This window comes from Sturnus vulgaris, chromosome 24 (assembly GCF_052056855.1).
Source record: "Sturnus vulgaris isolate bStuVul1 chromosome 24, bStuVul1.hap1, whole genome shotgun sequence".
Classification (NCBI taxonomy): Eukaryota; Metazoa; Chordata; class Aves; order Passeriformes; family Sturnidae; genus Sturnus; species Sturnus vulgaris.
Window position 1 is genome coordinate 4385568 of NC_142266.1, and position 109041 is coordinate 4494608.

Sequence of the window (109041 nt, forward strand, 5' to 3'; positions counted from 1 at the left end):
CGGAGGGGGCTGTCACCTCACCCTCCCCGGGCATTGCCTCCTGCCAGCCTGGCAGTGCCTCCAGAGCATTTCCCTGCCCTCTCCCCACACCAGCTCCAGGCTGAAGGGTTCCTTGGGCATCTGTTCTTTTCTGTTTTTTGGGTTTTTTTTCCTGATTGTCCTCTAGGAAAATGGGCCGAATAGGTCAATTTAATTTTCTCCCCATGTTTCATTTGTCAGAAATGCCAGGCCAGTGTGGCATCTGCAGCAGATGCCCAGCACCTGCCCAAACTGGGGCTGCCACGCACCCGCCACTTCCTAGAAGGCAACAACATGCCCCAGGCTGGATCTGATCCTTGGATCAGGTCTGATCCCTTGGGTTTGGATCTATTCCCAGGTCTAGGTCTGCTCCCAGGATCTGGGTCTGCTATTAACATGGGAAAATGATTGGCATAACAGTTGGGGTCCCTTGGGTGCAGTAACCATGCCAGCCCCCTCCTGAGCTGTGCCCAAACAAGGGGATGCCCCCTTGCCAAGGCAGGGGGGTCCTGGCCAGGCTCAGCAGCCTGCCACTGGCAGGAGGAGACCCTCTAGGCAGTGGGTCCCGAGTGGACACTGAGGTTCCCATATGACACAGCCCAGAGGAGAGCTCAGAGTGAGCTGAGTGCTTTTCCAGCTCGAAGCCTAAACAAAAGGTTTTGTAATATGTGTCTCCCTGTCCCTGGGTTCATTGTCCAGTTTTGCGCCCTGGTTCTTCTGAATGGGAGCATTTGAATGTACCAGATGGGAGCACGGGGGTGCAAAACCAGGGACTGACCCTGAGGGACCCGACTCCATCCTATTCTCAGTCCCTTGGGACACTGCAGGGACATGGAGACAGCCCTGAGCACCACTGGCTGCGTGTCCATCCAGGGCCAGTGTCTCTAACAGAAACAAATGAGTCCTACTAAAAAAATATTCCATGTATTCTGCACTGCTTTCCAGTGGTGCTGGAGCTCCAAGTCCCCAGTTTTGTTTGGCAAGAGGTCAATGGTAACAGCGACGCCCAAGGCAGATGCTCGGAGCTGTGAAGGTCACTGGCTCCTCTGGGGCTTTCTTAGCCAGTTTCCAGCACTGTCCCAGCTGCCCCCTTCTCCTTCCTGGGTCCAGAAGTGGTTTTTCCTCTGGAATTATCTGGGACACATGAAATCTCTACCATTTCCCTCTGGGCTGCCCTGTCCAGGACTGCTTGCTCTGCAGATGCTCTGTGCAGGGCAGAGCTGCCTGATGGTGTCACACTGGGAGGAGAAGAGCAGTGGGAGATGAGCACATTTTTGGGTGCAGGGGTCCAGGCAAGGGGGGTGGCCTGAAACCCTTTGAAGCAAATTCAATGGGATGCTCCATTGAACTGGAAATTTGGAGCCTGGAAATGAGAGTGTGGCTTTGGGTCGTGGCACTTTGGCACTAAGTGATGTTGAAAGATGGTTAACGACAGGAATGGTGCAGGTGGGGCACCTCACGTTCCCCAGGACTTGTCACCCAGTTGTCCAGGAGTGGTGCTGTCCTGTGGGACTCTGATGCCTCTGCACGGGGTCCTGGGGCATGGGGGGTTGGTGTAATCCCCAGGAAAGCAGGGCCGCTGGAATTCCCTGCGAGGCTGTCGACTCCAAGACAAAGGAAATGTGGAAACCAAAAGGAAAAAAATAAAAAAATAGAAATTTCAAATTGAAAAATCAAAGCAGCTGATTCAGCAATGGTGAAATATCTTGTGACAGCGTCAGGCAAATTTTTTTCAAAAAAGGATTCTGGGGAAAAAAATCAGCTTGATTTTGCACAACCCGCGACTGTCCCAATGGAAAGGCACATGGGGGTTGTCCATTGGGATAGGGGCATGGAGCCCCACGGAGTGCAGCCTGGCAGAGAGGATGCCCCCTAAGACGGGGATTACAGGGCACAGGGGAAATCTGAAATCCAGCCAGGAGCACGAGGCTGTGCCAGACGGGAGCGTGGGATATGGGAGTGTCTTGTCAGAGTTTCCACTGAACACCTCGGGCTGGCTGGGGACTCGCATCAGCTCACAGAAATCAAATTAAATTAAATAACATAAATACTGCCTGAAACGTGCACTCCATCCCCTTCCCTGGGTGTGGAAATGGGGAAGCAGCTGTGCATGACTGCCGTGCCAGGAGTGCTCCTTTATGGTTCACGGCCTTGGGGGCAGCAGGGATGGGGATGGGGATGGGAATCTGGGTGAGGATGGGGAGGGGATGGGTATAGAAATGGTGAAGGGATGGGTATGGCGAGGGGATGGTGAAGGGATGGGGAAGGCGATGCTGGCGCGGGGCCGCGAGTCACTGAAGCGAAGGCAGGACCGAGGCACCGCCCCGGCAGGTAACCCCATCCCCCAGCGCCACCCGCCAGGGAGGGACACAGCCGAGGCTCCCACTCCTGAAATTTATTTTAATGTAAACCTAGCTGTAAGGCAGCTTTTTCTCATTTTTAAACTATTTCATATCAATCCTTGGCCTGACATTTGTTTTCTTTGAGTGCGGTGGGGAGCGCGGTCGGCATTGCTGAGGATATCTCCTCTGGAATCTTGGCAGAGGCGGCTCCCTATCTTTGAAGAAACGGCAAATGCAAAACAGAAGGCCGATATTAGAGAAGCATAAACAATATTTTCCCCCGTTAACCCCAGGAGTGGCACAGGGGCCGGCTCGGCGACACGGCGGCCAGGGGACACTGACCCTCCCCGGCCACACCGCACCTGCCCAGGCTGACCCCCGGGCAGGGGCACCCCAGAATCTCTCCGGGCAGGTCCCAGCACCTGCGGCCACGCCGTTGTCCCCAAGGGCTGTGACCCCGGCGGGACAGAGAGCGGTGGCAACCGGGGAGTGGCCACACCGGGAGGGTTTGCAGTGGCTGGGGAGGGGCTGGTGTAGCCGGGGGTGCCCCAGCCGGGGTCTTGCCCTGTTGGGGGTCAGGAGCCGAACTCTGGAGTCTTCCCCGAGGAGATGCAGCTCCGAGGGTGAACCAGGTCTCACCGCCTTTTGTCAGAGAGATTTTGTGAAGGGTAAAGGCGGGGAAGATGTGCGGGAGGGCAGGCACAGGCAGCAGTGCTGGCACCAGCCAGGCTCACCTGGGGGGTTGCTAAAAAGCTGGAAGACGAGAGGAAATGGAGATCAAAGGACCCAATAAAACCAAGGAGACACGATTTCAAACTCCGATGTGAAAATAAAATGACTGTTAAGATAAACACTGCGAGGCAGGTTCCTGTCCGAGCAGCCGGGGCAGGGATGGGGGATGTTCCTGGCGTTTTAGACAGGAGGGGATGTTTTCACAGCAATTCACACATTTGCTGTCGTACCTGGACATGTGCTGAGTGAGGAGTGGAGTGCTCAGATCGGAAAACCACAGGGTGAGGACACGGTGGTGGGGATGCTGTGCCAGGGACTGAGCTGCTGACCAGTAGCACCAGCTGTCCCGGAGCACTGGGAGCCAGCTCGGGGGCTGCTGGCTCCATATTGTCCCACTGGTCTGGATCTTGTATTTACTATGGTGTGAGGCCATCACGTCTTTCCCTTCGGAGAACAGGTGCTGCTGTTGAGGCTTCTGGTTGCACCCGGGGCCACTGTGGGCTCCCCAAGTGCTGTTATGGGCTCCCACTGCATCCCCCTTAGCAGGGGTCCCCTTCCTGTGGGATGGATGGACGGGGCTGAAACAGCCACAGTGTTGCTGCCCCACATGTCCCCGACTGCAGGTCCCCAAAAGCTCCCTGAGCACCCTGCCCCAGAAGGCTCATTATAATGAAGCCAGTGACCCCAGTATAAGGCTGGAAGTTTAAATGTCTGCGGTTCATGGCCACTTGCCTGTAAATTCCCTGAGATGGGAATCGTTCTCTGCGGGTCCCTCCAGGCTTAGCAGATTTCTTTGCAAAACACCCCTTGCCTCAGAAAACATTATTTCTGCACAGGAACTGCGGAAGCAAGGTGGGTCTGACCTGCAGACCTCAGGGAAACTCCAACTGCTTCCCACTGCTCCCACCAGGACTTACATGTCCCTGGAGCAGGGCTGGCCCAGCCAGCACAGGGTCCTTGGAGGGCGATGCCAATGCCCTGGCAGCTCACCGGGGCTCGCAGCCCTTGCCCCTCCCTGTGGTGTCTGGGCAAATGCTCCACATCCCACACCAGGATCTGGGCACAAGTGTCTGTGCTTGGTCATGGCTTGAGCCTGGGTTCTCAGAGCAGTTTGGACCCTGCACAGCCCCTGTGCAGTCCCCTGGAAAGGGGTTCCAGCTGAGGGGATGGAACCCTCCAACACCCTCAGCACCCTCATCCCTACTGCAGCCCAGCTCTGGCACTTGGCTACTGCTCTGCTCCTCCAGCCCTCAGGGACAGAATCACGGCTGCCCCCGGGCAGGCCACCACCCCACTGGGAAGAGGAGGAGGAGGAGAGGGGAAGAAAAAGGGAAGAAAAAAATGAATCCCCACAAAAATGTCTTCATAACAGGAAACGTCTCATAAAATACCTGTGGTTTGGCATGTGTGATTCGACTGGTCAAACTATGCACCTGGCAGGGAACCCTGCTATTAATGCTGCAGCTTTGGTATTTCAGTGGAGTGGAGACTGGCGGGGCGGGGGGGTGTAGGACCGGGGATTTGGGGTGCAGAAACCCTCCACTGGGGCCAGGGCAAGGGGGGGACATGTCCCTTGGGTCTCACTCACCTCCGTGGGCAACTTTCCAGCTGTGTACCGGTGAGGGAACTGCAGCACCCCAGGGATGCCGTGAGCCAGGCTGAGCCTTGCTCCCGGCAGGAGCCTGGTGTTCCTGCAGCTCCGAGCCAGAGTTTTCCACCCAGACCCGGGCCCCAGCCAGTCCTGACCCGGGGGTCTCCGCCTGGGTCTCTCGGTGCCCACCTTTCCGCAGGGTTGGCCTCAGCCCCACTCACACCCCGGCAGCGATCGCCGAGGCTCTGCCGAGCAGTTTTGACAGCTGGAGGTGAGGGATTAAGCCCTGAGCCGTGACCTGCGGCTGCGCTCCCGGCACACACGCCCGGGGTCACTAATCCGCTTGAGCTGAGCCCTGACCCGGCGGCCGCGGGATCAAGTGGTGGCACCGCCCCTGGTGTTGGCATCGCTGCAGGACCCCCGGATCCCCGGCTCCAGGCAGCGGGAGCCACGGGCAGCCTGAAACATGGCCATGCCATGCCATGCCATGCCATGCCATGTCGTGCCTATCCCACTCCGTTCAGGGCCAGGCGCGGGCACTGCGAGAGGGAGCAGGTCCCTGTAGATGGGGTGGGGTGTTTTTTCTTCGTCAAGGAAAATGTTTTCTTGTTCCCTGGGCTGCTGGCGGGCGAGGCTCCTGCTCCGGCTCCGGCAGCGCGTACAGCAGCCTTGGATCGGATCAGGTGTCATGCAGTTAAGGACAGGCTGGTGCCAAGTCTCCCCCGCGCTCCGGCGCTGCTCAGCCGGGCTGCTCCCTGATGCCTTTGGCTTTCGCAGCCCAGCCTGCGGAAACAACGTGCTGCTCTCCCTCTTCATAGCTCACTTTTCGTTTTTGACTCGGTTTATTATTATTTTTAAAGCATGTGTAGCGCAAAGCAAATCATCGACCTCCCGCTGGACCCGGGCCAGCCTCGTGTTGGGCTTGGAAATCCTCCCTGCTTTATTTTTTATTGTAAATGACCGGAGGATGGAGCGGCTCGATGGGACACGGCGGCGGCCAAGCCCGCCTGCTCCAGCCCACCCACACGGGCCGGCTGCTCCCGGTGCTTCCCTTTCCCTGCGTCCCCCCGCCCCGGGAGAATGCGAGGTGATTCCCACTGCTCCCCCCCAGCCCAGGGCCAGCTTCTGCCACGGCTTCCAGAGGTGGTGACTGTGCCTTGTGATACCAGAGCAGAGAATGGCGACTGCGATGGGTACAGGCTTGTGCATGGGGAAGAGGATGGGGACACCAATGGGCACGGGGACAGGGACCAGGATGGGATGAGGCATCACCAGTCAGCCTGGACATGCAGTTGAAGTGCATCAAGTTCCCCATCCTGCCTCATCTCTGAACCCCTCTGTGGGGCTGGCGTGGCCCTGGGATGGATGTGGGGCTGGAGCTGGGGTGAGTGCCAGCAAGCACATGCTGTGCCCCAAACTGACCACGCTTTGACTGCCGGGTTTAAACAAGTTCCCCGTTGTGCCGACCTTCAGTCACAATGGCAGATCCCCCGTGGATCACATATATTGACTTAAAAAATAATTAGCCTCAAAGGGAGCAGGCGCAGGGCCGGCCAGGCCCTTCATTAATATTTAAGTAACAGGGGCCATAAATCAGCCGCAGCTCAGGCAACAGCCCTGGCCATGTCCGTGGGGAAGCTGGGCCATGGTGTTCACAGGAACATTGCCCAGTCCACAGGCATGGGAGTGCTGACATGGGCTCTGTGGGGAGAGTGGGACGATGCAGGGGGCAGCAGCCCTCTGCCATTGGGAATGACCAGAAGCACGCCAGGAACACTCTGGGAGCTCACCAGGCTGCGCTGGACAAGCCACGAGCAGTTCTGGAGCAACGGAGGCAGCACAGGCTGGTTGTTTTCCTGCAAGAACAAGGTGACATTTCTTGTCTCTTTTCTCATGCTTTAAGTGTGAGATTTTTTCCCTGTTCCCAGTGCTTTCATGGCGTGCCAAGGGTTTTTAACACGTCTGCTCGCCGCCTGCCAGGGGAGCCGACACTCACACCGTCAGCGTGGCGGTGGCGGCTCTGAAGCTGTGCCAGGGGTCTCGGTGCTGGATCGGGGCCCTGCTCCCCCCAGAGCTGAGCAGTGCAGTGTTGCTGGGCCCCATCCTGCTCCAGCATCCCTAGAGAACAGCATGGACCCCTCAAGTGCTGCCCCTGTATGAACCCTCCTGGCTCAGCAGCTCCTGCTGGGCTTGGCTTTGTGTCAAGGGATGGTTTTGGTTGTACTGGAGTGTGCCGGGGGAGCTGGAGCTGCCCTTGAAGGACAGCAGCCTGGTGGCTGCAGTGCCCAGGCAGAGTGGAGTGAGCCCAGGAGGGGCTACAGTTGGGACCCCCAAAGCTTCTCCCCTGCTCCAAGTGAGAAAAAAATTAGTCTCGTGGGATTTCTGTTGGCCATACAAGAACAGGTTCTTGACCCCAGACCCCAGGAGGACGAGTAGGTAATGGTCAGGACAGGCAGGTGACCAGCGGGAGGATGGGCAGGTGACCCCCATCTCTCTGTAGCCCCCCCATACACATGATGGATTGGCCACCATTCACGACCTGCCAGGCGAGATGGGAGCATCGTGTGGCTGCTCCGTGTGATTAATTATCAGTTCATAACACAGGAGATTTCAAGCATGAAAGAGCCTCTCCACAAGCACGTTGTGCACACTTTATCCATCATATGGGACTCCAGATGTTTCCATTTTATTGTTATTAAATCACTGCCTGGAGAGCGCGGGTAGCGGGAGGCCTCCTGCCCCAGCGCTGGGCATGGCTGGGGGGACAGCACAGCACCAGAGACCTCTTTTGTTGAGGGACATGTACCTGAGGAGCTTAGGCCAGACTCCCCCTGTTGCTCTGCAGAGACTGAGGCAGTTGGAACGACCTGGCTGGATCAAGGGGATGACAGAGGACACAGAGCAGGGAACTCAGGTTCATATCCAATACACAACGAAACCGTGGTCAGATTCCCTTGTCCTCCCTCTCCCTTGCCTCTGGCTCTGTTTTCCCTGAATCCCACATCTCTCCGAGGGCTGAGGGCTCACAGAAGGAGGATGCAGTGCCCAGCAGCAAGGGGCTGAACCACCCCAGGATGTTGCTCCCATAGCAGCATCCTGAGAAAACAGCCCAGTGGAGGGGAGGAGCAGGGGTGAATCCAGCCCAGGTGGGAGAGGAGAGAACTAGGAAGGGAGGGAGAGACAGAGGCACAGGGGTCATACCAGGTAAGGAAAACAAGTAAATAGCTGATTCAGGGGTTTGTTCTCCTCTTTTATTTAACAGAAACTGTATTTTTACAGCTGCAATCCCTTAAAATGGGATTCTTTTCCCCTTAAACAAATCCTTGTAAAATAATGCTTCATAAAAAGAAGCGTTCCTCTCCTCGACCCTGAAGACAGAAAAACAATAATGCCGGCGAGGCCCCGGCCGTGCTGCCAAGGAGGCTGGGGGTGGCTGTCACCCGTGTCCCTGGCAGTGTCACCCGACCCACAGCCACGGCTCTGGGTGTCTCAGTGGGAACGGCACCACTCCGGGCCCGTGGCTCCGGTGGGATGGGCAGAGCAGAGCTCCTCTCCCAGCATCTGCCACAGCCACCTGCATCCTCACAGGGTCCATCGTGCTGCTAATGGCAGGGCCATCCCTGTCCCCTCCAGCCCTCAGCTGACTCTCAGACCATGTTCCAGGCACAAGAGCAGCTGTCAAGGCTGCCTCATCCCTGGAGACTCCAAAAACCTGCCAAGCCCTTGTGGCATCAGGAACAATCCCATGCCAGGGCTCCCTGCTCCCTTGACTTAATTTGCTTTAATTTTGTTTTAATTTGGGTTGTTTTTTCTCTAGGCTGCAGCTTTTTTTTTTTTTTTTACTGCTGCTTCAGCAAAAGCGATTCAGGAAATTCCGATGAAATCCGGGCATGCAGCAGCCCTGCCCCAGCTCCCCAGCGGGACAGGCCAGGAGCTTAATTCTCATTAATAACCACCACAGGTCAATTATTGCGAGAGGGACGAAAAGCAGCAAAAAGCTTTTGGGCGTCACGTGTTGTTTAAGCTTCTGAAAATAAATGTTCTTTGCAAATCAATCTGTTTGCAGCTCCGCACGTGGAGCTGACAGGGAGGGTTGCTGGAGGAAGAGAGTATTTATAAAAAGGGTTTATTTTAAATAAACAGGCACTTAAGGCTGAGGCTGCTGCTCCTGTGTCCCATCCCTCGTCCTCCGCACGAGTTCCCAGCGCTGCCCGCGAAGCGCCGCAGTCGAGCCACAAATGTGGCAAGTCCCTGGCTCCCACATCGAGGGTTTGGCCCACCACCCACTTGGGAGGCTCAGCACCCACTTGGGAAGCTCAGCACCCACTTGGGAGGCTCAGCACCTACCGGCTGCCCCAAAAAGGCAGGGCTTGGCAGTGGCAGCCTGTGCCTCCCATGGGGGACATGGATCTTGTGAGAGGAGCCCCTGCTCACTTGAGGGGTGTGATAGCAGTGCTGGGCTCAGTGAGTTGCAGGTCTTACCTGTCTTTCTCCTCCCTTCTTATATTTGTTAAAAATGTATAAGGGATGTGAGAGTTACCACAGACACACAAGGCAGCTCCTGTAAGACTCCACTGGGCACCCCTGTGGTTGGTTACAGAGCAGGATGAGGGAAGAGCCTTAAGCTGTGCCAGGGGAGGTTGAGGTTTTCCACAGAATTTCTCTGTGGAAAGGGCTGTCAGACATTGGAAGGGGCTGCCCAGGGAAGCAATGGAGTCCCAGCCCCTGGAGGTGTCTGAGGAACAACTGGATGTGGCACTCAGTGCTCTGGGCTAGTGACAAGGTGGAGATCAGTCACAGGCTGGCCTCAATGGCCTTGGAGGTCTTTTCCAACCTCAGTGATTCTGGGATTGTATTCTATAAACTGTATTTGCCATACATCTCCCAGCTGTGGTGTGTCAGGAAGGGCAACATGTTCAAGATATCACTGATCCACAAAAAGGCAAATTCGAGGGAGTCCTGGGGATCATTCTGAGGCTCCCAGCTGCTCGTGAGGTGGGGGTGTGTACCCAGTGTCACTGTTGCTTTGTCTGCAGGAGCCGTGGGAGCAGGATGCTGCCGGACGCCGCGGTGCTGCTGGTGATGCTGGGGACCGTGGTGATGGTGATGGGCCCTCGCTCGGCCGCGGGAGGCGGCGTGGGGGGCTACGCTCAAGTCAAGTACATGCAGCCCATGGTGAAGGGACCCCTGGGACCCCCGTTTCGTGAAGGCAAAGGGCAGTACCTGGGTAAGGGATGCATTCTGTGGGACTGTGGGCGGACATGGGGTAGTGGGAAGGGGACATGGCACCTCACAGCCATTGGGCACTTGTCACCCTCTGCCCTTCAGGGCCAGAGCTCCTGGAAGACACCTGGCACAGCTGAGGGTGCTGCTGTCCAACACTTTTGGCCAAGCATGGAGGGACCATTTTGGTCTCTAACCCACTGCAAAAGGACAGGATGGACACAGATAAAGACTCAGCAGGGAAGCGAAGCCCTTGGCTAGGGCTGGGAGGGCACCTTGGTCTGGGAGTCAAGGGGACACAGGGGACCCTCCAGCCTCTGGCTCCTACCCATCCCCAGCAGCATGAGGTTCAGAAGTCCCAGCACTTGCTGTCTCTGCCTCTCCCTGCTGTTAAACCTGAGCTGTCCTGGCAAGGCTTTTTCCACTCCTCCACCTATTCCGTTTCCCTGTCTGCATTTTGCACCAGCTGGGAAAGGAAAGAGTGCCAAGGCTGGAGCTGAGACTCAGACTGGCGAGGGAAGAGCAGGAGAGAGACATTTCCTCCCTCAGAGAGCAGCAACCAGAAACTCCACACATGTTAAATCACTCCCCACAGAGTGATGTGCACCCAGAGGGGCAGAGGCACCAGGGTCATTGCCCTGCACAGCTGGGGCTCCAGCACCCCCAGCCTTCTGTAATCCCCTGTCTCAAGCTGCCCTGCCTGCATCCACCCCAGTGCTGGCACCACCATAGGATAGGGCACTGCTGGGCTCAGGTACCTAGACCCGCCAGGTCGGTGTCTGACCCTTGGGAGGAGCCACTGGAGCCTCTCCATGGGTTGTCACAGATCTGGACCCTCCCAGGAGCTAGTCTTGGCTCTGGGAGGAGAAACTGGAGAAGGCTGGGCCACCGGTGGCTGATTTACTGGAGGGCTGAATGGCTTATCAGGAGTTCAGCTCAGCACATGTGTCAAAAAACACACAGCAAAACCTGGAGCCGAAGTGTGCTACAAGCCCCCCCGTCCCTGCCCCCTTCCCAGCTGTTGTAAAGCTGCTCCCTGAATCCCAGCCAGAGCCAAAACCTTCCAGCGTAGCACAGGAACACTTCAGCTGCTGGTGGGACTGGATTCAAATATCTCCCTGCTGTTCTCCCTTATTTTTTTCTTCTTCCTATGCATGGGAGCGGCTTGCATTGCCTCTGAGCAATGGTGCCTATGGTGGGGAGAGCAGTGAGTGTGCCAGGCTGAGGCAAGGAAGGGTTTGGACTAACTCTGCCAGGTTAGACCAGGGAGAGGGGACACTGAGGCAGGGCAGAGCACAGAAGTCCCCTGGACATTACTCCTCTAAAACCCTTGGGAAGTAGAGGACAGGTGGGGGACAGGACAGGGGGATGCAGGGACAGCTGCAGCCCGAGCCACCGGCTGTGGGGCCGCACTGAGGCAGCTGGGGAAGCCGGTGCCTCCTGGATCCCACTGAGTTCCCATCTCTGCTTAACCTCTAATTTGGCAAGGAAAATCCCTGCTGGCCTTCTGCCCTGCTCGGGGAGCTCAGCTGACTCGCCGCGACGGCGCAGGGCTGTGCCGTGCCCCCGCGGGTTACCCCGAGCCGGCGGGGGCTGGGACCCCCGGCTGGGGGGCGGGGGGTTCCTCCTGCCTCCAGGTGCCATCTGCTGAGTGACAGGTTTCCTCAAGGTGCCAGACATCTTTTCTCACCCAAAAACAGCCGCCCCAGAGCATACAGGGAGCTCAAGGAGGAGATGCTGCTAAATGCTGAAATGCTCAGAACATTTTGCAGAGATTTGCACATTGAGGTTTATTTTTGCTTAATTTAAACCATGTCGATGGCCCTGCAGTCAGGTAAACCCATGAGCAAGTGCTGTGCTGAGGCACCCACTGCTGGGAGACAGCATGAGAGGTGCTGAAACACTGATCCCACGCAACATGCCCGTGAGCCTGTGAAACTCTCACGAGACAGGGCTTGGCAGCAGCTCTGGAACAAGCTCGGCTGGGCTCCGCCACAGAGCAGCCAACCTCTCCTTCCTGCAGTGTCATCTGGCCGAGCTGGCCAGACCCACTGCTGGCTGCTCATGGCTGGGAACCACTTCCCATCCTACTGGATTATTCCTCTGCTGGCCGGTCTGCTCTGCTGGGTCCCTTCTCCAGGCAGGAGGGGTCCTCACCGGGATGAACACGGCTCCACAGGGGCTGCTGCACCCACCTGGCCATGTCCACGCTGCTCAGGACATGGAACGCTCCGTAGTGCCCAGGTGGGAGCTCCCAGGGGTCATTCCTGCCCCGTCCCCTTCCCGCTGCCCCAGCTGTCTCCGTGTTAACATTCACGGCAGGTCAGGTCATGCTTCGACGGGAACACAGAACCCCACGCTGGTGCTGCGAAGCGCAGAGCTCCGAGACATGTGTCTGTGCTAAGACATGGGCTTTTGAAATCGGACACCAGTGGGGCTGCAGTGTCCCAGTTTCTCTCCGCTGACGGCCCCGGTTTGGTTTTCCCGTCTGCTTTTTTGGCCGCCTGCAAGCTGGCAGCTCCCGCCTGGCGTTTCTCTTCACTGCCTTGTGTGAGAGAGTGTGTGTGCTTTTTCCTTCCTTCGTGGGCTCAGCTGTAGATCCTTGTTCTGATTCCATGCAAAATGACCTAGAAAACTAATTCATTTCAAACCATTGCAAGAAAAAAAAATTAAAAAGAAAAAGTCGGGGGAGAAAACACATTGAAATAATTTTCTGGAGAATTTTTTTCCAGAATCCAAACCCCAGAAGCAGTGCAGTGTTGCGGTTGGGGAGTGCAGCACTGCACAGCTCCCTTGCCCTCTCTCCCACACTGTTTTCTGGGGTGAGGAGCAGAAGTTTGCAGAAATCCAGTGGCAGTGTCATGACAGACAAGTATTTCCTTCATCAAGAGAGCCAAGTGACCACAGCTACAAGCCCACAGGATGTGGGCCAGGCTTTGATTTATAGATAAGCTCTAAAAATGTTTCCATTACCCAAAGGAAAGCACAGTGGCACCAGGCTGGGAAGGGCCAGAGCTAATTGCTGTGTTTAGGGCAGGCAAAGCCACCTCTGATGCTCCAGGACTGTGCCTGCTGCTGCCACAGTTATTCTTTTCACGTGTCTCAAATCTCCCATAAGCTTTCCCCGTTGACTGAGGAAATCTCCGTGCTGGCGGATCCCAGCACCACGTGTGTCTGTGCTCCCAAAGCCCAGCTTGGCTCACTGAGGGGGCCAGACTGGCAGACCTTGGGGACTGTGGCATGCAGCCTTGTATCCTGCTCCCACCCCAGGCAGGATCCATCCCCATCCCAGGAACTTGTCCATATAGATCTTGTCCCAGCTGGAATTATCTCCCTTGGGCAGACTTGATTTAAATTCACCCAAGAGGACACAGCCCTTTCCTCTGCCTTTCACATTTCTCATCATTGTCCTGTGTACAAGTGACTGTCGAGTATTTCCTTCATTCCAAACTGCCCAGAAAAGTGTTTGTCAGATTTATACTTTCTCACCCTTTCTTGGTGTCACGTGGGAGGTGACACCCTGCCTGGGCTAGCCTTAAGGAGTTATTTATGCTCACGTCTGTGCTTTCCATGCTGAGTTGTGGTGGGCATGTCATCTGCCTCTCCTTGCCTTTGGAGTCTCTCAGCCCATTAGTTTCTTTCTTATATCCGTTTGCAAAAGACCTCAATAAATTCTTGAAATGTCAAGTGGTTGTGGCCTATTCCCAGCTGGGCTGACTCATTTGGATGAAGCTGAGGCTGCATTTCCCTCCCAGCTCTTGGCTTCTCCTCCATCCCCAGAGCTTTTTTGCTTTTTGGTTTTTCTCTGCCTTGCTGGACTCAGGAGCTGTGCCAGCAAGCACTGTGGGCATGGCCTAACCCATACACCCATCGCTTCCTCAGGCTCTCAAGTACATGTCCAAGAGTTTTCTTTTTAATCCAAAAGGATTAAAGGTCTCCCAAGGCCCTGGACTCGCAGGACGGGCTGAGGGATTATCCTCAGTCTTGGCTCACTCTGTCACCATCCTCTCAGCTGAGCCCAGGCAGGAGTGATTGAATCCCACGGTGCTTTCAAGGCCACTGGGAAGTGAGGCAGCAGGAGGTTTGAATCCAGCTCCAAAAACACTCTGCAGTAACTCATCACAAAATAGCCCTGTCAGAGCTGACAGCAAGCACTGGTGCTTTCCATAGTGTCACCTGACATCATGGAGGGATGTGAAGGCAGAATGAGAACTCTGGGCTTTGGCCTTGCCTCAGGACAGCCCTGCTGATGTGGGGGCCCAGGAAGCTGATTTGGCCATGTTTAAGTGGAAGGGTTCCCCTTCAAGCCCAGCCGAGGTCACTCAGAAACCCCGGCTCCAACATCCCAAGGACACTCCTTTCCCACTGCCACTCCCAGTGACACTCTGTCTCTCCTCTCTCCACAGACATGCCACCACTGCTGCCCATGGACCTCAAAGGGGAGCCAGGACCACCTGGGAAGCCTGGCCCGCGTGGACCCCCCGGGCCCCCCGGCTACCCAGGAAAACCGGGCACGGGGAAGCCGGGAATGCACGGCCAGCCTGGGCCTGCTGGGCCCCCTGGCTTCTCAGGAATAGGGAAACCTGGCATCCCAGGACTCCCTGGAAAGGCGGGTATGAAAGGGATGCCCGGAGCCAAGGGCGAGCCTGGCATGCGTGGGGAGCAAGGGCCGAGGGGACTTCCCGGCCCACCAGGGCTGCCTGGGCCAGCTGGCCTCTCTGTCAATGGGAAGCCAGGTCCCCAGGGTGGCCCTGGCCTGCCCGGGTTTCGGGGAGAGCCTGGCCCGAAAGGAGAGCCAGGTCCCCGTGGAGAACGAGGGATGAAGGGTGAAAATGGTGTGGGGAAGCCAGGCTTACCAGGGCCCCGTGGGAATGGGGGCCCTCCTGGTCCTGCGGGGCCCCCGGGGCCCGCTGGCATTGGGAAGCCTGGCCTGGATGGGCTGCCAGGTGCACCTGGGGACAAGGGTGACATGGGTCCCCCAGGCGGGCCTGGTGTCACCGGGGAGCCCGGCCCTGTGGGGCCACGGGGACCCCCCGGGATTGATGGGATCGGTGTCCCGGGTGCTGCGGGGGTGCCGGGGATACAGGGCCCCATGGGACCGAAGGGAGAGCCTGGGATCCGCGGCCTCCCTGGCCTGCCAGGCCCCACGGGTTATGGGAAGCCAGGCATGCCCGGCCTGAAAGGAGACCGTGGGCAGCCGGGGGCACAGGGAGCCATCGGCGATAAAGGGGAGCCCGGTGTTGATGGGGAGCCGGGTGAGCCAGGCCCTGCCGGCATCATTGGCCCACCAGGCCCACCAGGGTCCATGGGGCTACCAGGCAAGCATGGGCTGCCCGGCCCCAAGGGGGACGTGGGGCCAAGCGGGCCTCCAGGAATGCCAGGGATGCGTGGGGACCAGGGCCCGAATGGCTTTGCAGGGAAGCCAGGGGTGCCGGGAGAAAGGGGCCTGCCCGGGTCACTGGGACCTCCCGGCCCAACAGGCCCCAAAGGTGAACCAGGGTTCATCGGCCTTCCTGGGGTACCTGGATTAACGGGTGGCCCCGGGCCCAAAGGGGATGGTGGGATCCCAGGGCAGCCGGGGTTGAGGGGCCCCTCTGGCATCCCGGGATTGCAAGGGCCTGCTGGTCCCATGGGGCCTCAGGGGTTACCAGGCCTGAAAGGGGAGCCCGGGCTCCCTGGCATTCCTGGCGAGGGGAAGACCGGCGAGCCTGGCATGGCCGGACCCATTGGCCCACCCGGAATGCCAGGAACGCCAGGGCTGAACGGGCCACCAGGCCCACCGGGGCCACCTGGGCCACCAGGAGCGCCAGGAGTGCTGGATGAGACGGGCATCGCGGGGCTGCACCTGCCGGACGGTGGTGTGGAGGGGGCTGTGCTGGGCAATGGGAAGCCGGGCAAGCCACAGTATGGCCGAGGAGAGCTCGCTGCCCGCATCGCTCCAGCCTTCACTGCCATCCTCACCTCCCCCTTCCCCGCATCCGGCATGCCCGTCAAGTTTGACCGGACATTGTATAACGGGCACAATGGCTACAACCCAGTCACCGGGATCTTCACCTGCCCTGTATCTGGAATCTACTACTTTGCCTACCATGTGCACGTCAAAGGGACCAACGTTTGGGTGGCCCTGTACAAGAACAACGTGCCGGCCACCTACACCTACGATGAGTACAAAAAGGGGTACCTGGACCAGGCCTCGGGCAGTGCCGTGCTTGAACTCAAGGAGAACGACCAGGTCTGGGTACAAATGCCCTCAGACCAGGCCAATGGGCTGTACTCCACGGAATACATCCACTCCTCCTTCTCTGGGTTCCTGCTCTGCCCCACATAACGGCTGTTGGGCACGTTTCCTTTTCACCCACTTTAGCCATAAACTGTCTTTTTTTTTTTTTTTTTTTTTTGGGATAAAAAAGTGTTTTAAAATTAATACAAAAAAAGAAAAATCACTGGGAAGAACATGCAAGACATTGTCATGGGACCTTGCTTCATGCTGTTTGATCCATGAGTCAAGAGGGTAATCGGGAAGGAGACATCTATCCATCTATCTTTCTTTATTTGGGGGAAGAAGGGAGGGAGGGGAGCGACTTCCTCAACAAAGCATATTTGGAATAAATACCCCAGTGACTGGACATCAAACACAGGAACACGCTTGGGATGGCAAGGATCTGGTTCTGTGATCCAGAGAGGGTCAGCTGAAGGACCAGACCCTCGTGGTCTGTATCAAGTGCCCTCATTTCCCATTTGGAATGCTAGATAAATAAATCCAGCTGTGTCATGGCTGGCATGTTTGGTAACCAATGCAGGGTCCCAGGCACTTACACAAACCCATACAGCAGCAGGGATCCACGCTGGATTGAGAAATTTCCTTCCAAACCATCAGATGCCCAAGTTCCAGGCTCGCTGACGCCTGTTTTTCCAGACTGTGCTTTGGGGCAGTCTCTCCGATTCACTCCGGATTCAGTGTGGTTGGATTTATAATCCTAAAGAGTGGAACACTTTGCATAAGCACCTTCTTCTAAGAAGTAAATATTATTTTTAACCCTCCCCCCCCCAGCACCTTTAGGAATAAAATCGTCCAGGCACTGGTACCTGGGAGGATGCCACGACTGGTTCCAAAGGCGGTGAGGAAAGCTGGGACCCCCATGATGAACAACGATCTGCTCTCTCCATTCACCTGCTGGGAAGTCCAAGGGCTGGTCCTGTCCCATCTGTCTCTGCAGCCCAAAGACTTGCTTGGCCTCAGGAGCATCTCTGCCCACACAAGGATGGCAGTGCGAGCCCAGCTCACGGTGCTGCCAGCTGGTGTGACATAAGGAAGTGCCACTGATGGACAACTTGCTTTTCCTGTCTCGCTATTTCGGGATGTGTGAACTCTTGCATTGGTGTCCCCCCTTTTTCTGGGGATCTTGGAATTAAGAAAAAATAGTGCTGGTTCTAACTTTCCACACAGTGATTTCACCACGGTGCTATGACCCATTTAAGAACATCACTTACAAGTGTAGTGCAATATGTACCTGTGACAGGGCACCAGCCCCGAGGCCACTCTGTGACTTAGGTTAAAGAAATCAACATTTGCCTCTTGTTACCACTTTGTCTCTCTAATGCTTGGAGCATTACTGACCTGAGCATGAGCTGCAGGGCTCTGGGCCAGGCATGATGGCACTGCCCCACATAGATCCTGCAGGTTTTCTCACAGTAGAATGGTCACTGCCACTTCCAGGACAGGGATGCTGCTCATCCCAGGCCAGGAGCATGCTGCTGAAGTCAATCCATATGCATATCCCACTCCATGTCCCTCTGCAAAGGCACATCCCTGAGAAACAGCAACAATTTGGTCACCAGCTCTGACCTTTGCATTTTCCCAAAGCCTGTTTGATGGCCAAAGAAACGTAGCAAGACTGGGACTGGGCTTGTTTTCCAGATGGACTCTATGAGATATTTAAACAACTTTTCTTTTCCTGTTTCTGTTTTGCTTGTTTGTTTTCTCCTCAAGCCTGTCCTGTGCTTCTGCCTTTTGCCATTCAGGCCTTCCTTTTAAAAACTCACCTATCCCTGAACTTAAGAAACACAAGAAGGAAATTTGCAGTTGGAAGGCCAGTGCTCTGGGCACAACTGGTTGGGGCTGTGTGTCCCCTCCCTGGGATCTTCTCCCTGTGAATTTCTATCCTTAAAGCTGCAAGTTTCATGCAGAGATGAAACTCCTCAAGCTGAAAGGTGTCTGATCCCACTGGACATTTTTAACTCCTGAGGGCGGGGTCAGGACCATTTGGGTTGTGATCCTAACAGGTTATCCTTCCCAGCAGGAACAGTCCCTAAAATTAAAAGTGGAAGCTCAGATGATTTTTCCAAGCCCAGGTTTGGTAGGGGAGGGTGCTGGGAGAGGACTTGTCTCCTTTCCTGTGGAGAACAGAGGGATTTGAGCTGGTCCAGCCCCACGCAGGGCCAGGAGCTGCCACGCCTGGTGGGAGCTTCATCCTGCTCCTCAAAGCAACTTATTTATACTGTGCCTAATCTACAGCCCATCTCTTCTTGTTCTGTTCTGCTTCATTCCAAACTTCTTGTTCGAGCTGGCAAAAAGCAACGACCAAACTCCTCAGTGTAGCCACCCCCAGATTAAGTTTGTGCTGTAGATACTGTTTTGTAATTCCACTTTCCCTTCACGTGCAGAGCAAACCCATAATCACCCCTTGCAGCTATTTAACCTCTTACATTTACACACTAATGGAAAGCAAAGATATTACACGCACATAGTTAGGCTAAACAAAAAACGATGCACAGGATGAGGGAGGCTGTTCACTCTCCAGAAGGATTTTTTTCTGGAATACTGAGTACATATTAGCCAGCAGAAAGGATTGTTTTCTGTCGTGTGTGTGAGCGCGTGGGATTTTGGTTTCAATCACAAGAATAAAAAAGGTTGGGTTGGATGAGGTATGTCTATTTTTAATGCTGAAAACTGCATTACAATGTGCATTTTTATATACAAATTCTTATTATTTTTTTTAAATTTGCCTCTAGTATCTTCATTTCTAACCTAGTATATAGAGGTTTTTAGTTTTGTAAATACTTATTACATGCACTGTCCTAGTAAAAGTTGGTTTAAAATGCACTCTTTGTGACCCAAAACTGACCTGCTCTTCACAACTAAAACTGCAGTACTTGATTGTATTGACAAACATCAATAAAACTTATTGTATAGAGGTGGGCTCAGCTGTGCTTTGTGCTAGGACTTGCTGTGTCTCATCTCTTACACTCTATTTCCACCTCAAATCATCTCGGTCATTCCCAGCAGATTCCCTAATGGTTAGTACATGTTTCTTGTGATTAAGGAAGACTACCGTCTCCAGAAATTCAGTTTTAGAAAAGGTTGAAAACCAGAGCCTTCCAGCCTGGTGATTATTAATTTGAGGGATTCAAGCTGAAGTCTTAGGGATTCCCTTTCCATTCTGTGTGGTTTTTTTCCATTTTTTTATCCTATATCACGCACCTTGTGCACAGCCAGCCTCCATCCTGAGTGAGTCAGGAACACTCAGGACTGGTGAAGCACCTTCACAGGCACACAGTCCAAAGACAAGAAAATGTGTTTTCCCACCTGATCTCACCTGGCAGAGGCGAAACATTTCCAGGGAAGCTTGGCTGACACACAGGCACCTTCAAAAGCTCATTCCAAGGAGCAAGCCATCCTCCTGCTGCCATTCACGAGGCTCCCAGTGAATTCCCTGGTCTCTGCACCGTCATCACATGCTGGATTCCAGCACCTGAACTCCTTCCACAGGCTGAGAAGGAAAAGGGGCCTTTCCAAAAGCCCTCCCTGCAATGTCCAGTGTCAATTCACCCTTGTACCAAGAACCACTCCTGGTCCTCCTGGCACTGAGGATGCACAACTTCATGACTTGAGTGAAAACGCAGGAGCAGTGGCTACTTAACAAAGATAACTGGGGATTTTATTTCTTTCCAGGGAAATGAAAGGGTTTAATACACATCTAAATTCAGGCCCAAAGAGCTCTAGTCTTTAAACAGGAGCTCTTTGTTTGTCAGAGGTTCCAAACATTTAAAATTATAAAGCAGCTTTAAAAGAAAAATATCTTCTTTTAAATAATTACATGAATCCGGTTGCCCCTCTGGCAAAATAATGTGGAAAACCTGGTATTTCACAGCTCAGATCTGCAGCACAATACAAAAATATACAACAGACCAAAATTCCACATGTTCCCAGGACAAGAATCCATTTATACAAGGAAAACCCATTATAGCATCACACAAAAGACTGGCACTTGAAGGAAGCAGACTACAGGGAAAACTGGAAGGACCTGTGGCAGCCAGATTCCCACATGTGCATGCAGCCTGACACAGCCACCATGTACTGACACCACCAGGGAGCACCACGGCCACTTCCCCGTGTCACAAGACATACTGGAGAAATAACAAAAGTTACACTGTCACATTTAAGTTTATGAACATTTCCATATGATGACTTTTTGTTTTCAATTACTAAAAGCTTCCAACCCTTTCTAGACGTGCCATTCCCAAGCTGTTTCTCCCTTTTTGACCAACTCCACTAAGAAAAGGTTTTAAATTCTGTAACACAGCTGTGCTAGAATGTTCTTGTCCAGCAGGATCAGCTTCTTTTAAATATCAATGTCCCCAAGTAACCCACCTTTCCCTTTTAATTTTGGGGCATTTTTTACCAAGTTCAGAGGCTGAGACTGTGGTAAGTTAACTCCTGCATCCTGCTCAAGTCACTTTTGTGACTGACTGCAGCAGAGTCAGGCCTTCTATCCCTGTACCACCTCCACTCCCAGATCTGCACTCCACAGGAGCTGGACTCTCATGATCCTTGTGGGTCCCTTTCAACTTGGGATATTATGTGATTTAAACAGGAATCTCACTTGATGCTCTGGGCACATACAGGATTTAAAAAATACAGGATGCATGGATTAGGAACACAGGAGCAGCCAGAGTGGCTGCAGCAGTGTGACAGCAGCTGTGCAAGGGGGCACAAAGTGCAGCAGGTGCCTGTTGGATTACAGGGCCAAGGACATAGGAGGAGCAGCAATTAGTGACACCCTCTCCCAGCAGGGACAATGAGTCAGCTGGGATTGTCTGCAGGCATCAAAGGTCTTTCATAGAGCCAGCAGCAATGCAAATAAATCCCTTCTCTCTTCTCTGGCCCTTCTCATTCTGCCTTTAAGGCAAGAAACCTCCCTAGAAATCTGTGCTCCATTATCCTAACTCGGCACAGGTGACAACCTGGGCCATCAATCCTCTCTGGTGTCTCCTGTGACATCCCTTATCTGGCCAGTTGAGAATGACCTGCTGCTGTACCAGGAGTATGGAGACCCCCAAAGCCACTGGACAAGCCACTGACCACCAAAACACAGCCCACAGATATAGGAGCAGAGGAAATCAGGGAGAAAGATTCAGATTCAGACACCTGCCAATAACTGCAATGACAAAATGGCACAGTGGTGGACAAAGCAGAAATCCTATGGAAAATGAGACACTCATGTACACCCGGGGAGCTGCACCCACTGTCCAAGTGCAGCCACTTCCCAAATGATCTGTGACTGATGGGGATGTCCCCTCTTTTCCCAGCTGGCTCCAGCTCCCAGCTGACAGTAGCAGGCACCTTTCCCAGGTGAGGCTCGCTGGTGTTGGCCCGTGGCATGGATCCACCACGGGGTCTGACCAGAGAAGCAGAACTGACCGTCCCTTCGCCTTCAGGAAAGCACTGGAGCCACCCCAGAGCTCAGAGCCGCTGGCAGTAGAGTTCATAGAGGCTCTTGGCCATCCTCTGGGTCTCTTGGAAAGCCTCACAGCTCTGCTCCCAGCTCGGGGGCACCTGCTCATCCCCATAATAGGCGCCGGCGATGGCCCCCGCCATGGTGGCAATGGTGTCCGTGTCCCCCCCCAGGGAGATGCAGTAGATGATGGTTCTCTGCAGGGCGTTGTAGTGGTCAGGAATGTCAGGATCAGTGTCCATGCAGCGCAGGAAGGAGTAAATGGCAGTGGGGACGGAGCGCAGTGCAGCAATGCCATTGCCTGTAACACAGAACGTCAGAACCCTCTGGGCCTCCTTCTTTGTCCCCTCCTATTGCAACTTGCTTTTGCCAGTGACTTTCCATAACAATATCATGGATTTTACCAGGAAAAGGTGCAAAAGTTTGTCCCTCAGAAATCCTAGTTCCCCAGTACCACTCACATCCTGCAGAGCAATTCCCAGTTATGCCAGTATAGCCTGGCCATACACATCTACTCATCCCCATTCAACATGACCCAATAGCCCTTAAGAGATCTTGTAATGTTAAGAAACATTATGTAAGGTAAATTTCCCTTATCAAGACTATTTTTTTCCTATCAATACATAGAGGAAATCACTGGGTTGAGACCCAGAATTCCTGACTGGTGTGCACAGGCCGTTTTTCCAGCATATTCTGTGCCTGACAGGCAGCACAGGCTGAAGAGGAATCTGGAGGAACACACATCTACCAGGTTTGCTGAGTTAGTCCTGCTTCAAGCTTTCCCAATGCTTTTACTAAGAAAGGTACTTACCCAACTCAAACAATACATCTGCTTTGGGAACACTGCTGAGCTCCAAAAATTCCTTGATTTTCTTTAGACGCCTGGAAAATGGTAAATCCTCAAATCCCAGCCTGCAAACAGAGAGTGCAATGAAGATGAGAGAACGTGAAGAGCCAGAACAAACCCCCACAGCAGGGTTGGAGTTTTCCCCACGCTACTCACGCTCGGGCATCACTGAGAGACTTGTCATCTGCTTCCACGTGCTCCATGTGGCTGATGAGCTGCTCCAGAAAGGTTTCCCTGCTGAGTCCTTCCTGCAGTGCCAGGTGCACAGCCAGGGCCTGCAGGATGGCCCCGTTGTAGCCCAGGGAGTTGGCGTGGGTCAGCTCCGCGCTCAGCTTCGCAAACTGCCAAAGAAACCTGAGTGTCAGCAAAGCTTCCTGGGACACTCCCCTGGCTGCAGGGACACCCAGAGAAGCCCAGAACGTTCCATTACCTTCTTGACATCCTGGACGTCAGAGTAGACGAGGGAGATGCCGGCCACCCTCATGGCCCCGCCATTCCCGTAGGAGCCCTTCCCGTTGAACTGGGCTCTCGCAGGCTCAAACACATCGTTGCACTTGGGGCTCAGGAGCTTCTTGAAAACGTTGACCACAGCCATCCCATAGCCCCTGTTGGGCTCCTTCTTGTACTCCTCTGCAAACCTGGTGTGGGCAGGGGAGAAAACACCGGGGGGGTTTGGTCTGTTAATGGCGTCTGTGATTGGATGAAGCCTCTTGCTAAAGTGAATTAATAACACACACATAAACCAGTGACAGTCAGGGCTCAGTGGTTCAGTTCTGCATGGAAACAATTCCCAAAGAACAGTGTGAAAGAAGGATGTATAAACATCACCTTCCATAACCCACTTGTTTCCCTCTCAACTCTGCCTCAAAATAGAAGCAAACTAGAAACATTTCCGTGGGTCACAACCACAAGGAAAGTCTTTTGTTCAAGTTCAATGGAAGAGTTTTCTAAACAAAGAAATGCTTTCCCTTAAGTGGAACCAAATGCTCTCGGGGCTGGAGATTCAACAGGGAAATGGATCATAAACAGAGTCAAGCTGAGATCACTCCTATTCCTTCACTAAATTAAGGACAGTACAAACATAAATAGCAACAAATAAACACAAAACAAAAAGTTTCTGGAATCTCCAAGCATTCTCCTTCCCAAAGGTGAAGACACACAAGGCTGACACACAGCAGTGCTGCCCTGTCAAGGCAGCTTCAGACTCCACACTGCAGCTGATGCTGTTGCACAGTGCAAAGCAACAACAAACTAAAGGATTAACCACCTCTTTCCTAACTTTTTCCCCTCCAAAAACTAATATTTAGAAGTAGAATCAGTCTGCCTTAGCCCCTGTCCCTTTCCACAGACAGTCACAGTGATGGTTACACCTTCAGGAAGCCTCATCCTTACCTCTTGGCCATGTCAACCTCATCGAACTCCTGCTTGGCCAGCAGGGACTGCACCACCGACCTGCTCATGGCTGTGTCATCTGTGTACGGCAGCGACTCTGCAAAGGGAGGGCAAAGAGTGACACCAGCAGCCAGGGACAAACTGCTCCTGCCCTTTGCCAGCACCACCCTCATCTCCAAGGCCTGTCACAAGTTGCCTGGAACAGCTGTGGCTGTCCCTGGACCCCTGGACGCGTCCAAAGCCAGGCTGGACGGGGCTTGGAGCAGCCTGGGACAGTGGAAGGTGTCGCTGTCCATGGCAGGGGGTGAAACTGGATGATTTTTAAAGTGCCTTCCAACCCAAACCTGTCTGGAATTTAAGTTCCCTGGCACTCTGAGGCTGACACTGCTATGGTTGTCAGAGTAAGGAGACACAGCCAGGGAGCTGCATCCACAGCTATAATGACACAGAATATACTTCAAGGTTAGTAAGAGCCAGGAGAAGGTGTCTGACATCCAGAGGCATATATGGACAAGAGAGTAAGGTCAACACAGAATCACAGATGTCCAGGATGGTTTGGGTTGGAAGGGACCTTAAAGCCCATCCTGTTCCACTCCCTGCCATAGGCAGGGACAACTTCCACTGTCCCAGGTTGCTCCAAGACTCATCCAACCTGGCCTTGGACACTTTCAGGGATAGGACAACCACAGCTTCTCTAGGCTACCTGTGCCAGGTAGGGAAGAATCCTCATGGGGAAGAATTCCTTCCCAATATCCCATCTACCCCTGCTGTCTGGCAGTGGGAAACCATTCCCCATGTTTGTAACTCCAGGTCTCTGTCAATAGCCTCTGTCTTTCCTGCAGACTCCCCTCAGGCACTGGAAGGCTGCCATCACTTCCTAAGAGTTAAATAACATCTCTGTGCTTCTCTCACTCTTCTCCTCCTCAAGTTTTGGTACCTCTGCTCCCTGCTGACAGCCCAGCACTGCCATACCCATTCATAGCACACTCCACCTCAGCTCCCTGGAGTAAGAGCAGCACGGGCCGAGCAGAGCAAACCGCGGGTCCCTCTGCATCAGCGGTGTCCCTAAGGAATCCCTAAGGAATCAGGAATGGGTGTTGAACCCCCACAGCACAGGGGCACAGGACAGAGGAGGGCAGGGGACAGCCACGGCAGTCACAGTGGAGATGCCCCACAACAGGTGAGGGGTAAGGACTGGAGGCACCCACGTTTCGGGGGAGCAGAGAGGTGTGGGATTCTGCAGGTCGGGCACACCTCAAAGCCCAGTCCTGGGGCTGCTGAGAGTGAGACACAAACATCCCAAAGCCCAGTCCTGGGGCTGCTGGGGGAGTGAGACACAAGCATCCCAAAGCCCAGTCCTGGGGAGTGCTGGGGTCTAACCCGAATCTCTGGGGTGCCGAGCGCCGAGCACAGCGGGGTGTGTCAAGGGGGAACCAGGGGCATTCCCCGTCCCCCGCCGCGCTCCCACACGCACCTCCACGTGCGCTCCCCGCCGCCTCCCCTCCCTCCTCAGGCGGAGCCGGTTCCAGCCCTTTGAGGAAACTCAGCAGTTCCGGCAGCTTCACGACGCTCCTGCCTTCGAAAACAGCTCCCAGGCAATCCCCCAACAACGCCCCGGCCAAACAGCCCCGGAACCGAGCGGGGCCGGGCCGGGGACGAGCCGGGAGCCGCCCGGTGACCGAGGCCGGACCCGCCGCCGCCATCTTGCCGCGCGCGGCGCCTTCTTCCTCCGGGCCGCCAGGGGGCAGTGTGCGCCGCAGTATCCAGGGCGCTTTCGCGCGCACTGCCCCCTAGCGGCCCGGAGGACCGAGGTGCCGACAGCACACCCGCCTTTCCCTTAATCCCTCCTGGAATCCAGCTGGATTTAATCACCGCGGATGACAACTGGGGACAGGCCCTTTATTGTTTATAAATCCCCTCGGAGCGCGGGAGGCTGTAAACATCATCCAAGGGCCAGACAGTTATAAAACAAACTAGGAGGAGAATTCCATTCTCCCCAAACGCGACACAGATGTCGCTTTTCCTCACTACGGAACTGAATCACCGGGAGTTTTCCCCCGCGCTTGCACAATTCCCGGCGCGCTAAGCCAGCTCCAGCTGACTGCTCCTTGGCAGGTTCCTGGTACGGTTGACAGCGTCGACCTCTGGCTCAAACTTCTCCACGGGAACCACGAGTTTTTTCCGGGTGTCCATGCACTTGTTGTCCAGCTGCAGAGAATTGGTTTTGTAGCCAATATCGGTCTGAATGCGGTGTAGTTGCCGGTAAAGAGCGTCCAAGGCATCCCTGGGAATGAGCAGAAGGGACAGGAGTTGGGATCAAATATTGCATTGCTTCCCAGGAACAGGCTCCCCAGGGAATGGTCACAACCTTAACCCCGCTAGAGCTCAAGGAACATTTGGAAAATGCTCTCAAGCACAGGGTGGGGTTGTTGGGGTGTCCTGTGAAGGGCCAGGAGTTGGTCTCAATGATTCTTGCATGTCTCTCCCAACTCAGGATATTCCATGATTTTAAACTGGACAGGAAACACCCAACTCCCCACTTTCTGGCAGTGTTTCACAAAGAGCAAATTCATCAGATACTCATTGTTTGGGGCAGTGAATAGCGAGCCCACACACTGCTCTGGGAGGGCAGCAAGGGATGTGTGCCCAGGGAGCTGCCCACAGCAGCACTTGTGTTCCTTCCTTGTCACTCTCTTTTTTGTCCCTTTCGGAACAGTCAGGGCCTGGGTGAATTCAGAGTCAAGCAGAGGCTGTGGGAGCCCCATTCCCCTCCCAGCACAGACCCCTTGTGCCTGCACCCCGCACCCACCAACCCCAACCCCTCATGAGCCCGAGTACCATGAGCACCAAAAGGCAGGTGCCAGAGCTGTGCCCAGAGCAGGGACACCCAGAGCCACATCCCCTCAGGGCAATGCTGGGCACTGCTGCTCCTGGACACTCACTGTGACTCTGTCCGCTTCTGCTGGAGCACACGGATTATCCCTTCCAGCTGCTGGACCTCGTCTGTCAGTCCGTACTGAGCCTGCAGGGAGGAGGGGACAGCATTTAACAGGGCTGTGACAAAGGCCACAGTTCCCTCATTTCCCTCTCCCCCAGCTCTGACATTATTTCCTTGCTTTGCTATGTCACTGTAGGATGCACTGCTCAGCTGCTCCAAAACTCATCCACGTTTTTCAGAGCCCCCTTCCCGGTCAGTTGCCTGCAGGGAGCAGGCCAGGTGAGGTACCTGATCCCGGCAGAGCTCCATGTGGGGCCGGTAGGTGCGCGTCTCCAGGCGGGTGTGAGCCACTTTCAGATCCAGTGTTCTCTTCCGGATATCTTCCTCCAACTGCCGGATCTCCTCCTCCATTTCAGCAATTTCCTCCAAGGTCTAAGGATAGACGTGTATCATGAGGGACACACATTGGGAAAGTGCCCCCATGTCTCTGGGAATTTTGCTGTGCTAGGGATAGATTTTACTCAAGGGCTTCTGAAGACTGAATCCCCTGCTTCCACATGGACCAGGATGGTACTGCTGAGACAAGGGGTGAAATAAAAAGGCTGAAACCTGGCAGTGCAGCCAAGCAGTGCCAGAGAAGCACTTGTTAGAGGTGGGATACTGCTGGGATCACATGTGTGCCACTGAACAGCAAACATGTGGAAACTACGCTCAGGCTGAGTTGCCTTCCATGTAATAAACAGCCTTTGGGATTCCATTCCCAGCCAGGATTGTAGTTGATGACCTAAGAAACAATACTTACGTTCTGCTCCTGCCATCTCAGCTCATTAAGGGCTGCTTCCATGTCTCTCATCCTCTTCCTCAATGCAAACTCTGTAGCTATACGCTGAGCATCCAGCTCATTGTTTGTCTGAGGAGAGAACAGCTCCAGTCACACATGGCTGCAAGGTGTCTGTGTGCCCCCAAGCTGTGCCTGGAAGGTTGAGACAAGCCCAGGAGCAAAACCAGTTGGGTTTGGTTGCTGCCACATGCACCACACTCCCCCAGTAGCCAAAAGGTAGGGATCAATGGACAGGCACACGTCCTCCAGCTTGCTGAGACTGCTGCAAGCTCTACAGCATAAACAAGCTCCTACTTAAAACAGGAGAGCAGCTGCTCCAGACAGATCGAGAGACGTGCCTGCCACTATCCCACACCCGATCCAGAATGGCACCACAGATTCTGGGCCAAGGGAGCAGTTTACCTGGGCAATGGTAAGTGTGATTGCTCCTCGGAGATCCACTGAGGCTTTCATTTCTGCCTCAGCACGCTCCTTGTTGCACTGGCTGTTCTGTTCCCACTCATGAAGTGCAGTTGTTCTGTGAACAAATCAGTTACAAAAATAAATTGTTTGCAAGCTATTTTAAAGGAAGCACCTGCTTGTGGGACACATATTGAGAAAGTAAGAAAATTACAGCCTGAAAAATATTCCAGGCTGGAGCTTTTCAGCTCTGTTCCCAGCCGATAAGCTGGTCCAGCTCAAGGCTAGGGAGAATTTCTCCCAGGGTGATCATTTGGTCAAAATAAAAAGGAATTAATAACAAAGATAGAACACTTGTTGTGGTGTGTGCCCAGGCCCTGGGAATGGGGTGTCTTCTCTCTGAACCAATCACCTTTTCTCTACTCTTGGAATTGCGAGTCATGCTATAAAACCAAGTGTGTTCCTGAATAAACTTGTCTCTTTCTTCCTGTCATGAAAGATGACCATGTAGCTGTGCATCTTATTTCCGCCACACTTAAAGGGTTAAAACTCCATTCCACGGCTACACCTGCTGCAGGCCAGGATGGCAGCACAAAATGATTCTGGAAAGCTGGAGATCATATCTTGCCTGATCTCTGCAGAGACTGAACCCCACCAGGCCCAACATCTGCTTCACCCAGGGACACATCCTAACCATGGAAAGGAATGCCAGGCAAGTGAAAATGTGCAGCAGGTCCCCCTGAGCTGTGCCAGAGGTGACACCACACTGACGAGTGTCACCTACAGCCAAGCAGGGGGAGGCAGAGCACCTGGCCCCGCTGGGTTTGTGGTGACAATTTAGCTATCTCCCAAAAGTCTGTGGCTTCCCCATGCCACAGCCAACTTCTGTTCTGAGCTCTCTCTAAAACTGTACCCCATCAAGCCCGGACACAGCCTGGAAGGAAAAAGCATCTCAGGGCTCGGGGCAGATTTGGCCACACAAGGACAGATTCTTTCCTTACCCATATGGGATCCGTGTTGGGTTGACCTTGAAGGAGATGTTGCCAGAGGTGGGATTGAAGGACACGCACTGCCGATCAAGTTCCAACGCTTCCACCTTGTGCCGGTGGTCACAGCTCAGCTGCTGACGAGTTTCCTTTAAGAGGCTGTGGAGAGCCAGGCTGGAGTCAGTGGGGAGCAGGCCCAGGGCAGGGGCAGCTCACAATTCCCAAAGCGTTCATCACCATGTCAATCATCTTTGTGAAATCAATTATGAGCTCCCACCCTCCCTGGGAACTTGGCCCGACCTGCCCAGCACTGCCTGCCTGGTATTGCCCTGGAGAACGGAGCTGCAAAAGATTCCCACGGGGTATCAGGGCCTGGGAGCTTTAATATCTCATGGCCACTGATTCCTAAACCAAGGCAGGTGTCACAAGAGATCTGGGACAAAATTTCCAAAGGGTGCTTGTGAAGTCTCCCTTGGCATACCCTTCCCTGCCAAGCCCCAGACCTTGGAAATTATCCAGGTTTCCTGTGTGGTTCCCTGCCTGCCTGCCTATCTCAGCGTGGCATTAGAGGCATATCTGGGTATCTGGGGCCAAGCAAGAAGAGCCAAAAGCTGCCACTCCTCACCAAAGCTGTCTGAAGGCATCGTCTATTCGCTGCTGCAGGTCTTTTTTGGTTTTCTCAATCACCTTCACCTCTCTGTGTAGCTCCTCTTCCACAGGATCCCTCACCACATCGATGTCACGACGGCTCTCGCGGAAAGTCAAGCACTCAATGGCAACATCCAAACACAAGTTCTTTGCTTGGAGGGCATTTTCTGCTGCTTCCTTCATCTGGAAGAAGCAGTCAACCAGGTGTGGGGGGAATCTTTTAGGGATGGGAGAGAGAAAGGAAGAGGAACCCACCTATACCATCATTAAGAGGGACTCACTGTCTTTGCAGTTCTGAAACCTTTTATCAAGTCTAGAACAAAAACTTAGTCCTCTACACCTGCCATTTGCATTGGGAATCACACCTTGCTGAGGGTTAACAACTCCAGAAGCAACAGCAGCCTCTGGGTTTAGATCTCACAGTATCAGAGATTTCCCACCACTATTCTCTATTTTAAAATTTTTGAAGGATGGTGTTAACATATTTCTTATTATCTTTCAGAGCTTTATAAAAAGTCCAAACAACAAAATCCACACAGAAATCCAAACAGGAGCATACAATATATAGCTGCATGACATGGCTTGGCTCAGCCAAGAACAGTGATTTGTTTTCCAGGAAGTCATTCCATCAAGTATGGATCTCAGTATAAAATATACATATATATATATATATATATATATATATATATATATATAAATATATCTAGTGAGAAGCCCCCCTTGAACTCCAGATGGGCTTGCCCATTGCACAAGACAAGCCTCAATTATTTAACATCCCATGTTGAGAGTGTAAGTTCATTTCCAGCCATCTGCCTTCCCAACATACTTTGGTTAAGGCATCAATTTCCAAATCTATCTCTGTGAGGCATCTGGCCAGGGTCTCTCTCCATCTGTCCACGCTGGTGATACGATCTTTGAGCTGGGTTCGGCTGTTGTGCTCATCCCATTTTGCCTGGAATTAGAGAGAAATGCCATTACTCTATTTAAAACTGTAGTTGTGAATCTTGCTGAAGCCTTTCCCCATTTTCAGCACTGACTGAGCCTCTCACAGGAATACAACACATTGCCATTTGGAATCATAGTCGTTTACACAAATGGAGAGCGCAGAGAACGACATGAGTGGCAGTGAATGTGAGAAACATGCACAGGGATTTTATGACAGTACAGATTGCAGGTGGGTTTACAGAGAGTAAATGTCTGCATTTAGCATGTATATACAGGTAAAGCCCTTTATTCCCTCATCCATACACCCAAGTCTAGACACTCTCCCCAGCTCCTCAGCCCACTCTCCTGACAAACCTGCCAGAGGGCTCACCTGGTTGCCAGTTTCATTGCGGAGAGCTCGTCCTTCCTGCCGGATATGATGGGAATTGTAACGCTGCTGTTCGGCGTCGGCCGAGATGAGGATGGAGTTGTTCTGCCAGTCTGGCAAGGTGAAGCGCTGGCCTGGCTTTACGCTCAGGGAGGCCATCTTGCTGAAAAGGTGACTGAAAGGGAGCAGAAGATTTATGTGTTTATTCATGGGAATACACCTGAAATGGAGCTACAGCCAAAAATCACAAAGCTCTTCAGGAGAAAAGCAAAAGCAGCAGCAAGCTGCAAGCTGGCACTTGGCCTAATGCAGACACGTGCTTAAAATGGGGGAGCACGAGGGCAGGTGATGGGAGCCACCTTCTGCCCTGGGCCAGGGGGAAAAACCCAGTGCACCTGTCCCACCTTCCCTCCCAAGGAATGGAACTGTTTTCAGGGACAAGGAGATGCTCACAGCGCCAGCTTCCATATGGTATTTACTGAGCTTAGGCAAAACCAGCTGAGGACGTGACTGATTCTGTTGTGCTACCGCTGAAGGCTCAGCCCAAGGCTCCGACCCCAGGGGACTCCAAAGCTTTGAAGGAACAGCAGAATTTTTTAGGCTTCTCATTTTTTACCCAGCACAACCCTGGACAACCGGCAGAAACTGCGGACCTCACTGCAGAAGGTCCGAGGAGCTCCCGAGGGGGCTGCAGGTGCCCAAACCCAGGGTTAGGGGCAGTTCTGGGACAGAATCCCTCGGCAGCGGGATATCCCGTGTGTGTGTGTGTGCCTCAGCGGGCACTGGGCCGGAGCTCCTTGAGCACAGACACCAAGGGCTGACGGGGATGTGCAGCCCAGGAATTCCTGAAGGGAAGGAAGCCCGGAGGGAGGGCACAAAGGGCCGCAGGGCACAGGGGCTCGATCACAGGTGGAGGGGAAAGAGGGAAAGGGCTCCGCCGGCAGCTCGGAACGGGCCTCACCCGGGCTGCTCTGAGAGCCCTCAGCTCCTCCAGACCGACCGGGCTCCGGTCCCGCCTCAGGGCCGGGCCAGGCCGGGGCCGCTCTCTCCCCTCACCGTTCCCGGCCGATTTCCCCACTCTCCCCTCACCTTTTCCGGTCGATCCCCTCGTCCCCCCTTTTCCTCGCTCTCACCGTTCTCGGCCGATCCCCGCTGTCCCCTCACCGTTCCCCGCTCTCGAGCGGGGTCGTTGCCGAGCGGCCCCGGCGGGTGCGGCGGTGGCTCTTGGGCGGGTATCGGTGACAGGGACACCGCAAAAAGCAGCAAAGCAGCGCCCAAAACAGCGATATATAATATTGTTCAAAATAAATCCTACGAAATGACCCATAAAGCATGAAGGAGCGAGGAGTGTTCACTTCTACAGCAGCCATCCTGCCCCAGGACAGCTGTGGGCATTCCAACAAGCTCTTCTTGCCTTTTTTTTTTTTAATTTTTTGAAAAGTTTTAAAAATTTATTTTTATTTAGTTAAACGGCGTTAAAATACAAAAAAGACCGAAAGTAAATGGTTTTCTGACCTTGGATGTGCCTGATGCCTCCCTTCACATCCCCCCATACCCAGATCACCTCCATCTGCTCCTTTCATCATCAAAATGATGAAAGCATAAATAAAGTCTCACACATGTGCATTTCAAAAAAATTTTATTTTTCAAATGAATACAGTTCGTTTACAATACACTCAAGTTGATGGTATCTATAGCCAGCAGAGATCGATGACTGCTGTGTCCTATACACAGTCGTACAGAGGTTACAGATGCCTACGAGAGGGAAGGAACAGTGAAAGAAGTCGACATTTTACTGTGCTGGAAGGAAAGCAACTCTTGCAACAGGTAGAAAATTTTGGCAAGAACAATTTGTCCGGAAAGGGAGAAGGGGCAGAGGACACGGCTTCTGCTTAGCAAGTACACCTCAAACACCAACACGTTCCCTCCCACCCCGCACGGCTGCAGCCCACGGTACAAAGAGGCACACATGGTCAAGATGGTTAAGTAAAAATAAAGGCTTTTACCAGTTTGTTTGCCATCCATCTACAATCTCTATTTGTGCAACGTCTCAAGTCACAGCTCTATCTGACTCTTGAAACATTTCCCTTTTGCTTCGAAAGCCCCCAGGACCTTCACGGTGGGAACACATTCAAGCTCCTGCCGAAGCAATGGGACACCAAAACAGGGGAGCAGTTACCAGCATGTGAGAAAGAGCAGACGCATGGGAGGGGATCAATCCAGACTGGTTTATTAGATTTTTATTCAGAAAAGGAATCCCAAACAGCATGACACTTTCTTTTTCTGAACAATTTAAACACATGGTATTAAATACACAAAATTTCTGTGTGACATTGCTTCCAGCAGTCTCCAAAACTAAACACAGCTCACTGACCAGTGGTGTTTATGGCACACACAATGCCACCTGAGCCACCTTCTTCTGAAAATCCTTTCATATTGGCTCATAACCAAATGTTATCAATTACTGTGAAAGCTCTGAAGTAACACCTGCTGACAGACAAGGTCTTTCTCCATGATCACACACCTCCAGCCAAGTGAACAGCCCAGTTTTTCCCCACCAAGCACCGTTTATCCACCTGGGGAGCTGAACTGCTTATACCAAGGGAGGAGACAAGAACAACAGGCAGGAGGTTCTGTTATCTTGTAAGCCCAAAGTGTCACTGCTCCCCTGGAACGCTGATCTGTACACCGGTGCCTGTAAAACCAACATTTCTGACCCAAAACTCGTTCTGCCCGCCCTACTGCTGTGCTGCAGCTCACTTTTCACACCTGCCTGCAAACAGACACCAAACACAAGGAGCTAGAAGCAGGTATCTCTACAGGAAAACAACATGTAGTTGTCTCAAGGTGAGATTCAACACTGAAAACTGCAAAAATGAGAAGATTTCACTGAAAAACAGAAATCAAGTTCAAACAAAAGTAAACACTACAGCCACAGGAGAGAAGTGATGCACAAAAGCAAGTACCCAGAAGAAGCCATTCTGCACGGCAAAGTTGCCAGAAGCCAAACTCCATCTCTGGCATTCTTCCTCTCACCAAATGTTGTTGGTGTTCAATTTCCTCACTACTTTAGGAGCAATACTCAAGTTTTCACACTGCTGGCACACTATCAAGTTCCAAAACTTCCAAAAGTTCTTTAAATTCAGCACTGCTCCAGTGGGCATCACTTTGCTATTACATCTGAGTGGACACTACCTACCAAGACATGTATTTTCTATCAAAGAAACTGGTTTTGAAGATATTTAAGAGATTTGCAAGAGTAAGCAAAATCAAAGTTTATTAGTAACTATTTTAAAAGCTAACTTTTGCACAGCTGTACTGAAATGGGTTGTGGATCTATGATTCATGGGGAAGCATGGCCCTAAATTCAACATACAGCCATATTTTTGTGTTGCTAGATAGTGTTATAGCATTAATTTTCCAACTGCCAAATGCATTTGAAAGACCTGTGTAATTCTCAACAATGAAAAAAAAAACCCTTTCATTTAAATAAACTTGCTCTCTGAGCATGTGTTTTAAAACAAATGGGTTAGTTGAAAGAAATCAAGATGGCAAACACATGACTGACCCCAAGGGGCTTCAGCCTTGGGCAGAGCTGCAGTGGGATGGGATAGAAGAGCTCTGGCTCCCAGCAGGGATGGGCTCCAAACAACTGGATTCACTGGAAAATGCAAATGTGCAAGAAGTGCACGGGTTTGTATCACAATCTTACCACTGTCACGACATGAGGCACCCTCAGATCATCCAGTACTCACTCTAAGGCGATGTGAATCATCACAAACATTATCTAGATGAAAAACGAGGCAGAATCATTTCCCCCAGGTCAGAAAGGGAACCTGCTTCGGAGCCAGCTGATTCCAGAGCTCCCGGCTGGACAACTTGCCAATGTCTCAAAACAGCTTCAAATAGAACCTCTTGGAAAAGCTCTTCCATTTTGGTCTGAAAATCCACTATTTTTAGCAGCTTAAAGCCCAAACTAGCATCTAAGCACACAGGTGCCTACTTCTGCACAATGCAGTGTCCACAACAGGGACCTGGTGTCAGAGGATGAGAGGTTGTTCCTCTTTCCACACCCAAATGACCACACGATTCCGTTCCCAGACATCGTCACCCCCTACTGCTGGAAAACTGCTTTTTGAACTTATTTATGATATTTAATGTTCACCTCTACGTTCCCACTGAGTCAGAGCTTTGCACTGTTCCCTGACATTCACTGGACAACATTCCCCATGTCCCTGCAACCTCCAAAGGGGTGGAAAGGGGAGAGGCAATGGAGTGTGTGGAAAGCTGCAGGAGCACAGTAAAGAGCGAGGACATCACTGGACAGGCAACAGTCAAATAAAGGCAGAATTATTGATTCTCATTAGATAAACATATCAAGGTTAAATTTTATTTTTAAAAATTGCAAGTCTACCAGGAAATAGGTTTATTTGATGACATTACTCTCCAGAAACCACTTATTTTAAAAGCTTCTCCTCTCTGGGTAGTTCTAATTCACAAATAATTCAGGGCTCATTTTGATTAAGTAATTCAACACAAAACCGACTCTGACCAAGGACTTTGAGCTTTAAAAACAATTCAAGAAAAATACTAACCATCCTACCAACACAAATACAGGTTTTTCCAGCTCTGTTCCTGGTCAGAAAAAGGCACATACTTGCTCTCAGTGAGTTCAAGTCCAACACAAACAGTTCAGGATACCCAAGCTCATGTCTGATGTCCCTATCAATGTCCCTGAAAGGCATGAACTGATCACAGCTCACCTGACACCCACCCACCTCCTACCCAGTCCATTGTTTCTCCAGGTTTTTGTCACCATCCCACCCCTACCCTCACATCCAGAGCTGTTCTGTGCCCCAAGCAGCCACAGCATCCTCAACATGGCTAATTCCATACAGGCAGTGGAGGAAGAAAGACCCTGGTCAGGGAATGGGGACGTAGGTAAGAGCTGAGTAAGAGCAGAGCAACTGCAGTGCTACAGCAAAATTACCTCTACACCTGCCTCCTGCTGTCCTGTCACACCTCCAGGCAACCAGGAATCACTCAGGGCATCTGTGTTGTACAGAAGGGCCACATATTGCTCACAAAATCCCTTGGGTCAGTACTGTCTGAACTAGCAGATCCACTGGAAGCTGCATTTGTTTCACTCAAGTAAAGGATCCAAGGTTTGGATAAAACCAGTTTGATTTCAGGGGGCAGCTGTCACAGGCAATGCCACCTGCTCACAGCACGGTCCTGGAGAACAGGCACCCCTAAAAATATACAGGAACATGCTTTTCCCCCTCATATATTAGTTTTTGAATTAGCAGTCACAGAATAACAGAGTAGTCTGGGTTGGAAGGGATCTTTTAAAGCTCATCCAGACAAACCCGCCTGCTGTGACCTGGAACCTCTAGACCAGGCTGCTCCAAGCCCCATCCAACCTGACACCTTGGATGTTTTCAGGGATGGGGCAGCCACAGCTTCTCTGGGCAACCTGTGCCAGTGTTTGTTTTTTTTAAATTTAAGGTGTTTTAATAATGTCTATTTTCAGTGATTTGTTAGCTCTTATTTAATTTGGATACTTTAAACCATCATGCACCCTCCAATGACTACAACAGAAACATTTCTACTGGAATTAAACCTCGCACGTGGCAGCTCATGGACACCAAGGCAAGAGATTTGTGTCCAACAGAAAACTGCTTCATCAGGTGCAAGTTCATGCCTTATGATAGAAAGAAGAGGCAGTGACTTCCTTCTACATCTCAACAGGTTCAATATGAGCTAAATGTAGAGAGAAAGAAAGCAGTTGGTTTACAGGCAAGGGAGAAGATGGAGTATTGCTGCAAACAAGCTGATGGTGCAAGATTTTTGGCCCTTTTTAGTCTAAAAGATAGAAACAGCTACTACTAAAAGGGTCAGGAGACACAGTTTTGGCTCAGAATTTAGACTGAAAAATGCTTTCTAAACCCCAGCCTAGTAACATTGAGAAGAAATTTGAAATATAAAATAATTGAACACCATGGCAAGCTTAAATACCAACACAGTGGCATTGGGCACTGTAATAAGACCAGAAAGTTGGTACAAGCTACAAGAGACATTGGATCATGTCTCGAACTTGAATCAGAAGAAATTACAGAGCAAAGAGAGTCAACTTGTGCCTGGGGAGCTGCAGCATCCCCTCAATAACGAGGTGTGGGCAACTCAGCGAGAGCACTGCCCAATGCTGGGACTCTGAACCCCACATATTCTGTTGATGATGTCCAGAAGCTCTCCATGCTCCTAGAAAAAGTCTGGACATGAATGTATTCCTGCAAAGAGACCACTTGGAATTATTCAGTGAGTTCTGCGGTTAAGCTCCTGATATCCAAAAATATCCTGACATCAAGTTATTTCACATCTTGAATGCCCAACACTATAAACAGTAATAAAATGCACAAAATCATTTTAGTTGTAGAGAAACAAGGTACCAATGAAGCACTTGTCTATGGCGAGCAGGTTAATTGTCTCCTCTCAAACACGACTGGTTAAGCCAACTTTCTTTGGAGAAGAAAACCAAAACATTCAGAAACTTCTCCTGCCTAAAAATAAGTGTTAAAAGCAACACACAGAGCAGACACACAGACCTATGAGCTGCACACAGACCACCAATAAATATACAGAAACACCACAACGAAGGACAAGGCTCATAATAAAAAAAAAGTCCCATAACTGCTATTTAGACCAATACCAAAGGAAAGGGAAGTGTTTTTTGCAGGCATGTGCAAGCACATTACAGTGTCATCAAAGCACAACTTTGCTATTATTATTACTTTATGCAGCATTACAAGGTTACTGAGGTGCAGTGTTTAATAGTCTAGTCTACAGCTTTTCCTGACTGCAGGAATGCTCACCAAACTCATCATGGACCCACCCCTACCACAGCATTGCCCAGCCACCAAGCTGCTCCCATCCAGAGCACCCAGCTGGCAATCTAAAGACCCACTGATCTGTCCTGAACACACACGAGCCATGTGAGGACCAACCATCTCCCAGGTCATCCTTAAGACATCCTCCTAAGACACCCTTCAGTTTGTCTCCATCTTTGGGAATGTGCTTCCCCCTAAGAGAAGAAATCCTTCAGGAGCTACGGATTTCTTTTTGGCCCCAGTCATGATCCCATGGCTTCTCCCACACCCCAAACCCCCAGCCCCCTCAATATGAAGAGGTAAATCACATTGACCAAACCCAACCTAACCCCAGCCTACCAGCTGAATTTGGTGATCGCTCCTCAATGCCTTTCCCTCCAAAGGAAAATACCTTCCTGGTTATTCTTGGTCCTGACTCAGAGAAGCTGAAGCTTGAAAGTACCTAAAAGATACCATCAAACACTTGGCATTTTCAATAATTTATCTTAAATTTGCAGCCACGTACAACTGGAAAATAAAAATCTACAGCACCATCTTCTAAAAAGGCACTTTCTGAGGACTGTCTTGCTTAAAAAAAATAAAAGTCACTCCAAGTTTTGAACAGTGGAACTGCTTTGTTTGAAAATGACCCTACGGTAACAACCCGTGTCAGGTGAGGGGGTACCTCAGACAGGATGTGAAAGGCCAAGGGAACATGGGATGGAAAGTGTATGGAGTCTCCCCAACATCCTCATTCCTGCCAAAACAATGCTTTGATATTCTCCCTTGCACACCTCTCCCTTACAATTCCTTCCCCTCCATATGCACCTTTGTCTACTCAGGGAACAACAGTTTGGGTCTTAGTGTCACAGAGATCAGGATTTTTAAGATTCTGCTCAGGAGGTAAGATGTAGGATCCTGTATCCATCTTGCTCATACCTCAACTACAGAAAGTACAAAATCTTCTACCAGCAGAAAGCATCAACGAGCTCAAGCTCTAACCACGATATTTTACAAAAACAAGGAGTGAATTGGCTAAGTGAAGTCTGATTTCAACTTGTGCCAAACCAAAAATGATATTCCAAACACTCAGCATCAACCTAAAGTACCATCTTTGGGTAGAAAAGACAGACAGAAATCTTTCCCTTTGACACCCCTATGGAATTTTTCACTAGATCAAATCAACCTGCCAGTAGCAGCCATGAAAGTCCACAGCACTGAAAGGGACAGAGCAATCTCTGCCCAGCCTGACCAGAGACCACAATGGCCATTTAGAAACAACCACCTCTGAAAAGTTAATTTACAGGTCCAACATACATAATGTGAGCTTTTGATTCCTTGGTTATAAAAGTGCTTTGAGTAAGGTTCTAAACCCTCAGTTCACAAAACAGGGAAAATACCAAAAGTGGACAAGATATGAAGAAAGTGTAAGAAAAGGGGAGGAAAAAAAAAAAAGGCCTCAAACTTGAGCTTGGAATTTCACCAGAGTGAACTTTAAGACTAGTAGAAAACCAGTATTTGTAGCTGGAATTTTTACAGCAGACTACATGGTATCTCATGTTGAGCATTTTATAAGATGCGTATTTGTACATGAAGTGAAAATCATTTAGGACCAAGAGCATCTTGAAATAATTTGACTGACAACTTCCAGAAACCCATTTTACTCCTGAAAACCATTTCTGTGGCCAAACTCCCAAAAGAACACCGGAATGAATCCTATAAAAATAACTTTTGGACACGTGTAACCAGATGACACATGGAACAGTGACACAGCGATCCTGAGTCAAATGGCCACGGCTCAAGTCCCTAGAAAGGGAAAAAGGCGACTTACAGTGGAGTCACTCCTGCTGTTGGCAAATGTCATGAGTTTAACGCCTCAACCACAAACATTCTATGATTCTCTCCAGCTCTGGATCTAGCAGTGGCCAGGTGGGAGGTTTGGGCAGGGCTGGCTGGGTGAGGAGGGGCTCGGTGATACCCTGGGGCTGCCCCCACCACGGGAGCATTTAGTGGCACTTGTTCAGTACAAGTGAGGTCTCGGTGCAGTGTCTGAGGAGACGGGAACTGCTTTTCTCCACAGGCAGAAACCCAAGGCCAGTGTCTGCAAAGCAAGAAGAGCCATCAGCCTGTGCCCATATCCCTCTTTGGACTATCCACAGCCAGCTCCCAGCCGGAGAGGGAGATCTGCTGTGCCACTTAAGATTTCCTCAAACAGCACATAAAATTTGAGATTTTTTTTTTTCTTTTTCAAGGAGAGCAGGTACAAAAATAAAAGAAATCCATATACTCTGAAAATATACTGGAAACTGCCACCACAGATGAGGTACCATTTATCCCGACCCCCCACCCCCAAACTGCAAACATCAAAATATATATGTTTTTAAACAAAAGAAGAATATCTGGCTATTTAATCTCAGTTAAAATGACAGCACCCTTTGTTACACTTGATATTTCACACCGTTAATTCTCTTTTGAAAAAAACCCAAGATATCTAACTAACCTTGATTCCTTGCTTTTCTCCTCATTCCTTAGTGCAGTAATTGTCCATCTCCATTTAAATAAATATAGCAGCTACAGCATCATAAATGTGTGGCCCTCACAACGTCAGTAACTTGATATCGTAATACAAAGAAGTATCGGCACTTGACGTAGATATTTGCAAAACTAAGAAAAGAGATTAAAACTTCCAAATACTCTTCACATGAAAACCAGGTACAATGTTACCTTGACAACTGAAGTTACTTTGCCAATGAAGTTTCTTTAGTTTTTGGTGAAAGTAGTGAGCAAAAAAGCTTCTCAAATCCGAGTCACCGAGCGTGGGCAGGATGAGAAGCGGCTTTGAAAGGAGAGTTAGAAGGCTTTGTAAAAAGGAATTTTCAGCTAAATGCCAGAAGTCCACAAGAACTCTTTGTAAAACAGGTTTTTTTTTCAAAAAAAAGTTCTCTGTTCCGAAAGAAATTTCTGTATAAAGCTTAAGCTGAACCTTTTACAAACGGCACTGCTACTGAGAGAGCTTTAGGAGAAAAGTGTCAGGTCACAGACTGGGAAAAACATCTGAGAGACTCACTGAGAAACCACCTCGCTCAAAGGACTCTGTCACAGCCCCTGCCTGCACCAGGTGTGTCCAAAGGCACTCACAGGGACAGGGCACTCTGAGCTGGGACACCCCCTGGCTCTGGGGGTCCCCAACCCCTGGGGGCCTGGCTGAGCCCCCCCAGCCACCCCCACCTCTCCTCCGAGCACTGCCAGCCATGCCCACCCCCACCACTGTTTCCAGTGCAATTTTAGCTTTGCCAAGTTAGTCTTTTACATGATTTTCCTCGATTTTGAGAGATAAAATAGGTAATCTACACCAGCTGTTAGTAAAGCTCTTGCAGACAGTGTTGTGAACAGCACTACGGACATTTCCATACAATATACAAACACACAAAATACAGTACTTGGTTTTTCTGGCAGAAAAAAAGGGGGTTCATGCCTGGTGAAGCAAAACGGGCTCAGATTTTAGGCTCAAAATACAGTATATTGGCAAACAGCGGATTTGGTGAGAACGAGGAGAGAAGCTACTTAGACCAACCAGGTTTTCATGTGAGAGCAGGTGGAGGTCGGGAGGGCTGGGATCACAGCAATGCCCATACAAACAGCTGCAGTAAATATACTATGAACCAGTGCAAATAAAAACAGTCAAAAAATGCAGTTCACGAGTTTACAAAGTGCAAAACTCCCCAGTCCCCTCGTTGAATAAACGCTCGTCTCTGACATCTTAAACATTGGTTTTAAAGTGGAATGAAAGAGTCCCATTGGTTTGTTTCACATTTCGGTGATTTAACATGTTAGAATTATCCCAGCCCTCTTTATTTGCGAAGTGAAATGAAGTTACCAATAACTTAATTTTAAAAGGAAAGTCACTATCAAAGAGGAAAAAAGCCTAAAAACTTTTATTAATTCCAGACATTTTACTGATGTCAAATAGGTTTAATTAAGCATGTAAAAACTGAGATCTTAATACAAAACCCTTTCCATTTAATTCAAATATGCTCCACATTTCAAAGCCAAAAATAAGGCCAATTCCTTTGTTAAATCAAAAGACTGCAGCAACAAGTAAAGCTTGCAGAAGTCTAGAAGCATTTTTTGTATTTTTTTTTTGATTTAAAAAAGGAAAATTCAAGATTCCTTCTGACTATAAAACTTTCCTTTCAAAATTAAGGCTTTTACTTTGTCCTTTTAAAATCCTGGAGGTGTCCATTCTCCCACAGTCTGTGGTACAGACACTGCTTCAGTACAGCTCAATGGACACAGTTTTTCTTTAGAATGCTTATTGCACTAAAAGATAGCAAAACAAGTTGTCAGTTTCTTTTTTTAAAAATAAACATGATTACATTTCTAAAAAATAAAAGTTGATGTTGACCATATGTTCTGTAATAATTAAATTAAAGCATTATTATTACTCTAATAAATATAAAAGAAACAAAAGGAAGCTAAACTTCAAACACACATACATATGAATCACATTAAGGTGTGAGAGGCAGCAAGTAAAGTAGCAGGTTTCTTTTTTTTCCAAAAAGACCTTAGCTCTAAAGTTTCAGTTCTGGTGGTTACTGTATGTCATCCCAGAAAACCTGGGACATCGGATCTCACGTGAAGCTTCAACAGATTTGACTTGCCAGATAGGAAAAAATTGAAACTTTTGGACTAGGTAAAACAGCAGCTTTAGTAAATTCCCCCAGGGAGCAAGAAGAGTTGGGTCACTACTGCCTGCACATGAACCACGAGCTTCTTGGATTGCTTTTGAAAGGGAACTCTTGGAGCTGAGAACTCCAAAGCTGTGAGAAAAGACACAAAGGCAGCCATTGGCTAAATTAGGTTCAAATTATTGGACTAGTGTGCAAAACATCTTCCCCCCCTCACTGTTTCCTAGCTAGTGCTGTACATTCCAATGCACTTGGATATGTTCACATTCGAATGCTCGATGGCAACACTGAGAGAAAGATTCCTCAATGCACGGGGATTAAAAACTTATTTTCTTTTTTGCACACTTCCCTTCTCCAAACAATCACTGTGATTGTTCCTAAAAGGTGGTTGGTTTTTTGTTTTAAATTACATAATAGATTTTAGTTTATTATTACTTTTTTTTTTTTTTTTGCAACAATAGTTGTGCTGCCGAGCAACTTGAGGTAAAGGCAGAAGAGGGTTAAACTACGAGAAATAATAATTAAAAAAAAATGACGGCGGTGCTTCCCACGGGAGCCCGCCCCAAAAAAGCAGTTGGCTGGTTTCATATTGCATAATAGTGCTGTGTTCCTGGATGAAGTAAACAATCTTCCTCATGTCAATTTAAGGGTGAGCCTCTCGCCCCTGCACAGCGTCAGCTCCAGCACGATGGGAGGCACAGCCCCTAAACCAACCCCCTGGAAACATACATTGTATGTGGCTTAAGTTCTGAGTTCTCCTCTCCGTGAGTGTCTCCCGGGTCATTGACTTAAGCGAAGTACATCGTGCGTAAGGTGTCTTGGTGAATCTGTACAGCCTTCGCCAGGGCCTGCGGGTCTCGCCCGTTGCTCTGTCCTGACACGTGGCTCCCTTCAGCACTGCAGGGAACGAGGGAGAGACAGGCAGGGCTGTAAATTGTATTAATTCTGATCAAAAAGCTGCTTTCGTATCTCTTTGGCAGAATCACTGAGGTTGGAAATGACCTCTGAGATCGAGTCCAACCTGTGACCAATCCCAACCTCATCACCCAGCCCAGAGCACCGAGTGCCATGTCCAATTGTTCTTCAACACATGCAAGGATGGGGACTCCAAACCTCCGTGGGCAGCCCCTTCCAATGCCTGACCACCCTTTCCATGGAGAAATTCCTCCTGATGTCCAACCTGACACTCCCCTGGCACAGCATGAGGCTGTTTCCCCTTAACTTGTCCATTGTTCCCTGGAAGCCCAACCAGCCCTGGCTGCACCCTCCTGTCAGGGAGTTGCAGAGACTGAGAAGGTCCCACCCTGAGCCTCCTTTTGTCCAGGCTGAGCCCCCCAGCTGCTACCCATAGGACTGACTCTCCAGACCTTTGACCAACACAGCACCAGCGACAGAACTGGATACTGAGAAATACCAATTCTCATATTCACCCAGCAACCTTGATGCTTTTGACAAATCTCTTCATCATGGCTGCTGAGCTTGTTCATCTAAAAATAAGCCTTTTATAAATACATTTATGGCTTGAAGGTTATAAAATATTTCTGAAATACAGAGTTAGATAAGTGGAAACACTTAACATTTGGTTCATTCATGACTACTCTGATCCTAAAGCAAGAAAATTAAATCCGTGGCTTGATTCTCTCAGACCACGTCAAAGTCATACAAAATACTTCTGTAACTGAATTCTTTTAATCTGAGTGTTATTCAGTAACTCTGTAATAATTCAGTAACTCAGTAATTCATCACTCTGGTCTGATGTAGAGCAACAGCTGCCAGGACTGACGATCTTAACATCAATCCTAGAAGCTACAAAAACTAAGCGTGAGACCAGCAGGAATCACCCGTAGTCAGGTAGCTTTAGGCTTGAGGAGACCAGTGGGGACTAAACCCCGAGCACAGGCTGTGATTTACCTGTCGTGTTCCTTGTCCACGAGGTGGTAGCGTGCTCTGAATGCCACCAGGTGAGCGTAGTAGGCGGGCGCGGGGATGGAGACGGAGCGGGTGCAGCGCACGTACGTGTGGCACAGCTGGTACGTCAGCAGCTGCAGCTCGTCTGCTGTGAAGCAGTTGTCATCCCACAGGACGTGGTAGTGGGAGGGACGGCTGGTTCCCTGCAGAGATGGGGATGGAGGGTCACTTCTCTGGGTTTCCATAAACAAGTCAGGTTTTGATGTTCGGAAAGTGTGAACTATCTAGTGTGAACTCCTATGTAACAGCAGCCAAATGAGTTCAGTCTTATGTCAGGCCTAAATGTATTTAAAGATTAATAAGTCCAGCATATACATTATTATATTGCTCTAAATGTTCTTGCTCGGATAAAACTCCTTCTGCATAACCCTCAGTGATCAACATCTGCTCCCAACATGACTAAACCACAATTACAGCACCTTCAATTATCTACCTTCAATTAAACTGTTTCTCACAGAGAAACAACCAGTGCTTTTACATCCTTCCAGTTCCTAAGCACCCCACCTGCAACTATGAACACTAGAAACTCAAGTTAAATCTTACAGTGCACCTGAATTGGGTAAATAGTTGTGCTTTAGCCAAGCTACAAGTCTCTCTTTTTAAAACAAATATATCTGAAGTATCAATTTAGTTGAGGTTCTTTATGCCTTGCCATATAAAACACAATGAGCTGCAATGACACCCAGCATTTCTGCTTCAACTTCAATAACAATTTTTTTCCTAAGGGGTGAAAAAACAGCTTGCTCAGATACAGTGTAAAGATTGACAAAAACCCCATTGAAATGATTCAAAACTGGAAAAGATGTCATGCCCAGCCAACCTAAACAAAACTGATGACAATGCGGCCAGATTCACATGATAAAAATTTAAAGAGTAAATTTTTTTTACATTTTAAGCAATAGCCTGATACAAGTTGAAATATTTTTTTCAGAAATAACAATATTCAAAAAAGATAGTGACCTCTTTGAAAAAACTTTAACAGCATCACTTACAATCGGTGCAAATTTAAGTGTGAAGCAGAGACTACCTCTTAAGCAAATCATTCTCTAAGACCTACAATGTTTTTATAGATGAAACCAAGCTACAAGAACATTTCCCTGCTAAATAACTGTTTGTAAACAGGTTTCACAAAAAAGAGAAAAGCAACGTTTTCTAAATTCACATTTACTTACACAAAGCAACCATACCTGTATTCCAGCATGGCTACAGAGGTAAAAATCAAACTCGTAGGGGTGTGTAATGTCTGTATCTACAGTTGTCCCAGCTGGAATATTGCCACTTCGTCCAACCTAGAGAAGAGGTTTGGTAAGTGCGGCCTCAGCTGTTTATACAGCTCAAATATAATGAAAAATACAAGTTTCTATTCACCACTGGCAAGGTTTCAGCACATGAAGTGCCACAGAACTGTTTGGAATGTGCCACTACATCAGCCTTGGAGGTTTGATGAGGACACTGGATGGCTCTCCAGCACCAACACTGCATCTCCAGCACATCAGAATTTTCCAGCTCAGACTGAAGAGCTGCACAGATATTTGTATTTAGAATTGTCAGCTTCGGTTTGGATTGACTAACTCAGAAAAAAAGGTTCCACCATTTTGTACTTTCTTTATTACAACTGTGGAGATTGCTCCCAAGTAATTACATGGACTTTAGCTCCAATATGATGTTGTGGGGGTTTTTAAATGTACTTATGGTCAATGATTTTTCGATTTGGGACCCCATTTTATCAAATCAACACTTCCCTGCATGCACATTCAACCAGATGGACAGAAGCCCAAGCTAATATTTTCTTCAGTAGCCTAAAAGCTCAACATGAAGCTTTCCCAAAAGGCTCCTCAGAGGGCAGTGATTACCCTTTCTGTTCTGTCAGCACAGAACAGCCGTGTATGATGTCGCTTCTGCACCACAATGTAGGTTATTCCAGGCTGGTAATCCTTCTCCAAACTGATGCAGGCTTCTCTAATGGCCAGCAGTTCATAATACAAGACCTGCAAGCACAAGAACAGAGGAATTGAGGTTTTCTTTCCACTATATTCTACACACAACACCTACTAACTTGGTGTAGTTAACACCAGTACAACTTTGGCACACAACTGGTAATCTCAGTAGAGATGTGCAATTTCCTAAATTTGAAGACTTCTTCCCACACAGGAAAACAGCTTCAACTCTTCTTACCCAAAAAGATTAAGAAATTCTCTCCTCAAAAGCCTCATTATTTTGTGTAAATGTAAGCAACTCAAACAGTACAAAACAAGACCTGCAGCTACTACGGAGCAACAGAATCTTTCAACAAACCCACAACTGAACCAACCTGTCGGAACTGTCCCTCAGAGACCCCGTCCCTGTAGAAGATGATCCTGGTGGGCTTGAACCGTGTTGATTTGTAGAACTGGATGAGCAGCTCCCTGACCATGGAGGCCAGGTCCTGGATGATCTCCTGCCGGGGCCGCTGGACCCTCACCGTGGCACAGTAGCGGCTGGGATGAGCATCCATGCTGCCTACAACCTGCAGGGAGAGTGCAGCAGGGAAGGCTTCAAGCTCAAATCTATACCAAAACAATTAAAAACAAAAAAGCCAAGAGCGGCAAGTGCAAGATGTTTGTGTTAAACAACAACCAGAGTAACACTATTAAACCTGTACCAAGTACAAGTTCCTGTTAACAACTTTTGCCCCTAACCATCCTGAAGTGCACCTGCAGAATTTGGTTTCTTGCTAAGGCATATTTTTATAATCCACAGACATTTTTCTGTGATGTTTTCTCATGATTTACACTGAGAAAAACCTCAGCTTCCCTTAGTTACTTTAAACATCCATGCAGTTTCCATAACTGCAATCAATGACAACTAAAATACCAAGGGGAAGAATAGGAGAGGACTGACCAAGCCTTCAATAACCATCTTCAGTTGCTGGATGTACCAACACAAAAGTCAAGAAATATCAAAAACATTTCTGCCAAACCAGGCCTTTAATTACACTTTTCTCCTTTAAAAAGACAAAAAATGTTAGTTGCCAATGCCACCAAGCAGTGTTATTTCCTTGAGAATGTTTCTGCAGAAATATATTATTTAACAGTGCCATTTTACCTTGATTTAAAAATTAAAGAGCTAAGGAACCATTCTGAAGCATCAGGCAGGTTTTTTTCTTTTAAAAACATGATTTTTAATATCATTGGGAATGTGTACAAAGAGCTGGCATAAGCCCTGAAAGATATTTGATACAGACATAGTCCATGAGTTGCATTTCCTATTCTAACATTTACCCAATATGAAAAAAAACACCATGTAAATTTAATAAAACTTACAGCAGCAATGGAGGGCTTCTTTCCGTCACCAGCTGGAGGGTGAGTGACATCAGCTCCCAAAAAGATCACTGGCTGCTGGAACACAGAAGGTCTTCAAAAAGAAAAAAGTGCTAAGTCACACTCGTAGCTGAAGAGCTGCCACAAGGTCATCGCTCACCGTGGGGGTTATTTCTGTCTCAGCCTTATCAGGTACCCAGGCCAAGGCTCAACAATGGGATCTTTGTGCACAAGAGGTGAACTTGGAACCCTCTCCAGCAGAGTCCAAAACACGCTGTAAACACACTGCCACAACTGGGGCATGATTCTAGTGGGGAGCAGCCCCAGGGCTTCAGCAGAGCAGCACAGCCAGGGACTTCAGAGGCCCCATGTGAGCCAGGGGACCCCCAGGCACCACTGAACTATACCACCAGCAAACACATCATACTGTTCTCCAGGACTTGAGCAGCAGGATGGTCTTATACTGCCTTTAAAATATTCTTCCTCACACAACTGTTCCTCATTTCAACTTTGATACTGATCAAACATTTCACAAGAACCTTGGCTGAAGACCTAAATGCACAGGCCAACCACCACTCTGAGCCTGTGCTGGAAGGAATTTAATTCTACTTCAAATACCACATACTATTATCAAAGGCAATTTTAACTTAAAACCTGGCCACATTTAAATTTCGGGTGCTAAGTGCAAATGTCACCATATGAGTTAAAAGAAAACCCAACTCAATTTCCAGAGTCTTACCTCTGATGAGGTACAAGGATGTTGTTGATTCCTCCTAGTTTAACGTTAATCTTCAGGCACAGATTTGAGAGGGTCTGTGGAGATGTTTTAATGACGTTCTTGACCTGAACACACTGTGTGGCCATTCCCAACAGTGTATCTCCCACACGCTTCACCTCCGCTGAGAAGCAAATACAAGGAGACAACCTGAGTCCATTTGAGGTTCTTGCTGCATTTCCATCTTAGATAAGTCACAATAATTTCAGTGTACATACTCTGCAGTAACTTCTAACTTATCTGCATACTCAGACCTGCTTCCAATTTATTTTTAGACACAAAACAGTAGTTTCTAATACCTAAAGGATGGTTCTGAGTAATTTTTAATATATGCTAGGCAGCAGATTTCTCCAAACGACACCTGAACAGTTAAAGACAGAGGCGTGCCCTTACCATACACAGGTGTCTTCCCTGGCAGGATGACAATGATGAGCTGAAGCCCTGAATAGGTGTTCTTGAGGTGTCGGAACATGGGCTCCACGCTGTCTGCACCCTGGGCATACTTGCAGAAGCAGGGCTGGCCCTGGATCGGCATCCCGGCGTCCTTGGAGATCTTGCGCAGCTGGTCTGTGAAACCCCTGAAAATCAGGAGATTTCTGGATTTTTTGCAGTAGCAACAGTACACAACCAAAGCACAAAGGGACAGAACCATCAAAGGAGGATGATTCCAAATAGCTTTTAAAGCAGCATTTTAAAAACCTTTGTTATGTGAAGGCTGTACAGCTGTGAAATACCACAGGCCAGAATGGCTAAAAAATAGTCTAGACACTTTCAGTACTTTGTTCAAGATGTCAGTAGGGACTATATACAGTGATGTCACAGGACTAATACCCCACAGTGTGCCCAGTACAGTGTTTTGACTAGAGTTTCCAGCATGGAAGCAAACCCTAACATCTCACATTAAACCCAGGTAAAATGCTCATTGTAATCCTACATTCATGTTTCACTCCATTAAGAGAACAGTCCAAAGCCTGAACCACAACATGCCTTACTTCAGAATTTCTTCTCTGCACTGTCTCTGTGTTGCAAAGCAAGCTATGGCCCACATCTTGATCTCCACCCCAGTGTGGAACTGTTTCCCTCGCATGTCCCACACGCCATGGCTTGGGGTTGCCACGGTTCGATTCTGGGAAAACAAAAGCAACAGACACTCAAGTGACTGAAAAAGAAGCAGCAGGTGCACTTTGCAGCTTCAGGATAACAATGAAGAGTTTATTATTCAAGGTCTGATCTCTGTAGAGTCAAGGTGTACAGGAAATCACTCCTCAAAATGGAAAGCAGAGGAAAAGCCAAAGCCTCACCCGTCCTCCGTACTGCAGCATCGGGGCTGGGAGCACACGTCCTGTCACATGGGCCATCTCATCCCTCACTTTGAACTGGAACTCTTGGACAAATGGATCTGCATCATAATTTGCACTTCTCACCTAGGAGAGATTTTTCCATGTTACAAAAGTGTCTGATTATAAGCCATATCACAAATAATAGGCTAACAGGAACATTGCAGCAGTGTTCTTACAACCATCTAATTGAAAAAGGCTCAGACGTGACCACTCAATACTATCAATCCATCCCCAGTGAAAACAATTACTACCATGAGATATATTGGATGAGACGGTTTCTGTTCCCTCTCTTTACTCAGTGCTCATTTGCAGTTTGCTCATTCAAAAGCTTTTTTTTGAGCATTTCTTCACAGTAAATTAAGTGTAGAGATGATACTGCAAGAGCCTGTACTATAGACTCATGCTATCATTGCCGGCCATTTAAAATAAATCCTATTTTTAAAAAGTTGCAAAAATCTGTGAAGTTCAAGGACGAGGAGGAATGAAAAGACTAGGAAGTTTTGCATGGATGTAATCCAGCCCAGTGTCTGAGCCCACTCTGAGCAGTGTCCCACAGAGCTGGGATTGGGGCACTCACCAATCTGCTGATCTCCTCCTGCCTGTCTGGGGCAGACCTGGCTGTTGCTTTTATCATGGTTGATGTTTGATTGTCTGTGAGCTTCTTGATGCACCTCTGGCCAGCCACGATGTTACACACCTGCAGGGGAAATCAGAAGCATTAATTCACACCAGAAGCACTCAGATCACACCACACTGTACACACACAACACTATGCTTTCACTATAAACCACAACTCCAATGTGTTAGAGTAACTGCCTGTTCTTTCTTGTATTTCTACATTTTAAAGCACTTTAGTATTTAGTGGAAATTAAAGAGTGATGAACATGTAAACCTGTAAACACACTTGTATTGCAAAGAAAATAGATTCTTAATGTTTTGCAAACTGAGAGAACCCACCCAGGCCCAGCTGATCTATCAGAATAAGGCTTACTTCTAAAGGCAGGTAGGTGTGTTTTTGCTCCTGTCCCACTTGCAGACAAGGAAGGTGAGGGTATTTCAGCTGGAGGTTGTATTTCTCTCTGAAATACTGTGCTACTGTCCTCTCCACAGTCTGGCCATTTTCTAGCTGTAAAGGAAAGCTGAAAAGGCAGACATTTTAGTAAAATATTAGTAGTCAAACAAAATCATCCCAAAATTAATGAAATATCCTGATATTCAGTGTGAAAGTATCACACATTTCATGCTCTGACAAAAAGCCTCTTACGTTTGATGACTTGCAGGCCGCCTCGTTACGTTACAGACACGGTACTTCCTTCTCATTGTCCCACAGTGAGTCACTTCTACCTTTAGACCTGCATAAAAGCATCAAAAAAAAAATGATGCCATAACTACACCAATAGGTACACAGGAGACACAAGGTTTCAAATGATAGAACATAACAGCTTTGGGGTCAGCATCAAATAGTACAAACATAAGAAATTATTATTCGCCAAACATTTTTACTTTCATTATAATTTGAGTTCTGACTAATCCTGATTACTATCCTCAGAAAGAAATCATGACATAAAATATTTAATGTTCAGTGTCTTCTGAGTTTCATTTAGCAGTTTCATTTAAAAAGCATTGACTGAACTCAGACAGCAGTTTTCACCATATTCTCTTGTTCTCAATCTTGTACATCTCTCCAAAGTATCAGTTCCAACGTAATTGAAATTAAAAGGACAAAACCAGGTTTCTACTCTATCGTTTTTCCCCCCCGCTTTGTGTCCACATTCAGCCTGTAATTTAATTTCACTGACCAAATTTAACTTTGCATTTTGAGCATCTCTTCTCAAAGCATCCAGTCTACACACCAGAGCCTCTCCAGACTTATCTCTGCCCACGATAATCATGACAGTGGCAGCTCTAAGAGGCTCTGGGGGCTGTTGCTGTGACTGTGCACACACCGTGCTGTTCACACAGAGCAGCCTCAACATCTGTTGGGAGCACAGAGCTTATCACATGAGGGCTGCACAGCATCCACACACTGCTGTCTTCCCCCAGCCCCAAACGACAGAAAGCAGATAAAAACAGAGCCTGGGTATTCAAAGCATTCACCTCCAGTAGTAAAGTCTAATACCAGTAAAGTCTAGTAGTAAAGGCCTTTGAGAGAGCAGTTGGATGGCTCATCCTGTTGAGGTTCGTGTGGATTGTGGACCACTGACTGAACATCCACACAAAATCAGGTCCCCAGGTACCAGACACCAGACTGTGTTTACTTTACTGAGGACATAGAGATCACAAAGAAGCACTGACTGTACCTCCTTGCTCCCTGACAACACTAATTGCATCAAGAACATCAGTATTACTCAGAGAATGGCACAGTCAAAAATAAACCATCACTGCCCTGACATGGCATTAAGAGAAAATAAAGAAAAGAAATCATGGGGCACTGTGACCACAGACAAGGGCTGATGAACACAGAGATATCTGGAATCCATTCCCTGCTCTATCATTACTCTGCTGTGACCCTACCAAGGCAGTGCCCTCCCCCAGTGCTGCTCACACGCAGCCAGCTCTAATGCAGAGCTTGTTTTGCTGTAGGTAGTCATGTCCTGGCTGGAGCTCCCAGATCCTACTGCAGCAAAGACAAGTCTGAGAACAGTTTTCCATATTTTCTAACTAGAGTAACAGAGCCTCTGAGCACCTGAGATCAAGCAGAGGCAGTTTCTCAATCTCCAGTTACCTGCCCTACAGAACAAAGATAAACAGGCAGATGTAAAAGGAGGCACGTTAGGACTAGTACAAAATAATTCCTCTAAGTCTTTTTTCAGTCATGACTCTTCTGTGAGCACATCCCTTTATGACTATAGTTCAAATTTACCTTTTAGCTGCCCAGTATTTCAGTAGAGTCTAATCTTGCATCAAGTGTTTAAGAGCTGAGCTCCTTCAAGGCTTTTCTCTCTGCAAATTACACTGGAATGAAGGATATGGGAAAATACAAACCCAAGTAGCATATATGGAGTGAAACCACTCAAACCAGCAGCTTATGCAATTCCTTTGGAATGGAATTTGGCCTTCAGCTGCAAGTGGTACTTGTTTTTCCACAAGGCAATCAGTTATTAGAATTCACTGTAACAACACTCTTTCAAAGAATCAATGTTAGCCTTGAAATCAATGCTCACTTTGCCACTGCACTGGAACAGCAGGAGCCCACACATAATTCCAGGTGGCCTCAGGGACCCTGGGTTGGAGAGGTTGGCACCAGCCACTCACCTCTGCCCAGGCAATGAACAACACGCTCTCTCTTCCCCTCTAAGCCACTGGGAATGTTTTTCAGCTCCCATTTCTGCAGAGCTTCATTGTTTCTTTCAGGATTAGAGCTACACACATGGATACTACAATTCTCTTGGCAGTTCCAGGCTCTTCTGACACACGTTAACCATGCTTCCAGTTAAAACAATTCCCTTAGAATTACCTTTATTGTGTTACCTGGGACGAAACCAACCCACTTCTACTCACCCTTTATCTCTTTGGTGAATTTTACCCGATGAGAATCAGTCAGAGGTCTTGGTTGTTCATCAATATTATGAATGTCAAGGACTTCACACATAAACTGAATTACAGGTTGTGCTTTGTAGAAGGCAGTGGCAGAAACTAGAAAGAGCAAAATAATATGTATAAAAAATCCAAGTCAAGGTATTGTGAAGCAGTTCATGCATCAGTATTTCTCAGAATTCCACGTAAACCTCAGGCACATTTAGAAACAGAACAGCGAGTTCTGCAACAGTAAAATATCAAAAAGGTAGCAGAAGGTCCACAGTGACACATCTGTCTCCAGTACATTCATCTTGCTACTACCTGGAATTTCAGGGGTTTGAAAGGGCTTTTCCCTAGAGAACATTTATTTCTAGAAAGCTGCAACACCCCAGAGAGACATTCTCTTTCACCTCTGTATGAAGCTGCAGAGACAGGATTAATACCTCTACTGCAGACTTTTGAATATTAAAAGCTAACATAATTCAACACACAATATCATTTTGTCAATTACACAATCTGCTCAATTACTGAAACAATATCTGGTGTAGACATGAGCACTATTTTGACTATGCACAAATTGTGTTGGTGTAGTGGGGAGTGCAGCCCTTGATCTATTCAAATCTCTTACCCACCCCACATGCTAATGACACAATCACTTTAAGGGACAATATACTGGTTTTAAGCAGGAGAGCTGACTTATTCCATACAAGGAAGATCATAAATTACCTTCCTGATAAAGTTATAAGCAACAGAAACAACACCTTTTCCAGGAAGGGTGAGGTGGGATTAGACAGAGCTCAGGCACAAACTGTTCCATACGTTTAAAACTTTAAATGGCAACAACAGAAAATAAATACTCAATAAGCATTTATCAGTTTTCCAGATCTCATGTACCAAACCTACCACACGTCTGTGCTCATACAACCCAACATTCTTCAGACATGTGTCACTTGAGCAGCCTACCAACCTGACATGATGCATCAGCCAACACCTCTGCATGCCTGAGATTGCTCCAGATTTCTGAGTGACCCCAAATCCTCACTGTCCCTACCCTGGCATTGTGTGGGTTGTCTCCCACAGCAATACTTTCATGGAAAGTCTCGTCCAACTAAACAACCGCAAAACCTCCAGTGATGGGATTTGAAGACAATTTCACAGCCTCAAATCAGGGAACAGAACAACAGAATCACCACTTACAAAGGGCTTAAAATTTCTCACTCACAAGAAGGACTGAAAAACTTCTACTCCAAGAGTTATTACTACACTTGCTAATGCTGGTAAGAAAAACTTGCCTCACAAAGTAACAGCACAGCACATCATCAGTTGGTGTAAACTCATCCTCTTCTCCCACCTGAACTGCAGTTCTCTCAGTACCTTGCATATAGATACCACCACTGGTTCTTTGTAGGACAGGCTGAGATTTTTACATTCATTTTTAAACCACAGCTGCCGTGAGAAAGGCAATTTTACAAGAACAAAACGTGTGACTTCAGTCACACGAGAATCACCCACAATTTATGTAAAACAGAACACGTAGACTTGCAAATTTTCAGCAAGACAGCTCAACATCTGCAATATTTTATTATGCCCCAAGACAGATGCTAAGCACAACCTGACTTTGAGTGCTCAGTGTAGAGCAAGACAATTTACCTTGGGTTTATAAAGCATTTCAAAGGCAGTGAGAACTGAATGTGCATCAGAGAAAACCTCAGGCAGCACCTGCACCTCCACCACTGACACTTTTCAATGAGGGTTTAACAACTAAGGAGTCGATTGCTCACAGGACGCAGGAGTCTGACACAGGCACCAGTGATTCTCTGATCCATTCATCTGGGATTCTATACAGTGCTGCAGAGCTTATGCTTTTGCTTAAGAATGCCCATCCCAATCAGCCCTATTCAGAGAAATGTTTGGGTTATGTTTTACAGAGTTTTCTTGGAAGTATTGAGCACCACTCACTGTCTACAGATGCACAGACACAGTGCAGGCAATCTCCCTCTGTCACTGATGCACCAATACTGAAATGAAGTAGGAAAATAAGCCCTGTGCAATTCCTTCTTATGTAGGGATCTTGGTTTTTATATGGCAGCTAAGTTTCAGCTCAAACATGATGACAAATGCAAGGAAAAAAGACTAGAATTTCTAGGTAGCCTTTGCCATACATGTCTGGTCTGAATGTCAGCCCTGAATCTCCACTTACCATCAATGTTGAGCATCATTTTCCACATGGCAGGTCGGACTGACTGATGGAACCCAAACCAGACCTCCCTGCCCCCTCCCAGGGGGTGGTCATAGCCTTCTGGAGCTGAGAAGAAGGAGCGGCCCACAGGGGTGTACCTGGTGAAACAGGTGGCCACACATTTATGTTCTTGCTTTCCAAACATAAAATTCATGTAACAAAGATTATAACACACAGCATTATTATTTTTTGGCATTTTGTGCACCAGCAACCTGTGCCAAGAAGCAAGTATAAACAAAACATCCCAAATGTTTCTGCTCCTACTGCAGTGCTTTTAAATTCAGACGAAAACATATACTATTTTTAGCAATGCACAAACCACTTTCAGTTTTTACAACAAATCAAGAACTAAGTTAACTTACCCTTCCTGATCTTCTGCTTCAAGAAAGTGGAATCCCCACCACAGCAGAGTCTGTACAATAGCCTTGTCTATACTGGCCTGACCCTTAAATACCATTTTTCCTATTTCATAGGGAACTTTTGAATACGAGATACATTGAGAGAAATAAATATTATGGGGGAAAAAAAGCACTAGAGGAAATGATGTTTCTCTCACAGGTAGAAAACAGCTGCTCCTGAGCCTCCACACCTCCTGTTTTATAATGCACAGGCATTAGTACAAAGGTTAACATACTCAGATCCGGGGAAGCTGAGGAACACTGGATTCCACAAATCCTATTTTAGGAGTCAGCTACACGCAGTGAAACCTATCAGAGCAAAGCCATCGTGCTGCCTAAAGCCAATAAACTTCAAAAGTAACTTTCATTGACCAAATCAAGAAAAATTAGTTTTCTCTAAATTTTAGAGTTCTGAGATAAAATAACAAATAGGAGACTTTGTTAGGACAGGTATCTGGTCCCAGCCATGTATTTCAGACATGAGAAGCGTGCACTGGTGACAGTGTATCAATGGATTAAAGAGACTTGTGCTTTTCACAGGCACCACCATCACCTGGCTCAAGCTGAACAGAACCAGGACTGCAGTGTTTCAGGTCACTGGAACCTCTCAGTATTTCAATGAAGGCCTATTATAAATGCCTGCTGTTTCTTGATCTTTTCCAACACACACATCACCTGCTCTGCCTACAGAAACACTTGTACAGGACTGGCTACAAGCTCCCCGTTCAGCTCACCAGCTGTGCTGCAAAGGGGAATGAGCAGTTTCTCTTTTCACCTGTGAAGAAATGGGGATGAAGGTCTCCCAGTGGGGATACTTCAGGTAAAGACAGACTGCAGGAAGACAGTGAACCTACTTCATGGAGGGGAGGTGTCGTAGCACCACATCGACAGCATGAACAGGGTTAGTGCTGATAGGTTTGTCTAGTTCCAGAGGCTCAGGCAAGGTTCTTCCTGTCAAAACTTCATGCAGCAAGTGCCAGCTCACCCGAGAAACAAACTTTATTGACACTTTGAAGGGACGATCTTTTCCACCTTCTCCAGGTAGTGTCACATCCAAATCCACCTGGGCAGGGGAGAAAAGAAAGAAATAAAAAGCAGCTTTTTAATCTGGAGTCTGGTCGCCTTGAGGTTCCACTCCTTCCCATAACTGAGCCAGAGACTCAAAAACTCCAGATATTATAGACAGAGCACATTTGATGAAAGTACATTATCAAATGCATGAAGTGAACTGGGCCCTTACCAAGCAGAAGAGGATAATAACTTTTTGTTCACCTCAAATCATAAAGCAACATATTCTAGAAAAACTCTGTCTTGTTTTTTCAACTCATCGTAAGATCACATGTTACATTCTGTAAAATGAAATGTTTTAATAGATTTTGCTGTAGAAAGCAGCTACTAAATTCTACAGGAAGCTCTGAATGCAACTATTACATGAATATTTAACACACTGGAATTTGCAGGAAATATATCAGAAAGACTTAGTTTTAGCACAGATACTGTAAGATATTTCCAGCTTTTCTGAAATCAACAACATTTAAAGTTAGTTTTTTTCCTTTCCTATGAAGCTGCTACCAATATAACATCTTCCCAGTTATCTTACCCCAGTAGTGGCCACAGGAAGTGGATTGGCTGTATAGAGGCTTCTTTTCCCATCATAAACTGGTCTACGGTCCCCAAATATTGTAACTTTAAAATGCTGCACCATAGAGTCCACCACGTCCCTGGAAAAGGGGATAGTTACATTGAAGATGTTTCTGAAGAAGGATCAGACCCAAGCTGGCTCCCACTTCCTGGTGTTTTGCTGAAGTAGTTGCAATAAACAATACTTGAGTGAATTATAAACACCCACTGCTATTCCAAAAGGTGCTTCACATACTTTAACTAAATAAATAAACACTACAGAATAAAATCAGAATCAATGCAAATGCTCAAATACTGGGAAATATTGGTACTGAAATAATTTCAGAAACTCCTAGAACCAACCAAGGCCTTTGTATCATCTTTATTATGGAAAACAAAGACAGTGTTACCTTGGAAAAAACCCACAAAGTGGTGTTGTGAAAAAGCAGCACAACCCCCAAAGTGGAAGCTCTGCCAGTTCATTGTACTGTCTGCAGCAATGTTTATCTGCTCCTCAATTGATGGGAGTTTTGAATTCTGCCTATACTGGTTATAAACATGAGATGCTCTAATAAAAAAGGCTTGACGTTAAATCCTTAATAACCTGAGTTTCTACAAAATCATGTAAAAGCCTGATCCAATTTGGACACAATTATAAATTCGCCTCCCTTGCTTTATTATAAATTGATGGCAATAAAGGTTAACCTGACACAAGCACTGAAATGACACTTGAAATACCATCATGAAATTTTCAGCTTACACAAAAATGCTTCTTGATGCGAGTAGTAGATAAAGAGAGACTTTTGTAACAGCCCTAACTGTAACAGGCCTTTGAGATCTGAATTCTTTGGGAGGTCTTGATGTTTCAGTGGCACAGAATGGAAACACTTTCCTTCAGCACGTGCAAACCAAGCTTCCTGCATAGCAGCAGCTTCCAGGCACCACGTCCTGACCAGGCAATATTAACCCAAAGCACTTCAGGAAGATGATAAATATTGACTTCCTCTTCAAGCTGAATGAGCAGCAGCACTTTCACCTCCCAGCTGGGAGGTGGGGAAAAGGAAAGAAATTTTCCCTTTCACAGCTCTTGATGCTACTCAGCATTCCCAATGGTATATTTTACAAGACAAATGTATCTTCTCACCTGTTCACCCTCCGAGGACACTTATCTGGTTTGATATCCACCTCATAGAGGTAGACATCAATCTTTGGGATTTCAACTTGGAAGCAGTTGGCCAGCAGTTTAATGGGTTTGCCCATGGTGCCATAGCCGGGACGTCTGGGCACCATGAGCAGGGGCTGTGCCCCCACGGGTCCTGCAAAGGAAAAATCCCACAGATTAGGAGAAAAGCACAACAGATGATCCCCTGAACCAGCTCCCAGGACAACCAAGTGGGCAGAGCCAGCACACTCGAGGAAAGGAAATCAGCTGTCTCCAACAGCATGCTGGCCATGAAATTCCAAACAAATGCTTGCTCGTTATTAATTCTTAAGCCTACACCTACATCTAGACTGTTCTCTTACTCATAAGCTTCAGTGATCAGCATGAATAAAATCAGCAGGTTTTGTTTAGGAGATTTCCTAAAAAAAAACAAAACCAACCAATAATCCAAAACACAAAAAAAACCCTTTAAACAAAAACCACCCAAAAAAATAACACTAAGTTTTACAAGTCTTTTCTGAACACCCTGGTAATAACTAAGTGGCTGCAGAGTACAAAATTACAGAAGTAGCTCTGGACTGATACACAGGATTTGAGATAAACTCTTCATTTCAGTGCCTATATCAGCTTAGTCTTGGAAGACAGATTATTCTTGAACTTTGCTGGCTGAAAATGGATGAAGAGTAAGACCATTATCTCTCATCTAACTGCCCCCATAAAGCCAATTTGCCAGAAGAGTAAAGTCTCAGATTAAGACAGGATTGTAAAACTCTTGCTTACTTGTAGGCTAGAGAAGAATACCCAGAACTGCTCAGAGAAGCATACAAATCAGCACTGAGATGGGTATTTTGAAAAGCAGCTAAAATATCTGCCCAGATTTGTTCAATTCTCATCTATTTAATTTGCTTCACATCATTTAGGTGAGAACCCTCCACTTAAGATTTGCATTACTCATGCCTTACAAACCAAACACACTAGTAAATATAGCCCATTTCCCAGAATTTCTATTGGTATTTCCACTTAAAAATACCTCTTTCCGGTTAAGAAACAACAACAAACCCAAAATGCTCAGTAGTCTGAGTTTTAAAAAGTTACTCATGGTACAAATGTCCTGATTTACAGAGCATTTGAGCGAGGTAGTGCAAAGTTCTCCCCTCTCCTCCTACTCAGTGATGCAGGCAGCAATTCCAGCCCACTCATTTTCATAGCGGAGTTAAAATGTCAAGTGCTGGGAAAAAATGTTTTTTATTTTCCTTTTGATTAATCTCCATAATTTCTGTAAAAAAACCTGCATTATCTTGAAGGAAATCATGTCCTGAGAACAGGTGAACATCAAAGCCAAGTTCGTCTGTAACATTTGTCTGGCTCTACCCAGAAAACTACTGAAAAATTCTGAGTGGGGCTGGCTTGGAGCCACGAGATAAAACAAAACAGAAACCAAGAAGCATCATTTAAAACCCGCTCACAGACTCTGCTTATGCAAAACTTGTTCCAAGCATCTGCTCTCTTCAACTTTTCCTTCATTTTAATACTCTCACATGGGTAAAAGCAGCTCTAGAATTTACTCCAGCTATATTTGCAGAATATAAGCATAAGCAAAAAGAAGTTACTACTAAACATTTGAGCGGTATAAACAAGTCAACAGTTCATACTAATATTCTGAAGACATACACACAATAGTTTACATTTCGTTCCTATCTGCAGGAAAGACTAACAAAGCTGGTGAAATAAAGATAACACTGAAAAGGTTCTTTTAGTCTGGTCAGCCTTGTGTATCCTGCTCACTCAGGAAGAAGTTAGAACCCAAATTTGGCTAACAGGAATTAAGTGAATCAGAAGTGCAGGTCTACACATTGTTCAGGTGTAATTTAAAAAAAAAAAAATCAGTTATTTTGCTATTATTGTGTGAATCATATGCTCCCGTGGACAAATTAATTTAAAAACATGAGTATGCCAGTACTGCCCAAATACAGGAGCACCCACTCAGAAGACCCTGCTTTCAAGAGACACTGACTTGCCAGATTCTGTTGTGAAAGTCTTGTGTCAGTGGCTTCAAAGCTGTGACTCAAACCTCAATAAAACACAAATAACCAGCGACGCTCTGGGGATGGTTCCGCCACGGATCTATCGGTGACTCACCCAACCTCATGCCTAAGTCCTGTGTCAAGCCCATAGAAATAAACACAAACCAAAAAAATTCAAAGTACTATTATTCTACAGAGTACAGGATGCCCGAGTGGCATCAAGTCCTTTAACCATTGCAAAAACAAAGCAGGTCAAGGCACAAAAACCTTTCTCAAAGCAGCAGCACTGTGAGGCCTCCTCCACAGGGGATGGAGCAGCTCCTTAGTGCTTCCAGAGAGTTCTGCACTGCTCAGCTGCCCACAGGTTTGAGAGGAGAAACCAATATACTCTGCCATTACAGCACCAGGTACACACATACCACAGAACCATGCAATGGTTTGGGTTGGAAGGCACCTTAAAGATCAACTCATTCCCACCCCCTGCCTTGGGCAAGGACACCTTCCACTATCCCAAGCTGCTCCAAGCCCTGTCCAACCTGGCCTTTCAGGGATGGGGCAGCCACAGGTTGTCTGGGAAACCTGTGTCAGGGCCTCTCCACCCTCACAGCAATGAACTTTTTCCAAATATCCCATCTAAGCCAGCCCTCTGGCAGTGGGAAGCCATTCCCCCATCACTCCAGACCTTGTAAATAGTCCCTCTCCATCTTTCTTGTAGGCTCCCTTCAGATACATGCCTAGGATGGTCTTAAAAATCCCAGGAAAACCCCCAAACCAAGTCTGTTTAGTGTGCTGGAGCAGAGCTCAATTCATAAAACCAGCTCAGCAAAGTCCCCAGCAGTAAAACTCAACTGATTCATAACAATGAACACACAAACAGGAACAAAAACTGGAGTCTCAGACAGATTCTTGGAAGGCTTTTGTGCAGCAAGGGAGCACATCTCAAGACCATGGAATGGTTTGACTTGGAAGGGACCTTAAAGCTCCCCTAGTTCCACTGTGGGAGTCCCTCTAAGGGCTCCAACGAGCTCTGAGTGACAATCTTTTCTTCCACGGAAGTATCGATGCTCCAACCAAGCTGAAACACAGCTGAAAGGGACAGCGATTCCTCAGCAGCCCAGCCAGCACACGGACATGTCTGGCCTGCATCCAAACATTGGCTGCACCTACCTAGCAACCAGAGAAGCCCTGTCGGAATAAAGCCTGAACACAACGAGCAGGAGCTCAGAAACCTGCAAATGCTTCCAACACACCATTGTACGAAAAACTGCAGCTTCTGGCACACGCGGTGTTTTTACAGAATGAAGAAAAACCCTGATCTCCAGCAGGATGCTAATAGGAAATGCAGATTTCCTTACAGAAAGGGCCATCCCCACCAAGAAAAAAATTATCCTCTTTCCCACTGTGGCTTCAGCATTATAAAGCCAAGCGGTATTAACAGAGCTAACTTAGTAGTTTTATTTTTGTTTGTACAGCAGTTCTAAATCCAATTGAATGGGTGCTGAAACAGCCCAAAACACATCATCAAGACCTGAGCAGGTAAATACAACTTACTCTGGCTCAGGAACACGAGGCAGATTTGTGGAACCGATCCCAGCCTCAGGCTGGAGCTGCACTGGGGAGAGCTAGAGTTCTCCATGGAGGGGGAAAAATAAAAGATTCCCTTTCACAGGGCCCCTGGCTTCAGAGGCCCAGCCTGTAGAGCTCTAAGAAAATCTTATCACTAGCAAAAAATAACCTAATTCTGGATTAAAAAAAATACATAGAGAAGATTTGATTCAAATGTTGGTTTCAATGATCGAGCTCCATCTGCCAGAAATCATGAATTGCCTCATTTCTGTCACTCGGCCTTGCTGGGTGGCATTACATTATTTATGAGTAATGCAATCCATGTTTTCTAAACATTCCTCCTTGCAATTTAGGGTTTGTTTTTTTTCAAGGTTTCAGATACTAAGTCATGTTCAAACTCATCAAAAGCTAACATTTTGATGCCATGCTCTGTGACTCTGTGCCAAATACTGGTGTGGTAATTCATTCTGGCCTAATGGACTTAAAGAAAACACACTAAAGTGTTTCAGGAGAATTTAAAAGACAATCAATGATTCTGAACCATTTAAAAAATCTAAATACAAAAAGCTTTAAGCCCAAAAAAGCAGCTTATATGCACATAGTGAAGTTAATACCCAATTGCTCTGGGAGAAGAGAATGTGCCAGCCCACACAAACCCTGCAAGAGTTTTCCCTGGAAGGTATTTCCACAGACCAAAATCAGGAAGGTAAAAATTAGCTCAAGAAATACTCTCGGACACCTTCACCCCAGAGGAAATAAAGCTCTGAGGATGAAACAGTTCATACTGTGAGTCAAACAACTTCCACAGCAACTCCAGAGGAAATCTGCCACTGTATCTCACACTAGAATAACTTTTGAAGGCAACTATGAATCACTCCCTTCTCTGCTCTACCACACCCACAAAAACGGGACTTATAATGGGCCTCCCAAATCACTACTCTGAATCAGAGAGGGAAAAGCCTCTCAGGAACTTCTCTGCCCAAAGTCTGTATGGAAAATAAACAGAACATTAAGGATGCCTGTGGTGCTTCATTAAAAACTGAAATTAAAAAAACCCAGTTTAATACTTTTAACACAGAAAGCTGCGAGCTTTCAAAGAACAATGTAGGATATGGAAATGAAGACAATCAGCACTGATCCGACTTGGTTACACCACAGAACATCCCCTGTTGGCTGAACCTCCCTGCCTTTTGGAAGTTTACTGAACATTCTCCTGGTGGAAGTACAGTAATGCCTGACCTGTGCCGAGAGCAGCTTTTCCTTCACTTTTCCCACCAAACATTTTATTGCTGGTCCTCAGTTTCGTTTCACCACAACCCACGCCCCGATCAGCCACCTTCACATCCTGCTCCTACTTCCATGCTCAAATTCCGTGGACCAGGAGAGCCATAATTACCAGATTCCTTAGCCTAAGCCTCCCAAACAAACAGGACATCACCTACAGCACTGCATCACCTAAGATGTCCTGGCACATGCTTCCACACTTTACTTCAGAGATACTCACACACCAATCTTTGTTCCCCTCTCTACTTATTTTATCACGTTTTCCCTTCATGCACAGAAAACAAAGCACATCTCAGTATTTTTCACGACAGAGCTTTAATCCTCATTTGTTCCACCAAGGATGATTTGTGTCTTCCTGTTCCAACAGCCCAAAACCTGGAACGTGAACACTGTATTTAACACTTCTCTCATCAAAGAGCAGACATAGAACCATCCATCGTGCTGGACACCAACTGAGCCCACAAGGAACACTGCAGTAGCTTTGCAAAAACCCAACATATTGCAGCCTAACAACAGGTAAATTCACTCCAAAGGAAAACGAAACCATTTACAGGTTCTTCTTGCAAATCTGCTTATCAGGAGACAACTACAATTGCATCCGGTTAGAGTTTATTTAACAACGTGTAAGAGAGCATCACATGATTTCCACTAGATTGTTAAAATCCTGCATCTTAAAATCTTCTCAACCCACCACAACCTCAAGCCAGGCAACAGCTGATGTAGGGAGTTTTTCCAGCCAAATCCATCATTGTCTTTAAATCGCCAAGTATGTTAGAAAAGGATCTTCATATGGAGATGGGAAGGCATGTTTTGTGTTGACACCTTCGGTCTCAGTCTTGTATTTTCACCACCTGTGGTACCTATTCAAGTGATAGACATGGAACTCCAGGTGGCTTTGGACATTCCCTTTGCCATAGAGGTACAGCCAGGGAACTGCCAATTAAACGCTGCCCAACCCTGAACCCTCCTCCACTGTTCTGCCAGATTTGGAATAAATTATCTTGAAAAACTGAATCAGAACTTCCTTCTCCAACCCTCAAAATCCATTTAAACCACTAAGTTGATAAATACTGAGCATGTGCTTTCCCGGCAAAAGGACCAAATGGCCAAAATGTGAAGATTTTAATAGAATCACAGAACGATTTGGGTCGGAAAATACCTTAAAGCCCATCCCATTCCACCTCCTGCCATGGGCAGGGACACCTTCCACTATCCCAGGTTGTTCCAAGCTCGGTCCAGCCTGGCCTTGAGCACTACCCAGAGATGGGGCAGCCACAGCTTCTCTGGTCAATAATCACCTCGGAATGATTATTGTTAAGCAGCACACCCAAAGGCACAGGAATTAGCCCTAAAACTCAGTGTGCTGACACACAGGGGCCAAATCCCCGGTGTGTGCCCGGCAGGAGCTGCTCGAGGGAGCGCTGCCCGGTCCCGCCGGGCTCTGCGGGTCCGTCCCTCGGGCACCGGCACGGCGCGGGTTACGCAAGCCCGGCACACCGGTTATGAAATACCGACAATTTCTCCTCCACCTCCGGCACGGGAAGCAGGGCACGGAGAGGCTCGGCCCCGGCTCTGCCCGGGACCGGAGCCCTGCCCGCGGGGCTCAGCTCCTCCCGCCCGATCCCCCACGGGATGGACTCGGCTCGGCCGCTGTCCCGCGGCACCGCGGAGGGCACCGGGAGTTGGGGGGAACGGCGCGGGGAACCCGTTCCCCGACCCCACCGGGCCCCGCCGGGCCCGCGCTCACCTGCGCTGCCGATTTCCATTCATGGAGCTGGGGCGCAGCCGCTCGGGGCTGCGGCGGCCGGCGCGGGGCTGCGCTGGGCGGCGGTTCCTCCGCCGCGTTCCCGACTGGGCCGCTCCCGGCGCTGCTCCCGGTACCGCACCCGGAATTCCCGGCGCTCCCGGTGCCGCTCCCGGCGGTCCCGGCCCCTCACGCGGCGGCGGAGGCGGAAGTGGCGTGGCCGCCCCGCAGCCCCGGCTCGCGCGGCCGCTCCCGCTCCGCCGCGCGCGCGCCCCGCACGCCGGAAATCCCGCCCGCGCTTCCCCTGCCCCCGCGCGCGCCCCTTCCTTTCCGGGGGAACGGGAAGCGGCGCCGGAAGCGGGCGGGGCGCGAGCCGGCGCGGTTGCCACGGCAACAGCGGGGCGGGGTGGGGGGGGGGAGAGGCGGGAAAGGCGGCGGGAGCCGGCGGGGCCCTCAGGGCCGGGGGAGCGCGGGGGGAGCCCCGCAGGCACCGGCGGCTGCTCTGGAGCGGCAAGGACGGGGCTGGAACAGCGATACCGCCCGCGGGGTCCGCCTGCGCCGGGAAAGCACAATATGAGCCCATCGGGAGTCAGAGCGGAGGCACCGGGGGGTTATTCCCGACCCCGCGGTGTTGTGGTGTTTCAGTACAACGCATTATGTCTGCGGCGTTTTCTCCCTGCCGCAGCAGCCGCCGTGTGCGGCGGCTTCGAGGGCTTCCAACCCGGTCCCCAATGAACTCAGCTGATTTCTTAATCCTCGCTAAACCGGCCAGAAGAACCCCCGCGCCCTGGCCCCGGTGACGCCCGAGAGTTCCCATGCGCGGGAGATGAACACGCTGGGTGGGAGCGCCGGGAGCGGCCGGCACGTCCCGCACGCTGCCCCCGCCCTGGGCTGCGGGACCTGCGACACGCGGAATCCCCGGCTGCGATAGCGCTGGGCAGCCAGAGCAGGGTCGGGCCCTGAACGGGCTCCCCAGAAAATGGTCACGGCCCCGACCCCGCCAGAACTCAGGGAGCGTTTGGACAACGCCCTCAGCACAGGGTGGGATTGTTGTGGTGTCTGTGCAGGGCAGGCATTGGACTGGATGATCCTTGTGTATCCCTTCCAATTTAGGGATATTCCATGATTCATGATTCGATGATTCACTGTATCAACATTTCTGTTCTCATTTTTTGTGACTTTTTAGCAATGGACCACTTGGTTACGGATTTGTTACACGAATAGGCACCAAACAAGCAGAGGGATGAAAGGGGCACACGGGGAAGAGAGGAAGAGATTTGAATGTGATAGACACAACAGGCTCAGTGCTGGGTCAGGCAATGACACCTTTATTTCCTCTGCCCTCAAAAGATCATTTCTTAGTAAGAAAGTATATTGGGACTTGTCCAAGTGGGTTTGAACCTTCTACTAATTGTGAAGAAACAACGTCATTTTTTCTGGTAGTGAGAGGGGCCCTTCCCCTGGGAAACAACTGAGAAGGTAGTGAAGAACTGGAATTTTGGGCCAACAGAAGTTAAAGATCCATAATCCAAATTTCAGAGTCATTATTAAGAATTACCAGCCTGAAGATTGCCAACTGAATTAGTCTTTAAAAACATAAATTTAGTTTTCAGGTAAGTGACACAGTAAGCATTTTAAACCCATGCAAATTAAAGGTAACCTACTAGAATATTTCCTTAACTGAAATTGGGAGTGGGAAATGTGATCTCCAAGATGAAGCAGATAGGTGGGAGAGTGGCATCTCTGCAAACACACATCCCTCAGGGGCAGCACATCTGGTCCCACAGCTCGGGTACTGTAATCAGCACCAGGGCCGGGGCTCAAATGCCAATCTAACACTTGAAACCAGTTTTCTGACCTGTTTTCCAGGACTCCAGACCCAGCTGCACAAGGCACGATTTGCTGTTGTACCTCTCACAGAAAAAGCCCCTTTAAAACTGCTTAAGATTCTGTTATGTAGTAGGAATAATTTAAAATAGGTGATAGAACTCACAAAGCAGGTGGATGTGTGCAGGACTTGTACAGGTGCCCAGTTCGGGACAGAACTTTCTGGTGCTGCAGTTAGGTAAATTAACTGACGAGTGCCTGCATGCCATTAGCAAGCACTTCCTTAAAATTCCTTGGCATTATTCAAAAACCCAGTTACAGCTCAACTGCTAAATCATTCATGGGCTTAAGGTCGCCCCTGCACCTTTGTAAGGTAAAACAAAGAACTCCTCCAATAAACATCTCCAAGGATGGCAAACAACCTCCAGTTCTGGACCCTAAAATTCAACCACAAGCTGCTGGCATTGGAGAAGACTAGGATGTTTGCAAGAATTGCAAAGTTGGGAAATGTAAAACATGATGGGAAATGTAAAACATGAGGCAGTGCAGAAACCCAGAAGATCAAGTTTAACCTCAACCCAAAAAGAGTCTGAAATCTGTCCTTAAAGCACCTCAGAGGCATGAGCCCCTGAAGCACTCAGTGAGGCTGGAGGAACAGCAGATTTTGATGTACATTTCTGTTATCTAATAACCCAGGAGCCCGAAATCAGTCAGTTCTCAAGTGACATTTTAATAAAAGGTGGAATTGTATTGTATTCCCAGAAGTTTTAAGCACATGTTTGTTTGCTTAAGTGTTTCTCTAGTTGAACTGAAATCTGGACAGTGAGGAGTGTTGGATCCTCTGCAGTGTCTGATGCAATTCAGCTCCAGTCAGCATTTCCCTGTTTGTCCCCCAGCCTTTCCCAAGGGAATGGCTGGGATGCGCATATCCCTTCCCCACGAGATGTGACTCAGGAGTGTCACCCCGACATATTCACATTGCTTTTATTTAGGTCTTCTGCCAACAGTTACAGGGTAACAGACAGTTGGGACTGCAAAGTCGAAGTTGCAAGCAAAAATCAGGACCAAGACAAAAAAAAAAAATCCACAAAGGCAATTAAATCAAATCCAATATAAATACAATGTTCTGGAGCTCTTTAATCATACTGCTTTCTTTAATAAAGAGGTGGTTAGGATCTTACAGTATTTTCTTTTGGCCTAATCCAAGGATTTTGTTACTCTTCACCAGTCTTAATTCCACACATACAAAAAAAAATTGATATTCAACCTTTAAAATATAAGCCATATTTTCTTAATAAAATAAGTTTTGTGCTGCTGCTTGTTTAGTAAGTACTGTACATCAACTGTTCACGGCTATTTAACAAATGGACCATACAGAGTTCAAGCTAGAGCAAAAAAAACCCACAAAAAAAATAACAACCCAAACGGAGCGTCCTGTAAACACCCTATGTACAGTCCCACACTTGCTCGTAGAAAGGAGGTACGAAAGGGGCTGGAAATCAAACACAAAAGCACTGGAGTCCTGGAAATTTTCTTTCACAACTATTGAAGTGCAAATCACTCAGTCAAGATATGAGTTTCACTTGTTTATTGCTCTCCTGCTGTCTGGCTTCCCTTCCTGAAACAATCACATTATTTTATTTCACACTGATTTTCCAAGAAAACCTTCTGCGAGGCAACACTGGATGCTTGGGCTGTTTGAGACATCATGTGCGATCCCAGAACACCCCGACTGCCCTGGAAGCTGCAGGGAGAGGGCAGAGCAGCCCTCTCGCCCCATTCTGTTCAGATATAAGGGAAACAACAGCATTCAACACGTAAATGAAAGCTACTCCTCTTCCCACAGAACCGCATGCACTCGGCGACACTTCCAGTCGCAGGTGGAACTCGTGCGCATGGAGAAGGCAGAGACTCGGAGCTGATCGGGATGCCCGTGTGGGGTTTGTGGCTAACTACAGATCCTGATATGTACCTGGGGTAACACCTATCCGCTACAGGCAGCAAAACGCACCTCAACATGCAGCTACTCGTTTGCATCTCAGACAAGAGAGGGGGAGAAATGCCGATGCCAGAGCGCGGAGAGGGTACGGTGCATAGTCCAGTATAGAAAAACATGCGGGTCACTCCAACCTCTCTAAACTTCTTCAAAGTGGAAACAGGGTTTAAAGGGCACAGCAGCTACTGAGTTTGGCTTTTTTTGTTTATCCAAAACCATGAAAACCCAATGCAGAGGGTGAAATAAGGGCAGAACACGATCTGCAAGTCAACAGCTGAGAGTTTCAGAAGCTGTGAAGCTTTTGTGTAGTTAAAATTGCTGTTAAAAGTAGGTGCTACATCAGCAAGTCTTCATTCATAGTTTTCTATGAACAGCCACCTTACAAATGAGTGCAAATCTTAAAGGTCCATTTTACATTTCAAGTCTCAAGGTTAAAAAAAATTGTTACAGAGCAACAAGCTGTTTCTGTAAATGCCCACACTATCTCTTTTCAAATGGTTAAAAATGGCACGTGCTATGCCACAGCTACTAAAAGACATTTCAGAATTCTAGACCCAACTAAAACACTAAAATAAAAACGAGGAACCAAAATACCTTTGCCCCTCACTGCAGAGCAGCAGCCAGGCGCGTTCCGGTGTAATGCTGGTGAACAAACTGATTTGCAGAGAGAACCTTGACCTTGACCCCAATTTTATTCTTAATGAGGAGCTTTCTAACACCAGGTGAGCGGGAACAGCCCCTCTGAGATTGTTTTGCTTTCAATGAACACAAGCCAGAGTTCGGAGGATGAGATGGAGGTGCTGATTGGTGTCACTATGCAGGCACTTGTGTAGAGGAATGTAGGCTTCTCATGTTGATACTTAGTGTTGATGTGTTCCCTACGCTCTTAAAAGCCTTCCTAAGAGTTCCCTACCTACTGACCACGGATAGTTCCTGGTCTCCTCCCCATCACCTTGAGGATATACAGCAGTGGAGGTTGACACAAGGTGCAAAGGAGGATATGAACCAAACACTGTGGTCTCGAGGAAAACAGGACTGTGCTAAACGTAGGATCTTCACTAAACGTGACATCAGTGGGCTCAGCACTTAGTTTGCATAGCATAGTGATGTTGTCACTGTTCACAAACACGTTGCCCCAAAAGAAAACGGGAAGAGCGAATTCCCGGGATTAGGACAGCTCAATGGGCCAACATGACCGGTGTGGTTTTCGTGAAGGCAAGGCAAGTTTCAACGTCAGGAAGTACAAACCAAAGAGGTGTAGATGTGCTTCTGTCCGCACACGGGCCAGGGGCAGTGCTCGCGTGGGGCCGCCTGGGAAATGCGTTCGGCAGGAAAATGATACCAGAGCTCTTCCCCTCAGAGCGTGGCAGGAGCGTGCGCCTCGTTTGTCTCTTGAAGGAAGCGCCGTGAACACTTTCATAGAAAAGACCCCAGATAATGAGCCTGGATGATATTGGTACTGAGCTGCCACCACGGCCCCGCCACCGTGCGTACGGTCACTTTGCAGCAAAATGGGTCTGAAAAGCAGTGACCAGGTTCCTGTGGGGAAAAAGGCTGTTTTCCCAGTACAAGCACAAATCAGGAGTTTCCCCCCATGACAGAAACAGGGGATCATTCTAAGGAACAATCTGGTGTGCTTTCAGAATAAAAACCCTAGACATGAGAGCAGTGATACCATGACACAAAGAGCAGCAAAACCTAGCAGCAGAGAGGGTGAGAGCCTGGAGGTGCTGGAGGTGGGGGTGTGGAAGGTGGGAAAGCAGCCGGCCCGGGCAGACACGTGCCAAATGCACACGGGCAATGGGCACTGTGGGGCACCCGGCACAGCACAGGCTGCAGTCGGCAGCACTCATCGGACAGAAACGTAGGAGAGCTGTGGCGTGAACACACAGCCTCAGGAAGTGCGGGGATGTAAACTCTGAGAATGTTAATGACTTGTGGATTTTGGCAACAGACTCAATATTGTATAAAAATAATGTTTAGTAAAAAAATCCCGGTGTCCATCATAAAAATTCAGGGGGGGAAAAAAAGAAAGAAAAACATGGATAGCGCTTTCTGTCCTCATGGGATGGAGATGCCCCCATTTGTCAGAAACAGTTTTAAATAACAAGTAGTACATTGGAAACAAAAATGGGTCAGCAGCCATTAAACGTGTCCTGTATGAAAGTGCACATCTTTCAATGGGGTTTAACCACTGTGAGGTCGTGATCTGACACAAACTGCAACTGAGGACCATAGAAATTAACTCCTTCTGATGGAAATATGGACCACCATCAAGACAAGATTACTAGTTTCCTTACAAGATTAAAAACATTGAAATTTTGCAGCATCATAGTAAGGCACTCACCCATGGAAAAGTCTGTGACTGTTGCTTCGAGCGGCAGCAGCTGACTAGCTTGTAACACGAGGAAGACAGTTTTCAGTTCTGAGCTAAGTGCTAGGGTGCCTTACATTATCCGGGGGGAATTACTCAGGGGCGGGGAACTGTTAGTGTTACAATTCTCCTATAAACTAGTTGGTTGTTTTATTTCCCCTCAACCCATTAAAGCATCTCATAATCTAAAATATTAGTTTTATAAATCTAGTCTTCTGTTTTAAGGCTCTAAAAATCCCCTCCCCCCAACCCCCACAAAAAATACCTACCAGCGCCTGGTGGGCAACGGAGGACCAAAGCCGCCAGTTCACAGTCAGGAGTCTCTAGTATTGCATCTTAAAAATGAAAACCTGCTTCTGCCTCCTGGGAGTTTTATCCCTTCCCTTGAATGCCTTCATGTGTTTGGTCAGGTCAAAATTTTGCAAAGCCAGAAAAAATTAAAAAAATAATCATCATCATCATCAGTCTCTTCCAATCCTACAAAGGTGTTGGATCGTTCTGTCCCGTGGTGCTGGTCTCCTGCCTCGAGTCGACACTGCCTGCCCTGCAGTGATTTCTCATTGGAAAAAAAAAACAAGGTGTCCCAATGCTTCCTTTTTTGTATGGCTCCTACAAATCTGAAAGCTTTCTTGAGTGAGGTAACAAAAGTTAGGCTTTCAAGCAAAGTACATGGTACGTAAAGTGTCCTGATGAACCTGCACAGCCTTCGCCAAGGCCTGGGGGTCTCTGCCGTTGCTCTGTCCAGATATATGGCTGCCCTCGCCACTGAAAATCAAGGAAATCACTGTGTAATTATTTCGTATTTCCCCCTCAGAACACTGAGAAACTCCCCTGGAGATGGGGATCAGCTGAGTGCTGGCAGCAGAGGAAGTCACCTCACTGCAGTGCACAGGGATGCTGTGCATGCTGGTGACTGTGCCTGTACTGCAGATTCCAGCATCTTCTGGGAATGCTCAGACAAGGAATGCTCCCACAAACCTGGGATGAGCTCAGGATAGGATTTAACCCTCCTTTATCCCCATTCCCCCTGTGCTGGGCCTTAAGAGGATGCAGCTACATGCAGGTCTTCCCCTAGAAAGGCTCTACTGCAGCACTCTCGGACACAGACACTTTCAAACATCAAGGTCCCCTGCCCATGCCTGGCTCTGCCCTCCCAGGGCCACAGGCTGTGCCCCTCACCTGTCGTGCTCCTTATCCACAAGGTGGTACCTCGCCCGGAACGCCACCAGCCTGGCATAATAGGCTGGGGCCGGGATGGAGACGGAGCGGGTGCAGCGCACGTAGGTATGGCACAGCTGGTACGTGAGGATCTGCAGCTCGTCCGCCGTGAACCGGTTGTCATCCCAGAGCACGTAGTAGTGGGACGGCCGGCTCGTGCCCTGGGAAGGAGGGGGGAGGTGTGAGAGATGCTGCTTGCACCCAGATGCAGCTGCCTCACATCCCCGTCAGCCCCTCCCTGATCCAAATGATCTGTCAGCCAGCCTAGGCAGGAGGGATTACTGTGCTTCCCTGCTGTGAGAACCCTACACGGCACTGAGGTGCAAAGCAGTACTAATGCTGCTGTCTGGTGTCTGTTCCCTCTGTGCTAGACAGCCCACTGCATCCCCCACTGCATCCCCACCGACCCGGGCCAGCTCCCACTGTCTGCGCAGAGGAGGAGAAGCCAAGCAGCCTCCCTTCCGGAAGCAGCTGCAGATTACACGAGTGCAGTTTTTCCAGTCTGGTTTCTGACTAATCTTGGCTGCCTGCAGGCAGGCAGCTGCAGAGCAGGCAGGGACGGCTGGCCCGGCTCTCTCGCCCACAGCCAGACAGCAGGTCCCTGCTGATGACCAGGCGCCCTGGCGAGCCCGGCACGCTCAGACACCAGCTGACAAGCTGCTGAATTGCCTGCTCTGAAGGAGGAAAATCTCTTAGGAGAGACCCTTGGCTCCAGGAGAGAAACCAAGTATGTGCCACACAATGCAGCAGCAGCACAGACCTGGCACCTGCTTGCCAAACCACCGCAGTGGCAGCTCAGATCCAACTGTCCTCAAATCCAACTGCTCATGTCTCCGTGCTAAAGGGAGGCTGTGACAGAGCCAGGACAAATGCACGAGAGCACAGTCTGCAACAGCAGCCAAAAAACCCAGCAGCATCCCAAGAGCCAGCACTGGAGCACGGTACCTGAATGCCTGCATGACTGCACAGGTAGAAGTCAAACTCAAAGGGGTGGGTGATGTTGGTATCCACTGTTGTTCCTGCTGGGATGTTCCCACTCTTTCCAATCTGCAGGGAATAGAAAGAGATTCAAGCACTGCAGAATTTGGTTATTTCCATTTGCCAAGAGCACTGTCCTCAAAACAGCTGCCCGGCCACAGGACTGTGGTGGAGGGTGCCCATCTCCGTTTGAGATGTAGAGAAGGTCTCCAAATGCCCATTCGGGGGGACAGAAGCAGCTCATCCTACTCTGCTCCCTGCCCAAAGAGGCCTGCTGACAGTTTTTGCAGGTATCAACATCAGACATGACATGGAGACAGCATGGGAAAGAGAGCAGCAGGGTGAGGGCTGGGCAGGGGACCATCCTACTAAAGAGATGAGGACTAAGTGAGCAAAACAACAGAGATCTCTGTTAGAGCATGTGCTGGAGTCTGTGGCACAAGATACTGGGGCTTTTACATCCTGATCGAAAATTTTCCTTAGTTTCCAAGATTAAACCTTCCTGCTCGTGTGGAGCAGTCTGGTTAGACTCAATCTGACCATTAAATTCAGAGGAAATCTAGGAACAGTGACAGAAATCAATGTTACTGCAGAGCACACACGAACAAGCTGTAAGCAAGCAACGGGTTATTCATCCTGTCACGTCAGCAACTCCAGCTATTACCAAAACAACAGATGTTTTCAAGCTGACAGAGGCTATTTCAAGAGTCACCAGGATCATCAGCACCCAGTAACTCATAATAACAGCAAACAGCTGGCTGGGGTTCTAGAAGCAGACTAGTCCATGTGGTTGTAGAGTCCACTGAGCAGCACGTTTCATTCAGAAGGAGCTCTCCCTGCCAGTGATGAGATTTCCCCTCAGCAAAGCCAGGGCTGGCTCCTCCATCAGACAGGGATGAATCAGCCGCCTCCAGCCCTGGCACCCTGCAGCACTCACCCTCTCGTTCTTGTCTGCACAGAAGAGACGGGTGTGATGCCTCTTCTGGACGACGATGTAGGTGATGCCAGGCTGGTAATCCTTTTCCAGTTTGATGCAGGCATCTCGTATTGCCAAGAGCTCATAGTGAAGGATCTGGAGAGACAAGTGCACACAGAATGAGGGGACACACCAGCACCCAGCTGTCCCTGGGCACCCTTAAGGAACCTCGGGGAACTGGTGCAGCCCTGCTGGCCAACGGGGATCTGAGGGTTCCTCACCTGTGGGAGCTGCCCCTCAGGAACACCATCACGGTAGAAGATGATCCTGGTGGGTTTGAAGCGTGTGGATTTGTAGAACTGGATGAGGAGCTCCCTCACCATGTAGGACAAGTCCTCAATGATCTCTTGGCGAGGACGCTGCACACGCACCGTGGCACAGTACCGGCTCGGGTGGGCGTCCATGCTGCCCACAACCTGCAGCGACAGACAGGCCAGGCCCATGTCTTACACCAGGAAGGACAGAGGGGATGGGGGACATTCCCAGCCTCCACGTGCTTCTCACACACACAGCTGGCCATGGGCAGAGCACCTGAACTCAGACATCAGGTGGGACAGCAAATACTGTACAGGCAATCAGTGCCCAAAAGATATCCCTGGTCATGGCCACATCCTGATGTCACACACTGCCATGCCCTTTTAAACATTTGTGGGAATTTCCAGTGAGACAACTTTGGTTGTGCCACTGAATGTCGTGGCTGTGGGGGACTGCTGCTGCTCTGCCCTTGCTTCACATCTCCTGCCTGGCAGTCAGAGTGAGTGAGGCTGCCCAAGAAGGCCAAGGGCTGCCCCAGACACCCACGGGCTGCCCAAGGGCATGTCGGGTCGAGTCACTGCGTGGAAGCCATTGACAGGGAATTCCCACTGCAGTGCAGGCAGACCTCACACATGTCAGAGCAACAGGTCAGGGGCAGCTGGGCTTGGCTGTGACACAGCTTCATCAAGTGCCCATGCTGGGGAACAGACACCCAGCTGCCTCACTCCCCATGCCGTGTGCCCCACGTCCCCTGAGCAGAGAGGAAGCAGCACAGACTTCACACCCTCAGCAGTGTGAATCTGCTGCCCCTGCCCTCCCCAACACTTTCACTTTGCAAACAGCTCTGGGATTGGGGCTCCCCCACTGGAGCCAATACGTACAATAGAAACTGTTCCTTTTGTTTCAGTCATAGACCCACTGCTATTGTTCAATCAGCAACACACTAAGGACATGGTCAAGTTGCTCCAAAGGCTCTACCCTTCTCCTCCCCTGCAGCTTCCAAAAAGCTTTCACGAAAATTAAGAAAAAAGCCCCAGTGGTCCTGCACAAACCACAAAAGATATTTTCAGAGGGGAAGCTCTGCCGCCAGGAAACAGACTGTTCTGTCCCACCCACACCTACAGCAAACACCCCAAAGCCTTTCCCAACCCCTTCTAATTAAGAAAAAAACACTCCTCCAAAGATGCATTTGCATGCCAAGGAAAACCTGAGCTGTGAGTCCTGGAAAGTTAAGAACTTAATAGGAAAATGCTGACATGCTTATCCTGCATGGCAACGAGCACGGGGCAGTGTCTCCCAGCCCAATGGAGGGCACAAGCTGTCCCTGGCCCCACTGGCATCAAGCAGCACTTCACTCCAGGGATGCTCATTATTAATTTGAGAAGGCAAATCCTCCTCCACAAATAAGCCCAGTCACCCCAGTTTCCCTCATGTCCCAAACCCCAGCACTCCAGCAGAGAGAGGTTCCCTGAATGGCTGCAGCCGGACAGGGATGCCCCAGGATGACTCCATGCAGCACCAAGCTCCCGGCACTCTCAGGGCCACGCTCGGGGCCAGCACATCACGAGCCCCATCTGGTGGCAGCTGCCAGTCTCCCCGCGGCTCCCAAAAACTGCAGCTTCCCTGCGCGGGAGAGGCAGGAAGGGATCGGGACACAACTTCGCAGGACTGGGATAAAGACACCTAACAGGGTACAGGCCCACGCTGAGAAGTGTCATCATGGGGACAGCAGTAACACATGCACACGTGAGCCCCATTCCAGCTCCTGCATCCTGCAGGGTTTTTGGGCACCAAGCTGTGAACTTACAGCCGTTATGGAGGGTTTCTTCCCATCTCCTGCTGGCGGGTGAGTGACATCAGCGCCGAGGAAGATCACTGGCTGCTGAAAGACAGCAGAGCTGGTGGAAGAAGAGAGGAGAAAACAAGCAGTCAGCCTTTGCAACCATCTCAGGGTGATGTACAACCCAATGGAGATGAGCAGATGATATCAAGGATATATCCTGACCTCCAACTCTGGCCCAGACACATCAACAGGTTGTTATCAACAAGGAGAAACAAGTTACAAGCCCTCATTCCAAAGAGCTACTTTATGAAGGCCCCCCTCTTCTCCATGTAAAGCCAGGCAGGCAGCACCACAAGGGACTTGGGGTACAACTCCAAAACTATGAGAGGCAGTGGCTGTACGAACCGCTGGTGAGGCACAAGGATGTTGTTGATCCCGCCAAGCTTGACGTTGATCTTGAGGCAGAGGTTGGAAAGGGTCTGTGGGGAGGTTTTCACCACATTCTTGACCTGGACGCACTGTGTGGCCATTCCCAGGAGAGTGTCCCCAACACGCTTCACTTCAGCTGTGGGCAGAGGAAGCAGGTGAGCACACAGGCAGTCAGCCCTGCACCACTTCCAGCAGCACCCTCGGGAATGGGGAGAGAGAGCCCTGAAGGAGCCAGCCCGCCTGAGACAGCCCAAAGCTCTTCTCTCCGTGCTTGCCCCAGACGCACCATACACAGGTGTCTTCCCTGGCAGGATGACAATGATGAGCTGAAGCCCTGAATAGGTGTTCTTGAGGTGTCGGAACATGGGCTCCACGCTGTCTGCACCCTGGGCATACTTGCAGAAGCAGGGCTGGCCCTGGATCGGCATCCCGGCGTCCTTGGAGATCTTGCGCAGCTGGTCTGTGAAGTTCCTATGCCGGGAGGAGAAGCTGTGAGCCCTGAGCCCTCCTGCAATACCAGCTGTGCCACGGAGCATGGAGCCCCACAGCCATGTGCTGCAGCACGGGACAGAGACAGGGCCATCACATCACCTACTGGGGCTCCATGGCACCCAGCACATGCATGGCACAGGAAACACAAGACCAGCACAGGTCAGGGCTGAACTGTCCACTCTTGGTGCCCTCTTACCCACATCTAATGCAATGCAGATGATCCCTTCTCCCTTAGGAAGCTGGAGCAGGGAACAAACCTGCTGCTTGCAACAAGTGATTTCCAGGTGACTGCAAAGCTGAAGCCAGCCTGGACTTACCACAACTCAGCCACACTCTGGATTTTTTGAATGCCAAGGACGGATTTGATTTGGTGAGGGCCAGAGGAAACACAGCACTCATATCTCTGCTGCAAAGGGATCACAGGAGTAATGTGATGTCACTGCCACCTGCACCCAGGTACTGCAGACGTGGACACTCTGAGCTCTTCCAAACCTCAAACACCCAGAAGAGACACACAAAGCGCTCACCTCGAAGCGATCCACTCTCAGTCAGGAGAAACCTGAGGCCCCAGAAGAATCCAAAACCAAAGTGACCATTTCCCTTAATCAAATAAACTGTTCCTGCTCTGTGTCACTTTGCTAGAGAAACATATTGTCTAAACTACCAAAGCTTTTCAGAAAGTCCAAACTTCTCTAATAACCCATGGTAAATTAGGATGCTTCCTACATGAATTACATAATTTCAGATTATTGGGGAAACTTTTAATCCTCAGAACTCCTTCTCTCTGTGGACATTCAGACTAGAAGAGTTCAGTACAGCTTTAAAGCTGACACTTTCATCTCCCAGTACTGCAGCTCCCTGATTCAAAGAGTAGATCGAGGAGAACCTGACTGACAGCTCACAAGCACTCATTCCAACCTGGCAGCTTTGTGATAGCTTAGGGACCATTTGCAGCTGGGACAAACAGTAAGGCTGTCTGGATAAACCAAAAGCAACAGGAACTGGACACCTCGCAGCAGATTGGTACCACAAGCAGTGGAGCTCCCTGCGAGCAGCACTGTGGCGGCCTCTGGAGCCACAGCCGCTCTGGTTTCCCCCACCCACATGGGCTGCCCCTTTCCTTACTTCAGCACCTCCTCTCGACACTGCTTCTGCGGGGCAAAGCAGGCAATGGCCCAGACTTTGATCTCAATGCCGTTGTAGAACTGCTTCCCTCGCATGTCCCACACGCCCTGGTTGGGAGTTGCAATGGCCCGGTTCTGCAAGGCAAACAGAGGGTCAGAGCGCGGCCGCAGCCTGCCCGGCCCCGCAGCCCCAGAGCCCCTGCCTGGGCTGGGGCTGTGCTCCCTGTCCCAGTGCTGGAGCTGGAGCTGACTCCCTGGCGATGGGCAATCCACAGCCTCAGCTCTTCGGCAGTGACACAAAATTCACCCGAGCTGCCCTATGCTGAGCACCCCTCTCCTCTTCATCTCATCACCAATGATTCTTGGCTACAGCTTTTAGAACCAGTTATATTGCAAAAAACTCAAAAAACACAAAACCAAGGCACTTTGATGAAACATTCCAGCTCTAACATGAAGGTAACACAACTTTTGCTCAGAAACAGTGTTTCCAGGTGTTGACAGCATCTCCCTGCACAGTGCACTCCAGCCCAGGCTGGCCCACTTACCCTGCCTCCATACTGCAGGATGGGAGCGGGCAGGACCCGCCCTGTCACCTCCGTCATATCATCCTTCACCTTGATCCCAAACTCCTGAATGTATGGATCCAGGTTGTAGCTGGCATTCTTCATCTGCAGAGGGAAGGAAGGGCCATGGGAGGCAGTAAGACCAACTGCTGCATGTCAGGCAGCTGCAACTGGCCAGGAGATGTGGGCACATGAGGCTCTGTTCTCTAGAGAGCTGCAGGTGGAACAGCTCTGACAGGGGAGGGCAAGCAGATCAACACTGAGGCCCAAATCCTCTCCTGCAAAATGACCCATGGGGACCTGATTTTAACACACTAGCCAATGCAACTAACAACACAGCCTGCTCCTCAGATTTAAGATTTCAACAGGAAGGTTCAGAAGGTTTCTCTCTCGGCAAGAAACTTATCAGGACTCCGAGAAGGAACACCAAATGTCCCCGGCTTCAAAAGCCCAGATGCACACATTTGGGGAACAACAGTCCCATTAACCAGTGGTCAGGCACAGACGATGTTCCTGTACTGCAGCCCCACATACCCCCACAGCCAGGGGCATGTCTCTAATCTGTTTCCCATTTTTAGTTCCAACTCCCTTTTGGTCAGGTTCCATCAGTGCAAGGGCCTGAATTTGCTGCATGGGTATTTGCACGGTTCCTTTGAGCCAGGCTCCCCTGTGCCAGTGTCCATTACATACCCAGAGGCACCTCTGCACAGGGATTCAGTGGGAAGAGGGGGATAAAACCCCACCATTAACCACACCAACACCTTCTCAGAAGATCACAGCTCTCCACCACAGAGCAGCTGAGAAGCAGGACCATGGCAAAGTCCACCATGGACACGATGCCATAACCTGCCACTGGTGCCAAGTCACAGGGACTTGTGTCACGTACCAGGCGACTGATTTCCTCCTGCCTGTCCGGGGCAGACCTGGCTGTTGCTTTTATCATGGTTGATGTTTGATTGTCCGTGAGCTTCTTGATGCACCTCTGGCCAGCCACGATGTTACACACCTGCACAGGGAGGGGACAGACAGCAGCCATGTGTTGGGGACAAGTAAGACATGAGAGGATCAGAGCTGAGCACAGCCCCAAACCACAGGTGCCAACACTCACCTCCAAGGGAAGGTACGTGTGTTTCTGCTCCTGGCCAACCTGGAGACAGGGCAGGTGAGGGTATTTCAGCTGCAGGTTGTATTTCTGCTTGAAGTATTGAGCCACTGTGCACTCCACTGTCTGACCACTCTCCAGCTGCAGCGGGAACCTGGCAGGGGCAGGACACGAGGGATGCACCTACTCAGAACAGACACCCCCAGACCTCAGATTCTATGTACTGTGGCTGGGAAGAGGGAGCTGCCAGGCTCCCACCCTGAGCTGCCATACAACAAAATAAAAAGCACTATAGTGGTATTTTCAGAAATGGAGTCAAGAATACTCTTACCCCAGTGTGGGACTGAGGACTCTAAATAAAGCTCTTCCTCACTAATCCAGTTAATCAGGGCAAATGTTTATTGCAGGACGTGCCACACATGTCATGACTGCGCACAAAAATACAGCACACTGCCACTCAAGAGCGTTTCTGTGCCTGGTGTCCTCCCTGGGAGTTGAACTGAGCTCCAGGAAAAGGCTAACTGGCCTCTCCAGGTACAGGACAACACTTGCAGGGTGGGCAGAGGGAGGCAGGAGGGGAATATTTTCCTTCAAAAACAGGGGGGAAAAATAAAAATTCCTGGCTGCAGGGCTGAGAGGTGTCACGACACCTGCAGCTGGAGCATAATACCCATCCTCAGCCAGCACCAGCTGCTCCCACCTCCATAAAGAGCTCCATGAAAATGGAGAATTGACCTGATATTCTGCAGAGAATCAAAATTACAGGAGAGCCAGGCTGACTGTATCAGTGATGTGCCACATTCCTGCTACACTTGCCAAGCCCCAAGGCTGCAAACCAAGGACGCTGGTGCACAGGAGACACTGAGGGGTGCCCAGGCCCAGCCTGCTCCCAGGAACACACAAAAAATTCCAAGGCAGACACTCGTGTTAGCCCCTGACAAAGTCTATGCTCTGGCAGTGACTATTTTAAGAATGAAGAAAACCAAACTCGGAGATAAAAACTAGGACAATTCCTGGTATGTCAGCTCCCGCCCGCCATCACACTCCACCTGCCAGACACAGCATCCTCTGCACTCCCACCTCCCTGCATCCCACTCCACACATGGCACAGGGCTGCAGAGCCCCAGACACGTCTCCTTTTGCCATCAAAGACTGGAGCTTCCTGTTCAGCTCTCCCTAATGACACCAGCAGCTGTTAACAAAGAGAACAGCGTGGATTTTTCCAAGGGCATCTGCCCACCCGCCTTACGTCTGATGGCTGGCTGGCCGTCGGGTAACATTACACACACGGTATTTCCTCTTCATCTGCCCACAGTGGGTCACCTCCACCTTCAGACCTGATGAAAGACAGGGAGACATAGCACAATCATGGTGAAGATGGGAGCAAATTCCCTTTGCTCAACTTTCTCGGGACACTGCCAACAGCTTCTTTGACTAATTTCCTGCTTGCAGATACCCCAACAATAGCATGAGGGAGGCAGTGGTGCACCAGATGACATTTAAAATGTGCAACCCCTTTACCCCCACCTCGCTGCGGGGGCTGGGTCAGACACAAGCCACAGTCAGTGTCAGGGGACAGGTTCCAGAGCTCCCTAGGGGCTCTACCTTTGATCTCCTTGGTGAAACGCACTCTCTGTGAATCCGTCAGGGGCTTGGGCTGCTCGTCAATGTTCCGGATGTCCAGCACCTCACACATGAATTCGATGACAGGCTGGGCTTTGTAGAAGGCAGTGGCCGACACTGTGGGACAGACACCACAATGTGTCTCTGCTCTCAACCAGCCTTCCCAAATAGACCCAGCCCTCCCACTGCAGCTCCCCAGCATGAGAAATAACGTCACCATCGATGTTGAGCATCATCTTCCACATGGCAGGCCGGACTGACTGGTGGAAGCCAAACCAGACCTCCCTGCCCCCTCCCAGGGGGTGGTAGTAGCCTTCAGGTGGGGAGAAGAAGGAGCGGCCGACGGGAGTGTACCTGTGAACCAGGGCAAACCACGTCAATGGCACACACTGGACCCACACTAGCACCTCCAGACCCCTGAGCTGGCACCCACCCTGCCAGCTGCATCACCCCCTCTGTTTCTTTTGCGGGAGCACCCAAGGACACGGCTGGCACAGCTGCCTCCTCCAGTGACTGTCAAGGCCAGTCTGAGGCACAGCATCCTGCCAAGGGCAGCAGTCCCCTCCCCTCCCTGGCATAGCCCCAGTGTCCCTCAGTGCAGGTACCTCATGGAAGCCAGGTGCCTCATGGCAACATCCAGCGCCTGGACGGACTCCAGTGGGACAGGGATCTGCCCACTGACCAGGGCCTCGTGCAGCATACGCCAGCTCACAATGGCCATCCATTTGATAGAGACCTTAAATATCCTGTCCTTGCCTTCCCCCGGGATCGTCACCTCAAAGTCAACCTGGGTGCAGGAGGGAAGGGACAGTGACCATGGTATCCCAGCAGGGACGAGGCAGGGTCGTTTTCTGCTGGTCTTTCCCAGGCAGAAGGGAGGTCACAGTGCTCACGTGGGGCTCACTGGCCCCTCTTACCCTCTCGTTCCCAATGGGTAAGGCTGTGACAGTGTAGATGTTCTTCTTCCCATCATAGACTGGTTTTCGGTCACCAAAGATCTGTGGTTTGAAGTGCTGCACCATGTACTCCACAACTTCCCTAAGCAGGCAAGACAGAGGGACAGGAGGAGAGAAGAGAGAGGTTTGTTTTGTCACTTTCTTTACAGCCTGACACCTTCTGCAACATGTTCAGTCCACCCCAGCCTCCCTCCCTGGGGCAACTGAGAGCAGAGCTGAGACCCCTGGAGCAGGAAAGGCCCTGGACAAGCAGCCATGTGCCTTGTCCCACAGCTCAGCACATTGGCTTTGGCAGAGTGTACATGGCACTGGGGGGGAAGAAGGAGTGCACATGGCACAGGGGAACACACAGTGGCTGGTGCTGCTACAGTGTGGTTTGCTGCTGAACATAGATACAGCATCTGCTCACCGGCCCTCGGGGCACAGAGCTCCCCAGGCTTCGAGGGCAGGAGGGGACAGGCAGCGAAGAGCACATCAAAAGGAAAAACAAAGAAAAGTACACGATGGCCCAAGGTCTGTGCTTGCTATTTTTAAATCAGGGATTGTTGCCAAAATAGCACAGCTGCTTCAGAGCAGCGGGGACTGTGCTGAGGCTCCAGACCCCTGACGCTCCCAGGCCAGGAAGCAGCACTGCTGCACAAACATGGCTGGGGGGTCCAGCCACCTGTGGGCATCATGCAGTGCCATGACCCTTGCCACTGCTGTGACCCCCGCCATAATGGTCACCCTAATGGCTTCTACTGCAAAGACAGAGACAGGCACTTTTAGAGCCTCCACTAAGAAACTGGAAGCAGGGAACAAGTGCCAAACCTCTAATACTTGCCTTACCTGTTGACTCTGCGTGGACATTTATCAGGTTTGATATCCACTTCATAATGATATACATCGATCTTGGGAATGTCCACTTCAAAGTAGTTGGCCAGGAGCTTGATGGGCTTCCCAACAGTTCCTATCCCAGGCCGACGCGGCGCTTGAAACACCTGCTGCAAGGGGGGCAGGTATGCGCCTGCAGCTGTGGGAAAGAGCACAGGTCAGGAGGGCTGCCAGGGACCCCATACTCAGACAGACAGATCTCACAGAGTCACAGCGCTCCATCACCACATCCTGAATTGGAAACTCTTCCACTACCCCTCCTCCTGGCAAGAGGTGGCAGTGGCAGAATTCAGAGCAGCACACCAGGAAGCAGCTTCCCTGGGCACCATCTGGGGAGCACTGGTGCCAGCCGAGCTGTTGAAGGGCAGTGCCAGGGCACAGCAGCTCCACCAACTCCCTTGGCACAGGGTCCAGCACTGCCACCTGCTATGGGAGAGCAGCACCAGCTCCACCATCACAGTGCCCCTTTCCAAGGGGATGCAATTCCCTGGATACTCTCTCAGCAGGGACATACAGACACATGCATTTCCCCTCCATTCCCCAGCAAATTCCAACTCAGTGCTGGAGGGAGGATGCCACAAGAAACAGGAAATGCATTATTACATCTGCACTACACAACTGAAGTGCTGGGTTTTGCAAAAAAAACAAAAAAACAAACAAAACAAAATCAAATCCAAACCAATCCCAAATCCCCACTTGAAGCAGTGTGGGGACCTGTAAAGAGAGAAATTCCAGTTTTTCCACAATTCCCATTACACAGACTCACTTATGAAGTTCTGGAAATGCAGGATGGCACCAGCACATGGCTACAGGACTGAGCTGTATTTCTAAATCAACAGCACCCTCATACTAAAATGTATCTTAAACCATTGGCAAGGAATTATTCAACGCTACTGCTCTCTGAGGTGAGCTCTGCCCTTCCTGCCCCATTCCCACTTTGCTCATCTCCACTCCTCCCAGTCTGCACCTTGTATTTGTTCCTCAAACATCACGAGGTCCGAACCAGCAGGGTTGGTGCAGGGATCGAGTGTGGGGATATTCAGAGAGCTCCATCTGCACGGCCAACTGTCCACGTCGGCCCACAGACAGCAACCCAGCTCCAATTCAAGATCCTGAACACATGGTGCTTTTAGCACCCCTTTCTCCCATCCACTTTCTTTTTAAATCCAAATTTCCATTCCAGGCTAAAAATATCAGAAGCAGAAAAACAGCAGAGCAGCAACCTAAGCTTCAAATTTGCCTTTTACTTTTGCACCCAAACTTTGCAAGACTTTTCCTGCCCATGGAATGTCCACCGGTGCTGCAGGACATTGAGGGGTTGGGAAAACTTGTGAGCTGAACTGCAGAAGTTAATTCTCCAAAGGCAACCTCTGCTCCTGCCTCTGCCCTGCAGCAGGAGCTCAAGAGACCCAAAATCTGCCAGCAGCCCCAAGCCTGGGCTCACCTGGCCCCAGCACCTCCTCGGACAAGGCAGCACAGAACTTGGAGCAAGGTGGGGATCTCTGAGTCCATTGCAGGGCTCAGACCCTGGAGGCATCCACAGCTGCCCCAGAACAGGGTGACTGCCAGCCACCCCCAAAAAACATCTGCACTGCGCTTCGGAAGCAGCTCATTTGAAGGAACTGATTTTCAGATGAGCTGCTCCCCTTGTAAGTCATGTCTCCACATGATTAACATTTCTTGGCAGTGGCCAGCTCCCTGGCTGCGAGCTGATGCATTTTTAAACCATGGCTCACAAGCAAAAAGGTATTTGCCAGTGCTGCTGGAGCCTCCAGTCCCTGAGTTTGAGTGAGGAACCATACCGCCCACCTGCAAGATCCGTCAGGGGAAAGCAGCTCCCTGCTGCCTTTCCTGCAGCCATGTCAAGGCCAGCACTCACAGCTTCTCCTCCTCTGGATCATCTCATCCCCCAGACAATCCTGGCAGCCGTGTGTGAGCAGGACCACACGCAACTCCATATGCCCGTGGTAACCCCACAGATGCAGGGAACACAGGGCAGTGGCCACAGCTTGACAGCTGCTCAGGGCACTTGGGTGCCTAACAGGAGCTAGTTAGGGGCTGGCAGGAGTTGCAGAGGTGCCAATTCGCCCCACACCAATCCCACACTTGGCACTGCTTCGGTCACTCCAAAAGTAAGGCTTTACCATGCAAACCCTTTTGCCAGAGGATCCTCAGATGCTTCCTGAACATAACACCCCACAATTAGGCTCATGACTCACTGACGAAGGAAGGAGCCAGCCTCCAGCAACACAAAAGTTGGCTCAGAATTTTGATGGGACACAAAAGACACTGCAAACGCAGAGTAAGATAAACGGGCAAAGTGGCCAGAGGAAGCAGCACCTGATGGCACAGGAGATGCTCCGCAAAGACCAGGGCAGGACGATGGCCAGCATCGAGGATGGGCAAGTTCAGCCTGGGCTGACTCACGGAGTTTTATTTTGGTGACCACAACACACGGTCCCTGAATGTGACAAGCCAAAGCAGCTGCCCAGGCAGCACCTCCAGCACGTGAGCCAGGCTCTCACCCAGCCTTGGCTGCTTCAGCCCAGGTGGGAGAGACCTCAAAACCCTTTGGGGAACATGCAGGCTTGGCTCATCCTTCCACATGCCACATTCCTGTCCTGGAGCACTCAGGGTCCCTCCACGATTTGCTTCAGTGAAAGCCACCCTTCTCTGGATACTGCCAGGGAATCCCGGACAGCTCGACTGCCATCCCCAGGCACCACATGCCGGAAGCCGGCGCAGGGCAGCAGAAAAGGAGCCAGCAAGAAGAAGCCTCGTTAAAAAGCTACCCAGAGTGCATGGAAAGACGGAGCTCCAGCACATAGGGGGGCTCCTGATGGCGGGAGTTGGCTCCTGCATACCTCGACTCTCCATGGCGAAGCTGCACAGGCTCCCACTTTGTCATGTAAATGCGAGCGCCGGGGACGGGGGCTGCAGGGCGAGTGTTGTTCCTGCAGCACAATGCGGCCAGTGAGCGGGATGAAATCCGCTGCCATTAGAAATTCCGTGGCCCGGGAGGAATCACAGACTTTCGAACACAAAGCCGTGCCCTGGGGACGCGCCGGCGGCGGAGCATCGCCGCCCCTGTGCCGGGTACGGCGGGGCAGAGACGGCGGCGAGGGCAGAGCCACCGAAGTGAAAGCAAGTTTGAGGTAATTAGCGCTGGAATAAGCTTTGTTTCTGTTATTTACTGTAACAGCTGGGGAACACGACCCGCTGCCCAACAGCTGCCTGCGCCGGGCGAAGCCGCCGGTGGGACGGCATGAAATTACCATGTCATTGAAATCCTCTCCAGCGCCGCATTCAGCCGAGGGGCCGCGGGAACGGGGCCCAGACAAAAGGGAGTTTTATTGCGGCGGCGGCGGGTCCACGCCAGCCCCCTCTCCGCACACCCACCCGCCAAAATACAGCCGGGAAACAGAGAGGTGCAGACGGGGCAGCGGCACAACAAATGCCACCTGACACACCAGCGTGGTCCATCCTCACCGTGAGACATCTCCCATCCTAAACCGTCCCAGAACTCCTCCGGGAAGTAAAATCCCTGTCAGGGAGCAAAGCAAGGGGCAGCACCAGTGGGAAAGGCAGCTGCTGGGGAGGGTGAGCAAGCAGCATTCCCAGTCTCCAGGCTCGACACCTTCAAAACCACTGGCTCTAAGCAGCGACCAACGCCACTCCACGCAGCTCAGACTTTAAAAAGCCCCATCTCAGCTCTGCCAACCCAGACATCGCTGCCTGTTCCTTCCCGAGTGACCTGAGCACTGCCAGGGTCACACAGCTGTGGGTGCTTTTCGGCTAGACACCAAACTGAGTTTCAGCAGGTGATGCACACACGGGACAGAGGCTCGATCTGCAGCCATCAGAGTTCAGCATTAAACCTGTCTGTACACCAACCAGAGCCTGGCTGCTGAGGGCAAGGCTGAGCTGCCCAAGCTCTGCTCCTGTCCTCGAGTGGCTGCATGCAAAAAATGAGCCAAAAAGGGCTCTAAACTGTTTTACTACAGGACTGACATCCGAAAGCTGCTGAGTTCTTTGTATCCTCACACTAAATACTGCAAAGGACACTGCTGTGCTTCCCACCTGGAAATCATGGGTGACAACCTAAAGTGCAAGCTATAAACCTTGCTGAGCCGAGCAAGAGTGTGAAGCTGTGGATGCTTCGACAGAGCGCAAGGAGCAGCAGCAAGAGCGGTGCCAGCTCCATCACACTCTCACACAGGGGCTGTCCTCCAGCTGCCCTGGCTCTGGGGAGCAGCGTGGTGATGATGCCAGTGGTGTGGTGAAGCTGGCGGTGTGGACACAGCTTAATCATGAGCTGACCTGTGAGGGTCCTGCCAAGCTGGCCCCAGCTGTCCAGCAGCTCTGTTTTCCAGCCCTCTGACGGGGTTTGAGAAACACCAACACGGCAAGTGCCAGCACCCCTGCTGAACACACCAGGTGGCACATCCAGGCTGCACAGTGACTCTGCACGGTGACCCCGGGGTCCCCGCCAATGGCGGCTGGGCCGGGCGGAGGCTGACACCCCCTGCCCAGCCCCGCTGGTCTCCCGCTGCTCCTGCACTGCCCAGACAGCAGCCAGGGACGCGCAGAGCCAGGAGTCGCAGACAAAGGCGGCCCTCAGTGCCGGAGGGACAGGACAAAAGCGACGCCGGCTCCTCTCCATGTCCCACCGCGGCCCTGCAGTGCCACCGGCTCCCGGAGGGGAGGCTGAACCCGCCCGTGGCTCCGTGCAGATCACCCTGCCCAAGGAGCAGCTTCTCTGCCTGATTTGGCTTCCTCCTCGCGTCTGCCATCTTAATAACTTGTCTGTGTTTTGTTCTTCCCAGGGTTTAGGGAGAGGCTGCAAAGAGTGTTTAGAGATAAACCATCCGTGCTGTGTCTCCAGGCAAGGTGCTTCTTCTGGCTTTGTTTCTCAGTCTAATCCCGTCCCAGAACCAGGCATACGCAATTTCGTGTTTCCTGAAGATAAAGAGCCCCAACAGACGGAGCAGCTTTGGGGTTTTTGCAAGGTTCAGCACAGGAAGACAACAGTTGAGATTAACAGCCTTTAGGAAGTTTGCAAGGGATAAAGAAAACTAAAAGTTGTGGGAAAATAAGTTTAGTTTTTAAAACCAGTGCATGTGTGTGCCTCCCTGAGTGCTGCCTGTGGGTCAGATGCCCTGGGTTTTCCTGCTGCCTTTCCAGGCATCTCCATGTCGGGCACATCCAGGCAGATGCCAGTTTCTGCTTAATTGCCCTGATAAGCCACAGCATCATCAGAACTCGCATGCGAGGCTCAGCCCATACCTAGGGTCTGCACAAGCAAAGGGGTGCCACAGCAGGGCACAATTCATAGCAGCTCTGACAACATCAGGTTCATGAGTCCTCTGCCCAAGGGGTGAACCTGGGTGGGAGGAGATATTGCCCAGCCAAATCTGGGGACAGAAGGGGAACCTCCGAAGGGTGCAGCAGCAGAGCCTTGCTCCTAGTGCAGCCCTCACAAGCCCAGGTACTGAAATCCAAACCTGTCCACCAAATGCATCTCCATCCCAACACATGAGATTCTCTTAAAGCACCTTAAGAGCATCCTTTCAGGCAGGGGAAGGAGGGTGCCCGGCGGCGTTATCTTCGTGGCCCTGAGGCAGCAGCACTGCTATCGCCCCAAGGCGCCGGGAAAGCCCGCGGTGCAGCCAAATCACAGCTTCCAGAGGCCATAAATCAGCCCAAACACAAAGCCAGCAGCCAGAAGGTAACGCAGACATTGGGAGATTGCTGTGCCACACTTAAAGTAAATATTGTAAGAAAGGACTGAAGTTTACGCTCAGCAGGTTTATGTCAAAACCTCACCAGGCTGATGTGTTATGGTGGGTGGCAAACCCACCAGCACAAGAGATGGCAGGGCAGCGACTGCCGATCCCATTGCCCCGTCCCTCGGAAGGGCAGCAGTTCCCCATCCCCATCGCCCCGTGCTTCAGCAAGACAGAGACCCGCGTCTCCATCACCCCATCCCTCATTCTGCCTTATTTTAGGCACCAAAATCCTTCTACTACTCAGCAGCGCAAGTCGGCGATGCTCAAGCCAGGCACAGGAGTGAGCGGCAGCCAATGCGACGGCCTAGGGAACAGGTCTCCAAATCCCCGCGGAGCCGCCCAGCACGAAGGGCACTGCCAGCTGCTCCCGTCCCCAGCCGGGGCAGGGGACACGGGGGCACAGGGTGGCTCTGGAGCTCGGAGCCGCGGGGCCATGCTCGGCCCCGGCTCCGCGCATGCCCTGGCACGGGCAGAGGAGACGCTTCGTGCTGTCACGGCACACGGCGCCGCCGGCCTCGCGCCAGCTCCAGCCTGCGCCCCGCTCCCTGAACTCGGACAACGGGGGATGGATGGGGAGCTGGGGGATGAAATGGGAGCCGGGGGGGATAAAATGGCAGCTGGGGGGGGGGTGGAATGGCAGCCGGAGGGATGGATGGGGGTGGGAGGAAGGGGGAATGGAATGGGAGCTGAGGGAAAGGATGGGGAGGTGTGGGGATGCTCCTGCTGCTTTGTGCAGAACAGGCCCCTTGAGCAGGGTTCGCTCCGCGCTGTGGGGACCTGCGGCTGGACGTGACCCCGGCCCTGTGCACCCTCCTGCGAGGTTCCTGCGGGTCCCTCCACCGCCCCTTCCCCTGCGCCCGCACCGCTGCTTCTCTCGGGGCACCCGGGGGACGCGCCTGCCAGGAGGGCCCGCAGCCCCCCCGCACCCCCGCTGCTCAGACCCCTACGCTCCTCCGACACTCCCCGATCCCCGGCATCGCCCCCGCACATCCCGCGCCGCCGCCACATCCATCGCCACCCGCCGCGATCCCCTCTGCGCACCCCTCCACCGCGCTCCCCCAGCCCCCGCCCCGATCCCCAGCCGGTACAGGCACCCTGGCCCCTCGCCGCACACCCGCCCCCCGTTCCACCGGCCTCATCCCTTTCGCCCCCCGTCGCCCTCTCGGCGCTTCCCGGCGCGCAGCGCTCAGACCCCCCCCCCCTCCCCCCCCCCATCCCCGCCCGCGGTACCTGCGCCCGAGGGTCCCGCTTCCATCCCATCCACGCGGGCGCCGCTCCGAGCCGGGGGCCGGGGCAGGGCCGTGCCGGGGGCCGGGGCCGGGCAGGGCCGGGGCCGGTGCCGCAGCCGCCTCACGCCCCTCACGCCGCGCGCACGCGCCGCCGCCGCCCGGCCCCGCGCGCAACAAAGGCGGCGCCCGCCGGCCCCGCCGCCATCTTGGGGCCCGCGGGGACCGAGGGGTCCCGGTGGCTCCGCTCGGGACAGCGGGGAGTGCCCGGCCGGGGCCTCGCTGCAGCCTCGGAGCGGCGGAGCGCTGCCCGCCCGCCGGCACCCGGGCCTCCCGCTGCGCCGTTGCCACAAATATTTATTTAGTGGCTTCTTCTTTCTTTTTTTTTTTTTTTTTTAATTTTTAGTTTTTTGGGATTTTTAGGTTTTTTTAACTCATTTTGTGCGGCTGGGCCGAGGAAGAAACGCCAGTTCTTGTCTCGGCAGCTGTACGGTCATTCCTGAAGTGTCCTGAGCCTCGCCATGCAGGAGCAGGGCAGGAATTCCCTGTGGCCCTGCTCCATCTAAATCCATAGAACCAGGCAGAGCATCCATCCCTTTTCCATCCCGTTTCCCATCATCTCCCAGACCTGTCCTTCCCAGGAAGAGCAAATCCCGACCCTGTACCTTGACTTTGGAAATAACGTCATAAACCCTAGGAGCATCATTCCCACAACGAGCCTAGGTGTGCGTGTGTGTTCCAGGCTGGGCCATTCCAGGAAACGTTGGAAAAGCCGCAGGAATTCAGGCTATCAAAGCATTCCTGACTCGTGCTGTTCTCCCAAAGCACGAGCAGCAGCTCCTGCTGTCCTAGGGAGTGCCTGGAGCAGGACACAGCTGGGATTTTAGAGTTGACACTGCACAGACAGCAAGGCTACGGCACAAAATCCCGTGCATCACTCAGTCCTGGGTTCCTGAGGTTTGGTCCAAGAGGTCTTTACATCATGTTTGGAAGACACCAGGATGAGCAAACCTTGAGGCTTGAGCTCCACAGGTTTCCATGAGGCTCAGCAACCTCAGTGCCAAAGCCCCAGGATTTGCCCTGCAAACAGAACTGACACCTAACACGGGGCTGCAGGAGGTGCCGGGCATTTCAGACAATCCTGTCCCGTTTTCAGTCACAGCTCCCACACTCTGGCCTCCTCCAAAAGCTTTTCCTGTCCTTCCTGCAGTATTTATAGTGCAGTGCAGCTGTCTGAGACAAACCCTCACCTCACATAGAGAACATGAAGCAGCCAACAGCTCTTGTATTTATTCATTGCATCTCTCTGATGTAGAATCCCCTCTCCAGGCCGGTACAGTTCATGAACACCAAATTTTCTCTGTAATTTCCCAAACATTATAAAACCAGGCCCATTCTGTACACCACCCCTGGGGTTTGCAATTTCAGCTTCCTTCAGGATCCTGGGAGATGTCACCCATACATATTTCTTTAACTTGCTAACTCTTGATGCATTAGAAATAGATATATTGTGGTAATGAGTTCCACAGGTGACACATTGTGTACAAGTTTTAATTAAAAGTTAAATAGTTTAAGACATTTGTTTACAGGCAACAGTATTGGTTGCTCACTCTGTACATTGCATTTATTGGACAGCAATAAGGAAAAACAGAACATTTGGCACGAGAATGCCAATTTTTTTTATTATTATTATTATTTTTGGACACATGAACACAAAATATCCCTGCAGGCTAAAAAAAAAAAAAATACATTGCAATTGTACACAACCAGCATCTTATCTCGACACGGGGCTGTGAGCCCCAGGACAGTTTAGAAAGTACCTCGTATTGCTAGAGACATACATCCAGTCCAAAGTTAATAAAATACCATTTGAAACATTACAAGTCTAACAATATAGAAACCAAAAGATTACATCAGAAGTCAAACTGAACAAATGCAAACATTTTACATTGAATTGCAGCCTCTAGACATAGAAATATGAAAATGTCAATAGCAAGGTCTAAGAAAATCTGTAAGTGATATTTAGTGCAAGATCTTTCCTCCAGTGCACAGGGAAAGAGCCTCGCAGTGGATCAGGATCGGGATGGATCCAATGCCCTCTGGCCCTGCCTTCTGAAAATGAAAGCAGAGTCACTCCCTCGCTATTGAGCAAGAAAACTCCTACAGCACATCCACAAAGGGGTCGGGGTCGGGGCTGTCAGACGCCAGCTCTGAACCAGGGCCCTTCCCCATCCGAAGGGCCGAGCGAGGGTGGACACAGGACATCCCCTGCACCGACCTCTGTGCCCTTTGGATGAGGCTCTGAGCACGACCCTGGGTAACTCACAGCAATACTGTGAGAGCCAGACTGGTGGACACAGGCTAACTAGGGATTGCCAGAGCTTGTTCAGAACTCAGCAGGGACAAAGCAAGCAGAACCAGGTGGAAAACAGGATTTCTGCCCCCTCCCTCCCCCTTTTTTTAATATATTTTTTTTATATATATATCAACCACCCCCTTCCCCAACTCTTTGAACTTTGCTACATTTAAAATCTTTCACACCACAGAGCTAAACAGTGGCCAACAGGCTTTATTTATAAAAAAAAACCCCAAAAAACAAAAATCAAAACACCCTAAAACTACAGCTACAGAATGCACATCTTCCCATTGATTGACACATGCAGAACGAGTCACTCAGGCCCACAGGGCTCACCCAGGTCCTCAAGTCCTCCAGACTTGGGCTCAGACCTGCCTAGGGCAGCACTGCTGCAACTTGGATCCTGAACTTCAGTGCTTTCCCCCCAAAACTCCAGCCCTGTGCCCGGGGTGGGCTCACAGCAGCCCTGCTTGGGTGCTGGTGCAGGGCTCACCAGGGGTCAGTGCTCCACCTGGTCTGAGGTCAAATATCCAGTCACAGGCAAACCAAGGAGAGGCTCTCCCTTCCCTCAGTCTCAACTAGGAGTGCTTGGCACTGGACAACTAATTGGTGGTACAGTTAATTTTTTATGCACCCTTGTTAAACCAGCCCCATTCCTAGTGCACAAACTCAAATCAAGGATCTTGGATCCTACCACCAACAGGTGCTCAGGTGCTTTTCAAGGTGCCAAAGTTCTCCGTGTGTGTTGGGTCAGTCAGAGTTCACTCTAAAAAGGGTTTTTGTGTCTTCTCCCTGAACGAGTACTGAGAAAAGCAGCGGTCAGTCTCCCACCCACATGTCCTGATTTTATTACACAAGTGAGGTATTCTTTAAAAAAAAGTTAAAAAACTTAAAAGAATTTTTTTTTCAATCTAATCCTGTCCTGGCACATGCCAGGAGCAGGGTTCACTTCAGTCCCATTTTCAACAGAAATGAAAAAAGGTTAAACTTAATTTATGAGACATACTACTGGCAAGGAGATTATAAAACTGTTTAAAGATGTTCAGTGTACTCTGGTACAACTGAAAACAACAGCATATAGAAATGTAAACTTTCATTTATTTACAAGCTTAAAGACTGAAGGAAACAGCATTTCCTATTGCTGAAATTTGGAGGGGGCTGGTTCCTAAGCTTTGGGACAGCAGACAACTTAGCAGCAAACCCCACACGAGTATCAGAGACCACAGTGCAATCCTTGGGCTTCTCAAACTCCTCCTCAGTTTAGGAATAAGCTTTAATCTGCACTAACTCAGGTATATAGTAAGGAATCTAGTCTTAAATTACTATGTCCATGGATTACAGGAATACCAGGGAAATCAGGTCCCTGTTCTGGATTACAGGTTGCAGCTGAAAAAAGCCAAGCAGATTAAAAACCCTAATTTCTAGGCTGGGACAGAATCAGCATTTGAGACTCACACGGGTTCAACATGCTGTAAATGCAGTTGTGTGGGCAACCCAGATTCCCAGGAAAAAAAAAAAAAACAGTTCAAAATGCTGGTACAAGTCCTCAGGTTGCCTGTCACACAATACATTTCAACTGCACACATTGGCCTTTCCTACAAGGAACACCCAGTTTCCAAGCTTATAAAAAATGTTGTAGACAGGACACCAACAGTGAATATAAAACAGTTAAAAATAATTCTTAAAAAAAGCATGGAAATGCGTCTTTTCTAATTTGTTTCAGAAACTGCCAAATTGTGTGTTCAGAAAACGACACGAGAATGTTGGTTAAACTCATGCACAATCCTCAGCTAGAAAATTACACTGTTTGGGGGGGCTTAAAAAACAAAGATTTATTGCCAAAGTTAAACCTTCTATGAGAAAAAAGTTTTAAAATCACTTAGATTTATCAAACCACACAGCAGCATAAAGTGGGCACTTTTGTAAAAGTTTGCAAAATACCTAAAAGCTAAATTTTTTTTTTTTGTTTTATCATTTTTAGAGGGGGGAAATGATGGTTCAGTACTTGTTACGATACCATGGCAGTATTATTTATAACCATTATCATTAAAATCTACTGACAGGCATCACTATTGTTTATATTACACATTCACAGAACAAGAACCACCTATTAACTCGCAGTATAGTGCAATTGCTTTGCAGCCCAAGTCTGCAGAGATTAAAAAGATAATTAGTAAAACTGACAAAAAACTGCAATACCTGTGAAAGTCATGTTTGTTAAAAGGCATTTACAGTAGTGAAGTCTAAAATCTCCATTAAAAAATCTATGGCCCCACACGACAGAAGGATTACAGCGAGCTGGATAAAACATTTTGCCATCACATCATACTCACGAAGCAGGGCACGGAGACAGAGCAGCAGTCACCGTCAGCTCATGGGATGAGGAGAACTGAAAAACCACAGCTAGCAAAAGATTTGATAGAAACCTTTCGTGCCAAGTCCTTGAAAAATTTCAGGATGATCGGCCTTTGCGCTTTGAGGTAAAAATTCAGTCCAATGCATCAGAAAAGACAAGTCTATGGATTTCTAGTACAGAAAACAATGAAACAAATGGCTCAATTGTGTTGGTGCATCAGACGTTGCAGTGAAGAACAGATTCAGTGCGACTGTCCGGAGCTGCTGGTAGTGGGCAGTCCGAAATCCCCCGGCCCTGGATAGAGCAGGAGGCTTTCAAACACTTCAGGACTGCATGGGTTGTTGTTTTGCCTCATCTTCCCAGGTGCTCTCAAGCAAAATACATGGTGTGCTGGGTGTCGTGGTGGATCTGCACAGCCTTGGCCAGCGCCTGCGGATCGCGGCCGTTGCTCTGCCCCGACACGTGGCTGCCCTCAGCGCTGTGAGCAGACACACACCCGTGAACAACTGGGACAAGCAGCACAGCTCAGCTTCACTCCCTGCTTACCAGGATGATGAGGCCATTCCTTACCTGTCATGATCCTTGTCCACGAGATGGTACCTGGCCCGAAAGGCCACCAGCCTGGCGTAGTAGGCGGGCGCGGGGATGGAGACGGAGCGGGTGCAGCGCACGTACGTGTGGCACAGCTGGTACGTCAGCAGCTGCAGCTCGTCTGCTGTGAAGCAGTTGTCATCCCACAACACCTGGTAGTGGGAGGGACGGCTGGTTCCCTGCAGAGAACAGGTGAGCAGTCAGCTGGAGAGCAACAGCAAGGACAGAGGGGGTACCTGCAGGCTGCACCTTCCAGCAGGTACTGAGGAGTCAGTGCCAAGCAGGCACCAACACACTCTGAGTCTGCCTAGTGACAAACAGAAGTGACATTTCCCATGGGGACAACTACAAGGATTTAATTGCACAGCCTGAGCACAGCAAGGCTGACATTACCTGAATTCCTGCATGGCTACAGAGGTAAAAGTCAAATTCAGAGGGATGTGTGATGGTGCTGTCCACAGTAGTGCCTGCTGGTACGTTGCCACTTTTACCAACCTAGTGAGAAAGGTTTATTATTAGTACATGGGCTTTTTTGGAAGTGTCCCCAAAATGCTTTCAAAGGTAAGTTCTATTGAAAGCTGCTGGAGAATTTACTGCTCAAAAAGGTGAAAAAATATTAAGGTCGTTTACACAGGCAGAATGAAAATGTTCTCTGTGAATTCATTTTTAGAAACTTCACCAAATCCAGCTGGTGTGTCATCAGAGGAAAATAAAACCCTTGCCAACACCATTAAAAGTGCAGAGTGGGATAAAGCCTACACAAGTAATTCAGGATCTGAAAATGCAGGTTCCTGAGATAAATTTATTTCATACCCTTGTTTGCTCTCACACCCCGGAGATCTGGGTTTTTAAGCAAACCTCAGATCAAGTGCTTCCCTAAAAGGTTCCTCAGCTGGCCTGTGGATTTGTGCCACAGGCACATCTTAGATGCACCTGGAGATAGAACAGGGAACAGAGTGAACAGCCAGGTCAGCTCATCATCAGGAATCCTGGACTATAAAAATCCAGGATACATCTCCAGGTACACAAATACCGGGATACTGAGCACACCTATTCCAAAAGTGGGAACAAGCTGTTCCATCTATGTAGAGCAATAAAAAAGGGAGGAACTGGTTATTCTGGTAGAGAAAGCCTGTTACCAATACTGCTGCTACTTTACAGCTACAGCTTTAGTGGGCAAGATGCATCCCACTCCACTGAATAAAACACCTCCACTTTCCCGTGTTATCACCTCCTCCTCATGGAGTCAGTACTTGCCCTTTCAGTTTTGTCGGCACAGAACAGCCTGGTGTGATGCCTTTTCTGCACAACAATATAGGTTATTCCAGGTCTATAATCTTCTTCCAAACTAATGCAGGCCTTCCGGATGGCAATCAGCTCTGGCCAAGCTACCTACAAGCAGAAGATTTAATTATTATGTTATGAATTCAGTAGGTATTTGATTTTTTTTTACCTGTGTACAAATGCCACATCATAAGGGACATGATCAGACTGGTAAATATACATGAACAATCAAAAATACATGAACATGAACAAATACAGGACAATTCAAGGAAACTTAATTTTTCTAATAACAAATATAATCCACATAAATTAATATATTTCTTCAAGAGCCCATCCCTTATAACGCACATAACTATATATCAATTTTCATCAACAACAAAAATTATCAAACAATACCTGTTTCATCTGTCCTTCCGACACTCCCCCTCTGTAGTAAATGATCCTCGTGGGCTTGAAACGAGTGGATTTGTAGAACTGGATCAACAGCTCCCTGACCATGTTGGTCAGGTCCTGGATGACCTCCTGGCTGTAGAGCAGCTCCTGGGAGGTCTCCTGGCGCGAGGTCTGCACGCGCACCGTGGCGCAGTAGCGGCTGGGGTGCCCGTCCATGCTGCCCACCACGGCCGCGATGGACGGCTTCTTGCCATCCCCGGCGGGAGGGTGGGTGACGTCTGCTCCCAAAAAGATCACTGGCTGCTGGAACACCGAGGGCCTGTTTGATAAGATGAAGGTTTACGAGTTAGAATCGCGGAACTCCACAAGGGTTTGGGTCGGAAAAGAGCTTAAAGCCCAGCCGGTTCCACCCCCTGCCCTGGGCAAGGACACCTTCCACTATCCCAGGGTGCTCCAAGCCCTGTCCAACCTGGCCTTGGACACTTCCCAAAATGGGGCAGCCACAGCTTCTCTGGGCAACCTGTGCCAGGGCCTCCCCACCCTCACAGGGAACCATTTCTTCCTAATCTCTAATCTAAACATACTCTCTTTCAGTTTGAAGCCATTACTACAGTCCCTTTTCTGGCTTCTTTGTCGGCCCCTTCAGATACTGGAAGGTGCTGTGAGATTTTCACACAACCTTCTCTTCTCCAGGCTAAATAACCCCAAATTCCTTACCCTGACTTAAGAGGAGAGGTGGCCTCCTATAAACTCATAATAATAAATAAAAACAGCACAATGAAAGAGGGCCAGGAACAAAAAAAAAATTACAGCTGGGGAAGGTGCATCCAAAGTACTGAACAGAACTAAAACCTGTGAGAGTCTTTAAGGGCAAAATTCTCTGCCTCCAGCACTTACAGTCCAGAAAGAACAGAAAGTGACAAGGACAGGATCAAAGGCAGACCAAGTTACAAGCATTGATTCCAAGTCACTCCTTCTCACTCTTCTCCTTCAATTTGGATGCAAACACAGGATGCTTTTGGAGGTGGCAAGAGTACAAGGTACACTGAGTGAATCCAAAGGCAGGAAAGAGACAGGAAAAAAACCTTGGTGAGTTTGGAGGCTCTGACTGCTGGATGGCTCTGACTCCCCTTGGCTCAGGGCTTACTGGGAACACTCCAAATGCAGACATATCCTCCACTGTCCACTCCAGACTGTGGGAACTTCTAAAGTGTGTTTTATTTTGAAAAGTATCATTTTAGCAAACACAACAAAATAACACCATTTTCCTTGACAATGTACAAAGTAGTTTTGATTGAATCTCACCTTTGATGAGGTACCAGCACATTGTTGATTCCTCCAAGCTTGGCATTGATCTTCAGACACAGATTGGACAGCGTTTGTGGTGAGGTTTTGACCACGTTCTTTACCTGAACACACTGTGTGGCCATGCCTAGAAGAGTATCTCCAACCCGCTTGACTTCAGCTGTGACAGAAAATAAGGCAGTGGTTCCTGCTTGCTCTTATTTTTTTAAAATGTACTGTAATTCAGATCCTTGAAACTTCACTGGCAAGGGTTCAGTTTGCTCTTTGGTAACACACAACTTCTCCAACCAGGCCTGACAAACCAGCTCCAAAACACCCTTTCAAAAAGAGAACCCATTGCCTCCTCTGCCTCCTTCCTGCCACCCACTTGCAGTACAACTCCTGATCACTTTACAGCCCCTTCTCCATACCATACACAGGCGTCTTCCCTGGCAGAATCACCACGATGAGCTGCAGGCCAACATAAGTGAGCTTTAAGTGTTTGAACATGGGCTCCACGCTGTCTGCACCCTGGGCATACTTGCAGAAGCAGGGCTGGCCCTGGATCGGCATCCCGGCGTCCTTGGAGATCTTGCGCAGCTGGTCTGTGAAACTCCTGAAATAGAAGTGGATTTGATCCGGCCTTTTCACTACGGTTCACTCATCAGTTTTATCAACCAGATCTACGCTGTTTCTGCTATTTCACAGCACTACAGTAATTATTTTTTAGCAATTCTATCCCTGTCAGGAACTCGCTAATACGACTCTAATCCTCTCTGAGGAAGGTCATCAGCTTCTGTAATTTTACAAGCCTTACAGAAACAGACATTTGAGATGAACATTCTGAGGCAGACTCCCAAACTAATACTGATGCTCTTGTAAATTTTTACTTATCCACGTAATTTACCTGAGCATTATTGCAACCATGACTTTTCCCAACCAGTGGTTCACATAATCTCTTTAAGATTCTGTAGAGTAATTTGAAGGGCAGGGGGAAATCAATTTATACCACACATCACCTTTCAGAAACATGAGAAAAATACACCTTGAAATAGAATCCTGAATAAATAGGAAAATACTTACTTCAGCAAGTCTTCCCTGCATTGCTTTTGAGGAGCAAAACAGGCAACAGCCCAAACTTTAATCTCAATGCCAGCATAGAACTGTTTCCCTCTCATGTCCCACACACCTTGGTTTGGTGTGGCCACAGTCTTGTTCTAGGTAAAAACCAAAGGCAAATTAGAAATCAAGAACTGTTCCCTTTTGACTGCAGCCCTCCAGAGGAAGCCTCATGAGAAGATACACGAAACACCTCACGAATTTCAACAACCTGGGGATAAGGAGTTTTACAAGACACGGAAACTCACCCTGCCTCCATACTGCAGCATTGGGGCTGGCAGAACTCTGCCTGTCAGCTCTGTCATTTCGTTATGGACAACAATTCCAAACTCCTTCAGATACGGATCAGGCCCACCAACCATACTGTTACTCTTTACCTGGGGACAAGACAAGTACTGATGTCACTACACTAAAGCCTGAGATGACTCTGCCCTCTTTGTCATCAACAGCTTTTCTTTTTAGAAGGATTCGTTTTAACCAAGACTGATTTTTTAACTTCTCTCTTGGTCATGCTGCTCAGCATCACCTGCTCCAATGCTCTGGAAAAGCTATGAGAAGTGACAAACATAGACTGCAGCTGGAAAAATACTCACCAATCTGCTGATCTCCTCCTGCCTGTCCGGGGCAGACCTGGCTGTTGCTTTTATCATGGTCGAGGTCTGATTGTCTGTGAGCTTCTTGATGCACCTCTGGCCAGCCACGATGTTACACACCTGCACAGGAGCAGAGAGAGGTGCTGTGACACCATTTAACAGAGGACACTCCACGGTTCAGGACTCGGATCCTTACCTCCAGTGGCAGGTACGTGTGTTTCTGCTCCTGACCCACTTGGAGACAGGGCAGGTGAGGGTATTTCAGCTGCAGACTGTACTTCTGCTTAAAATACTGAGCTACTGTGCACTCCATAGCCTGCCCATTCTCCAGCTGCAGAGGGAACCTAGAAATGACATTTGTTCTGATTAGACTTCTTCAGATTTCTTAAAGGAAAAAATTTTATGAAAAAAACTATTCCAGATTACTTTTAGCAAATCTCTATTTTCCTTAGTTACTGGATCTCTTCTTTATGAAAAGATTTTAGACTATATACTGGATTTTAGCTATTTTAAAAATAAGAGCTTTTGATAACTGTATTTAAAAGCCAGTCTATGGCTCAGCTTTCTTGGGTTGAAGGAAATAAAACAGTAGTCACTATTATTCTACTCCACTAAGACTAAACATTTCTGTAAAGCCACATAGCTGCTTCACCTCCAGAATTAACTATTCCTGCATAAACAATACACCAAATACATTCCAGATATATTTAATAAGGTAAAGATTTTAAGAATTGTCAGGCAGTGCTTGATACATACGTCTGGTGACTGGCTGGTCGCCGGGTAACATTGCAAACTCGGTATTTTCTCTTCATCTGGCCACAGTGGGTAACCTCTACTTTTAGACCTGAAAACCCAACAGAAAATAAATTCAGGGAAAGGAATCAACTTCGAAGAGGTTGAAGGCAAAAAGGAGCAACCCAGTTCTCCATGTGCCTTGCAAATTTTCATTACAACATAGTGTGAGCAGGTTTCAGTATTTTATTGCAGCAGCTTTAGGACAAGCTTTACCTCTGATTTCTTTGGTAAACTTGACACGCTGGGAGTCTGTCAGAGGTTTGCTTTGTTCACTGATGTTCTGGATGTCCAAGACCTCGCACATGAACTCAATGATAGGCTGGGCACGATAGAAAGCAGTCGCTGACACTAAGATAAAAAGATAGGACAATTAACTGGGAAGCACAAAGAACTCTGTTACATGAGTGAGACAGAATTTCCTACACACCATCAATGTTGAGCATCATGTTCCACATGGCAGGACGGACCGACTGGTGGAAGCCAAACCAGACCTCCCTGCCCCCTCCCAGGGGGTGGTAGTAACCTTCAGGAGGGGAGAAAAAGGAGCGACCCACAGGGGTGTACCTGAAAAAGTAAAAAAATTAATACTCTGATCATTTCTTTCTGATATACTTTTTACATTCACACCTATAGTGTTTAAAACACGTTTCTACAGCATGTTATAACTGCCAGAGCTGACTTACAGCAAGCACACAAAGCCTTTTGTGACAGTGCAGCTGGAAAGGGTACAGCAAATTCCTGTTAGAAACATGACCAGCAGACACAAGGCCTTAGTTCAGATCACATTTCCCTATTCTAGTGCAAATTTGTAAGGCAGGTGTTGAATTACATGGCTGTATCCCTCATCCCTTCTACCACAGGAGTGTAATGGGCAGCAGAGCAGCAGCAAGGAATAACAAACACAAATGTTAATATGGATAGAAGACATATCCAGTCAGGAAGGCCCCACAAGTACCCACCTCATGGAGGGAAGGTGCCGTGTGATTACATCCAGTGCCTGTACAGAATCTTCAGGAACTTCATTCAAGTGCCCTGCCAGAGCTTCCAGCAGCATCTGAAGGCTGACAACTGACACCCATTGAATGGAAACCTTAAATGTCTGGTCCTTCCCCTCTCCTGGAAGTGTAACCTCCATATCCACCTGCAACAGGTACAAGAAAATTGAGCACAAGCTTTTGTTATGGATTGCAGACAGACACAACACTCAGCAATGTTACAGTTTTCTTCTAGGTATCCTTTGAATCTGTATTTTTGATTATTAGTTTGTGTAATGACCTTAAAATATTACAATTGGTTCCCTAAGGACTTTGAAAGTTTTTCATTTATTAATCTGAGAAACTGCCATGAAGTATCTTTAAATGTAAATTTTAAGCAGTAATTAGTATGGTGACATCAAAGCTCTGGAGAACAGTGAATCATTTTTTTAAGTCAGCCAATTAATAGCAAGATGTTTTGTGAACCAAATGGGAAGGCAAGAAAACCTTTTGGTCAAAAAGGAGACTCGCTGGGAAGCACAAATCTCAGAGTTCTGGGACAGCACTTGGGATGATTCTCACACCCCACAGCCCAGAGGAGGAGCACTGAATTCATCCTGGACATCCCTCAAGGCACAGCAATGACCACATCCCTTAGGATTCCTTGGGAGATCAGTAGATGGGGTGAAGTTTTGTTTAGAGCTGGAGTCCACATGCAAGGCAGGAACAGCTGATCTGGTTCTTCCCATGGAACAGGAGGACATATCTCCACAGCACAGCCAAACCCAACCAGAGTCATCAGCAACTACAACTTTATCATTCAGCAACAGAACGGGGGTCAGAACACGGAAAAAGGAAGTTCCCATCAGGATGAAAGAAAAATAGTCTCCTTGCAGCTATAAGAGCACAATGTAGTTCTCATGTCTCATGATATTCTGTAGCTGAAGAACTGGGAATAAGAAAGCCAAAGACACAAACTTCAGTAAAACACCTGACCCTGACTGACCCACCTGTCTGTCATTTCTAAGACTACACCAATAGGTGTGACAGTGTTTTGGATTTATGTCAATAAAAGAACACTTTTCGAATGACACTGTAACAGTTTACCCATGGAAATTGAAAACAACACTTACCCTGTCCCTGCCAATGGGTAAGGGGTGTGCCGTGTACATGTTCCGCTTCCCATCGTAGCCAGGCTGCCGATCCCCAAATATCTGCATCTTGAAGTGCCTCACCATCGTATCCACCACCTCCCTAGGCAGTGATTCATTGAGTTAAGTGGAAGAACAGAAAATTCAGTAGTGGGCTTACACAATTTAAAATTCTTTTTTTCATTTTTTCTTAAAGGAGAAAGATATGAAAAACAATAACGCACAAAAGCACCCCCAGGTCACACCAGAAGCTGTGAATGTCACCTCCAGGTTAAGACACCCAAGTGGCACACACAGGTGTCTGTACAGGTATCTGTGCTGTCAGCAGAGCTACAGCCTAAACAAGCAGAGGAACCTGGAGAGATGTTCACACACTGGAGCAGACACAAGCATCTGCCTGGGGGTCGGTGGGAGCACTCTGTGGATTGATCCACATGTGGACTCCAAAATCTACAAGTGATTGAAATGCCTCCTCTCAGCTGCCACACGTTTGTGTAACAGAGTGTGGAACAATTACCAGGGACATTGACTTGTAGACTGTAAAATAAAACCAGCTGGAGGTCAAGGCTCAGTACATTTCCCAGAGCCTTCCAGATTACAGACCAACTGGAAGAATATTATAGTTCACTGAAAAGCAACTGCTGACCACAGTACAAACCCAAACAGGCCTTTAGCAGATGGAGAATTCCTAGGATACACAGCTTCCTTACATTCAGAGAAATACACTTAATTTAAATCAATAAACCTTTATTAAGTAACTCCTACCTGTTGACTCTTCGAGGACGTTTCTCTGGTTTGATATCTACATCATAGTGATAAACATCAATCTTGGGGATCTGAACCTGGAAGTGGTTGGCCAGGAGCCGGATGGGTTTCCCAACAGTGCCCAAGCCTGGGCGACGGGGCGGCTGGAAAAGGCTCGTTGGGGGCCCTAGGAAAGTCAAATAAATACGTGTGAGATGTGATGGCTTACTCCATGCACCTCGCAGGTGTGCTATGGGTGACTTTTTAACTGGGCAGGAAGAAATCTTAAGCTTTCTGAGGTTGCAAACAGAGGCTCAGCCTTCCAGCTGCTCAGAACTTCAAGGTACAAAACGTGTTCCTTAAAGCATGTACAGGTGCCATAAATAATTTTTAAAATTTTAGTGGCATTTATTCATAACTGTGGTTAAGAACTTCACAGAGTCCTGAGAAGGAATGCAACCATACAGATATTATGTATTTTCATGTAATGCAAAGCTAAATACATCTCTACCTACATTTCTATAACAAACCAACAGCCACAAAAGCCACATTTTGTCATTGTTTTCACTACAGGCTGAAAGTTCAGATGTCAATGATCCAATTCAAAATTCCAACATAAAGACAGGAGCGAGGAAAGGTTTAGGCTTCCCTCTAAGTAGAAGGATAAGGGAGAAAGCATTAGACAGGTATGGACTCCTACAGACGTGGAAGAGATATTTTACTGGGACAAAAGAAGAGCTTCAGGAACACATCTAAGGAAGAAATTATTAGAGGCCTGAAAGCATTACTCACATGCAAGCTGGTCACTAGGGAAGCCTTTAGTTACCCTCCTCAAAGTGTTAAGATCTGAGATACCATGTTAACGAGATTAAACTGACTATTTTTAAAATCGATCAGAGCCTCAGCTGACACTGCACATAAAGCAAATGACATTGGTATATTTTCATGGGTTTGTCTATATCTGAGCGGGGCTCAATGTGATCAAAGTGTCTTCCCTCTGTTGTAGAGTAGCAAAGCAGAGGGCAAGCAGTCTCCCTAGAATGCAATAATAAACCTACCATAAAACTTAGGGCAAATTTAGCATTATAACCTGACAGCATCCATGTAAGATAAAGTCTCAGAGTGTGTACCAGGAAAGAAGAGAGGTAGGTGAGTCCTATTTGGGTACACTTCAGAATGCAGCAATAAACTTTTAAGCAACCATAAACTAAAACCAGGACCAAATAAATCCTAGGATATTCTACCTTGGATTTAAAAGCCATCCATTGGCTACTGCATTACCAAATAAAGTTACCAACTTGAGGACACCAGCCCTGGAATATTCTTAAGCAGAAGGAACACAGAGCATGTAAGCAGCTGAAGCCCACTGCCATGTCAGCTCTGCAAAGCTGCAGTAGCAGGGGACAGACACCCCACAGGACACGTTCCTGGCTCTGCACCCGCCTGACAGATCATGCTCTGTCATGGTCAGACCAGTCGTGGGGGTAACAGCGTTTAAAAAAACTACAGCTGTCTTGACAAGCATGAATCATTGAGGGCAGTCAAAGTTTGTTGTGCTTATTTGGATACAAGAGATGATCCATTAATCCCATGCTAATTAGTCTGAAGGAAGTGCAGGCACTGACCTCCTGCAAGAGATTAAATGACAACTGTATTTGCCCATTTTTCTCTCTTGGTATTGACAAGTTCTGCAAACATGCACAGCAACACTGCCCTCTGTTCCGACCAAAGGAGATAAAACTTACATTTCCTCCTTCCTTTCTCAAAGGGTCCTAGAGAATCAGCTAAAAACTGTTTTTCCATTGAAGCCAGACTGTCCTGGCATCACAGGATTTTTATCTGATCAGCCTGGTTAGAGTTGTATGTGGTGTCATATTTTAATTTTTCTTACCCCACAACCATTATGCACTAAGCACCTCAACTGAATTGCTTCAGACAGGAAGCAGTTTTCAAAACTGAAAGAGGATCTGCTTCTCCAGCTGGAACTCAGGGAGGCCACGATACATCACACACATACAGCAGGCTCTGAGTCAGCCCTCACTACTTCAAACTCTGGATTCTTCTGGAATTGCACCTTTGTGTCAATAAACGTTTCCTAACACACCAAAATTAACATCACTTCGCTTATACCAATCGTTTGAATGAGAACTTGATGGGGCAAGTGTTGAGGCCACTGAGGGCTAGAAATAGATCCTGCAGGCATTTGACGGGAGAATAATCATGGAAAAAGACACAAGCAGGAAAGCAGCACATGCAAAAACCCACCAATATTTAAGTGAAGTTTGTTAAAGAAATAAACAGCCGTATTTTCAGACAGTATCACCTTAAACTCTCAGAAATGACTCAATATCAAATATAAAACTTGCGACTGCACAGGTTGCAGGGCGCGCATCGCTGTGACACTACAGCCCTGCCTGTCCCCGTCCCCTCGCTGCCGCTGTCCCGCTCCCAGCCCCGTCCCCTTCACCCCGGGGAGGGAGAGCCGCTTCCCCCGGTAGCCCCGGCAGCAGTGGGGCCGTGAGGGCATCCGCAACCCCCGCGCAAAGTTTCGCGACCCGCTGCGGCTCCTCCGCACCGGCGGCTCCGAGCGGGCCCCGGTGCTGCCGGGGAGCCCCGCCGGGCCCGCGGCCTCCTTCCCCCGCTGTCACGGCCCGACAGGCCGCGGCCCCCGCGTCCCCCCCGCGGCTCTCACCGGGTCCCAGCGCCTCCATGGCGGCGGTGGCGGCCTCGCTGCTCTCGCCGCCGGCCCCGCCGCCCGCCCCGGGCCCCGCCGCCGGCCCCGCCGCCGCCGCGTAGCGCTTGATCTCGGGAATATTGGCGGCGGGGTGGGGGTCCGGCGCGGACACGGGGGCGGCGGGGCGGGAGGCGGCGGCGGCCGAGGAGGAGGATGAGGAGGAGGCAGCGGGGGCGCGGCGGGGAGCGCTCCCCGCGTTCCGCTTCCCCGAGCGGCGGCGCGAACAATCCCCGCGCTGCGCCCCCGCCGAGCCCGCGCGCGCCCCCGCCGCCGCCAGCACGCGCCCGAGCGCGCTCCCGGGACGGGGATGAGGAGGAGGAGGAGGAAGAGGAGGAAAAGGAGGAGGAGAAGAGAGGGAGGAAGAGGCCGCTCCGCGCTGCCCGGCGCCGCCGGCTCGCGCACGCGCGCCGCCCCCCCCCGCCCGCGGGAGCGCGCACGCCGCCCGCGCGACCCCGCAGCCGCAACAGGTGACAGGCTCTGAATCCCGGAATCCCAGAATCCCAGAATATTTAGGGTTTGAAGGGACCTCTGGAGATCATCCAGTCCAAACCCCTTCCGAGGCAGGGTCACCGGAGCAGGTGACAGGAACGCGTCCAGGTGGGTTTGGAATGTCTCCGGACAGGGAGACTTCACGCCCTCCCTGGACACCTGTTCCGGTGCTCGGCCACCCTCAACATAAAGAAGTTCTTCCTCATGTTTAAGGTGAAACATTATAATTTTGTTTATGGCCATTGCTCCTCATCCTGTTGCTGGGCACCAGCGAAAAGATCCTTTTCAATGGTGCCCACCAACAGCGTGAGGAGCAATGGTCATAAACTAAAACACTTCCTTAGCATAAGGATGAACTTTCCACGAGGGTGGCTGAGCACTGGAACAGGATACCCAGAGAGATTATGGAGTCTCCCTATCTGGGGAGATTCCAAACTCACCTGTGTCACCTGCTCTGGGTGACCTTGCCTTGGCAGGGGCATTGGACTGGATGATCTGCAGAGGCCCGTCCAATCCCAACAATTTCGTGATTTGGTGGAAAGAGTCTGGCACCATTCTCTTGGCACCTGCCTTTGAGATATCGATATGGAGTGATGGGATCCCCTCTCAGTTGTCCCTTCTCCAAAATAACCAGGCCCTTCAACATGTCTTCAACAGAGAGATGCTCCAGACCTCCCATTATCTTTGTGGCTTCTGCTGCACCCCCTCCAGTATCTCCTTGTCTTTCTTGTCCTGAGCACCCCAGAACTGGACACGGCACTCCAGACATCCCTCGCTAGGGCTGTGTGTCAGGATTCCCTGCTGGCTCTTGCCGGGGTGCACCTCACACATGTGGCCCCTCCGGAGCTGCCTCAGTAGAGGTGAGAGCTGCTGCCCCTCAGGCACCAGGAAGGAGGGAATTGTTTGTACCTCTCCTGTTCTGTCCCAGACCATGACATCTGTTTGCAGGTTTAATAATTAACCCAGAACTCCAGCACACTCTGTGACAGTTACCCTGATGGTGCCTGCCTGCCCATGGTGGTGCTGCTCCAGCTTTACCACTCCTCCACTGCTCCCCAAAAACAGGGAATTCTCCTTGCTCGATTAATGATATCCTGA

The 109041-nt window shown here is 49.4% G+C and overlaps 6 protein-coding genes across 7 annotated transcripts; 1 reads left to right on the forward strand and 5 right to left on the reverse strand.

The window, feature by feature from the left end:
• Positions 1 to 9734: 9734 nt before the first annotated feature.
• COL8A2 (collagen type VIII alpha 2 chain) lies at positions 9735 to 16361 on the forward strand. The gene is made up of 2 exons (XM_014881261.2): positions 9735 to 9910; positions 14313 to 16361. Exons 1-2 carry the CDS (start codon positions 9736 to 9738, stop codon positions 16232 to 16234), a joined length of 2097 nt encoding a protein of 698 aa, XP_014736747.2. The 5' UTR covers position 9735; the 3' UTR covers positions 16235 to 16361.
• A 3458-nt stretch (positions 16362 to 19819) lies between these two features.
• On the reverse strand, positions 19820 to 25605 carry ADPRS (ADP-ribosylserine hydrolase). The gene is made up of 6 exons (XM_014881268.2): positions 25355 to 25605; positions 23881 to 23977; positions 22919 to 23126; positions 22645 to 22829; positions 22453 to 22553; positions 19820 to 21942 (listed from the first exon to the last, which is right to left on the reverse strand). Exons 1-6 carry the CDS (start codon positions 25581 to 25583, stop codon positions 21650 to 21652), a joined length of 1113 nt encoding a protein of 370 aa, XP_014736754.1. The 5' UTR covers positions 25584 to 25605; the 3' UTR covers positions 19820 to 21649.
• A 160-nt stretch (positions 25606 to 25765) lies between these two features.
• Positions 25766 to 32217, reverse strand: TEKT2 (tektin 2). 2 transcript variants are annotated; one of them, XM_088178533.1, is made up of 10 exons: positions 32138 to 32217; positions 31008 to 31179; positions 30519 to 30644; positions 29670 to 29875; positions 29060 to 29203; positions 28062 to 28176; positions 27621 to 27728; positions 27107 to 27250; positions 26823 to 26902; positions 25766 to 26164 (listed from the first exon to the last, which is right to left on the reverse strand). In XM_088178533.1, the coding sequence occupies exons 2-10, from the start codon at positions 31161 to 31163 to the stop codon at positions 25963 to 25965; spliced, it is 1281 nt and encodes a 426-aa protein (XP_088034659.1). In that variant the 5' UTR covers positions 31164 to 31179; positions 32138 to 32217; the 3' UTR covers positions 25766 to 25962. The 2 variants fall into 2 exon arrangements, with proteins under 2 accessions (XP_088034659.1, XP_014736735.2); XM_014881249.2 differs by lacking the exon at positions 32138 to 32217 and having other exon boundaries at positions 31008 to 31320.
• Positions 32218 to 32626: 409 nt separating this feature from the next.
• On the reverse strand, positions 32627 to 65693 carry AGO3 (argonaute RISC catalytic component 3). The gene is made up of 19 exons (XM_014881284.2): positions 65500 to 65693; positions 58861 to 59032; positions 57697 to 57817; positions 56951 to 57159; positions 55660 to 55796; positions 53442 to 53576; positions 51205 to 51292; positions 50932 to 51079; positions 50518 to 50637; positions 49902 to 50024; positions 49593 to 49726; positions 48994 to 49178; positions 48565 to 48724; positions 47829 to 47919; positions 46838 to 47032; positions 46380 to 46514; positions 45714 to 45815; positions 44470 to 44669; positions 32627 to 43455 (listed from the first exon to the last, which is right to left on the reverse strand). The coding sequence occupies exons 1-19, from the start codon at positions 65516 to 65518 to the stop codon at positions 43347 to 43349; spliced, it is 2583 nt and encodes an 860-aa protein (XP_014736770.1). The 5' UTR covers positions 65519 to 65693; the 3' UTR covers positions 32627 to 43346.
• A 2600-nt stretch (positions 65694 to 68293) lies between these two features.
• Positions 68294 to 91202, reverse strand: LOC106856138 (protein argonaute-1). The gene is made up of 19 exons (XM_088178479.1): positions 91085 to 91202; positions 84021 to 84204; positions 83154 to 83274; positions 82838 to 83023; positions 82454 to 82586; positions 82219 to 82353; positions 81863 to 81950; positions 80620 to 80767; positions 80398 to 80517; positions 79494 to 79616; positions 78950 to 79083; positions 77619 to 77803; positions 77309 to 77468; positions 76928 to 77018; positions 75087 to 75281; positions 74827 to 74961; positions 73857 to 73958; positions 72873 to 73072; positions 68294 to 72458 (listed from the first exon to the last, which is right to left on the reverse strand). The coding sequence occupies exons 1-19, from the start codon at positions 91107 to 91109 to the stop codon at positions 72350 to 72352; spliced, it is 2574 nt and encodes an 857-aa protein (XP_088034605.1). The 5' UTR covers positions 91110 to 91202; the 3' UTR covers positions 68294 to 72349.
• A 1413-nt stretch (positions 91203 to 92615) lies between these two features.
• LOC106856150 (protein argonaute-4) lies at positions 92616 to 107446 on the reverse strand. Its single transcript, XM_014881307.2, has 18 exons — positions 107413 to 107446; positions 104742 to 104907; positions 103959 to 104079; positions 102811 to 102992; positions 102279 to 102415; positions 102065 to 102199; positions 101813 to 101900; positions 101253 to 101400; positions 101057 to 101176; positions 100712 to 100840; positions 100428 to 100561; positions 99776 to 99960; positions 99366 to 99525; positions 98064 to 98379; positions 97641 to 97775; positions 96777 to 96878; positions 96363 to 96562; positions 92616 to 96270 (listed from the first exon to the last, which is right to left on the reverse strand). The coding sequence occupies exons 1-18, from the start codon at positions 107429 to 107431 to the stop codon at positions 96162 to 96164; spliced, it is 2586 nt and encodes an 861-aa protein (XP_014736793.2). The 5' UTR covers positions 107432 to 107446; the 3' UTR covers positions 92616 to 96161.
• Positions 107447 to 109041: the final 1595 nt, after the last annotated feature.

Bases quoted from the DNA above. Each gene is read 5' to 3' on its own strand.
- LOC106856138 (XM_088178479.1), bottom strand. From the start codon at position 91,109: ATGGAAGCGGGACCCTCGGGCGCAG. The intron at 84,205-91,084 runs GTACCGCGGGCG...TCTTTCCCACAG, and splicing joins AGCGGGACCCTCGGGCGCAG to CTGCAGGCGCATACCTGCCC. The intron at 77,469-77,618 runs GTGCGTCTGGGG...CTCTGCCCACAG, and splicing joins AGGGAAGACACCTGTGTATG to CTGAAGTGAAGCGTGTTGGG.
- LOC106856150 (XM_014881307.2), bottom strand. The intron at 102,416-102,810 runs GTGGGTACTTGT...TTACTTTTTCAG, and splicing joins CGGCACCTTCCCTCCATGAG to GTACACCCCTGTGGGTCGCT. The intron at 100,841-101,056 runs GTGAGTATTTTT...TCTTGTCCCCAG, and splicing joins AGGAGGAGATCAGCAGATTG to GTAAAGAGTAACAGTATGGT.
- COL8A2 (XM_014881261.2), top strand. From the start codon at position 9,736: ATGCTGCCGGACGCCGCGGTGCTGCTGGTGATGCTGGGGACCGTGGTG. The intron at 9,911-14,312 runs GTAAGGGATGCA...CTCTCTCCACAG, and splicing joins AGGCAAAGGGCAGTACCTGG to ACATGCCACCACTGCTGCCC.
- TEKT2 (XM_014881249.2), bottom strand. From the start codon at position 31,214: ATGAATAAACACATAAATCTTCTGCTCCCTTTCAGTCACCTTTTCAGC. The intron at 28,177-29,059 runs GTAAGGAAAGAA...ATTTGTTCACAG, and splicing joins CCAACACGGATCCCATATGG to AACAACTGCACTTCATGAGT. The intron at 27,729-28,061 runs GTAAACTGCTCC...TTCTCTCCTCAG, and splicing joins TCACACTTACCATTGCCCAG to ACAAACAATGAGCTGGATGC.
- ADPRS (XM_014881268.2), bottom strand. From the start codon at position 25,583: ATGGCGGCGGCGGGTCCGGCCTCGGTCACCGGGCGGCTCCCGGCTCGT. The intron at 23,127-23,880 runs GTAAGGATGAGG...TGCCCACACCAG, and splicing joins GAGGTTGACATGGCCAAGAG to GTTTGCAGAGGAGTACAAGA. The intron at 21,943-22,452 runs GTAAGTACCTTT...TCTGTGTTACAG, and splicing joins AGATGTATTGTTTGAGTTGG to GCAATGGCATTGCTGCACTG.
- AGO3 (XM_014881284.2), bottom strand. The intron at 51,080-51,204 runs GTAAGAGGCTTT...CTGCCTTTTCAG, and splicing joins CGGCCTGCAAGTCATCAAAC to CTTTCCTTTACAGCTAGAAA. The intron at 49,179-49,592 runs GTAAGGCATGTT...CCTGATTTTCAG, and splicing joins TGCAGAGAAGAAATTCTGAA to GGGTTTCACAGACCAGCTGC.